General features: G+C 39.3%; 7 protein-coding genes, 1 long non-coding RNA gene and 1 other non-coding gene across 16 annotated transcripts; 4 read left to right on the plus strand and 5 right to left on the minus strand.

Moving 5' to 3' along the window:
- The first annotated feature begins 17,541 nt into the window (after window positions 1-17,541).
- LOC105039762 (VIN3-like protein 2) lies at window positions 17,542-29,647 on the plus strand. The gene is made up of 4 exons (XM_010916019.4): window positions 17,542-17,817; window positions 23,495-24,164; window positions 27,773-28,095; window positions 28,359-29,647. Exons 1-4 carry the CDS (start codon window positions 17,799-17,801, stop codon window positions 29,294-29,296), a joined length of 1,950 nt encoding a protein of 649 aa, XP_010914321.1. The 5' UTR covers window positions 17,542-17,798; the 3' UTR covers window positions 29,297-29,647.
- Window positions 29,648-31,013: 1,366 nt separating this feature from the next.
- On the plus strand, window positions 31,014-40,597 carry LOC105039763 (26S proteasome non-ATPase regulatory subunit 8 homolog A). The gene is made up of 6 exons (XM_010916020.4): window positions 31,014-31,215; window positions 33,458-33,536; window positions 35,922-36,024; window positions 37,019-37,282; window positions 37,371-37,482; window positions 40,225-40,597. The coding sequence occupies exons 1-6, from the start codon at window positions 31,111-31,113 to the stop codon at window positions 40,363-40,365; spliced, it is 804 nt and encodes a 267-aa protein (XP_010914322.1). The 5' UTR covers window positions 31,014-31,110; the 3' UTR covers window positions 40,366-40,597.
- A 332-nt stretch (window positions 40,598-40,929) lies between these two features.
- Window positions 40,930-56,370, minus strand: LOC105039764 (serine/threonine-protein kinase CTR1). 4 transcript variants are annotated; one of them, XM_010916022.4, is made up of 15 exons: window positions 55,613-56,370; window positions 53,934-54,232; window positions 53,705-53,849; window positions 50,642-50,757; window positions 49,880-50,088; window positions 48,749-49,048; window positions 48,572-48,612; window positions 47,434-47,502; window positions 44,238-44,338; window positions 44,055-44,139; window positions 43,877-43,975; window positions 43,697-43,765; window positions 42,448-42,579; window positions 42,234-42,328; window positions 40,930-41,312 (listed from the first exon to the last, which is right to left on the minus strand). In XM_010916022.4, exons 1-15 carry the CDS (start codon window positions 56,234-56,236, stop codon window positions 41,231-41,233), a joined length of 2,466 nt encoding a protein of 821 aa, XP_010914324.1. In that variant the 5' UTR covers window positions 56,237-56,370; the 3' UTR covers window positions 40,930-41,230. The 4 variants fall into 4 exon arrangements, with proteins under 4 accessions (XP_010914324.1, XP_010914323.1, XP_010914327.1 ...); XM_010916021.4 differs by having other exon boundaries at window positions 48,749-49,063; XM_010916025.4 differs by lacking the exon at window positions 48,749-49,048.
- A 4,368-nt stretch (window positions 56,371-60,738) lies between these two features.
- Window positions 60,739-69,036, minus strand: LOC105039766 (receptor-like cytosolic serine/threonine-protein kinase RBK1). Of its 5 annotated transcripts, XR_830978.3 has the most exons (10): window positions 68,721-69,036; window positions 68,550-68,597; window positions 67,436-67,858; window positions 63,953-64,207; window positions 62,365-62,519; window positions 62,215-62,294; window positions 61,994-62,129; window positions 61,380-61,414; window positions 61,127-61,276; window positions 60,886-61,045 (listed from the first exon to the last, which is right to left on the minus strand). XR_830978.3 is itself a non-coding variant. In XM_010916027.3 (9 exons), exons 1-9 carry the CDS (start codon window positions 68,734-68,736, stop codon window positions 60,875-60,877), a joined length of 1,434 nt encoding a protein of 477 aa, XP_010914329.1. In that variant the 5' UTR covers window positions 68,737-69,032; the 3' UTR covers window positions 60,739-60,874. The 5 variants fall into 5 exon arrangements, 4 of the variants coding, with proteins under 4 accessions (XP_010914329.1, XP_073105644.1, XP_010914330.1 ...); XM_010916027.3 differs by lacking the exon at window positions 61,380-61,414 and having other exon boundaries at window positions 60,739-61,045; window positions 68,721-69,032; XM_073249543.1 differs by lacking the exons at window positions 61,380-61,414; window positions 63,953-64,207 and having other exon boundaries at window positions 60,739-61,045; window positions 68,721-69,035.
- Window positions 69,037-75,382: 6,346 nt separating this feature from the next.
- Window positions 75,383-84,044, minus strand: LOC105039767 (uncharacterized). Its single transcript, XM_010916030.4, has 3 exons — window positions 83,801-84,044; window positions 78,696-78,986; window positions 75,383-75,731 (listed from the first exon to the last, which is right to left on the minus strand). Exons 1-3 carry the CDS (start codon window positions 83,993-83,995, stop codon window positions 75,612-75,614), a joined length of 606 nt encoding a protein of 201 aa, XP_010914332.1. The 5' UTR covers window positions 83,996-84,044; the 3' UTR covers window positions 75,383-75,611.
- A 1,544-nt stretch (window positions 84,045-85,588) lies between these two features.
- LOC105039768 (coproporphyrinogen-III oxidase 1, chloroplastic) lies at window positions 85,589-91,650 on the minus strand. The gene is made up of 8 exons (XM_010916032.4): window positions 90,954-91,650; window positions 89,572-89,647; window positions 88,705-88,799; window positions 87,681-87,764; window positions 86,739-86,826; window positions 86,125-86,249; window positions 85,942-86,040; window positions 85,589-85,848 (listed from the first exon to the last, which is right to left on the minus strand). The coding sequence occupies exons 1-8, from the start codon at window positions 91,509-91,511 to the stop codon at window positions 85,780-85,782; spliced, it is 1,194 nt and encodes a 397-aa protein (XP_010914334.1). The 5' UTR covers window positions 91,512-91,650; the 3' UTR covers window positions 85,589-85,779.
- Window positions 91,651-98,944: 7,294 nt separating this feature from the next.
- LOC140857429 (uncharacterized) lies at window positions 98,945-104,608 on the minus strand. Its single transcript, XM_073256232.1, has 2 exons — window positions 104,432-104,608; window positions 98,945-99,871 (listed from the first exon to the last, which is right to left on the minus strand). The coding sequence occupies exons 1-2, from the start codon at window positions 104,606-104,608 to the stop codon at window positions 98,945-98,947; spliced, it is 1,104 nt and encodes a 367-aa protein (XP_073112333.1).
- A 6,657-nt stretch (window positions 104,609-111,265) lies between these two features.
- On the plus strand, window positions 111,266-111,773 carry LOC140854857 (uncharacterized). Its single transcript, XR_012137969.1, has 3 exons — window positions 111,266-111,309; window positions 111,418-111,510; window positions 111,671-111,773. It is a non-coding gene; the product is annotated as an uncharacterized lncRNA (long non-coding RNA).
- A 9,738-nt stretch (window positions 111,774-121,511) lies between these two features.
- Window positions 121,512-121,618, plus strand: LOC140854938 (small nucleolar RNA R71). Its single transcript, XR_012138032.1, has one exon. It is a non-coding gene; the product is annotated as a small nucleolar RNA R71 (small nucleolar RNA).
- Window positions 121,619-122,014: the final 396 nt, after the last annotated feature.

Below are 122,014 nucleotides of genomic sequence, written 5' to 3' on the forward strand. Positions count from 1 at the left end.
GTCCACACATCGTTGACCTTCATGGACTCCATTTCAAATTTCATGGCCTCTAGCCATTTCTCAGAGTCAGATCTCTGCATTGCATCCATGTAGGTGATCAGATCCTCATCATTTTCATCAAGTTCGACAGGATCGCCATCCCGGATCAAAAAATCATAGTATCTGTCCGATTGATGTGGTACTCTACCAGACCACCTAAAGGGTGCATAATCAATGGGCTCCGGATCTGATCTAATCAAATCTGGTTCAGGTTCAGTAATATGTGTCGGTTTTTTCACCTGTCGAACTTCGTCAAGTTCGACCTTAGAGGCAACAGTTCCTTCACTAAGGAACTTCTTCTCTAAAAAAGATTGCCTTAAGGCTGACAAACACCTTTTGCTCATCAGCAAGGTAGAAATAATACCCTTTGGTCTCTTTTGGGTATCCTATAAAATTACATTTGTCAGATCTAGGTCCAAACTTGTCTGTAATTAAACATTTAACATAAGCCGGACACCCCCAAACCCTAAGATGCGAGAGTACTGGCTTACGTCCTATCCATATCTCATATGGCGATTTGGCTACAGACTTACTTGAAACTCTATTTAGAAGGTAACAAGCCGATTCGAGCGCATATCCCCAGAGGAAGATCGGCAGACCAGCAAACCCCATCATGGATCGAACCATGTCCAATAAGGTCCGATTTCTTCTTTCAGACACACCATTATGCTGTGGTGTTCCAGGAGGAGTCCACTGAGAGAGAATCCCATTCTCTCCTAGATACGTCAGAAACTCATTGGAAAGGTATTCACCTCCTCGATCAGATCGAAGAATTTTAATACACTTTTCAGTTTGTTTTTCTACCTCATTTCAGAATAGTTTGAACATTTCAAATGACTCCGACCTATGCTTCATTAAGTAGACATACCCATACCTCGATAGGTCGTCTGTGAAGGTTATGAAGTAGAAATATCCACCTCTTGCACTTGAGCTCATAGGTCCATATACATCAGAATGTACCAGACCCAAGAGTTCACTGGCTCGCTCACCTTTTTCAGTAAAAGGTGACTTGGTCATCTTTCCAAGAAGACAAGACTCACAGGTTGGAAGTGATTCACAATCACCAAGTTCAAGAATTCCTTCTTGAGCCAACTTATTTATCCTGTTCTTATTGATATGACCTAGCCTACAGTGCCAAAGGTAGACTTCTGACACATTATCTATTCTAGGACATTTACCGAAGTTTTGAACCACATTAACAGACTGTGATAGTAAGTAAATTTTATTATTTAATTATCCAACAAACATTGTAACATCATTCAAAATGATATTACAAATATTTTTTTTTATTAAAAAATTATAACCGTACATGGCCAAAAGGCCTACAGAAATAATATTTAATAAAAAGTTTGGATAATAGTGACATTCACTCAGAATTACATTACGAGAATTGATTACAAGACTCATGATTCCTAAAGCTAGAATTGGAACTTTGCTTCCATCTCCAATGTTCAGGAACCTCTCGCCTTCATCAAATCTTCTACTGACCTGCAGACCCTGCATCGAATTACAAATATGATAAGGGCTTCCGGTATCCAATACCCAGGCAGTAGTATCACAAATGAAAATGTTGCAAGGAGTTATCATATAATTACCTTGCTTTTTCTTCGGCCTGTTCGGGTCCAAGGAGGCTATGTATTGAGGACAGTTCCTCTTCCAATGCTTTACCTAATGACATGGATGAGCTCTAATCACCAAGTGATCTAATCAAAATTTGGTAAATCAGTGTGACTGATTTAGGTGCTCCTAATGCCAGCTTTAATTAAATCCTTTTTAATTTGACTTGGTGAAGTCAGTGGGAGGATTGAAATTGGCTGGATAATTTCTTCTCTACTATCCTTTAATAAAATCCTCAAAAATTATTAGGTCCCTAAAATGATTAAGTTATAATGATAACTAAGTCAATGCCTCCCATTAAGTGAGTGATAATGAGTCCATTAGTTCAATGATCATTGGAGGCCCAAAGGCCTGGTGCTCATTGGCTAATGGAATTATCATTCATAATATGATAATTTGGTTGAGTCTTTCTGATGGTAGTTAGGTTGGCCGGCCAAAGTCGGGCCTGATCATTTATTGGTCTGATTCACCAAATTATGTCATGTTAATGGATGGACCTAACCAGATCTTTTCAGTGGAGGCCAAAGCCTACTGATTAGATTCTGGGGCAAAATCAATTACTAGAAGTTGTTTAGAGAAACAACTGGTTAAGAACCTACCCATAGATGCACATGGGTTGACCAACTAAAGTTGGGCTCATGTATAGTCTGTGTGGATTCTAGTACCCATTAAGAAATTAAAGTAATTTCTCGAATTGGAGGTTGAGGCTACCAGTTCGTAAAAATATTGGAAAAAACTTTAGACTAAAGTCCAAGTCTTTAGTATTAATTTATGTACTAATAGAGGTCTGATTTTTCTTTATACAGCTATGGCCACTACCCTATCGCTCCGGTCATTATTAGATAATGACAAGCTCATGGGACCTAATTTCGATAGCTGATATCGAAAATTGAAAATCATCCTTGAGCATGAGCAGATCTTTTATGTAATAACGGATCTAGCACCTGAGGAGCCAGCTCCAAACGCTAGTAAGGCGATCCGAGATACTTACCAGAAGTGGCTCAATGATCGCACTACCGTCCGATGTATTATGTTGGCAGCAATGAATGACGAGTTCAGCCGCAGGTTTGAGAACGCCCAGCCACAGGAGATGCTTCAAATATTGAATGACTCCTTTGGCACGCCTGACGACGTTGAAAGGCATAAAACTAGTTGTGCCATTTTCAATGCTCGGATGAGGGATGGGGCCTCAGTCACTGATCATGTACTGTACATGATCGAGATGATTGAGCGCCGGAGCAAATTGGGTTTTCCTCTGCACGAGTAGCTCGGTAAGGATGCGATCTTTAATTCTTTGCCCAAGTCCTTCCTCCCATTCCTTACTCATTTTCGAATGACAAAGCCTGCAGTAAACTACCACAGGTTGTTGGGGTTGCTGCAGAACTTTGAGAAGGATCATCAGCTCCATAAGGAGTTGGTGAATGTAGTGGGAGGATCTTCTTCTCATCGTCGACCCTTTGGGAAAGGAAAGAAGAACAAGAAGAAGAAGAACAAGGTGCAGCCTCATGCTGGGACGGTTGCACAGGGTCAGATCAAGAAGTGCAAGCCCGATCAGAGCCAGGCGGAGTGCTTCTTTTGCAAGAAGCAGGGGCATTGGAAGAGGAACTATCCTCAATTCATTGCCTCCCTGGACCCGAACAGGCCGAAGAAGAAGCAAGGTAATTATATGATAACTCCTTGCAACTTTTCCATTTGTGATACTACTGCCTGGGTATTGGATACCGGAAGCCCTTATCATATTTGTAATTTGATGCAGGGTCTGCAGGTCAGTAGGAGATTTGATGAAGGCGAGAGGTTCCTGAACGTTGGAGATAGAAGCAAAGTTTCAGTTCTAGCTTTAGGAATCATGAGTCTTGTAATCAATTCTCGTAATGTAATTCTGAGTGAATGTCACTATTGACCAAGCTTTTTATTAAATATTATTTTTGTAGGCCTTTTGACCATGTACGGTTATGATTTTTTAATAAAAAAAAATATTTGCAATATTATTTTGAATGGTGTTACAATGTTTGTTGGATAATTAAATAATAGAATTTACTTACTATCACAGTCTGTTAATGTGGTTCAAAACTTCGGTAAATATCCTAGAATAGATAATGTGTCAGAAGTCTACCTTTGGCACTGTAGGCTAGATCATATCAATAAGAACAGGATAAACAGGTTGGCTCAAGAAGAAATTCTTGAACTTGGTGATTGTGAATCACTTCCAACCTGTGAGTCTTGTCTTCTTGAAAAGATGATCAAGTCACCTTTTACTGAAAAAGGTGAGCGAGCCAGTGAACTCTTGGGTCTGGTATATTCTGATGTATGTGGACCTATGAGCTCAAGTGCATGAGGTGGATATTTCTACTTCATAATCTTCACAGACGACCTATCGAGGTATGGATATGTCTACTTAATGAAGCATAAGTCGGAGTCGTTTGAAATGTTCAAACTATTCCAAAATGAGGTAGAAAAATAAACTGGAAAGTGTATTAAAATTCTTCGATCTGATCGAGGAGGTGAATACCTTTCCAATGAGTTTCTGACGTATCTAGGGAAGAATGGGATTCTCTCTCAGTGGACTCCTCTTAGAACACCACAGCATAATGGTGTGTCTGAAAGGAGGAATCGGACCTTATTGGACATGGTTCGATCCATGATGGGGTTTGCTGATCTGCCGATCTCCCTCTGGGGATATGCGCTCGAATCGGCTTGTTACCTTCTAAATAGAGTTCCGAGTAAGTCTGTAGCCAAAATGCCATATGAGATATGGATAGGACGTAAGCCAGTACTCTCGCACCTTAGGGTTTGGGGGTGTCCGGCTTATGTTAAACGTTTAATTACAGACAAGCTTGGACCTAGGTCTGACAAGTGTAATTTTATAGGGTACCCAAAAGAGACCAAAGGGTATTATTTCTACCTTGCTGTTGAGCAAAAAGTATTTGTCAGCCTTAAGATAATCTTTTTAGAAAAGGAGTTCCTTAGTGAAGGAACTGTTGCCTCTAAGGTCGAACTTGACGAAGTTCGACAGGTGAAAAAATCGACACATGTTACTGAACCTGAACCGGATTTGATTAGATCAGATCCAGAGCCCATTGATTATGCACCCTTAAGGCGGTCTGGTAGAGTACCACATCAATCGGACAGATACTATGGTTTCTTGATCCGAGATGGCGATCCTGTCGAACTTGATGAAAATGATGAGGATTCGATCACCTATATGGATGCAATGCAGAGACCTGACTTTGAGAAATGGCTAGAGGCCATGAAATCCGAAATGAAGTCCATGAAGGTCAACGATGTGTGGACATTGGTTGACTCTCCCGAAGGAGTGAAACCTATAGGGTGTAAGTGGGTCTTCAAGAGGAAGAGGGGCGCAGACGGAAAGGTGGAGACCTATAAAGTCCGTCTGGTTGTCAAGGGATATAGTCAACGTTATGGTATAGACTATGACGAGACGTTTTCTCCTATGGCAATGCTCAAATCCATTCGGATTATGGTTGCGATAGCTGTCCATCTAGACTATGAAATCTGGCAGATGCATGTGAAGATAGCTTTTCTAAACGGAGAGCTGGACGAAGAGGTGTATATGATACAATCTGAAGGGTTCACATCCACAGATAAGTCTAAGGTATGCAAGCTACAAAGGTCCATTTATGGACTTAAGCAAGCATCTCGGAGTTGGAACATACATTTTGATAGGACGATCAAAATGTATGGCTTCGTTAAGAACGGAGAAGAGCCCTGCATTTATAAGTGAGCTAATGGTCCAGTAGTAGTATTTCTTATATTGTATGTGGATGATATTCTCTTAATCGAGAATGATGTCCCTACATTACAGGGAATAAAGATCTGGCTATCATCACAGTTCTCCATGAAGGATCTGGGAGAAGCTTCCAACATCCTAGGGATGAGGATCTATAGGGATAGATCCAAAATATTGCTTGGCTTATCCCAGTCCACGTACATTGATACTATGCTGAAAAGGTTTAGCATGGAGAATTTCAAGAAAGACTATCTACCGATAGGCCATAGAATTTCTCTCTTGAAAAAAGATTGTCCGACAACACCTCAAGAGAGAGAGCGTATGGGTAGGATTCCATATGCTTCGGCAGTGGGATCTATCATATACGCCATGATATGTACACGACTAGATGTGGCATACTCATTTGGGGTAGTGAGTAGATACCAATCTGATCCAGGGGAGAAACACTGGAAGGTTGTTAAAACCATCCTGAAGTATTTAAGAAATACTAAGGACCAGTGGCTTATATATGGTGAATCGGACTTGAGACTTATAGGGTTTACAGACTCTAGTTTCCAGTCTGATCGCGATGACAGCAAGAGTATGTCAGGATTTATTTTTACCCTTAATGGTGGGGCTGTCTGCTGGAAGAGTTCCAAGCAGCACACTGTGGCTGATTCAGTATGCGAGGCAGAGTATATTGCTGTATCAGATACTGCCAAAAAAGCGGTGTGGCTGAGAAAATTCATCACCGAGCTCGGAGTAGCATCCTCCCTTGTTGGTCCAGTTTTGCTCTACTGTGATAGCTCTGGAGCCATTGCTCAGGCGAAGGAACCGAAGGCACACCAGCGGACGAAGCATATTTTGCGCCGCTACCATCTGATCCGAGAGATCGTGGATAGAGGTGACGTCGATCTTCAGAAGATCGACGGGAAGGAGAACCTGGCCGACCCATTCACTAAAGCCATTGCGGTGAAGGAGTTCAACGACTACAAGTCGAAGATGGGTATTAGATACTGCACCGATTGGCTTTAGGCCAAGTGGGAGATTGTTGGGAATAGTGTCTCAAAGCCAATCATTAATCTGTTGACAGTTGTGCTTCTTTTGTATTAGTACATGAATTATAAATAAATAAAAATTATTTTGATATTTTTTCATCACAAATATTTCATCTTCTAATGAACTCCTGTGTTGTGGTGAAGTCCTTAGGACTATTTAGACTCGACAAAGGGGGATTTGTCGCTTAGTCCTTAAACCTGTTCGCGACCAAATGATACGTTGTTATCAAGGACGACAACGTTTATCGAGCATAGGTCGTTGTGTGCCATATGGATTGGTTGTCCTCATAACCAAAGAGTGTGGAGACACTGGTATGGCATACAGGTGAGATGTAATGGTACATCTGCACTGAACGTGACCGACTCTGGAGCTATTTCTGCTGTCAAGATTTGCTCCGATGGGATATGGGTATAAATATCCCTCCGACCTCAGACCGCCACGGTGACTTACAAGTAACTTACTGTACTTAGGCACTGGACTACCTGAATTTTTAATTCAGTGACGGAAGGCTGCTGGGTGTAGTCAAGTACTTGACTTGTCGGTGCGTGTGTCAAGATGGGATTGACCACTCCAGTTTAGGAGCTGTGTACAGTCATGTTTTAATTTAGCAAAATCTTGGCCAGAGTAGTCCTAGTGAGGAGTCACAGGACTAATTGAGTTGAGCATGATTCGGATGATCTCATCAGGGTTGACAGTTTAACCCTGAGTCGTCCTAAACACAGGGGTCAAAAGGGATGAATTATACGGTAACCATATTCATGTAGGTTCTGAATGTTGCGATTGTGACTATTCGACCTATCCGATCGTCGGGTACCATTGCTAGATGGTCACTTCGATTAGTACAGGAATTGGTTCCTGTGCTACCGGCTTAGGTTCGAACCTGTGAGGTCACACACATTAGAGGTTCCTTTCTGATCTGATGGCTGATTATGAGTCTTATGTGTTTGAGACTCTATGATTGAGAATTAGGATTCTCTGATCATGAGTTCTACGTATTTTGGATATCGGGGTCAAAATTTTGAATTTCAAATTTTGAATTTGAAATTTGAACTCTTCGATCAAGGTTTCATATTGATGAACTTTGATACCTGATTGCCCATCGGATTTGGACTCAATAATTATGAGAGGTTTTATTAGTGATTTGATCGCTAATTAACTCAATTTGATTGAGTAATTTTTTTTGGATCAAGTCTAATTGAATTGGATTCAGTTGGGTTTGATCCGATTAGGTTAAGAGTTGACCTAATCGTCGAGATGGTTTGGTCCCTGATTTGATCAGGGGTTGGGCTTAGTCAATTTCTGATTTGATTAGAATTTTATTGAGCCTAATTAAGCCTAATTAAGTTGGGTTTAATTTAGTCTAATTGTGCTTAACCTATTTTGACTAGGTTGGTTCAATTAAGATTAAACCACTATTTGAATTTGAATCCCTGCACCACCTTAAATCTCTGCGCCCATTTGAATTCACGAGAAGAAACTTCTCGTGAATTTTTTCTCACGCAAAGCCCTTCTCACGCCCACTCTTGTGCACCATATGGATGGATAAAGCTGATTAGTTAACCATTCAAATTCAAAGTGTGTTTGAATTTGAATGGATAACTTATCTCTTTTGCCTTCAAGCTTATCCATCTTGTGCGCCACATAATTCACACGAGAAAGAGTTTCTCATGAAATCTTTCCACGCACAAAGAGTCCACACCCTTCTCTTCTCACGCCACAAGTGGATAGGGATGAGTTGGTTTTCATTTGAATTCAAATTTGATTTGAATTCAAATATGTAACCACTTGTCTTTATCCTCTCACATGGATAAGACACGTTTTGAACTGTTTTAAAAGAGATAGGGAGCTGGGGCGTGTGTAGAAAAATTCTTAGAAAAAAAGTGGGGCATGAGGAAGCCTTGTGCATGAGGTGAAGGTCCAAAACCTTCCGAGAGAAAAAGAAAGAAAAGAAAGAAAATTGGGCGCAAGATTTTTGGTGTGTACCCTAGGGTTTCTACCTAGGGTTCGGGAAGTGAGATTGGTGTGCCACGAGTGTCGTGAGTCTACCAACTTTTAGAGAGAGATCCATCAGCCTCTCAACCAATCATGCAGATGATCTAGAGCATCCGAGGAGTAGGCACATATCGATCGAAGGAGTTCGATCAACATCAGCCATCAAAAGGGTGAAATCACGAACTAGCATTCGTGAGGAGCCGATCAGACGGAAGCTTCATGTGGACGATCTACAGAGCCAGATACTAGTGTGGCTGCGATGTGACGATCAGAGCCCCCCGACGATGAGTAGATTGTGGTGATCGACTATCTGCAAAAGGTGATGTGTTCTGAACACAGTACAGTAAAAAGTTTACTGTTTCAAATTTGAATTTCAAATTTAAATGCATGCTGTTGTATCATATTTAGATCCTAGTGTAGGGTTAATTAGTATTAATTAATGAGATTAATTAATAATTCTGCTGTAAAATAATAATTTTAAAAAAAAATTAAAATTACCATTTTGCCCCTGCACTGAATTTTCGCTTCAGAGAGCATATGAGACATGCTGTACATGGGCTTGGTAAGTGCTTTCATGTATGGATTCAGTCAAAAAAAGTTTTTGGTTAGGCCTATTGGCTATGTATATATATATACATAGGTTATATTAGGATTTCATGAAAAATAGAATACAGATCTTTTCTCCCTCAATCTCTCTTCTTTCTTTCTCTAGTATTATCGCCCCAGGTCTTGAAGAAATCTTAGAGAAGGGGGGTGCCTCCTTCAAGCCCTAGGAGGGAGGCACCCTATCACAGATCCAGATAGTGGATCGATGTTCGCTACCTTCAGAGAGTCTGGTTCTATCACAGATCTTCTCAAATACACGTAGAAGATCCTGGAGTTCCTGACAGGTGTAGTCAGATTTTTCTAACATCCTCCACCTCGTAGATCTAGTGGGGTCTCTCATCCTTCTGAAAGGTACTTAGGTATACTTACAAAGGATGTAGAGAAGCATTCCTAATGCGAGATAGGGATCATAGAGATGATCCTAAGACCTATAATGAAGTGATGTTAGATGTTGACTCCGAAAAATAAAAGAAAGCAATGAAGTCAGAAATTGACTCCATGCATTCCAACCATGTCTGGACTTTAGTAGATCCACCAAAAGGAATAGTACCTATTAGCTATAAATAAATTTACAAAAAAAAATAGATTTGAATGATAAGATAGAGATCTATAAAGCAAGGCTAGTAGTAAAAGGTTATAGTGAACACAAAGGCATTGACTATCAGAAAATCTTCTCACCGGTGGCTATACTGAAATCTATCCGGACACTGCTCGCTGTTGCAGCATACTACGATTATAAAATCTGATAGATGGATGTAAAAATTATCTTCCTAAATGGATATCTTGAAGAAGATATCTATATGAAGCAGTCTATGAGTTTCATGTTTAGTGATAGTGATCATATAGTCTGCAAGCTGCAGAGGTCCATATATAAACTTAAGCAAGTATCTCAGAGTTGGAATACTCGCTTCAATGATGTGATCAAATTATTTAATTTCATCAAAAATGAGAAAGAGCAATTTATGTACAAAAAGATCAGTGGAAGCACTGTCACCTCATACTGTATGTGAATGACATCCTCTTGATTGGGAATGATATTTTCATACTGACATCAGTCAAGATTTGATTATCACAAAAATTCTTCATGAAAGATCTAAGGAAAGTATGCTACATTCTTGGAATAAAGATTTATAGAGATAGATCTAAAAAAATGTTAGATCTCTCACAAAAAATATACATAGAGGAGATGCTGAAGAGGTTCAGCATGGAAAACTCCAAACTTTTATTCCTTAGGCATGTAATTCATCTCTCCAAGAAGATATACCCTGACACATCTGAGGAGATCCAACGCATGAGTAAGATCCCTTATGCTTTAGCTATAGGAAGTTTCATGTATGCCATACTATATATCCGACCTGTATAGCTCTTGCTGTGAGTGTCATCATAGATATCAGTCAAATTTCAAGCGAAGATCACTAGATGCCGTGAAAAACATCCTTAAGTACCGGAGAAAGATTAAGAATTTATTTTTGATCTTTGAAGGAGGATCCAAACTGAAAGTGGAAGGATACATCGATTCAGGCTTCATGTCTGATGTCAATGATAGAAGATCTACATCGGGATATGTATTTCTATGTAACGGAGGTTTGATTATTTGAAAGAGTTCTAAACAACTGATCATCACGGATTCAACCATGGAAGTCGAGTACACCGCCGTCTCTGAAGCTGCTAAGGAAGCGTTCTGATTCAAAAAGTTTATTATAGAGCTGGATGTCATGACATCGGATGTTATTATACTACATTGCGACAACAACAACGTCATAGTCCTCACTAAGGAGCCAAGGTCTCACCAGAAGTTCGAGCATATAGAGCAATGGTTCCACATCATACGCAAATACCTCTAAAAGAAGTTTATCGAGGTGCAGAAAGTTGACTCCATAGAAAATGTGGTGGATCCACTGATGAAGTCTCTTGGCCCACAGAAGATCGAAGCTCACCTTGAGAAGATGGGACTTAGGTTTATGGCCAATTACCTTTAGTGCAAATGAAAGTTTGTTAGATGTGTGCCCTATAAGTCAATTGTTGGCTGACACATATTATAAATTTTAGGATACAAAATTTATACTGATAAATTTTATTTATTAACAAAAAGATAATTTTTATTCCAATAATATTTTATATGTCCATAATTCATTCAAAAAATTAACAGGTGATAATATATATTCTTAAGGTGTTGAGAATTTAGACCATATATTATTGATGGTTAATTCCTAAAAGCTCCCGATCGAGGGATCATCATGGAAGATGGTGACTGATCTAGTTAGATCGATGTACGGATCGCTTTCTTTCCAGACAGATAAGTCTTGAGTCTATAATATGGAGATACTGGGGTAAGAGTGCATGTGGTTGTTAGAGAATAACTTACACTGAGCGTGATTAATATGAGAAATCATTTGGATATCTACTCTCTCATCAGTGATTTTTTTGATGCTGCGGTGGTATGAATGGTCCTTTGACCTACGATACCTCGACTATTCATAGTGAGGCTACTATTGTTTGACTACACATAACTTGAACTCTTAGCCATTTGAGTCCTTGCTGTGTATATTGACTACAGTAGGTTCAGATTCACTATTAGAGTAGGATGCACCTAAATAGAATATATCGATCTTTATAGAAAAGAAGTAGTCTTATGCGATTCGCGAGATTGAGTTTAGAAAGTCTTTAGCCAAAACAAGTGTGAATACTGAAAAGAAGTTTCTACGAAAATTTACAAATGAACTCGAGTCGAGCCAATCATGCATATAACTGACATTGAAATTTGACGAGTTTTTCATAATCTCTGTCAAGTCAGGACTCACGGTAGAATGACTAAATCATATGATAACTGCACCTATAAGTTTAATACTTCTATTCTATTAGATTGCTACTACATACTGTTAGGTATCACTGGTGGATTGTGAGACTCGTCGAGCGTCATCTTGATGATCGATGATTCTTGACAGACAGAGTTAGAATCGTTCCAATCCATCGAAAGAAGTTTCGATGATACTATGATAGGGATCACGGTATATCTCTCTATCAGACAGAATAGTATCTATGGGGTCACACACAATAGAGATACTTAACTGATCAGATAGTTGATTAGCGATTATAAATCATAATTGGATTTAATCGTCAATATGATTGATAATTAATCTAATACAAAAATTATAAATAAAGTAATTCACTAAGAGTTAGTGAGTTGTAGGAGGATTAATTAACAATTAGATTGCTAATTGGCTCAATTCGATTGAGCAATGGGGTTAAGATCAAATCTAATTGAATTAGATTCAATTTCACTTGTTTTGAGTTTGATTAGATCAAGTCTAATTGAGTTATGAGATAACTCAATTGCAAGAAAAATCAATTCGTTATTTGATTTGGATTTGGTTCAACTAATTTTCTAATTTGATTAGGATCGATTGGATTCCTAGTTAGACTAGGATTTTTTTTCTTGGGTGTAACCAAATTTTTAATTAGTTAGGAATTATTAGCCACCTAAAATGAGAGTCCCAATGTACTAGGACTCTCTCTCCCTAGCGCCCCCCATATTGTCGCACCCCATATATCCATGCCATTTCATTTTTGTGCCCCCTTTTGTTTTAGCATGAGAAATGTCCACGCCCAAGGCCTTCTCCACGCCATCCCTTCTCTCCTTTTGGATAGGGATCAATTCCATTCGAATTCAAACTCTTATTTGATAAGAGTTGATCCTATCTTTCCTTATTGGATGCTTAATAAAAGAAATGAAATAGGTGGGGCGCATGTGAGGGTTGAGAAATCAGATTTCACCGTAAAACAAGAGAGAAGTGGGCATGGGATTTCCTTAGAGATGCGGGTTTTCTCTTGGGGCGTTCCTTTTTTGGCATTGGGTTTTGAGAAGAGAGAAAAAGAAAAGAGAGAAAGGATTTCTCCTATCTTCTTTTTCCTCCTCTTCCTCCTCCAATACTTCTTCTCTAGAGGGTTTGAGAAATTTGAAGGTCTTCAATCAACCATCAGGAAGCGGTCTCTGTAAGAAAGTGAACATTTCAGAGAGATCAAGGAGCCTCTGATCAGATCAAAACCTCATGTGAATATTTATAGAAGCCGGATACTTGTGCGGTTTCAGAAATCTAGACATCCACGATCATTAGTTGCAGTGTAGATCGACCCGTATAAAGGAATGGAGATCGGATCTCCTCTTGGTAGATTAAATATTCGATCAGATTTTAGATGCATGGTTATGTTTATACCGTAGATCAATTATTAGATGGTTTGTAGATTAGATCTAATGCATATTTAGATTAAAATATTTAATCTAAATTTAACTGCTTAATTCAAAAATATTTTGAAATTATATGCGTGAAATCACCTAATCCAACATCTTGTTGGTCCAGCTATTCTTTAGGCATTTTTCTTTTATGTTATTAATATCCTCTGTAATATTAAATGGGAGGTCTTTGTGGCTAGACTACAAGCTCAATAACTAAAACACTATTTTCTTCTCCCAATAAGTTCTTTTAAGCAACTTCCTACTGGCTTGTTTTCCATTTGATTCCGTCATTTTTTCACTCATCTAGTTGTCATGTGTACTGCATGATGAAGTGCTACCAGCTAAATGACGTACAAGGATCTCCTGCATCTTCTTTTTATTTTTAAATTTTTTTTTGTTTGTTCAAAAAAGTTTTATCTAATTTATCATCTAATATATATAATATAAAATAAAGTAACTGCATTGGTGCTCTTCATTTGACACGTGGATAAGGGAGGAGCCTCCGTTTTAACATGTGGATTTTTAAGACGGAGGAGGAGAAGCCGCTCGGCAAAAAAAAAAAAAAAAAAAAAAAAATCGCCCTTCCTGTCCGTTCGTTCGTTCGAGCGAGCAGGCATACACGACAGAGCCCTCGCAGACCATCAGTTGAAGACGGACGCGAGGGCCGGGGTGGTGGAAAAAATTAATTCCTGAGATACCACATATAATCGCATGCAGAAGCCGAGATGCAACACCTTCTTCGCATCCCGCTTCCTCCTCCAGCTCTGTGGCCGCCTCCGCCTCCGACCGCGCCATCTCCTCTGCCTCTTCTCGGAGGATCGCTCTCTCACTCCACCGTTTCTCTCTTTCTCAGTGGGTTCCTCTGGATCGGACGAGGAAAGGATAAAAAAAAGCCACATATCATATGATTCAAAAGCTTTGATAAAAAAAAAAAATTAGGAGAATAAGTTCACTGCTTTCTTTTTAATTTTCAATCCATCTTCCACAAGAAAGAATGAAGAAAAAAAAAGACTTGGGTGAGAAAGTAATGCATCCACGTGAATCAGTATAGTAATAGTTGGCTCCATGACTCTGGTAGGTCTTCCTTTTCATGCCAAAAGGTCATGGGAAGGAAAGTTGAAGGCTGTAGGTTCTGAGGAAAGATTGAAGAAGAAGAGGAGGAGGAAGCAGAGGGTAGGAGAGGAGAAATCTGTTCCAGAGTTGGCCTCATATTATTCATGCCACACCAGCTAGGGCTCTCCCCCATCATCTGCTGCACCAGAGAGCTCCGAAACACACCTCCATTCTTTCCTCAACCCTTTGACCCCTCTTACTCTATCAACTCTTCTTCTTCCACCACTTTTAGCGACGTTCAAGTCGATCTTTAGAAGCTTTGCATAATTTGTCGCTTTGGATGAAGCTTGGGAGAAGAAAGCACATATCCTATTAAGAGGAATCTGGATATATGGGATGGAGAGTCTTTTGTTGCATATTTTCTCTTTCCCTTCCTTTATTTTTTATTATTTATTATTTTTTTTTCTCTTTTTTTTTTTACTTTTGCCTTATCATGAAGTGAGGCAGAAGAGATGGTCACAGCATATTCAAACTTATTTATTGAGAATTTTGATTGAATATATTTATAAATTATTTATTAAAATTTTGATTGAAGTTTGATAATAATACTATACTGATTTCAAACTCGCGGTTCATGTTGTAGTGTAAATATTTGATAATATATATGATTGATCCAGTTGAGGTTTATATTATTGTAGTGCAAGTGTTATTCATTAAGGAAGATTTATATTATTGCAATGTTTGATAATATGTGTGATTGATTCAGTTGATGAAGTGCTAACTTCGGTCTATGAAAAGAAGTTGACTTGGAAATCCCATGCATCGCATGGGGTTCTAAGCTAGTTATGAATTAAATTGAGATCTATTACGTTATGCTATTTCATTTTATCTATGAATATAGAACTCCAGCACAATGTGATTATTGGCGGTCCGAGCACGACATCTGAAAAATGGCATCTGATCCGTTGGACTTCGATGGTACTGGGGTGACATACTTATTCATTAAGTTCGCCTATATGGTGGGGAAGAGATCGTCTATTCATCCAAATTTTATCTCGAATTAAATATTCTTCAATAAAGATTGGGATCCTATAATCACGTCCAAGAGAGATAGATACATCAGATCGCCCCATCCAACTTTTATCTTTTTTTTAGCAAAAAAAAAAAACAGTGTGACTATGGTAATTCCTTGCTTAGATACTCTTTATTTAATTATATTTTTTTATTGTGATTCCTTTTCCCTCTCTCACCTTTGTTTTAGTAGGAGAAAAATCGTACCCTAAAAGAGAGAAGGTACATATGAATTCACATTATGAGCCCTGAATATGTTGGGTTTTAGGATCACAGCTACCCATCATATATTATTCATGAATCAACTATTCATTATCTGTCTTGGTTTAAGTTTTCTATGTCCATATTAAGCTAGCCAACGATGATCCCTTAATCCTACCAAAAAAAGGCAATGATCCCTCGAACGAGATGTTTGTACTTCGTACGCCGTGAATCTCGTACCGCATGGGATTCCTTAGTTGATAATTTCCCTAAAAAAACAATACTAATAAGACACCTCGGTCTCGGGGGATGTAGTTCATAAGGAGCGCTTCCTTCGTATGCGAGAAGCAGGGGGATGGACTCCCCACAAGTCCACTCGTATATTTTTTAAAGTAAATTTATGGGGACATAGTTCCAAGGTTAGGCAACTTACATTTGATCCCAAAAATTAAAATATAGTCCAGTCATCTATTTAAATTATGAAATTGTTAACAGAATAAGAAAAAATAAATATAATTTTGATTTTCTCATGCGATCTCAAAGTGCTCATCCTCCATCATTCATTTGATTTTCTCATATATCTCAAAGTGCAATATCTTCTATTATATATCCATCTATCTGAATAGATCCCAAAGATTCTATCATCTATCATCCATCTCCTTGCATAGATTCATCTTTTATTATTAATCTACATGCGTAGATCTTAAAGTGCTTTGTCCTCTATCATCCATTCACTATATAGGCCTCGAAGCATTATATCCTCAATTTCTGTCTATTTGTACACATTTTAAAGCATTTCATCCTTTATCATTCATTCTACTGCATAAATCTTAAAGCACTATATCCTCTATTCATTCTCTTACATATATTTTAAAGTGCTCCATCTATTATCATTGATATACTTGTATAGATCTCAAACACATTCTATCCTTTATCATTTATCTGCACGTACATATGTCAAAGTGCTCCATTCATTATCATTTATCTATTTGCACATATTTCAAAGCATTTTGTATTATATATCATTCATTTGTCTATATAGATCTCAAAGTGCTCCGTTCTCTACCATCTATCCACTTGAACAGTTCTCAAAGCATTCTATCCTTTATTATCATTTATCTACTTGCATAGATCTCAAGACACTCCATTCTCTATCATCCATCAATTTATATGGATTTCAAAATATTCTATTTTAATTATCTATCTATTTACATAAATCTCAAAGCATTTTATCTTTTATCAAAGTACTGTATCATCTATCATCCATTTGCTTGCATAGACCTGAATACACTTCATCTTTTATCATTTATTTTCTTACATATACGATATATCTCAAAATGCTCCATCCATATGACTCTTCTCCCTCTTCCTTTGAATTCATACTAAAACAAGGGCCAATGCCTAGTCAGTGGAAAAGATAATTTTGAGATTTTACAAAAATTTAATTATCCTTACATGATAAAGTTTTGTAATTGAGAAATTCGGTTGAGCCAAGTTGCCATGGATTTTAAGTTTTGGTGGCTGGTTGGTATTTTATTTTATTTTATTTAAATATAAATAATTCAAATTTAGAGTGATGTATTTATAATTTTATTTTTTTAAATTTTTTTTATTAATTGATTAAATATTTCTCTTATTTTATTTTTTTAAGAAAACTTTCTTACCCCAGTTCCACGTAATTAATTAATTATATATTTCTTTTTCTTCTCTCAGGTGATTCATTAATTATTTTATTTTATTTTATTTTATTTTGGTAAACAGATTCATTAATTATTTTATTGTGGGGCGTCAAAGCCTGGCTCTTTGAGAAAGAAAGAAAGGCGAAGAACGCGCATCGGCCCAACCTATACCACTGCCTTGCCGTTTTCAAGAAGGCCAATTAATGTAGCAAGTTTTGCACGCCTTTCTTCCTTTCTCTCTCTCTCTCTCTCTCCACCTCTCGTCTCCTTCTTCCCCCTTTCCTTTCCTCCCTCGTTCCTCCCCACCCGACCCCCCCTCCCACCTCCCTCGTACTCTCTCTCGCCGCTACCCTTCTGCTCTTGGGGTCTCTTCCTCTCCCTTCTTCTCCACCCTTCTCCTTTCTCGTCTTTTGGAAACACTCCATTCATGAAGCTTTGAGGCCTAGCATAAAGAATATCCCTTTCTCTCTCCTTTCCGCTGTGTCTCCTCATAGAAAACCCGGTTGGAAGCGTTTCAGCCATGGAATCCAGCTTCTCAGGTCAGTTCCCATCTGACTCCTCTCTTATGGTGACAATGCTGCTGATTTTTGTCCCACATTCTTTCATTTTGCTTTATTCTCCCCACATTTCCCTAACTTCAAGGCGTGATCTTTGTTGCGGAGAAGATGGTACATTTCGGCTTTTGTTTTGCGTTGTTTTGATATAAAAGAGGCGGCTTTGTGCTTTTTATGGTGCTTTCTGGTTTTTGTACTTTTTGGTCAAGAATGGTAGCTATTTCCCAATTTTTGTTTCCTTTGAACAGCGTAATGCATGTAATGTATTTTGGAATTCGTGTATTGTTCTTTAATGGGGGCATGGGTATCTGCATTTTTGGGTGTAGCTTTGGTTCATCCTTACCCACTCTCAAGAGCACTAGTTTTGTTTATAAAGTTGTGTTGAAGATTGCCAAAGAATAAGCCTGCCTATCAGTCCTTTGTAGGCTGGTGGATCTGCATTAGAAATTCTCAAACATGACAACGCTATTTTAATGTTTTGAAACCCTGGTCTTAGAAGTCGTTGAGATTGTCCAGAGGAAAATCACTGGTTGAGGGTTATGAATGATACCAGTCAGCTTTCTCTATCTGAATATCTTCTAATGCTGGATGGAAAGGTAGATTTGCGAATGAAGAAAGGTGTATCAAAAATCAAAGCCTTCTAGAAAAAAAGAGAGTTCAGTAAATTAAACATTTAAAGCTTCTTAGCTAGATTGGGAGTCTGTGTCCTTGGATTTGTGAGAAATATGCTTTGTTGGTTATGGCTGCATAAGAGAGTTCCTTAGGTTCATAGTCATCTGAAGAGGAACCCCAATAAGGTGCATGTGCTGAATGTTATATGGTGACATCTAATTGGGTGGATGGATGGGCTGGGATGGTGGATATCAGCGGTTTATGGGATGTTAAATTAGGGATTTTTAATCTTAAAATTTGCATTTCTGAAGAGCATATTGGTGGAAATATTTTACGATGTTATGGGTCTTTGTTACATTTAAGAAGAGCTGGCATTAAATGGATAAGACAAGATTTTAAATGGCACATTTTCTTTGTGGTGGATGATCAAGATCCTGTTTTGACAACTGTCAGTTGAAAGTATATGTATACATACCCAGACATATTTATTCTCGGAAATATGCTTTTCTTGTATGCAATGATCTTGGTCTAATGTACACCTGAGAAAGCTGAGTTTTGAATCAATGGGACAAAATTCTAAGGTAGGATCTTTATGTTCCTATGGTGGATGATCAAGATCCTTCATAACTTCAGTTACCTGGAAGTATATTGAAGTGACATCCCAAAGAGAGGATTGGGAGTTCCGGGCTATTTGAGATTTTCAAAGGTGGGTAGAAACCATGGTAGTAAATTGGTTTCTGCTACATATGTCAATCCACTGGCTGTAGGACTTTCATAGAAGCAGAAGTTGGATAAAGCTATATTTGTAATGAGCAGCTGTGAGAGTTTTGTTCACAACATTGTAAGGCATTTTGACGATACTTATACATTATTTTGTATAAACTCTAAAGACAAAAGGTAATTTGATGAAATTAACATTTTACTAGAAAAGGAAATTTTTGTCTCCACTTTAATCAAACATGCTCTATTCACTAAAATCAGTAAATCATTCTTGATTCTCTCAAAGAAAGACCTTAATTTGAACTGATCAATATTATGTGTCAAAGTGGCAAATGTGTATCTATCTGTACCTAATTAAGGACAAAGTGACATAACATCTTAATGTAAAATAGACTAACAATCATGAAATCCGGATGGAGGTAATAATTCACCTGTTGGAGTGTTAGATAGGCTTTCCAAGGAGATGATAACCTCCACCATCTTTTTGAATGCTGTTCAAACACTTCACTTAGCCACAAGTTTCATTAATTCTTGATTACTTGTTTCTTTCGGTTTTTGTGCTAATTCTCCCATCTGGTAGAGTGGCTTGTTGCATTGACCTGAATTATTGAACACCTTTTTTGGAAGATCAAATTTGTTATTGCATTGCTGTAGGAAGAGTTGCAATTTTACTTGTTAACATGTCATGTTAACACTGTCTTCAGGTACATGAGAAGGTGTTCCTGCAACTTTTCTTTTATCTTTTATTTTCTTCTAATTATTTTATAACTTTCTAGTTAATTTTAAATATTTGCATTTTTTAATAAATTCATTTAATTTTTAGCACAACTAGTTTAGGTGTTTGCCTATGTGCTCGCCTTTCTGCTAGGTGATATGCAGTCCTCTAACAACCTGTATACTGCAACCACATCTTAAACACTACTAAAGCAACCATATTTGCTTCTCCTGATATGTTTAGGCTCAATTGCCTATTCTCCTAATATGCCTTCAATGCTACTATCATTGTTCAGCCATCACCATTGTCTTGTATACGTCGTCACCATAGATAGTTTACTATTACATGTTTTGCATTTAACCTTACCTTTTGTGTCCTAAATGTTGTTAATGTTTCAAAAAATTGTGTGGATGCTTATTTTGAAACAAATTAGCAAATAATCATTGCAAAATATAATTTGGAGGCATTCAATATTTAGTGAAACTCATAGAAAGTGGTCATTATCTTAGTTGTGTATATTACATGAAACATCTTAACTTTGATTTCTATTTTTCTATATGGGAGTGCTTTTGTTTTCTTTCCAAGGTTTTGAATCCCATGGGATGGGGCTGTCCTAGTTTTTCTAGGAAACAGGATGCGCCGCCGTCCTGTTTCATCTTGACACTTGGGACAAAGGATGTCCCAAGGCATCTCGATTGGGACACTGGAATACTAGCGGGACGGCCCTGTCCCAACACATGGGATGGTACCCCATCTCGATGTCTCGCTGGACGGCCCGTTAGGATCTGAATCCTTGTTTCTTCCTTTGCCTTTAAAGTTACAGGCCTTGTCATTTCTTCATTCCCAGATTTGATTATCTTACAGTCATTTTGTCATTCCTAGGCTTGATTTTCTTACAGTGCCAATCTTTCCTTTTGCTTATTCATCTTCTTTAACTCTCTGCATAGGCTGTAAACTAGGAAAGGAAACTCTTTATTTTGATTCTTGCAATATGCTCATTTTTTAGATGGAAAAAAAGCCTCTATTTTTTCTGTCTTATTTTTTATTTTTCAATTTGTTATTATTTGATTATGTATTTTCATTGGGATCAAGTCAAAGAAAAATCCATTAGCGGGCCATCTGCTTCTTGCATGGGAATTTTCGGTAGGAGCCATTTGACTTTGTTGGTTTAAGTGGCATTTATTATGAAGGAATTACTCAATACAATAGATGATCCATTGGAAACTTAACATGGAAAGATCCTTGCTTTGACATATATCTAAGTCCCCCTTCTATAAAACTCTTTACCTTCTGAAATCCCTTAAGGAGATGACGCAAATTGCAGGTTTGTAAAGGTGAAATAAGGTGCTATGCATATCTAGGCACAACCAGCGCCTTGCCTACTTCAGGGCAAGGCAACTTTGTTGAGGTGCTTAAAGAAAGTGCCATACACATGCCGTATTGAGATCCTGAGGTGCAAACAAAAGGTGGGTGGGGGGGGGGGGGGTGGTGGGGAGGTACATTTGTGACCATGTGTTGTGTATGTGATTGTGGGCAGCTGAAGTCATTGTGTTCTGTGATGATTGTGTGCCTGTTTGTTTCCTAATGCTTTGTGTATGTGTTTCATTGTGGATTTGTGTGTGGCTGAAATTATTTAGGTGTTGTGTTTGCTTGTGTTAATAGCATCATGAATACATTATCGATATTATACACATATGCATGCATGTATACATGGTTTACATCATCAGCTGCTTACATTCCAAAGTTGCTGAAGAATTGTTCAACACAGTATTCCTAGCTTTTCTTCTTAGAAATTCAGGTTTTGGGTGTATCTATTTCGTCTTTCCAGATGTAAAGAAAATTAAATATATGGCTAGCACAGAAGATAATACGGTCTAGTATCATACTATGAGGTAAGCAGGAGTCCTGGTTGAAATCACCTTATTGAAGCACCGAATTATGAATTTCCTTCTTTTTCACCCAACCTTCTTCCTCTTACTGTCAAGTAATCTCATCTTTTGTGATCTCTCTTTTCTTTTCTACCTGGGATGCTGTCTTTTGTACTTTTCTGCTCGTGACCATTTTCCTCATATTCACCTTTCAGAATCTTCTATCCTTTTGAGGCTGCATTTATCAGGTCTAAACTAGGCAGCATTGTCCTGATGAGTTCATAAATGTTCTTTTTATGGTTTCAGATTTTCTTATTGGCTCTCAGGTTGAGAGCCCATTCCCTATTTTTCTCCAGGTTTCCTACTTATCAAAAATTTCTGACTACCTTAGGCAACTGGCCAACTGATCCCCTACTAACCCTTTATTTTTGTTTCAAAAGCTGCAAAGTATGTGAGAGGCCACCAATATCCTTTAGTGACAGGAGGCTACTATTGGTGCACTTGCTACAATCTGAGGAGATTTGTGGCTGGGATTAAGTTATTCTCATGATCAAAGGATTTCCATTGCATGAAAATATGTTCTATGTCAAATAGAGAAATTAAACTTTTTTTTCTCTAGAAGCTTGTTTCTTATGAGATCTTTGTTTTAAGAGCCAAAATGAGAGCTATTTTGCTCTTGTTTACTATTTCTTTACTCCATCCATCCGCATAACAGTCTTTTACTGGGATTGATATAAGATGTTTATATTCATTGTCTCTCATCCTAAGATCTCCTTGAGTCTTAGACTAAGTATATATGGGATAAGATTGGGCGCTTCACATTGGCTTGAGAAATTTAGTCAGAGAGCTCTGGTGAATAACTTCGTGTGGACATGTTGAACTTTGTTTGTCTGCAAGATTGCATTGTTCTGCCTGATCCCAGGGATTTTTCTATCAAACCAACTATGAGTTTTATGAGATATGTTAGGGGTTAATTGAGAGATATATATATTTTTTTGTCTGCTTTCTTATTGTTTGCTTGCCTACCAGCATGTTTTTAATGCCGTCAGACTGTTCCAAAATTAAGGCTCATTCATGTGTTCTAGATCTTGATGTGTTTTACATATTCCTTTCTCAGTTTATCAGGTAACCATAGGATATGCTGTATCTGTTTCATCAGTTAATTAATTTACCTTTTTATCTGCAAAATAATGGATGTGTCATTTGCCACCAACCAAGAGGCATAATAGTTAGAATATGTTTTCTTCCTAATCATAATCCACTAGAATATTCCCTGTCATCCATCATGAAAATCTTGCATGCGGTTTCTTCACAACATTTTCTAGTTCAACTTGGTAGTTGAAAATCTTGAACCTCATGTTCATTCTTTACTTTTGCTGACATAGGGTTGAACTGTCTGTCCTATAACAAAAGATTTTCGGCTCTGTTTCTCTGTCATATTCTTACAATTTCCCCTCCCTACAAATTGTTGGTACATAAATATTTATCTTGTTAAACTATGATAGGTCTCTCTTCTTGTTAGCACTTGGTGCATTTTGTTGGTCATTCTCCTTCCAACTTGTAGTCTGCCATAAACAATTCCTGGTTAGTTCTTGTGATACTTCATTGATATAAAGTTATTGCTAACTACTTTTCAGGATACAAGATTATGAAATTAAGAGTAACATTTACAGATATTATCATTTCGCTTATAATTTTATGGAATGCAATTTTTTTCCTGGAACTCATGCTCCTTAAATTCTTCCAGGTTTTGTGATTGATCCTGCAAAATGCAGTGAGTTGAGTTTAGAAGAGAAGAGAGAGTTGGTGCATGAAATTTCAAAGTGGGCAGACAACGCACCTGAAATTCTTCAGTCCTGGAGTCGTCGAGAGCTTCTTCAACTCATCTGTGCTGAAATGGGCAAGGAGAGGAAATATACTGGGGTCACAAAACCTAAAATGATCGAACATCTGCTTAGGCTGGTTTCCCAGAAGAATAGAAACAGGATTGATGTCAAAAAAAGCATCTCATCAGCCACACTGAACAACCCAAATGGATTAAACAAGAAGAGGAAAAGAGAACCAGCACTGCAGTTTGAAACTGATACAAATTATGATCCCTTGAGGAGAAAAGAAGAGCAAGTTGACACGTTGACCTGTCAAAATCTTGCTTGTCGAGCCACTCTTAGCTTAGAAGATGGATACTGTAAGCGGTGTTCCTGCTGCATCTGTCATTGCTATGATGAGAACAAGGACCCTAGTCTATGGTTGGTTTGCAATTCTGATCCTCCTTACCAGCGTAATTCATGTGGTATGTCCTGCCACCTGAAATGTGCTCTTAAGCATGAGAGGGCTGGAATTTTGAAGAATGGGTGTTATCCAAAGTTGGATGGCAGTTTTTATTGTGCTTTCTGTGGAAAAGTCAATTGGCTCATAGGGTAAATAACTGTTCTATTCACTTTTGACAAGTGCATTGAATTTTTTATGGGATTACATTCCTTGATCATTGGTCTCCCGGTAGAGTTAGTTACTGCATGAGCAGATATAACTGCGAGAAAAGTAGAAAATAAGTGAGATAATTCTCACTTAATTCCCAAGGGGAATTTAGTTTATAAAAGAAAATGGACCACAATTTCCCTTATCTTATATTCAGAGCACGTTTTGTGGGATTGGACCATTTGTTCTTTGTAAACTTAGTGCTTAAATGTGTCCCTATAGAACTTTATGCATACTTATTATTATATTAATAATGCAAAATTCAGATCCATTTGTGGTCTTATTAAAGACTATCTACACTTAGTAGGAAAAATTATTGAGTATGAGTATATTTAATTTGTTTTTACATTGCTCATGTAGTTTGCTTATTTCTTTCATGCTTTTTTTCTGAGTGCTATTTGTTGCTAAGGGGTGATCCCTCATATGCCCCACTCCCCCATCTGTGCACATGTTCATGGATACACACACAACCCAACAACCGAACACATACACCCATGCCCCCACCTACCTGCATGGACCCACGCACACACCTGCATGCCATGCATAGACACACATATATGCAAGCAGGCAGAGAGAGACACGTATATATAGTTTTTTATTTCTAGGTTATTGCTTTAAGTATGAAACATGTGTGCAAACTGTTCATTAACAAGTTGTCTTGATTGTGTCATAACTTTAAGAACTTATTGACATTTTACAGGATACAAATATTATAGGAGTGCAATCAAGCCGAGCCGAGTCAAGTAGCTAAAAGCCCAAGCTTGACTCGATTCAAAATATTTGGGCTCAAATCTCGATTCGAGATCGAACAAGCTTTAATATCTTAAGCTAGAGCTCGACTTGATGAAAAAAGAGTAAAGTTCGAGATTGACTCGACTCGGATATCAACCAAACCATACTCGAGCTCGAGTTTGAGATTGAATTTGAGCCTTAGTCTACTAGTAATATATATTATAAATAAAAATAACATTATTAAAAATATATATAAACTCAAATAAGCTCGTCGAGTTTTTGAATCGAGTATCCTGCGACTTGAGCTCGACTCAAAAAATTATTTGTGGTACTCGAGCTCGACTCAAGCTTGATAATAACCGAATCGAGTTAAGCTTGGACTCGAGTGGAGCTCGAGTAGCTTACGAACAGCTCGACTCGTTTGGACCCCTATTCTGTACTGTATGATGGCACAATGTATAATCATGTTTGATATCAATTTGATATGACATCATGTCATTTCCATATTCAAATAGTTTCTTATGGTCTATTGCATATTCCTTATTTCGGACTGACACTATTTTACACTATTTTTCATTACATTTTTCTTTTTTCATTCTTTCTGAATGATGTGTGTGTGTGCGCACGTGCGTGAAATCTAATGTGTGAATATGAAGACATACGTTTCTAAACGTACTTCTGCATAGGTAAATTTTAAATGTTCCATGAGAGTTGATTTTTAAAACTTGCATCTTCCATACTGTATGACAGCACACTGTATAATCATATTTGATATCAATTTGATATGACATCATATCATTTCCATATTCCAAGAGTTTCTTATGGTGTACTGCATATTTCTTATTTTGAACTAACACTATTTTATACTGATTTTCGTTATCTTTTCTTATATATACATATATATGCATACATATATATCTCATGGCAAATTTGTGCACTTGATATTGCACATATCTCAAGGCAAGTTTATGCACTTGATATTGCACATATCTCAAGGCAAGTTTATGCATAAATCTCAATGCATGTTGTCTCTGTGCTCACACTACCTTCACCTTCGACGAAACCGAGGCCTCCAATGATGATGAGATCCATGTCACCAGTGAGTCCATTAGTGAGTTTGAGTGTTGACGACGAGATTTGCCGGCAAGTCCAACGCCAATGAGATTCACACTTGCCCCTACCCTTTTTTTCCAATTTTCTCCTCAACCAAAGGGCATAGCTTCTCTATTCCAAGGGCGCCTCAGCCCGACCAGGCCAAGGACTGGGGTGGGGGTACTATGCCTTTGTTCCTCTGTTAGAGTGAGGTTGGAGGGCACCTAGCCATCACCAGTGCTGCAATTCACTTAGTCGACCCACCTGTTGTCGATCCCCACTTGCTTTTCTGATCCCCACATCCTTTGCACTAGATCGCCCACTGCATGGATCTTAAAACTCTTTATCCTCTATTATCCATTCACTTGCACAGTCTTAAAGTACTTCATCCTCTATCATTCATCCATATGTATAGATCTCAAGGTAGGTCATCCTTTATTATTCATCCACCCACATAGATCTCAAAGTGTTCCATCCTCTATCATTCATCCATCTACACAAATCTCAAAGCAACCAATGCATGATCCTAGTGGATCACCTTGATTTTTTTTCTTTTGTTTTTTTCAATTTTTTTCCCCTTTTATACAATTTTGGCCAAAACAAGAGCCCCCCTACTAAGTTAGTGGGAAGTGCATTTTTGGGATTTTATGAATGTCTTGTTGTCATGTGATAACGATTTGTAATGGAGATGGATTGGCCATATTGAAATGAAAATTAAGTTTTGGTGGCTAATTGAAGCTTATTGAAAATTTGGGATCGAAGTGTAACCAACTCGAAGTTGAACCGGCCAAAACAAGACCCCCCTACTAAGTTACTGGGAAGGGCATTTTTGGGATTTTATGAATGTTTTGTTATAATGTGATAACGATTTGTAATGGAGATGGATTGGCCATATTACAATGAAAATCAAGTTTTGGTGGCTAATTAAAACTTACTGAAAATTTGGGATCGAAGCATAACCGACCCGAAGTTGAAGGAATGTCTCTATAATTTTTTCTAAAAAAACTGATATTTAAGAAAGAAAATGAAATACTCCTTGATGATATAAATTTATTCAAATTTTATTAATTAAACCCAGATATATTGTTTAAATTAGTCTTGTTTTACTAAATAATAGAATATTCACTTAATTTGCTTATGTAGGGGACTAATGATTAAATGCCTACGAGAATCATATTTTGTTTTCCCATGAATAATTTATATGAGAAAGTGATTATCTTGGAATCTGTCTTAAATGCAGTTTTGTATGTGTAAGATGCAAGATGTCATAAACTATGAATTTTGACTATTTTATTTCTTGTTACAGATCTTGAATTTTTAGTAGGACACTCAATATAACCCATATAACTATAAAAGCTTAACACTTAAACTCCAGTATTGGTGGGCAATTGTAACTATATTTGTTTCAAAGCAATCTGTCCAATTTTTTTAAAAAAGGGGTACATTCTCTTCTAAGCTGCTTGTCATCTTAAACTCTGATTGTAAACAAATGTTCCTAGTGCTAACTGTACCACTGCTTGGGAGAATAATTCCATGGTAATGCCTATGCTGGTGTTCTCTTTAATATGTATGAGGTTTCCTTTCTAACATTTGTTTTTAGTTTTTCCACTTGATATAATAAGAAGACGTACATATGATGGTAAGGAAATTATTTAGTTTTATTTATTATCTTGAAGATATTCATGATATAATTTATAGGTATTATTTTGCATCTCACTTTCCACAGAAGCTGGAGAAAACAACTAGTAATTGCCAATGATGCTAGGAGAGTTGACATGTTATGTGATCGATTATCTTTGAGCCACAAAATGCTTAAAGGAACTGAGCGTTATAAAGATATGCAAAATATTGTGAATACAGCTGTAAAGAAACTCAAGAAAGAAGTTGGGCCTCTAGATAAAGTTTCTGCAGTGATGGCGAGGGGCATTGTCAACCGGCTTAATTGTGGTGCTGAGGTTCAGAAGCTATGTGCTTCTGCAGTGGAAGCAGCAGATTCCATGTTTTCTAGCTCAACAGATTACTTGGCTGATACAGAAATAAAAGCCCCAGGTAATTTTTTCTCCCCAGACCTTGAGATCCTTCCAAACAAGATTCGCCATCGCGGTATTGAACTCCATACTAGTACTATCCTATCACAATATCGGTACACAGTACGGTACGACACTGCAAGACATACTGAGTGTTAGTACAGTACGAGACTGTGTACTGATACAGCTGGTACAGTATGGTGCCAACCAGTACAATGGACCTTGCTTGAAAATATAAACTCAGATTCCCGTGAGCTCATTCTACTACTGCTCATTTATTTGTAGGATCAGTCAGCACACATTCCCAGGCTTTCCAAATCCATTTTGAAGACATCTCTCCATTTTCTGTAGTTGTTTCCCTTCACTCCAAAGACAATATGTTTGAGGAAAATATTATAGGCTGCACACTGTGGCATCGAAAATCTGATGTCATGGACTATCCAGAAGAACCCACGTGCCTTATCCTGAGGCCAGAGACAAAGATCATGATATCAGGACTTAGCCCCTCAACGGAATATTCTTTCAAGGTGTCTCCTTTCAGCAGCACAAAGGAATTTGGAAAGTGGGAGGCCAAGTGTGCGACACAGAACCTTAATGGGAACAGTGGCCAATCCTCCACTCATAACTCAGAGAGCACTTATATTCATGATGATCTTATTTCAGATTTGAAAAAGGAACAGGACATGGTTGAGCTGCCTGTGATCATTCAAGCACATTCACAGAAGGGTTCAACAAACTCGAGTGATAACAACCGGGCATCAAAACTCCCTAAGTGCAACCACAGTAACCATCCTAAGGTTCTCCCACCAGAGGGCACGAGTGACAACAATGACAGGCATCTGCAACCATTTTCAGAGACTATACCTTTTGTTAGCTCCAATTCTATTCCCTTGGAAATGCCTTGCAAATCCGACAGGCTTAACGGTACACCAGATTCTGCCAACAAGGAATCTGCAGAGAGGGTGTATGAGTACTGTGTAAAGGTAATCAGATGGTTGGAATGCGAGGGGTACATGGAGAAGGAGTTCCGTGTGAAATTCCTCACATGGTTCAGTTTGAAAGCGACAGCTCAAGAAAGAAGGGTGGTCAGTGCATTCATAGATGTTCTGATAGATGAACCTGCAAGTCTGGTTGCTCAGCTGGTTGATGCTTTCATGGATGGTATATGTAGTAAGGAGAAGCCGGTCATACGGAAAGGCTTCTGCACCAGGTTGTGGCATTAATCTTGGGGTCCTACAAGTACCTATTTATTTAGTTTACCTTTAGGAGCCCTACAGCAACTTATCTTCGGAACTGGGAAATGCAATACTGCTGTGGAACTCCATTAGAATTTTAAAATAATGATTTCATTTTATTAAATTATTGATGATCATTTTGCCTTGTAAGGAGAATCATCTTACTGGAAAAAGGTTTCTGCGCTAGGCCACGTTGACTTATGTTCTTCGGGATCTTTTTCATGTTTCACACTAATTGCTGCCAGATGTGGCTATTTGATCATGTATTGAAATTCAGATTTAAATGTTGCGATGCTGATGTGGTGCCTTTTAATGCTAATCCATGGATCACCTACTCAATCTTTTCAGATATTACTGTCTCCTTGTAGATTTGTCATGCTTGTTATGAAAGCACAGGAAACATGCGACCATCTTCTGCATCTCTATCTTGTCTACTTTCATGCGCCTCTGTTGCAACATTCTGTGTGGGGTAGGCAGCTTGATCTGCCTAATTTTCCTCAATGTCAGATCACATCATTGGTTTTCTTGTTACCTCTCAAGCATGGAGAAAATTCGAACTTACATATATCAGGTGTACACACAAACCAGACTTGGTGACTAAGAAGGCCATCGCCATCATTCGGCTGTCTCCATCTTTCTGAAACTGTACTATCTCAACACATGGTGCATGCTTATTAGTACTTTGCAATGTTGCTTGTCACAGAATTTTGTTCTTTGGCAGTTATTGGCAGAGAAAGTGCCAGGCTTTCTGCTAATTTATTCTGATCCCAGCCATACCATCAATTTCAATTCCATTCAACTCTAGCTTTTCAGTAATAATTCCCAGCCTATGTAACTTGAGGGATACAACTATTCCAAATCAGTGTGCTAGAATAGTCATTAGCTTGTTCTGGACTTGGCTTGCACCACTAAAGCTCAGATAGATGCGGCAAAATTTAAAGCAAGAATATAGGCTTTAAAGCTGGACGTTCTTGTTCTCTTTCTTGTGCCAGGACCTGTATAAATATATTTTTTTTTTCCTTAAAAAACACTATTCTCAGTTACCTTTTGGGTTGGAAAAGTCTTGTTGGATCCTACTAGTGTCCAGCATTACACTATGCATTTTGAGTTATCTTTTACACTATGCATTAATGCTTTCATAACCTAACAAAAATTCCTTGCTTATGTGCACTAACTCATGCATCCACTCCATGAGCCAGCTTGGGTCAGGCCTATGTCTCTAATGGGACTAAACTGGCTCAAACATTTGGTGGCTAAACATACTTTGGAATCTTTAAACCCATGAAGCAGGTTAAGTATCGAAGTTATCTATTTGCAGGTCGTAGGCTTGGATACGGTGGAATCATGTTCTTGGAGACAACTTTAGCAGTAACATTCAATATTAAAATTCCTTTTGTAATGCTTTCCACTTGTTATCCACACCGTTAATAACTTTTCTTCTAAATATATAATGAGCGATGTGTTATTTGTTTGAATCTTGTATTACATCAAACCTAAAGCCTACCTAAACTGGACTTTAATGCATTGGGTTGGGTTCGGTCCATGCCTGAGCCAGTGTAAAAGAGTTTCCCAGCTGGTCTGTCACAGGCTGGCTCTAAAATGTGACCCAAAAGAAAACCATGTTGGATCCAGGTCTTGCATGCCTATGTTAAGATCCGAAACCCGCTAAAGAGCAGGGCCAGAACATTTGATGGGCAGCACATTATATACCCTACCAGATCCTTGAGACCGAGCAGGAAGCGGCCGAAGGGGAATAAAGTCGAACGGAGAAGAGGGTTGAGAGAGCGAGAAAGGAGAGAGCGATGGATCCACAGTTGACGGAGGTGACACAGCTGTTCGGCCGATTCAAAGCCGCCTTCATAAGGAACGATTTCGGGACTTGCACCAATCTCCTCTCCCAACTCAAGGTACTTTTTTTTTTTGTTTAATTTATAAGATCTTGAACAACTTTAGCGAAAGAAGTTGGGCTCGGATTATCTCTAGATCTGTAGATTTTCTCCAGCAATGGTGGTCTTTGTCCTCTTTCCTTGGATCTTGCTTCCGTGATCTCTCTCTCTCTCTCTCTCATTTTTGGATTCATATAAAACCTCTTCTAACCTAATCTTTTGATAGATATCAGTAGGAGTCTTGGATTCTTGGAAAGAATTCCTAGGGAGAGCTTTCTTTGGTCTTACAAAGTTCAGGGTTTTATTATTTTAGATCAGCAAGTGGGTTCTTTTACGCTTAAGGATATCTTGATCGATTCTCTTCGGCCTTCTTGATCTACAGCCCTTTGATCTATGCCACTTGGAGGCATTTTCTTGATCTACAGCGCTTCTAGGATGATGGTAGGAGGAATACTTTAAAAAAAGTAGGGTTTCTTATGGGTCAGTTTTAAGAAATAATGTGTTGATTTACGGAGTTTTCTTTTAGGTGAAATTAGATCAAGGATAACATTAACACAATCCATAAGAGATATGTATGGATTGGGTTGGTTAATTCTGTCATGAGCATATCATCCAAGGAAATGATAAATATAAGAACATGCAGGCATAGTTGGCCAAACGTTTTGGATAATGTTAATTGGCAACTTCATGCAACTATTGTGAACAATACTAATTGATGATTGACTACATAAAAAGTTATTACTGGATTTAGATTTGTTTCTTGAGTTTAAAGAGGGCTGGGTAGATTGGGAAAACAAATTTGCCTTCATTTCAGGTTGTTCGAACTTGTTCTGAGTTCAGCTTATCCATAACTGTTTAGTTTAAAGAAATTTATGAAAAAACTAGTTCACTCAACTGAGTTCTATTTTTTGACCATTGATGTTTTCAATTCATGCTACTTAAGCGACTAGCTGTTCCCAAGGATTTAAAACTAGTTTGGAAAGTACATGTCAGAATATATTATGATAACTTAGTGAGAATTTTGCAAGATGAGGGCTGGGACGTTTGGTTTTCGAGAAATTTGGCACAATGGATTAGGAAAAGTTTCTCTTTTTTATTGCTCTATGTATTCTGGTCCAGAGGCAAGCCTATAGCTTTTCTAACATGAGGTTTAAGGGACTTTGTTAGATTAATATATATGTATGCGTGCGTGTATATTTTTCCTTGTGATTTGAGGTAGGAGGACAAGCCTGATGTAGAACATGAAGTCTATTGTCCAGAGTCCAGACCCTGGAGATAGAAAGTTACAACTACTTCTCGGGGGTGCTTGGTTTGCAATCGAAATTGTAATCGGAATCGGAATGGATTGGAATCAGAATTGGAACGACCAAATCCTCCAAGGTGTTTGGTTTATGACCGGAATCGAAATTGGAATGGAAATTTGAATCTACAGAGGAGAGTGGGGATTGAGTCTTAGATATATTGGGCCATCTCTATTCCATCTTGGAATCGAAATCGGAATGAAATTTCTCCCAACCAAGCAGCTGGAATGGGAGTCATCCATTTCGATTCCCATTCCAGACCTCAATTCCTCCCAACCTAGCACCCCCCTACATTAGTATGTCAAACCTTAGGGAGGAAATGCCCTTGTATCATGACAATATCAGGGTCATGTTTATTTTCTTTTTTGGGAATCTATCTCATGCCCTGTATTTGGAAATGATACAATCTTTTTGATAGACAAGAACAGAAAGATCGATGGTATGATTGTCCTGACTTGTTTTGAGTTAATCTGGGTTGCAAATAAACCTTTCAAGGAACCTGTGAGAGGTATAAATGTTGATGGCAATTAAATGAGTCAGTGGTATAAGTTTTGTGAAATTAAAATTCAAATTTTCCAATAACATATTTCCAGTTATACAAAGTGTCCGAAAGATCAATACAAGTATTCAATATAAAATAACTGTGAAAATATATCAAGGGCTTGTCTTGAAGAAACTATAATTTTGCAACTCTAGAACCTTTTATATGAGATTACATGTTTCTGTGTAAGTTTAAACTATATTAATTGATTCTCCACTGAAATGATTGCACATACTTCATCATAGATGGTTACCTTATATATACATTTAATTTATTATATGATGATATAAGTTGACCGTCATCTTATGACTCTTGCAGTGAATCACATTCATTTTCTATTTCTATCTTTTTCCAGTACCATTTCTCTGATATTTGTGAAGATATTTGGATTACTATCATGTGATATTTTTCTTGCTTCCAGGTCTTATTGACAAAATTTCCTAGCCTGCCACCATCATTTCAACAAACACCTAATGCTGTTGAGGAGCTGACAATAGCAAGTAAAAGTTCCAGCTACCAAGCCTTTTGATATTATTATATTATGTGACTTATTGCAACACTTTCAGTATATGTGGCTATTTCTACATTTTACCATACTCTTAAAAATCTGCTGTATGAAATCTTGCTGCCTTCACAGAGATGGCATTAGCAATTCAGTTTTTCACTGTTTTAAATTATTTAATGTTAAACAAGAAAAATATCACTTCCAAACAATAGAATATATTGTAAAATAATGGTTTTCTTTACTTTTTTCCTCATTTTCAGCTTTCCTTTTCTTTTACGTCTTAATATCTGTTGATTGAAATTGATGGAAGCTTTTCTACTGTAATTGGAATATTGGATGAAAACTGTGGTCAACTTTTTGCATCTTGGTGGGTGTTGAATCTGCCATGAGCATAGTTTTCTTGGAACTATTCCACTTTGGTTTTGGGGGTACTGGTGAGTGCTCTAATGTTTATGGTGAGGATGGGTATGGATGCATTTGTAGGAAAATATTGCCTCTTTTGTTGTACTTTTCTGATCCATGGTGCCTAATCTGTCCTTTTGGGAGTGACTTTTATATTGTCAGGACTTAATCGACTTGTAAACACTGTTTTTTCATCTCTTATATCATTGTGAAGACATTGGAGGTTCGACATAAAAATACCAAATGTACTCCTAATTAGTGTCTTTTGTACCATTGCTACTCCACGTACACTCCATCACCTCTATATTTGCGTAGATAATATCATTACCGTCCACAATATAATGCCTCCTTAGCCACCCGGGTTTGAGTTATAATAGTTCCAAGTTGTTCATTTCTATAAAGAGCTAAATCAAGTTAAATGCTTTTCTACTTCTTCCATTCGAGTCTTCTTTCACTAACTTTTTGATGTTCCCAACTACTCATACGTGTGTACCCTTATGCTATTTTTATATGTTCATGTCATATCAGTATGTCTCTGAAACTTCATCCTCTGTAAATTCAACTTTTATCTTTAATCCATCTTTCTTTTTTTCTTTTCCTCCCCCAACTTCTTTTCCACTTCTTTTTAAAGTGTAAACCCAAGCCAACATCTTTATTTATTTTATGCTTATTCTTTGATTGGATTCATTTTGTCACATATGATCTCTTACTGGTTTCTGTCCATCACTGAAAGAGATAGCTAGCAGTATTGCACCTTCAGAAAACACAGGTGTTAGTTTGCGCACCATAAGTGACAGAAAGAGTGGACTCTCCAGCTGAAAATTAGTGTCTTCTACTTATCACTTTCATGGTGGCCTTCGGTAGGGGCAGTCTAATAGCATGTACACTTCTTAAGTAATATTAGCTTTAACATGTGGAGTTAGGAGAACATGAGAGAAAATTCAATCATGATCAACAGAATTTTCTATGTTGTTTATGTGATATCTGACTTGGTTACTTTATTTTGTAGCTTAAGATGATGTCATCAAGGTAACACTGAAATTTTTGATTAGGCATGATAGCTAATAAATTGACTGGTGCACCTGCGATGCATAAAGTGTTGAGACTGTTTTAATTTGGATAAGTGATAACCAACTATTAGTTAAAGCAGTTACCTTGAGAAGGAAATCAATCATGACAAAGAAGGTGGTTCAGGTTATATTCATAATAGATGTCCCCGTGCATATTGTGATGTTGTTCCATGGAGTTCTAATGAGTGATTAACAAACCTTATGAACTTTGCTGTCCAGATGATGGTGAAACTTGCTCTCATCCAAGTATAGCTAATGAATTGGCTGATGATCCATAGAATGGAGTAAACCTTCTCAACGAAGTTGGTTTTCTATTGACTATTCCAATTCCAGTTTATTTCAGGCCACCAAAGCTACTGAGGCTATATTTATATTTTTGAAACGTGACAAACCTTTAATGTGGATAAGTAACTAAATTTTGTTTGATTTCATCTATACGGTCAGTCACATTTTTTTTTTCCAAATCAAAAAAAGACTGCATACTTGGTATAATGTGGAACATTAACAACTTACAGTGTCCTTTCTTGAATGGTTGAGCCTTATGAACTTAATTTTGCATTATATCTTTACTTTTTTTTTTTTTTAATCTATAGCTTTGGGAATGAGGAACATATGGTTACCTTTTCTCCTTGTTTTAGTTAAATTTGTCACACCATGCTTGGCCATGAATGTTGTTTTCAGATTTTCACTGCCTTATCTTCTACAACTCTCTCTTACCCTTTTCAGTGACAAACCTTTACTCTGCTTGACAATGAAGGTGTATTTGTGATTCTTGGGGTTTGCTTTTTGTTTCTCTATGCTTGTCTTCATGAGATTGTGATTTTTCCTGATAGATCTGATGCAGTGGATTGTCTTGTCCATTATAAACATCAATCACTAATCATCATGCTTGCTTGGAGAAATTTCAGGGGATATATATGAGCATGCTGTTGTTTTGAGCGTGAAAACTGAAGACCAAGATGCCTTTGAGAGAGATTTCTTTCAGCTGAAACCTTATTACACTGATACATGGTAACTTATTCTGCAAGTACTTTTATGTGTTTTATGGACCAATGCCCTTCCTTTAGTGCCTGTTAAAACCACCAGGTACATTTGGTATATTGTGATAGGAATATGAACTTCTCTCTATGGCTGCAAATGAACTTCACCAATTTGTTGGGTCATCAGGCTTGTCCTGCTTCTGCATGTGTTTGTATATTGATACTGGCCTTATTTTTTGGTCTGTATATTAATTGATTCTTGAATTGTTATTTCTCAATACCATAACCATAACCATAACCTTCTCAATTTATTTTTAATCACTTTCTCCTCAATTTGTGCAACTTCTAGAGCAGTTTAATGTATTCAATTTTCTGGTTCTGCCCTAGTTTACCATACTCTCATTTATGCTGCTCACAACTTGTGTTCTTGGACCTCTTTTATTACCTAACATTTTTGAGCCATACAACATAACATGCCCTGTTTCCATTCTACGAATGTTTCTTTAAGTTGTCAATTTAGTCTGATCATTTAGTACCATAAAAGCACCTTTCCGCTTAGTCCGTTCAGCTCTATTCTTATTACATTTGTCTCCATCTGTCTACTTATTATTTGTATAATAAATCCCATATAATGAAGTAGCCACTTTTTGGTAGCTCCAGTCCATCTGTCTACCAGATCTGCTGTGGACTTTAATGTCATTTCGGTTCATGAGAAAACTTGTAAAGCAGCATTCTTTTATTTATCTCTACTTGGGCCACTTGTTATTAAATCCTCCTCATATTGGGTAGAGCAGTTCATCCTGCAGTAGAAAATTGATCGATATATATTTTGTTTTATTCTGTGGTATTAAAGTTTAGTGTCATGTTGTTGATCAATTTTAAAGGTGGTTAGCTCAAAGTTTGATATTTACAGAAAGTTAATTTTTGCTAGTCAGGAGCTGCTTTCCAGGCTATGATACTTTTCCTCGTATTCTGCATTTCCTTGTTTTAGCATTTCTTTAAAGTGTTGTTTTCTGCCTTTATAGCGGTATTATTCCTCCATCACCGCAAGAGTACCCAATCTTGGGCCTTAATCTTCTAAGGCTCCTTGTTCAGAACAGAATAGCTGAATTCCACACAGAACTAGAGCTCCTTCCACCTAGCGCTCTAGAGAATCCTTGTATTAAGCATGCTGTGGAACTGGAACAATCATTCATGGAAGGTGCTTACAACCGTGTCTTAAGTGCCAGACTAACCGTTCCACATGAAACTTACGTTTATTTCATGGATCTTCTTGCAAAGACTGTAAGGTAATTTTTATTGTCCATTCTGTATCATTGGTAGTTTGTTTCATAAGTAGTTTTAGGTCCATACTTACAGTCTTATTTTCTTTTGCAGAGATGAAATAGCTGGTTGCAGTGAGAAAGCTTATGATTATTTATCAATTAATGATGCAAAGAAGATTCTGATGTTCTCCTCTGATCAAGAGCTTTCTGAATATATTACAGAGGTATAGAATCTTTGGCAGGTTTTAACATTAGAATCTCTCTCTCTCTCTTTCCCTCTCTACCGCATGAAACATTTGTCTGAGGGAAGGTGCATCTTAGTAATAAAATTAAAATCTATTATGGTGCAAGCATAGTACCTCGTCGGCCCTCTCCTTTTCAAATAATCTTTTTGCATGCTCTCCGGCCTGCAAAATGCTACTTATCAACATCCTTAGAATCAACCAGTTCAGATATAAGGACCTGCCCCTTATTTCCAGTCTTCTCCCAAGGGCTAACCTTCAGAATGGTTTAGCTAATGCACAACTATGAAACCAGATTTAGCATAGGCCAAAGCTAAGAATGGTACAAACCAAGGTTTGCGGAATCGGTACCAGCAGCCGTATCGGCCGGCCGGTGGTGCGGTTCGGCACGCCTCCGTTTCGTTCCTAATCGAGGCAAATCGACGAAGAAAATCGGAGCCAAACCGGAGAAGAAAAAGAGAGAAAGAGAGAGAGAGAGAGAGGGAGGAAGAAAGAAAAAGAGAGAGGGAGATCCGTCGGAGGGGCCGTAGGAGGGCCTCCGGCGGGCCACCGTGGCTCGCAAGCGGCGTTTACGCCCCCTGCAGCTCCGCGGCATGAAACAAGGGCGATCCGCCTCTATTTTTCGTGTTTTTTTTAAATTTTTTTTTAAATGAAGCCGGCATTGGGTTTGCCGGCATCACTTAAGTGAAGCCGGCAAACCCTATGCCGGCTTCATTTAAAAAAAAGATTTTTTTAAAAAAATATGAAAAATAGGGGTGGATCGTCCCTGTTTCATGCCGCGGAGCCGTCGGAGGCGTTTACGCCATCCGATGGCCACGACCTCCGGCGGACCCCCATCTTTTTTTTTCTTCCTCTCTCTTTCTCTTCCTCTCTTTTCCTCTTTTTCTCTCTTTTCTTCTCTAGCATCGGCATGTGCCATTTTTCACGCCGGAACCGTCTCGGTTCCCCACCAGTATGGTTCGGCACGCCCCAAACCGGCTGGTTCGGGACGGTTCCGAAAACACTGGCACAAACTATATTAGAAAGCTAGCAAGCGAGCCAAGGTCATGACAAGGCAATGGATTTATCTGTCCCACTTGTCAAGCTAGTAAATATTGTACATGGGTGATAGAGGTGCCTTCGGTGGTATCTACTGGTAATTTACAGCAGAGAACTCTCTGCAGTATTACCTATATATTTTGGCCATATGCTATGAATTAATGACAAATTATCCTCCCAAATTTCATTTCTTTGGTGCTTTCCCTTGAACAAGAGATCACAGGTGAGGAAACACAAGTCATTTTTGTAAATGTTCAACATAGGCTAGTTCCGACAATTTAGCTTGTTGAAGATTAAGATTACCGTCCATGCTTATTATATTAGTCTGTGCATCTCTACATTGTCACTTTTATAGTTGTACTTCTAAAGGAATTAAGTAAATATTCACTATCCTTGCGTATCATAATGCTGCAGTTCCAAACCTGCAAGTTTCCTGGCTCTTCAACATCCTCATTCACCATTAAAGTGAGATATGCCTGAGACCCAAAGCCTGACCTTCACAAATATAGATTGAATGCCCTTGAGTTCTTTGCCTCTCTTTCTTTAACTATTAAAAACTTTTGTCTGAACAGGAGCTTAGTCTGTGGGAGCTCCCCCTTGTATTAATAGCCTTCTTTTTTATGTCTGACATAGAGACCTATCTAGTCGGAAAAACTATCTCATCCATTGGAACAGTACATCAAGCTTTCATATTTTAAGGATATATTGAAACATATCTGTTCATACTAACAGATTAGGTGGTCAGGCAGGCCCTATGAATTCAAGAGTTAGTTCAAGTAGATTTTAAAAAAATGAAAAAAAAAAATTGTTGCTCATGTCATTCCTCTGGGTGCTTTAAAACATTTAGGGCCTGTTCGGCTACTCCTGTTAAAACCTTTAGGGCCTATTCGGTTATTCCTGTAGGATTTGGTGGAATGCGTGCACCACACGTGGTGATTGGCTCATGCGTGGGGCCAGGCAATGGTGCGGGGGAAAAAAAAAAATTTTGTCTAGCCCCGCACGTGAGCCAATCGCCGTTCGCGCACTGCATGCGGTGCACAAAGAATTTCTCATTATTAGAATATTAGGCCCACGTATCTATTGGATGTCTTCCAGTCCATCCTATAGGGTGGAAAAAAAGGCCTCGTGAGGTCATTATTTTCTCCTTGGGGGATTTGGATCGGTTTACTCTGAAAATTTTCTGTGAATACTGTGAAATGGGTCTTGTCTGGCTTGTGTTCTTGTGAATCCCATGGGATTGTACAGGATTATCCCAAACAGGCCCTTAATTTTTTTTTAAGTTGTGGATAAATTCTGCATATCTTTCTAGATCATGTCCAGATTTTATAATTGTTTTAATTAATTTTAATTTTTAATATTTCTGGTATGCCCGATTGAGCCTGATGTTGGTGCGGTGACCGGTTACCAGACCCCTTGACTGGACAAGATGTCCAGTTTGGTTCTGATAACTGAAAACAATGTATGCTCAAGTTGGTTTAAGAGTTGTATTTTCATTTTCACAGCAACTTACCCGTGTACGTTGTTATATATAAGAAATTGCTAGCTGTTATTTGTGGAATAGACTTGGTTGGAATTTACAACTACAGAACGTAAACCAATATAACATGGATTCTCAATGCTCAATTTGGCATGTCGGTATCATTATAAAACTTGTCAAATTTTATGTATCCATTTACTATTTGACAGGAGCACCCTGGATGGGAGATTAAGGATGGCTGCGTGTTCTTCCAAAAGGCAAAGGAATCACAACCATGCAAGGAAATACCATCACTGCAACTAATCAACCAAACACTGAGTTACGCAAGAGAGTTAGAGCGAATAGTGTAACTCCTTTCTAAAACAACATCAACAATATCTGTCAGGCTTTGTTGCTGTTGAATTGTTGTTATCATGATGCACTGTAAAATCTAGTTTCTTAAACTGCAGTCCACTCGTGTTTGAGTTTGATTTGATGAACAATATAACTCTTCTTTTTCTCTTTCCTTTCCGCTCTGCTTATTGAGAGAGCATTTGTTCTTCCATTGAATGAAAAAGAATCTGAATCTATAATTTTGAACTATTTTGGTGGTGAGATGGTGCCAAATTAAGGTGAATCTGTTTCATCTGTCTCAGCCCACAGATAAAACAGCTTCTATTGATCTGATATAGTTTCAAGTCCTCAAATTCATGAATACCTTGACAACCTTCTATCTCCATTCCCAGCTGCAGCAACTACTTTCTCAAAAGCAGTTATCATCAAACAAAATTCCTTTAGAGTGGGTTTATTTCCATTGATTGTTTGACCTGTCTACCATTTATGCTACCATGTTTGTCAAGCTTTACTATCATTTTGATGAACAAATACCTACCAATGTATGGAAAAACTATCTTGCAAATATGATGTGCTAGACATTCTTTAACGGGAACACTGGATAAACCTTTGTTTTTATGATAATATAATGCGATCCATTCAAATATAACATCGACTGATATTACATTGGAGCCGGGAGAAAGGTCAAAAACGCAACTATGCCAGATTCGCCCCTGATATGTGCCCTTTTATTTGGCTATTTCAATATTTTGGAATATGTTAATGAAGAAGCTCTATGTAAGCTCGGTTATATCTATAACTGTTCTATCCATAAACATTAGGAGCAGCCAAGACCAACCGACAGCGAAGAAGCTGCATGATGATTCCCCACGAGCAAACCATCTATGCTGATGGCATCGGTGACTTCAATAACTTCTTCAGCGTAGCCACAATGCTTGAAAAGGAGGGTCTCTGTCTTGGATCACTGCATAAGCAACAGATTAATAGTGTGATTTACACTCCAAAAGCAATATTGACAAGCATAAATTAAATTTTTGAGAAAAAGTAGATTTCGAGATTTGATATTTCTATTTAAGACGTACTAGAGAAATAAGAAGCCATACTAAAGCATGTCTTTTTCTTGTTTTTTTTCCCCTCCCAAACCAGATCAAACTATTTTATTGAATTTCAAAAGGTTTCAAAGAAATTCACCCCATAACCAGCCGTGATTTGATACCTTCAGTTCTTGACTGATTTGGTACTACGACACGAGCAGCTTAACTGGATTTCAAATATGTATCCAAAAATCCCCTCGAAGCTCCTGTAGATTTAATTTATAATCTCACCATTGAAGATGCTAAATGCTCCAGATGGGGCCTCATTACTATGCGCAGTACAAGTAATTTCTAAATTGAACACAAACATTTCAGCTCCGTTCATATGATAGAACATGATTTGTGGTACCAGGCACTCGGCTATCATTTTTGGCATGGTTTATGGTTCAGGTATGAAGCTTGGCTTCTTATTAGTTATGGTATACGTTATGGCATACAACTTTGAATGTTCCTACAGCAACAGTTTAGGATAACTGAACGGATAGCCATAGCCTTCAACAAGGGACAACGAAGAAAGATGGTTAATACTTAATAGTAATCCCTTTTAATGTTTATATTCATCATTGAGAAGAAGAAAGATGGGTGTGCTTGAGCGGCTGGCTGGTTCTTTAGAACTGGCTGATTCTTTACAAGCCTTTTTCAGTGGGAACAGCTATTGTCAGGTGGTCTTCATGTACAACCTATTCCGTCCATTTGCACAAATTTATAAGATCACAGAAATAGGTTGTTTTTGTTAAAACTATTTATATGTTTATAGCAAAATGATCAAATATAGTAGAAAGCATTCTTACTCAGCCCAGCATGATTCCACAAGAGCAGCTAACAGAGGACAAACGTTTTGAGGGATTGTGAGCCTTCTGTTCTGAAATGCGACTGCTCCAACTACCTGCATTTTAAGTATCAAATAAAAATAAAAATATCATATTGACGATGACAGGTATTGTTTGATGGGCAAACAACAAAGAAATATATAGGAATTATTATTACAATTACTCAATTAAATACCTGTGCTGGACTAAGACCACTCCAAGGTTGCTGCATTGTAAGAAGCTCCCATATGATCACTCCATAGCTGTAAACGTCAGATTTCTCATTTGATGGCTCTCCCCGGAGAAATTCTGGGGCCATCCATTCCGGCTGCAGGACAGAAATTTCATGCTGAGTATTTTTGTATAATGCCAGACAGAAGCACAACTTGCAGGAACATCATGCTATGCCAATCTTCTCATACTAAGATGAAGATTTTACAGAAAATCCGAATAAAGCTAACAAGAAGAAACTTGTATGTATATCCATAAGCACACTTACAAAGGAAGTCGAAAAACAAATCATTCAACTCATATATGGATTCATGTTCACATAATGTGATTAACATAGCCATGGAGACGTGACTTGACAACGCAACAGATAGCCCTTGTAACTCGTCTTTAACAAAAAGCAACAGATACCCAGCTCTCCAGAGGTTCAAAAAAAAAAAAAAAAAGAAAAAAGAAAAAGAATTCTCATGGCTTTCCTAAGCCACACAGCCATGTTGCTATGAGCCAAAAGGCCCACAAAAAAAAAAAAAATCAGAAGACGAGGAAAGGTAATATAAACAATAAACTCATATCTTTCCCATGAAATGTTAGATAAAACAAGTGAAGTTTTAAAGTTCGTTTTAAATACCGGTACCGGACCCCATATCGGTTGCCGGTCGGTATGGTATGATGCAGTACCGAACCGTACCGGCCCATACCGACAATAAAAAAATCCCACCCAACAGGCAAAAAAAAAGAAAAAAAAAATCAAGCCGTACTGGACCGATACCGAACTGAACGGTTCGGGCCGATACCGTACCAAACCAACCGATTCGGTCCGGTTCGAACCATTTTTCGAAAAACCGGCCTAAACCGAACCAATTTCCCACTGATACGGTATGGTACGGGGTGTACAGGCCGGTTCAGGCCAGTACGGAACACCATGGCTTAAACCTTCCAAGTCAACTAATGATCGAATCATTAAGCAAGATGCAGATGCAGAAAGCAAAGTAACATGCATATAAATTTTGAAAAATTCTGAAAAACTAATTAAAGAAATAAGAAAAATTAATACACAACAGAAAGCATCAATTGTAAGCTATTAGCCAAGATGCAAAAGATATTTTTTTTTCTTTCTTCATAGAAGAGGTGTGGAAGTGCATGAGGCAAATTTCAACACCAGTGCACAAGTCAAACTGTAAAATGTGGAATAGAATCAAAAGAATATAAATGCTAACCGTTCCAGCAACAGATTTTGAGGATATAAAAGTGTTTGGCTTGAATCTGGATAAACCAAAATCACATACCTGCATACATAACAGGATGATGAGGGGGGAAATTTTCCCTCAGAAGAATAAAAAGGAAGAAGAAGAGTCTCTTTCTTCTTGTTGGGTAGGGGGAAATTTTCCGGTGCTTACCTTCACTGACCAATTCTTGTCTACCAACAAATTAGGAGATTTAAGATCCCAATGAACGATAGGAGGATTGAGACAATGGAGATAATTGATGCCTTTGGCCTGGATTTGGAAAATGATTCAAATTTTAATGAAATTTATGCTTTTCACATCAGAGAAAATAAGGCACTGGTATACAAACCACATCTAGTGCCATACGCAATCGACGTCGCAGGTCCAAAATTTCTCCTGCAGCTGCTCTATTTATCAGACGGTAAAGACTTCCCCTGTTTCTCAAAGATATTAAAAAGACTACAGCTAAAGAATTAATTAAGGCAAAATAGTTTCTGTTTCCAAAATTTTAGACCATGTTAACCCAGGTTACCTTGGCAGATATTCCGTCACTATTGACAAATGAGGGTGCTTTGTGACAGCACCCATGAAAAGTACAACATTTGGATGTCGAACACGTTTCATTATTGCAACCTACAAGTGATCATGATACTTGCTTTAGGACAGAACCTAAGAAACTGGTGAACTACCTCGAATGAACATTGGTGATGAGTGCAAAGAGGAAAAAAGGTGTCATTATTCGTCAAAGAAGCTTCATGTTAATTATAAATGTCATCCAGACTGGATATACTCATTTTGATAGGGTTATCAGCAGATCATGTTAAAGCCTCTTTTGTATGTATGGCTGTATGATGTCCAATGTCTCATTTTCTAGTACTTGCAAATGCCATACTTGTGAATGACATAGCCCAAATGGTAGATTATAATAAAATGAAGTTTCCCTGTTTTAGGAAACTATGAAAACTGAATAAATATTATCATTTCTCTGCCGACTGAATTCAAAAGCTTAAGGTACTCAACAGGAAAAGTACTGAAGGTTACAAATCTATACTGATCTACAATGTAGGCATGATATCCCAATGTGTATAATTTTAAATAGTATATCACATCATAAAGTAAGTAATCACTGTAATTACAAAGAGGGCTCAGAATTGAACATAAAACAAGCAAATCATAAAATTATACTAAACATTAGGGTAAAATGCTCTATGTATGGGTATTTAATGCACTCTCGTTTTGGAAACACTGGCAACTGGAGACTTGACAGCATGTCACATAACACCTCTATATCTGTATATTGCTCCTCATTAACAGACCATCCTTGGACCTTATTAAACCACAACAACCTTCCACTGCAATTCTGAGCACCACATCCTAAGTATGCACAATCAACAAGCATCTCCTCAAAAAGTTGACAGCAATTACATTAATACAGGAATTCCACACACTGATAAATTTCAAGCCACAATGATTGTGACTGCTTCCTAGCTCCTAGCATGGTTGTAATAATGAGAAATGATGCAACGAGACATAGGTTCCGCCAAATGACTTGTTTTCTTCTATTTCCTTTTTTTTTTGTAGAGGAACTATGTAAAGATGAAATGATTGCTGGGCAACAGGTGAAACAATGCTATAACAAGTAATTTGGAATTTTTTTTCCCTTCACAATGATATAGCCTTAGGATATGCTTCTGGGTACAATAACCAAACTCATAGCAGACACCGAGGCCTAAGTTCAAACTAGACCTGAGCAAATGAGGCTCAGACTAATCTCGGGCAGGCCTAGGCAGGGATATTTGGTCCGTTGTGTCAAGTCAGGCTTAAATTTTTTGACCGAATCAATTTTTGGCCAGGCATGGGTTGGCAAAAACTTATTAACCCAGCCCAAACTCTCTTGAGGTTTTATATATATATATATATATATATGGAATATATATATGTAAATATTAAATATTATTTGTAGGTATCTCAAATCCTCTCCTTTCAGTTCTTCCAGGATTTTTATTTGTTGAATCCTTTCTTCACCATCTTACACTCATACCCAAGATTTGCCATACCGTGCCGAACCGGCCGGTACACCCCATCTCGTATCGGACCGGTGGGGAACCGGCATGATTCGGCCGGTAAAATCGGTACACCGGTGGTACCGAAGAAAAAAGAACGGAAAGTGAGAAAGAGAGAGAGAGGGGAGGGGAAGGAGGGAGGTGGGAGCCGTCGGAGGCCGGCGGTGGCCGGCTGCGGCCGTCGGAAGGCTTCTGAGCCCCGTATCGCCCGATAGGGCTCTCAAGAGAGCAAAAAAAAGAGAGAGCGCTCGGAAGGGGGGCGGGGAACCTACCAGACGGATGGTGCCTCCGTTGCGAGACTCCCAGTGGCCAGCGAGCCGACGGCCTGAGGGCGGTTGAGCGGGCGGAGCCCCTTTGCGGCTCCGTCCCCTTCTTCTTTTTCGAAACAGACGACGTCTGTTTTGATTTTTTTTTTTATTTTAAACTTATGAAGTCGGCAATTGGGTTGCCGACTTAAAAATTTTTTTAAAAAAAAATAAAAATCGTGAAGCCGACAAATCGTTTGCCGACTTCACTTAAAATCATGTTTTTTTAAAAAATTTGCGAAACAGGGGCGGTGCCCCTGTTTCACGCCTGCGGCGCCGCGCACGTGAACTGCGCCCTCCGACAGCCACGGCGGCCAGTCGGAGGCCATCCGGCGGCCCCGCCGGCTCCTTCCCCTCCCTTTTTTTTTTCTTCCTCTTTCTCTCTCTCTATTTCTCTCTATTTCTCTCTTTTTTTCTTCCGGTTCGGGTCGTCGGTTTGGTACGGTATGAAACCATACCGAACTGTACCGCCGGCCGGCCAAAACGGCCGGTGGTACCGGTTCAGCATACCTTGCTCATACCATTCCCCTATCCAAATCTTCATAACCAAAATTATTATGATTAAATCAGTTAAGAACAGAGGTACTGACCACTGGTGCTCACATTAGATCTGCTGTTCAACCATAGCATAGATATCGAAATCCATTAATGAATTTTCGGTTTTCCCATTTTAACATTATGGGTTTATACAAAACCTAAAATAGATTTTATTAAAACACTTGTTTTGCTGCTTCTCATAAACTTGGTTGTTCTTTTTTAAAGAAAAAAACCTGATAGGTCATAAAAACTGAAAAATAAGTCTGAGGAGAAACTGGTCTCCTGCTTTTCACAAAATCAAGTTTCATGAACATCAACTTTGATAAACTAATAGACAACCAAACAGCACCTTAATATGTAGCCAATTATGCATCAAACAACATTGTTGTTAGATGATACAGATTAATAATCTTGATATTTGAAAACCAATGAATAATAGCAAGATGTATCTCAGGATAGATTAATGATCTTGTTGATATGATGACATTTTGTACGAATAAACCTAATTAGTGAATGAGCTAAGCATCAGTTTTGTTGGCATGAATTCTTGAGCACAGAATTTGCAATTCAATTTATTATTCAGCAAAAACATTCACAAAAAGAGATCAAAAAAAGTACTGGAAGTCTGATTACATCTTATAATGCTAGAAGTGAAAATAGATTAACAAATTAAGAGCTCGTAAGTGGATATTAATGTCAGATGCTATTGGTTGACTAATTAATTTTGTACAGAATTCATCAGGATGTTACTATTTATGCATCACTAAATTTACTAAAAGATTCCATTTTTCAATTATTATATTCAGTATATGTACAGATGTACCTCTCTAAGAAACTCCTTCAGCTGATCTTCACCAAAATCTTGGTAGGTAAGAACCTTCACTGCAACATCCTGCATTTCATGCTTTTCATGAAACAGGTCCTCACATTGTATAGTGTTAATTTATGGAAGGATAAAGTAGAAACAAAATTTCAGCCAACAAAAGTTGCAGAAAAGCTGATGAAGAGAGAAAGACTTCTACATCCAAGCAAATTCTTTCACTCCACATCATATTTCCCAATTTTACATTTTCTGCTTGTTTTTTACCATACGGTAATTAGCTAACGCATATTATGGATGCAGATGACTTGTTTAGCGGGATTTGGAGTAGAGCTTGGTTGAATAAGTCTGTGGATGAGTAGTCCAATTAAAGCAGCTGTTTAAGTAAGTGGAATTCATTGAAGAATAGAAATGGTAATATAACATTTCACCACTCTTATACATACCATAAACTAAAAAGGGGGGGGAGGTGGTATTGGTAAAGTCTGGGCATTAACTTCTGTGGTGATGATAGTACTTGATTCATGACTTTATCTTTTCTGCTTTTAAATAAATCAGTGCAAGGTGAAGTAATAGATCCAACTGTCTGCATGTGTTTGATGTTTCAAATAGCAGCTGCATTTTACTGCATGGTTCCTAGGCGGTACATTGCTATTTAGGCAAGCACCTAGACAGATCATATTTAATAAATATGCAAAAATAAAATAAAATGACTAATACATAACAAAGTAAAAAAAAGAAATAAATCAGTAAAAGTTAAGATAAAAATTACAAAGGAGATGGAGGGCCAAATATCTGGGTTTGGGCTTATGCATGCTCATTGGGCAAATGTCATTCATCCCATTGACAGACAAGAGGCCTTCATTCTATGAGGGGCAGCCAGGAGGCCACATACGCAAGTGACTGCATAAGTAGCTACACAGACCACTTTCATAAAAAAATGATTTACTTGTTTCTTTGAAAATCGTAGAGGCAAAATTTGCATTATTATCTCAATTAGGGGAACACATTAGATTGCTTTCTGTATAAGTGCATAAAGCAATCCAGCAACATCTTTTGGATGTAAGCCCAAATAAACTTTAATTTAATAACTGACATATAAGTGACTTAAATCAGGAATACAGAAGTATAGAGTACTTACAGATCCATGCCATTCAGCGTGGTACACAGTTCCAAATGAACCTAAGGATGGAAAATATGCAAATAAGCATAAACTCATAGTATGAGTAGAAAATGAAGAATAATTATATTAACAAAATAACAGTCCTATAACAGAAAGTATATGCTTGTCCAATGCAATCTTTTATTAAAGAAGTACCAGCACCAATGCGCTCCTTCATTTCCAATTCATCCCAAGATATCTCAAGCCAGTCCATGGCAAGAGAAGGTTCAAGACTAAAGTATCTTGGTGTGGTGACTCTTGAAGGACTCTTGCTATTCTCACCCTTGCCTCCAGTTTCCTTACATTTCAGCCGTCTGGATACTTGTATTTCAGATGTGCCGTTCCAATTCTTTGTGAATTGACTACAGCTCGAAGCAATACCTTTCTGATAAGCTTCTTGAACAAAATCTTTGTTATCATCAACCTTGGTATTTCTGTGTATAGAGGTTCTTGCAACTGCGTCCAAGAAACCTAATATAATTTAGGTTAGATTCCTACTTGAAAGAAGCCGTGCTCTTAACCAATAGGCAAGGACCTAGACAACTAATGGCAAATAGTCCAAACTTCAAAGTTCAATTAGGTACACACTTGTCCATAAATATATGTAGTAGTAATAACAAGAAACCATGAACACAAGACACAAAGGCACCAAGGAAATAAGATTCAATAGAAATCAAGAACAAATATGATGATAAGCATAGAAGAAACAAAACTAGCTTAGCAATTGCAGCTTGGGCAGCTGAAGTGTTGCAACTCAGACAAGTCTCAACAGATAACGAGGTAAGCCAGTACTTAATTTTTGTTAAGTAGAACTGATCCGCCCATGAGAATCTTCTAGCATAGTTGAGAACCTTCTGGCCTACTTTAGTAGTTTGACTCTAGGTTAACCATATCAGATGTTATCATTGTTTGAGAACACCATGCACATATTTGGAAAGTCTATGGTAACATGATAACCAATAACCAAACAACTATATACAACCAAAAGCTACATAAATTCATTTTCTTGACAAAGGATTGGAAACTATTTAATAACATCTAACAATTTATTGAAAGGATAACTGATATCTTTAAGAAGAAAAATTCAACAATGCCTCATCCCTGGTAACAGACTAGAGAAAAGACCTGCTAAATGGGATTTTGGGTGCCCATAAAGCAAGGTAGTTTTGTGGGTTCAGGCCACTACTACCATTTTTATTGAACATACCCATTCGAGTGGTTATGTACCAACAGCATGTCAGTCAACTATCTCATGAGGTAGGAATATGGGGCAAAAAAAATTAGTACCTGAATAATGAGCATTTGCAACAAGGGCACCTGCATGCTCTTGGACTAGCATCTGATTCCAAGGAGTCTCAGTAGTACAATAATTTTGGCAACCTATCAAACGAGAAACTTGGAATGGCGAAGGCACAGATGAGAGTAAGTGCCCATTGATGGATGAATCTGGATCACGAACATTTCCTGGTTCGCCAACTAGATCTACCACATACTCCCTGTTAAATTTGTTTAAAAAAGAAAGAGAGAAATAGAGAATGAAAGGAATGAAAAAGAGATGCTATAAAATGTGTCAGAACTCATGGCATCTGACCTTAAAACATGAATCAGCTCCTAAGAAGACATTTATTCAGTATTGCTTGTTTAGGTATGTAGTATTTGTTGTGTTTTATGACTTATCTAAGTATATTAAACATGTTAATATTATTTGTCATGGGCATGGTCATGTTCATTTAGTAGTAGTTACAGTAATCTAGTTTGGTTATTAATCAAGAAGCATGGCTACAATTGTATAGCATATTACTTTAGGCTATGAGCTGTATGTGTTTGACAGCAACCAACTTTAAAATATGTGATGACCAAGGGTGCTAAGATCTGACAAATTACTACTGACCTATACTTCTGCTCAGAAACAACTCTAAGTGACTTACAAGTCAGAAATGGTTTCAGTAGTGTATCATGATTCATGAGTGCGAAATTGTCTACTAGAGGATTATGAAGTAAAACAAAAGAGTAAGAAAACTAAGTTTCAGAGAACTACAAGAGACTTACCGAAACGACTTTTTCCCATCATTGATTTTGATAAGACAAGAAGAAGAATGTGCTGAGGAGCAATATTTGCAACCTTGAGCTATCCGGCATGGCAAACCTATGTGGTCAGCCAGTTCCTGCTTATTTTAGGATAAAATGTAAGAGCTGATGGACTAATTACATTTGTAGTTCTTGCAAAAGGACAACTCTATAATCTATATTCATGATTCTTCTGCCCCAATCTTGGGAAAGGCAAATAAAGCCTTCATATAAAGATCATATAAATATAAATAATGCCCATATTTATGTTTTATAAAATGATTTTAATAGAAAATAATTATCAATAATGAATAACGTACTTCTGTAAATACTAAGAGATGAGAACTAACAGAGTAGTGGAAAATCCTCTTCACAGTTCTCAATGTGGAAGAAAGATACTCGACATGAATATCCCTGTTAATAAGAGAGAAATATTTCTTATGGTGACATCTTTCTTATCCTGCTGTCTGTGCCTTATTAACTCAAATATTAATGACGCCAAATTTTCAAGGTTTGAAAATTCTTACATATTTCCGAAGGAGCTATTAGGTGAGATATGAAATGACATTGGACAAATGAGATAGGACTTTAGTCTTGGAGTGTGGCAAACTTGGTGGAGTGGTATAATGCGATCAAGGAACAAAGATTCTCATGAAACTAGGGCAGCACAAGAACAATATGCCAAAGATGCTTGCACGAAAGTTGATATGAATTGTTTGGCTATTAGTGATGGTTCTGGAGTTCAATGACAAGGTTAGTGGTGTGATGGTTCTGGAGATAAATGACAACGCCTTGCCTGATCCTTCTTGCCCTTCTTTTTGTTCTTCCTTCAATGGTCTTAGTTTCCATTCTTTGCCTGAATTCAAGCTTTTACCTGTTTGATAACTTTGTGCAGTGTGCAGTGATAAAAAAAAAAAATACAGTTTAGATCAGGTCCTTATTTTTTAACACCATCATAGATTCCTTATCTATCATTTCTATTGACCATAGGTAAATCTCTAATTGTCATAATATAAAGCATCATATTACTAAAACATGGTCCAGGAAAACACATGCTCAACAACCCTCCATCTGTGTTGCAATTAACAAGATATCAAGGTCTTTACGTCAGATTGTTGTTGTATTTAATAAGTGAATAATCACCAAATAACTCTACATCTTACAACCAAATGGTAACTCCAAAAAATATCTCATGAATAATTTACATGCAGTCACATACCCACCAGCTTCTTCAAAGATATCCTGCTTGAGTGATTTTGAGGCTTTCCACAAAATAAGCTACTGTTGTTCAATAATTAAAATGGTAGCAGACCATGAGAGCTAAAGTTGAAAAAATCTTAGCAAATGAAGAGATGTTGTCCTATATTAACTGCCCCAACAACAAGAGAATGTTCATCCTCCGCAAACCCTAAAAGCATAAACCCCGATTACAACATTATCTGTAGTATATTACTAAAAAGGAAAGTTGATCCATTATTCACAAGAATAATACAGAAAATCAATCCTGGAAAGTTTGGATTAGGTACCTAGAATAATTCCCGTTCATTTATATATGTAGCCAAAGAGATCATGTAGCCAAAGAGATCATGTTGCTGCATATATACAGCAGAGGAGATACAATTGATAGAGAAGACCAATATCAAAGAATACCTAGCAGAAAGTTTCTATGTTGTCCCTGCTACATAAGATAACATATCTCATGTTTTTTGCATATGATTACGAAAATAATGTGGTCACCATGACTAATTTGATTCATATAAAATTGATATGCCAATGCGTATTAAGTCAATGATTACTTAATATATGGCCTTAGTAGATACCTAGGATTCTTTTGGCAATCTTTGTCCATTACATTGATATGCCATAGCTATGAAGTGAATAAGATGGCGAGTCTAGGTGCAAGAGCAATGTTGCTCCACTGTGATCAGGGTGTCATGAGTTTGAAACATGATAAAAGCCTCTCCATGTGTTGGGTAAGGCTCTGTAAATCTGACCCTCCTTGGACCCACAGTGGCAGAAGACTCATGGGCTGGGACTCCATTTATGTATGAAGCTAATAATTACATAATATACGACCTTGAAAGAGACTTAGGAGTTTTCAGCGAGCTTTGTAGATCCCATTGGTTATAAAGTAAAGTAGGTTTTCTGTTGAAGAAAGTTTCCATTAAGAAATCACAGAAAACCTAATTTAACAAAAAAATACAATATGACTAATCATCAACAAAGAAACAAGAGGAGATTAGGCAAACACGTCCCAAGAGACAAGCGAAATCTATTTATTCTCCCGTGCATGTCTTTTTAACATTACAGGCTACAAATGCCTTGCTCGCTCATCCTAGAGATAGGTTTGTTGAGACATGCATAATTGGTTTCAATAGATACATCTAATTTTGAATGTCCATTTGACATCTATGCCATGATTTCCTCTTCAAATTCCCAGCATCATTTAAACATAACATATCAGATTATCACACTTCTGGCAAAGCTTAGATATCTAATTTTGATAGTAAATATAATGATTTTGTACCAAAATATGAAATGTTGAGGGCCACCCGAAAGGAGAGTAAAAGAAGAGCTAGAAAATTAGAACAAGCTTTCTCAGAAACTAGTCTTACAAGATTTTCTGTCCAAAGCAGAGAAACAAAGGAGAACATTTTAGTCCTCCGAATAACCACAGCAGATGTACAGATCACCATATTTGTTATAAATCCAGAAATTTAGGGGAAAACTTTACAAAAACACGAGCTCTATAGGAGAAAAAAGGGGTTAACTATAAACTCAGAGGTATTTAAAACACGTGTTGATCAAATTTTCTCCATTCAAATATGAATGACAGTAGGTTTCTCCAGCCAACATGGATGGACACCAGCTCAGCCAATGTTACTTAAATATCTTGGCACGAATGCCGAGTCTCATTCCATCATAACTGTTTAACAGAACAACATTTGAAAGCACAGTATGGACAGATCTTCAACAAATATAGCAGCAGTAATATATCAGGACTGTATTGAAGGTAGCAGTGGTAGTATGTAAAGAATAGCATACCTTGAAAAGAATGGCACGGTGCCTACAAATGCCAAAACACAGGCTACTTATTGAGATAACAATGCACTGTTGATGTTTTCTCAACTGTTTAGTATGTCTTTTCCATTGCCTATAGAGGTCTCCTTGCTCTGTTTTGAATGCACCCCTTCAAACTCCCAAAATACACTCGAATTAAACAACCAATAATAAGATGCCCTAGTAATCTGCAACTAAATAATCACGGACATACCCCATAGAGTCTGAAACAAGTCTGGCAAGCTTTTTTACAAGCTCTAAGGTGATTCCGGATGCATAATACAGCTCTAGAGCCCTATTTTCAAGTTTCATGAGGCCAGAATCACCATGTCTGTCAACAAGAACAACTTCCAATGATGAGTCAGTAGGATCAACAGCTTTAAGTGCCATCAACAAGGGCATTCTCCTTCCTTCCTCTGATTCATTGCACATGGCCCACAAGTGTGGATCCATTCCCAAGATGTTATAAAACCCATCAGATATCTTATCAGAAAATGACAAGCAACCATTTACCTGCACAAACAATTGACAGTAAATTACCTAACGACTTTAAATTGTTCAGCTATCTTGATCGAAATACATATAAATGAATGTGTTGAAACAACATCCTTCTCTTAAGAAGCCAACTTAATTTGCTGGGACAAATGAAACTTCCAATCTGAATAACTCAATTTCTACTTCTAATGGATAAACACAAATATACCTGCTTCTCTGTCAAATGCTTTTTTGAGGTATATAAGCAAAATCTGCAAATTTTCTTGTCTGCAGTTGACTTATTCAAGAAAACTCCTTGTTTTTCTATGTATGCCTTTAACACGTATAGCTCTCACATGAACCCATCATTTTTAAAGTTAGTTCTTCAGAAACTTCGTATTAGTTCACTATGAAGGGTGCAAAGTCATTGACTATCCATCAAAATCATTCAGGAAGGACCGTAAAATGTTGCCACATTAATGATACAAAAAAGCTTGCCATCTCAAAACTTTATACGAGACACTTCCAATTGGCACAGATTCTACTGTTATACCTCATTAAATTCTTATAAAAAGTACATGGATCATAACAGAGAAAAGGAGAAAAGCTTCAACACAAACCAGAAAAAGATAAGTTTAACTCAACATGATTTCTATGTTCAATAAGAAATCTTGAATTCCTTAAGGAAGAAAAAAAAATAGATAACACCATTTAAAATGCTGCTCTCCAAAAGCTCTTATAACAGTATCAATATAATCACAAGGATTTGGATATCTGCACTCCTGTTGCTCATAAAGAAAGGGTTAAGAACAAAACCTTTTTAAAAAAATGCAACCTAAACCAAAAATGGATGTTAACTAAATTCATATTAACCTAAATCTTGCAAAAAGGACCCATCCAATGACTGTATTTTGGGAGATTCTTGAGCAAAGAATTAGGCTTACAAAATAGAATTCCTTTTTCAATATTTTTACTAAAAATTCCTTTTTCAATATGACAAACAAATTAAGTCAAAATATGGGTATTAACAAATTTCAATTTGGCCCGCATTTTGGAAAAATGAAACATTCTTAATGTATCGAACTAATCCAACCCTCTTTCCAATACAAGTTGTTATGAACAAAGTATTTTCCTTTTGCTCAAATGATCTAATTTTGGCTTTACTTTTAGGAACAGAATACATGTCTAAGGAAGGTAAGACACGTGTCCAGCTCAGCACAAGCAAAACAAAATCAGACATTACTCCAGTCCGCATATTCTGTTTCCACCTGGAAAGCTTAACAAGCAAAAACACATTTGTCCCTAAAATTAGCCATTTCTTTATCACAATTCCAACTAACAGTCTGCTTTCTGAAACCAAACATGGATGTCAGAAGGTGAGCAGTCCAATTTTGACATCATATGAGAAACAAAACATACCCAGAGACGATATGACACGGTGTCCGAATCTGACGAGACTCCGCAAATCTCCTGCGCGCTCTCCTGAAGCAGATGCGGCTGGTCTGCCAAGAACGCCTGCGACGTCAGCCGAGTAGCAAGCGAGAGCTGCAAATAGTAGCTCTCCCTCGCCCTCTGCGCCCAATTCCGATCACCAGGCTCGTCCTTCAACTCCCCACCATCCACCATGAAGTTGCTTCCATCCCCCGTCGTCGTCGTTCCCGATAGCACGTTCCCATCCACCGTGAACAAGCTCCCACCAAAGCTACTACTCCCACCATCACTCGACAGCCGCTGCAGCGGGAGCGGCACCGGGTCGTGGTCATCGATCATGTCCACCGCCGCGGGAACGGTCAGTTCCCATCCGCCATCGGGTTGGAGAAAGGGGAGGCGGGCCTCGTCGGCGGTCGGCCGCGGGCGGGCGGGAGGGAAGAACCGGCGTGCCTTGGAGACGGCCAGCGGCAGACGATGGCGGGGGGACAAGACGGGGGGATCGGATCCGGTAGGCGGATATCGATCTGATTGGGAGGGGGTGACGTGATCAGAAAGCAACAGGGGACCGGAGGGATCGGGGGGGCACGGGGGCAGCCATCGGGGGTGGGGCATTCTCACGGGCGGCTTCACGGGTGTCACGGGACGAGCTCCACGGCATCTCCAGTACTCCAAAACCCTAGCTCTTCGATCGCAAAACAAAGGAAAAAAAGTTAAAGATTTTTTTTCCTTTTTTTTTTGGGGGGGGTGAGGCGGTGGAGGGGGTGGAGCGAGAGAGAGAGAGAGAGAGCGGAGGGGGCAGAGGAGGGAGGGAGACGGGTGTTTAAGAGGCGGTGGAAGGCGGAGTAAAGGTGGGAAGGGCGGCAGGACGGTGACGGGATCGCAAAGACACAGAAGAGAAGTCAGAAGGAAAGGGGTGGAGCGGTGATGGGACTCCTGGGTGCTGGAGGCCGACGGGTCAAGCGAGAGAGGGGGAGGAGGGAGGAAGAATTGAAAAAAAAATAAGCGGGAAAAACTAATGTGCGCCTACTGCGCACGGAGGTGAGGCGATTAGAATGGTGACACGCGGCTGTTAGAGGGTCTTGGTGGTGACACGTTAGGGGGAGACAGTGGGCAAGGCAAACGTGCGCCGCGGGCCACCAATCGGACTCGCTTGCAGCGCCACCACATTTATTCGCGGCGGTCTTCCATGTTCGCCATTCCAAGAACGGTTTCAGTTAAGGAACGGTCCGCATAAATAACTACATGCGAGAATCTCCACACTGCCTCCGTCACAATGGCTGATATTTCTGAACACTCTCAACAAGGAAATAGTAGAATTTGATGCTCTCCAACAACTACCTAAATAATGAACGTGACGATTATAACATTGTCATACAGTAGCTACAAGTCACTATCTTGTGATTTCATTATCTAAAGGAATTTGATAATGCTTTAAATTATTGACAAATTAAGTTTTTTAAGAATTATGGATATATTAAGTTTATATCAAGCCATACAAGTCATGCCATATTAGATTTAAGTAGCATTTATTAAAATAGATTAATGTTATATGTTGCTGTCAATAAACAATTAAAGCTAACAAAGATTTATGGCTCTATATGATTCTTTATTATATACATATCGATCATTTGCTATATATTAATAGCTGGCACCAACTTATATATGATTTATTGATGATATGACAAATTTGAGCTTCTATAATTGAAGCTTTATTGGACGTTTGTATAGAAAAACTTTTGGTAGAAAGGAGAGATGCTTATCATATTACATGTTGCTATCAATAAACAGTTAATCCAACAAAGATCTATATATTTATATAGTTCTTTATTATATTCATATCTATCACTTGCTATACATTAACAGCCACCAATTTATATATTAATGAAATAAAAATTTTGACTTTCTACAATATAAGTTTTATATGGACATTTGCATAAAATAATTTTTGATAATACAGAAAGATGCTTCTAACAATACGTATTGCTATCAACAAGCAGTTAACCTAACAAAGATCCATATTCCTATATAATTCTTTATTATATACATATCTACCGCTTGCTACGTATTAACAGCCTGTACCAACTTATATATGATTTATTAATGGCATGATAAATTTGAGCTTCTACAGCGGGAGCTTTATGCGGATGTTTGTATAGAGCAAATTTTGGTAGCAAAGAGAGATACCTATAATATTTTATGGCATTTCTTTTGACTGCTTCTGTGAATGGATCCTCGTGGGGAGCATGTGAAGACCGTTAGGTCGAGCTGGGAAGGCAGCCGCTTTTTGGAGCTTTTGCTAAAAAGGGAAGTATAAACTGTACTTCTATGTCCACAATACCTGTAGCACACATCTTGTGAAATGAAGATCTTTTTTGTCTTCTTTCCTTTGGTGATACAACTCTTTGTTTTTATCAAATCCATACCCAAATCCCTACTTATAATCAAAGAAAGCTCCAGGGAAACTCTTATCTTGAGCAATGTAACTTCCATGAGATCGTATAATTCAGAGCTAATATTGCAGTTTTGCTTCGCATTATACCATTTATCCAAATATTTCATCACAATCATGCACTGAATTCAACCTAGACATGTCAACATCTATTTTGCTTTGCAGATTTCTTAGAGCAACCACTTCTAATAATTGAGCATTTGCAACATGAGAAGTGTCCACTTTCACATGAATTGGATGGCCAACTTCATCCATTTAAATAAAACCATGTCTACCATCTCACCTTCTTCACTGGAAGAACTTTAGCATTTAAGTTTTAAAATTCTAGTACACCTTGACAGTAGGAAGTTCCTAATATGAGGATTGCATGGAAATTGTACTTGACAAAACAATTAAGTGCCATGATGATTGCAACTGCATTTAAAGTTTTAACAGCCACCATAATTCCGGGCCATGATTCTTGTATCTATTTTCTTCTTCTTTACATTTTTGTGTGTGTGTGTGTGGGTGTGTGGGTGTGTTTAGTAGTTATATCTTTTTTTTTTTTTGGGTAAACTAGTAGTTATACATCTGTATGAGTTATGATTTCCTTGATATCTTTGAGTCCTTTATATCAACCCTGCCTCCTTTTATTTTAATGGACATGTCCACCTACCTTTCATGCGTCCAGTGATAGCAAGCAATTCGTGATTTCTAGTCCTTTTCACCGACATGGAATGCATCTCTGTAAAGTACAAAAAGGAAAGTGAGAGATTGGTTGTTAGTCATGTATGTTGCAAGGGGAAGGAGCCTGGATCCAAGAAAGATTTGCCTCTTCCATTAGGGAAATGCCTGCAACAGTGCCCCATGTAGATCTGGATCATTCTTTCTTCCCCACAACACTTATTTTAGTAGCTACACAAATAAATAATCTTCAGCTTGGCTTGTAGCCTAAGCCAATGGCCTGGAACCCAACCCAATACAACAATCATGGAAAAAGCAATAGATAAAAACTAATAAACAACTAGCATGATTGCAAAGACTTGTTAAAGGATTGGTCCAAAGGCCTCGAATCCGCTCGAAGGAGTGTGCCTAAAAGAAGCCAAATATCTTAAGAAAGTGGTGGCCAATTCCAACATTCTAAGCCTCATATGCTTGTTTTTATGCAACATGATGGTGAAATGGCAATTATTTAGTCAGCATATGCTAAGTGATAACGAAGAGTGGAAGACCAAGTGCATTTTCTACACAGTTGCTAATGATTCTTACGTCTTTTTGAGTTAAAGATTATGCCATGCATGAGGCGCATTCTGCCTCCAGTCGTTTCAACGATCAGTGGCAATGTTTGCAATGCACCAAGTACAATAATATGCAAGGTAACATGCTTGTCGATCGATGCTTTTCCGGCAAGTGGATCATGCTTATTACATGTATGTTTTCTATTACGTAAGTAAAGTTGATTGATCTATTCAACTTCAGGACCCCTGAAGGAAGAAAGAACTTGCATTTCTTGTTGTCAGCTAGAAAGGACCTCTTGAGAACCCATTGGACCATATTTACTTCTAAGATGGGATTTTGTTCATAATAATTGACTGTCAAATATCAATTTGTCTGCGTCACACTTAAAGATTTGCATCCAAGCCATCATGAATCATGGCCTTATGTTATGTATACCCTGTGCAAATCATGTGTACCATACATGTCAACCTCCAATACATATATCAACAGAGAAAGATAGAAGTAGGCTATAATCTGAATGGTATGAGTTGAACCCACATTCTGTATTGCTAGACTTGAGTAAATTAAGCAGATAACCGAAATAGTACTAAAACTCGTGCCTTTCCAATAAAGATCTAGACTGAGTTTGAAGTTAACCCAGCCTAGTCAAAGAAAAATGGATTCAAAGCCTATCAAATATGGTTTGATGACAGCACGGCTCAAGCCTAAAATGGACAATGCTATAAATTTCCATACCCAAGGCTTTTGTAAGTCCATGCTATCCACTTGCATATGGTGTCATGTCCAAGGAAAAGTGAAGCTCAACATGGGTTTTGAAGGGGATGTTTTTGGAGGCAGCATGGATGGCAGATTCGAACAAAAAAATAGCTTGATTCCCCTAAAGGTAAGAAGCTTATAGGTTACCCATTATAGTTACTGTACATCTGCAGTTCGACAGCGAGACTTGGCATTTAGATCTTCCAAGCGATCCTAAAGCCAAATAGATAAAGGAACATCACATGGGCCTACATTTTCAGACTCTACCAGTACCATCCACAGAGAAAAGGTTTATTCCCAAGCAAAATGGATAGAAAAACTTCCGATGAAATTTTTGAAAGATAGAGAGAAAATATAATACTACTGCTAAATTAGAAGATTGTCTGGATTACTGACCTGTTATATCTAAAAGAGTTGATGCACCACTCATGGAGATGGTGATAAATTCCATTTTCAAATTCTAATCACAAGTTCTTATTTTGGAACCATGTGGATGTCTTCCAACCACCAAAACATTTCAAAAGGAGTGTTTACATTATACTATACTAGGATTCTTTATCTTAGTAGGTGGATGGATAGCTTTCTATATGTGCTTTAGTTTAACTAATATGATGTTGATAAGGAGCAAGAATATTAAATCTACCTGTAGCTGACAAGTCTGACCAAGGTGAATGGGACACATTAAAGCAGATGAAACACTTTTAAGTCTTAGATCTGGAAGACAACTACAAGAGGTAGTTGATGAGTATTGTCCCTCCATCCATTCATACAGTTGGGACCATGAAAGGATCTCAATATACAAAAGTACTCTTCAGGTGACACAATATTCATTGCTCCAAAGCAAGTTGCTTATGCCGATGGAGATCATTGAGATACCTCGAGCAAGTGTAGTCCTCTGAATCACAGGCATCAAACTGTGGTGGCCTAGCAAGTTTAGGCCTCAACTCTCTTCCCATGAGTTCTGCAGATCCTTCCTCACCCTTTAAAAGCCTGACCACCTACACTCATATGACATTCATCATTTAGTTGAGGAGGTTCTTATCAAGGTTAAAGATGAGCAACTTCAACAATTTGATTACCCAATTCATATCAGGTCGTGAGGTCGAGAGGTGATGAATGCACATAGAAGCTACTAATAATGCACGTCTCATTTCCTCGGCATCATAAGCATCTCCAAGAGAAGGGTCAGCAAGTTGTTTTACATTGTTTGCATCAAGAAGTGGCTTTGCCTGTTGCAAGAATAGAAGCATTGAATGTCAGAAATGATAAATTGCCCAATAATGCTAATACCTACCTTCGCAAGACAGCATGATTTTTTGAAACTTCACCTACTTCTCATTGAATGGCAAGTAGTAAGTTTCAGGTCTCTGTCAATAAAAAAAAAGGGGTAATTTTCAGGTCAAGTTTGTGTCCTATGCAAAGAAGCAGGATCATTTAGTCTCTGTTGAAGCAAAAATTGGATGACAAGAATGAGGCATTTAAATTGCTTGAGGCTGAAATGATGTTTAGAATCATAATGCCTTTGTCATCGAATGATAAACTATCCCATACCCCAATCACAATCAAATTTTTCAAAATCTATCTTGTAGCATAATCAAAATATTAAACATATGGTGTCAGATTGGGATTTAACCAATCTAACCCAAGCCAGCACCATATGAATTCTTAAAATTAAAGAGATGCCTGGACAAGCCAATTCATTGATAGATCTAGTAGGACCTAAATGATGTTGTATCTAAATTTAGATGTGATCATGATTGGTTGGAGGAAATTTGTTTCCCAGCCCAACCCATTTGCAGCCTAGGAATCACATAGAGAGGCCATTCCTGAAAGGAATCTCATAGATAGGCATTAGGGAAAATTCAAACCTTAAAATAAAATAAAGATTTCATAATCGACTATAATGCAACATAAAGCAAAATGTTTCGAGTAAAATCTAATAATACCCATATCACTAAGCTCTGTCGAGAAGAGTCAACTGCCCGCCGTCCTGTTATGAGCTCAAGCAGCAGCACCCCGAAAGCAAACACATCAATCTTCTCATTCACTACCCCATGCATGAAGTATTCAGGCGCCAGATATCTAAATCATAAGTGCATAGCTAAGTATATAACAAGCATCCTCAATTGGCTTCAAAGTCTGAAGGAATGGATTCATTCGAGCTTACCCGAAAGTCCCTTCAATGGGGAACACAATGTGGTGAGTCCATTTGTCTGGCAGCCACTTTGCAAGTCCAAAATCAGAGATCTATGCAAAGATAACTGCCTGGTTATGTAATAGACCAATGATGTAAGAAAGGAAGAGTTGCTAATAATACCTGAGGCTGGAAGTCTTCAGTTAAGAGTATGTTGGAGGCCTTGATGTCTCTATGGATTATCCGCCGCTGGCATCCTTCATGGAGATAGAGTAGGCCTTCTGCGATGCCTAAAGCAATCTTAAACCTTACCTTCCATTCAAGGCCTTCCTTCGAACCTGAACAACTGAATTCCTCTTCATTACTAAGCTAAAACATTGTGGTGCAGGCTTCTCACGTTCGATATAGCAGTTAATAAATGTTAATTACTAGGAACCAGCAATCCTTAAATCATGAGTGCAAACATCATAAGAGTTTCTATTATTTATTCAAGAAAGGCTCTGACAACCTCTCCTTCATTCTAGAAATGGTCTTGACTTGTTATCCTGGATCCCTGATTTGATTCCCATCATGTCTCTATTTCTTAAAAGTGAACCACGAAACAGTGAGATTAGACTGCCCGACTATGAGACTGAATCAGCATCCTAATGAGATCATACTGTCTGACGATGAATCTTCTATTGGTCAAAAATTTTCTATTAGAGTGATCCTAGCTATTACCAGGTGCAGTTTCATCTCTACAATGTAGCCCCACAATGGCATGGAATTGTTGATCTCTCGTTCCAGTCCAGCCCATCATACATCTAAATGTCTATAATCTCTTGTTGTGTATAGATGTGATTAAAATGTTGATACTACAATCATCACTACTTCCCTTGAAGCACTAAGATCTTCAAAATGCATAATGTTAACAATCACACATAAATTATGGTCAACTTCACCATTAATTACATGTTAAGATAAGAAGGTTTTAAGCTTTTGATAAGATTTAATACTGTATATGTACAATGATGAAACAAATCAAGGAGAAACTGATGAAACAGATCAAAATGAACTTTATTCCGACTTTTTTTAAAAAATCATTTTCTAATGCTAATATCAGTACTAATAACTCAAATATTTTATTATAAGTATGACTTATCTTCCTTGTCCCAAGCATATGCATTTTGCAAATTATGACAAACCCAATTATTTAACATGTCAAGGTGCAGAAAATAAAAATCCCCTAGTGCACATGCTAGTCTGCATGATACTAGTATGACCCTCTCCAGAACCCTTCGTAGCGGAAGTCTCATGCACCGGGCCGCCCTTTTTTGTGCATTCTCATCATCCTATATCACTTGGTTCCAACACCTAATTTATAAGTCCATTATCCAGTCTTAGACCTTTCATGACTGATCTTGCAAATACGCTGAGCTTGGTTCTCGACTCCTTAATCTGTATGACTCATGTAGGATTGGACAAGTTTTTCCTCCATGCGAAACATAACTAAGTTGAGCCCATGTTTTTCTTCTTTCTGAAGTCTAAGCCAACCTACAATGATCATGGGTCCACCTAGTTTCAGAATTTTAGCCAGAAGTGCCAGATGCTAAATGTTGTGCTATTAGTGTTATTTTAGTCTATTCTTTGTTTAGGTTTAATCATTGCTTTACTAGTTTAGGCTTGCCTCAAGCTAGAAACCTAGCTGTGTATAAGATCTCTTTTTTTTTTTTTTGATGAAATATTCCGTACAGTATTTTAAGAAGATGAATACAAGAAAGGAAAGATATACCATGAAGCTCAGACGCTAGGCTTCCATGTGGAGAAAACCGGAGAACGAGGTGCAAGCCACCTTCTACACTGAACCCCAGCAGCTGTGCAGCATTAGGGTGATTAACATGGGCAATTATTCCAAGTTCTGATAAGAAATCTCCAATTCTTTCCTCCTCATTGTCTTTCTTTGTCAGCCTCTTCACTGCCACAAGCTGTCCATCAGCAAGGCATCCTTTATACACCTCTGCATGTCCTCCTTTCCCAATCAATTTATCTATTAACATGAAACATAGAAGAAAAAGGTGCTTCAATGCTAGGTTCATAAATTGCGAGAAGGAACAATTTTGGAGCAAATCTCATATAAGGGGGAAAAATTAACCTTCTTGAGTGCTACCCGAAGGGAGTGAGGCCTTGGAGCTTGAAGATCTACTGATTATAATGATACTAAAAGGTTGTTAGGGATAAAAGTGACTACACTGTATTTGTTTGATGCATCCCATTTCTCTCCCTAAAATATGGGTGAATGATTGGACCATCTTAATATTCTCTACCTAATGCTTCAGTAACTAGCAGCATGTACTATTCTGCATGACCCTACCTAAAATATAAGATTGGAAAGAATATAATTAAAAGAAAAGAAGGATAATGTTTCATGAATAAGATGGAAGTAGCTAGCATGTGTGGATCATAAAAATTGCCCTAATTAATCTTATGCTGAAACCTTGTCGAAATTACTAGGGATGATATAAGCCCGTATGTAAGCCTTACCCTATTTTTATGAGCATTTCATAAATATGCTTGCTCCTTATAATACTTTTTATTTTAAATAGTAATACTTTTATTTTAAATAGCAAAAGTGAGAGCACTCAGAGTGGGGTTTGAGATACAAATATACCAGCCCTTCCAAGTTATTGCAAGTAAGCTAGGAGGCTAAGCAGTGTCGTTGGAAGTAGGATGACATTTCGAAGGAAGAAGACAATTTTGATGCTTAATTAAGACCAATTGACCAGGTTTCATCAATGTTCCTCACCAAGTACATGAGAGGAAACCCACCTTACAGGACAATGAGACAAGAACAAAAGGAGTATGAAAAGTTCTTTAGAAGGGAAGTAGTTTGGAATGGCAGAGCTGCTCCAACCAAACCTTTTGTTTGACAATTTTGTGGGTTCTAGAAACATAAATACATGAAGTATGCAAATGTGGGTTAGCTCCATTTCATGGTTAGAAAACACAAAAAACAGTAGGTGGACACTGTTCACATGGGCATTGAGACTTAAGTTTAATGCCTTATGACAATGTATAGTTTAGCAATAATAGAGCATTACATCAGGTTTTTTTTACAAATTTCCCTTTTTTTTTTTTGGAGAAATGGAGATTCCACTTGACTATTGCACATAGAATTCTAAAATTCGTTTGTTTAGATTGAAAATCAAAGAAATGATTAGAAATTAAGCAATGGAAAGAATTAATGAGTTTTAAGTGCACCTTAGATTTAACTAACAGATGTAGAATAATCTCTCCATCTTATTTGAATGATATTAATTTTAAGCCTGATATATCAAATTTAAACATTTAGAAAGTAAGGACAGAAATTATGCAAATAATCGTGAAAAAGGATTAGTTGTGGCAGTGAAAAAAGATTGAAAAACCTGAACTCAAAACTTCAGGAAAGATCCCAATTTTCGAAGTTTGGCCAAGTTGTGCATGTAACAAAGATTAAATCACGATATCCACCGAGATGATTTTGGTAATTCAGTCAGGATAGCATCAACAGAACATATGATAACCAAAACCAACATTTAGGAAGATTGCTTAAGTGAATGTAAAATCATATAGAGAAAAAGGAACAAAAGAAGATTTTAGTAGAGGTCGTGGAAAGTGATCTAAAAGCACTCATGATGAAGTTGGTTGTTAATTTTCATGTTCCTACAAGGAGAAACCTATGTGTTTGAACATGCACTAAGTCGCCATTTGCAAGTCAAGACAATCATGCAGTGAAGCATGAGTAGCATATCCAGGGAGATATGCAGCATCTGGCCACTAATTGTAATTCACTAAAGGCCACCCTTATTGTGCCATCTGTCCCTGAATTTCTTTACAAGGAGACTGCCTTAATTGCTTAGCATTCTTATTTAAACACCATTAGACCTAACAAACAAACTCCAAGATTTAGCTTGTATGCACTCAAACTTTTTTGAGAATTTTATGTACACAATCTCTGTCGAGTAAAACTGCATCACCTAGCTAATAACACTTATTACTTGCCTAAAATGTTATGCACAAGAGAAAATAGCACATAGACCATGAAATGTTGTTAACAGATTAAAGGCTATTACCTGATTATGGTCTCAGCAATCCAAGATCCTAGGAGAGGCGGACTGGAGACAGATCTAGTATTTGACATTTTTTGTACAAAGTGGCAGTCTGATGACTTGAACCATTGCCATTGTACTTGTTAGCCTAAGGCTTTTGTACCAGGCAACAGATCTTTTGTTGTTAACACATATAAACAAAATGATGATGCAAACATTCTTTCCTGAAAGCAGTTTGGGATTTTTGTTTTTTGGGTTCAAATACATATTGCAACACACGTAGTATGCCAATTAGTGTATAAAATGACATCATATTTCGTCTACAATCTTAACGAAAAAACTGGAGTCATTAAGAGCCAAAACTTTTGGTCAATCAGTGCTAATTCATCCACATATGGTTAATTGCTATGTAAAAACTAAAGTTCTGGAAGGACAGGATAGTAGTCCAAACTTGAATGAATAAAAGTGGTCCTTACCGGATGCTTATAAGAGATTAAAAATGGCACTCTTATCACATGGACAATGACATCAGAAAAGAATTGTGGGTCCATGGCAAACATTGTTAGACCCAGAAATTGGACAGCTTTCATGTCAGTGTCTCCTTGATGGTGTTGACACCAACACTCACCAACCCTACAAACAGGGTTAGGGTAGAATTTCTTTATTATTAACATGCTTAACCTAAGTGTTAGTCACATTATTAGGTACACTATTTTCCACTTGACTTCATATGCTTGGAGAGAGGAGCATGATTGGAGCATTTTTTTCAGAAATTTAAAAGAAAAAGAAGGGTGAAGGATTGCGTCTCTGAATTCTCAGGAAAATTTTTTTTGTTGGACTTCATTTATTTAAATGGCAAGAAATCACTAAATTTGGCTCACATATGTATATTTCCTTTCAAAATAAAGCAATTAAGAGTGGAATGAAGAAAGCAGATATCTATGCACTCTTTTATATATTGAAATAAGAAGACTATGACCTCATTTTTGTAATATTATCCTAAACAAACATATTGCTCATATATGAATCTAAACTTTAGTATTTAACCAAGCTCTCTCTCTCTCTCTCACACACATTCAACCAATAAGTTTGTGCCACAAAGTGGAAATGGTATTCACAAACAGAATACTTTAAAAGCCTAAATTATTTCACATGAAGTGGACCTCGATCTCAAAATAATGAAATATTACCTGAACTGAAGTTATTAGTGGCAGCTGCAAGCTCCTGGTGATCAAAGCTCCTCCAAGAGGGTCTTCCCCTTCCAGTCTCTGCTGTAATTTCCACACTCTCAATCCTATCCTTCTCACTTGGAGTCCTGCGCAAGCCCAAGCCTGCTGTCGCCGGTGGAAATGTTGATAGCCTCATCATGGTCCTCTTCTTTCTCAGTATCAAGCCACCAATCAAAGTCCTCCATTGCAAGCTGTGGGACTCCAACACTAATCCATCTGGAGCAATTGTTCGGTCCACTGCTGAAGGTTCACTGCCGCTGCTGCTGCTGCCATCAGAATCTGCACTAGATATTGGGATCTCTAGCACACCTCGAGGGGAGTTTTGATTGGAGCCATCGCAGATACTATCATCAGGCTTTACTTCTGAGTTTCTTCTATTTTCCCCTGTTTGTCAAGGATGAAGAAACCAGTAAATATTTGACCTTTGATTCACCTTTTTACTACCCTAGGTTAAATTTTATTGCTTATTTTTCTTTGGTTTCAAGAGTTTCTCATGAAATACTGAATCATATGAAAGAATTATAGAACATTTAAGTCTCACAAGAGTTGTCCAACAAAATTATAAGGTAATACAGGCATTCTCAGAAACTAAGCTAGAGAGACCAAACATGCTTTGATTTGATTATTCTTCCTTTGTTTTATTTTAACTCCTCATTCTCATTAGATGGTTCGAATATTTGAAAGGACTCCTTCCCGAACAATATAAATATATCTGAAAGAACTTTAGAACAAACAGCATTACATCAACTCTCTATCTACTCCTCTGTTACTCACCAATGGAAAGGAGGAATTTTTGGTTTTGGTCATCTACATCTTCTCCAGTGTATCTTCCTTAATTCTATGTTTCCTAAACAGATTCAGTTGTTTAAAAGAAACAAAGAAAGGAATGGGAAAAACATTGAAGAGTAGCATCATGATTTCATTACAGGTTTCCAGCTCTCTTTCTTATTTTCTCTGTTTTTGTTCCTTCGCTTCATATCCCATGCAATTTTTTGTGGAAATCTAATATAAGCCGGGTGGCTCTTCTGCCTCCCTTTCCATCAAAAAAAGAAGAGTAGCATCATGTCAAGCTTACCTCGTTCAGAACTCGGCAAATCCTTCGGATTCTCCTCCAGATTAAGCTCTAGAGGTTGAAATAAATAATCCTTTATTTTCATTAGTTGATCAAAGTAATGGCTTCTCTCTATTAGCCAAGTATCATCACAAAAAACAGAGATTTAACCATTAAAATCAATGGAAAGCATACCTCCGTTGGAAGTCATTGGCTTTTAAAAGTTCCCTTCCTATCCCTGTCTTTTGGGCAGTTCAAGCTTTACTATGAGGAAACTATAGCTGGTGCTCTGTTTCTCGAAGAAGGAAAAGAGAGGTTAAGGAATAAAAGGTAGAGGTTTTTTGGTCTTTCTGGGAGGAGAATATAGGGGGGAAACAGTTCTTTTCAAACTTAGGAGGGCATTTCTTGGACACTGGTTATTCTCAAAGGAAGCAAGCAAAGCAGAGCAGCGATGGAATCAGTCACCGGACAAGCTCTTAAAAGGGCATGGTGGTGCGCCTAAGGTTTTGGCATGGAGCTGGTCCCATCTTTGGAATTGGGGTGGGAGGGCCCTTGATGGATGAGGGGTTGGTGGAATGCCAAGGCCCCACAAGGGTGAAAAGGTTGATAGGCTGGGACATAATAACTTCCCTAGGGTTGCAGGGAGTGATACGAAAAGATTAACGGCTCCGCTTATAATTTTTGATACTAAAAAATATTTTTAAAATTATTTTTGATAAAAAAAAATTATAATTTCTGTTGCATCTTGTCATACTTCAAATTTAGGACATAATACAGCCCACAATAACACGAAATCAATCAATCATAATCAACTAAAATCTTTGATAAATAAAATATACTAAAAGATTCAATTTCATTATTCATTAAATAATTAAATCAATATTAGTTCGGAGTATCTAAATCTAAAAAGCAAGTATCAACTAATATCTCAACATTCATAAATAGATAACTATAAATTCATGATTATGAAATAAACTAAACTTCTGGTACCAAATTTTCAAGCTTGTTACATAAATTTTCAAGCTTAAATCCTTCATCGGTCCTAATTTTTTTTTATAAAAAAAAATAAAAAGGTGTGAGCTACACTAGCTTAGTAAGTAGAACCGGTGCTTTCTTATCGGATCGAGCATAAATTTTTTCATGATAATATAATATTTAGAAAGTAACAGATATTACAAAAATAAATATTTCATAGAACATATAATAAAACAAGTTATAAACCAGATCATGCTTGCATAAATCACGAATATTTCATAAACATGAATCATAAATCATTCTTGTCATATATTCGTATCATGTTTGAAAATATTGCTCATAGATATTCGTACTAAGATCACTATTATACCCATAATGTGATCATATTTTTTAATCTACAGAGTTCTTGTTTCATATGCCAACTTTATATCCATTGGTGGAGTCATATTTTATGTGGATACTAGCTTCGGATGTTGATCTTTCCATAGAGATTCGTTCATAACTATCTGAGAGTCTTTGAAATCTTTACATCTATTTCTTAAAATATACATATATATAGATGAAAAAATCATAAAATTCATACTTCATAATTATGCTATTTTCATAAAACATATTCATGGAATCAATGCTCATAATAAAACATACTTTTTAATATCACATATGCTGATTCTTATTTTATAAAAAATATAATTTTATCAACAATAATTTTTTGCATAAAAAATATGATTATTTAAAAATAAATAAGAAGCGTAAGATCCACTTACCTCAATCGTCCTAGATTTTTAATCTTCTTTAAAAAAATCAGATAATCCTATTTAAAATATTAAATCATAATCATTTTTTTTAATGAGTTCAATAAATTAAATAATAAAAGATGTCGTTAATCGGATGATCGATCTAATAGGCTGTCCGGACATCGAAACAATTTATAGCTTCCTAGCTGAGGATCCAATCTAAGCAACTTTGATCAAGAAATCATAGAGCATGGATTGGATCAAGATCAAGATCGATCAACAGAGTTCATTAATAATGGGTTTCGAAGATACTAGACAGATCCGGTATGGGTTCGATATATGACACAAATATCAAAGTAGTTTCAGATCATCTTGTCCGAGTCAACATAGGCTCTTAAAAGAGGAAGACATAACTCGATGGGGTCCATAGGTATTTTTAGAAAGAGAAAATGGGTGAAGAGAAAGTAGAGAGAGAATCTTCATATTTTTCGAAAGAGAAATTCATGATTAACATCATCATGGGCCAAGTCATAATGACTGCATAGGGGTTAACAATATCAGATCTATAAATATATGGTAAGGACCAGACTGGGATCGACAAATTGCATGGATATCAAAACAAATTTGGGTCTCTCTGAAAAGATCATATCAGATTCATAGTACAATCCATGGGTCAGATAGAGAGAAAAAGAGAGAGGGTAGAGAGAGAAAATCTTAGAGGAGAGAGATAAGAGAGAGAAAAAGTATTTTCTCTCTTTTTTTTTTCCTTTTCCTTTATTCTTTTCTTCTTCTTTTCCTTTCTTCTTTTCTTGGTCGAACAGGGGAGACATGGTAGTCCGTTGTGGCTGGTGGCTGGAAGATCGGAGATGGATGGTGGCAACAAGTGGAGGTCCGATAGTGACGGCTAACGGTGGTGGGGTAAAAGATAGTCAGCGGCGAGGATCGTCCGACGAGAAATCAAAAAAGGGGCACGGAAAAATAAGGCATCTAGAGTTTCTCTTCATTTTTGGTCATTGGCCATTCGCCGGTGATCATGATCTCACCGTGGAGGATCATAGGGAGGTTAAGAATCATGATCTAGAAGTGCGGCACCACGAGAGATAGCGTTGGCAGCCGAAAAAGGAAATAAATATCTCCGCCAAACAGAGAAAAAGTAGGGTCTTGTTTCATAGTGGGGTTTTGGAAAATCTGATGGTCGATGGCCGTGTGCGATGGCATGGAAAGAATGAGAGGAAGAAGGGAGGGGCTTTCCTCGAGCTTCGATAGTCTCTTCGGCTCTAATCTTCGATAGGCATGGGTCTAAGAAAATCAGTAAAATGAAAAAGAAAGAGGGATAAAGAAGAGAGGAGGAGGTCAGTGTTTGTTGTGGGATCCTTTGGACGAGGAGAGAAAGTTTTATAGAATGGAGAGAAGACTGAATCCTTTCCGAATTCGACTTTTTCTCTGATGGGATCGATGGAAGAAGACTTCCAACGAAAGTCTTCTTCATCATTTTTTATTTATTTATTTATTTTATCATATTCTATAATCCATATAAAAAAGAGAATTTTAAGACTGGATATTACAATGCGCATCTCTTCTTTACTGTTGTTAACGTAAGTGTGCTGAGGCAGCAATGACTACTCCATTTACCTATATGAAGCTTTATTTTTTCTTTACAATATACTAATGCATGATAAGTGGGTGGGTGAACCAACCCTCACGATGTAGATTCAGTTAGAAACCCCGGGCTAACTGAATCTCTTAAGTCAATGCGGTCTCATCTGTTCTTAAGTCAGGTTGGGATAGTCTCTTTTGCATGAAAAAATGATTCATCCTCCTTCGTATGAATGCACCATTGAATCATGCACAAAGATGGTTTTGAGATCAATGCAGATAGATAAATGAAAAAATTTGAAATTCTTGAAAAACTATACAAGATGCAAACTAATACTTTACATCATAAAAAAAAAGACCAATCATTTTTCCGTGCAAAAGATACAATCATGAAAAATATTTACATTCAAAGCATAATTATTGAAATCAAGCTATTAGCAAAGGACTTCCATCCCAGCAGAGTCTCGTGTGACTTTACCTCAAATTATCTCTCTTCTTTTAAAATAGGATATGACCCACCAAGTCCATATTTCAGCAGCCACAACAAATCAACAGGAACCATGCGAAATTCTTATTGCACCGCGCGCGGTGCAGGTGATTGGCGCGGAAACAACCACCTCCGCCCCGCGGTGTCATCGCTCCAAGAACCATTAAGCCAGGCCCATCATGTAAAATAATGACTTGAGGACACATTAACTTACGGCCTAGGCAAGTCTACCACTACCAACCTTGGTGGTTTGGGGGCCCCACAAAGTCAAGCAGGTTTGGTATTCCTAACTCTCGATGGGGCAGCAAACTTGGCTTTTCTTACACCTTCGCATGCATGTGTGGAGAAAGAGGGTGTACCGAGAGCATAAAACAATGTGGACTGGTTAGCCAAAGTACTTGGTCCATTTGAGCTTGAGACCAGGTGTATGACCTACTTTTCACTTCCTAAACTTCTTTAGAATCAAACATTTGCCTGCCTGAATTCCAAGTGCTCTCATAGCCACCTTAGATCCTTGCCGTGGTTCGACAGTCTTGTCCAAGTCAGCAGCTAGCCATCAGTGCTCAAGGAACAAGGATTGCTCTTCTTGGTTCAACAATGCGCTGGTTCTCTAGCCCTATCTGTGGACCATTTCAAACAGAGAGTTCAGTTTCTAGTTCATTTCAAACAACATATATTATTGCGTTAGCGGGAATCCAATATGAGTATACAAAGATTTTGTATCAACTCCGATTCTCCTTTTATCAATTTTATTAAAGTAAATCATCTATCGAGCCGACTCTACTAAATTACAAGTAGCGCTAATTAATTATTGTCCATGAGAAGTTCTCTATGCCATATTGCACAATGAGATGGGTGTAAATCACAATAGTTGGTGTGATACATGAGAACGATTCAATATTCAATTGTCAATCTAGTGTTAGCGAGCCTGAGGAGCTTTTGGTATGCCCTCGATGGAGCACCCAAAAGCAATTTTTTTATATCACCTCCCTTAATTTTTCAGCCAACCTCTTACGGCTGATAAGATATCATGCCGAGATGATCCAGACCGGGATATTGGTATGGCTTTTGGGTGTGGCTTGAGCCAACCAGCCTCCCACACCAATTGCAACTTGATAACAACCGCAAAATAAATTGATAGCTAAAAAATTGGTGTTGTAGTTGAAACACACTCACCAAGGTGTATTCTCAATATATAAGCCAAGATTATTTTCCCTCTGCAAAATAAAATTTTTCCATCAAATTAAAACCATTGATATGTCAACATAAAGTGATTTATTTTGGAGATATATGTTCTCCGGTACTGTGTGATTCGTGCCATGCAAGCCACGACGCACATCAAAAGCAGCCTTCAGGTCAAAATATTTGTTGCGGTACATCAAGCAGAGGATGGAGCCCGTGTTTTCATTCTTCCACATCTCTGCCGTAACAAGGAATGATTGCCTCAGGGGGGTTTCGGTCAATTCATGATGTTTTGGACAAAGCACATGGTCAAGAGTCAACATCGTACGCATCACGTGCGCGCAATCAATGTTGGTGTTAGCCCGAATCCTTTTCAGGGTTGCGGCCGCATCCCTTTCGGTGCCCCTGGTGTCGCCTTCTCTTGCCAGGCCTCGTCAGTCGGGTGCTTATGACGGACATGGCAGAGTAAAGATTCTCCTTGGATGCCAACCGGGGGAAATTTGCTATCAGTAATTTTTTAAAAAATTACATTTAAACTTTTGAACTAATTAATATTACAAACGGATATGCTTAAAGTAATTCAAAACATCACCTAAATTTTACTATGTAATCATATGTAATCATATATTAAGTGTGCGAGTGTCCATATTCCAATTGAGCAGTGGATAACACAAGGCAATTGCCCAATAAAGACACTAAAAAAACGTCTTCCATCATTCGCTTTGCTACGTTATGTGGCACGATTCACAAAGCGAATTCAAAGAGAGCAATGAGAATGCAACTCACCAGCTGAGGAGAGGAGAGAATCTTAAACGGCCAAGAAAGGACTCCATCAGGCAGTCACCAAAAAAATTAAGGAAGATAAACTTACTGCTTATAGGTGTTTTAATATTATGGAGGTTCCTTGTTTGTTAAGTGGAAAGGTATTGGGTTTTGGGGGTCCGAGTGCTGATTGGTCAGGACCGATTTTTGTTCTTGTTGTAAGGAAAAGGAAGGCAGCAGGTTTGTATACCTGTGTATGGGGATGTAGGCCTAACTTTTTCCCTTTTTGTTGTCTGTACAAACTATGTAAGTTTTGTTTTTAAGCAAATGCTCCTTTGATTACCAAAAGGCAAAAAAAAAAAAAAAAATTAAAATTAGAAAAAAAATTAAGACAGCCTACTTCTTTTAAAAGGTCATTCCCTTATAATGATGATTATTAGTTGTTATAATGGCATATAGCAGCTTATAACAATGAAATAATAGTATTATGCACATGTTATAATTATTCATTTAACAGTATCATGTATTTGGAATGTTGATTTAATACGAAAAGTAATATCAAATGGGTATGATGGTTGGCAATCATAATATAACATTGTTGCTATGGTCATGATGCAGCTGAGACACCTTGGAATCCCTATAATGGCTGTTTTTACTGTTATACCAGTTTTCATAAGATGATGTCATCATTTTTGGAGAGAAACATGAGATCATGTAATCATGCCTCCTATTTCAGTGCTCTTAAGCTCTTTCTTTTTGGGTATGAATAAGTATAAAATACTAAGTGCCCACATGATTTTAATATGTCTAGTGCTACTTTGCGTGGAGCGAGAGGCGTGATGATTGGTATTCATTCGTCTCTTTGAAGAAAAATGTCAAGTCCTTTTTTCCTCTCTCACACTTAACCTTAGACTACCATATTCCCGAACAGTAGGCCCATCCAATGGAACTCTCTGCTACAGTGCCACAGAGAAATAGTGACATACTCCAACAATCTGCACCTACGGCAATCCAGAAGTGCTCATCTAAAGCGCATACAGGTGCCAACTGGTTGAATTGGTAAAATTTAGCGTAGATACAAGTAAAATAACAAAATCAAGTAAAATGGTAAGCAAACACCGAAAACAGTAAATAAACCTTTTTATAATTAAATCATGTGACAAGCAATTATCTATGAAGCTTCATTTGTACTCTATATAGACAAAATGCAATATTACTTTATACCAGATCCAAGTAAAATGGCAAGGAAAAAGGAAACAAAAAAGAAAAAAGAAAGAAGAAGAAAATCACAACACAGGTTACAGAGGACGATATAACTGAAGAGACTTAGCTCATCCTTGGTCCGCTCCACTAGAACCTAGGAGAGTTTGTTGGGAATCTCGTAGCTCCAGCTCCTGGCATCACTACAGTACGTTTTTGCCTCAAATACACAACTGGCCCGCTGATAAGTAACAGCCCCACCATAATCACCTGTTACAATGGAAGAGGATAATTAAGTCTACAAGGCAAGAGTAGCATCCAAGGTGGGAGAATGAGATGAATATATGAGAAAGTAAATAAATAAATAAAGTTAAGTATTAGATTAAAAAAAAAAAACCAGGAATTTTTTTAAGTGAGTGTTACCGTGGCCTGCTGAGCCAACTGATAAAAACTCCAACCAGGGCAGAAGAAACAGCAGGAACATTATGTTGGAAGGGTTACAAAGTAAATTTTATTTGGATTGGATTTGGATGCTTCAATATCCATATATAGCATATTATACATACACATGTTCTGGAAGAGAGAGAGACCATAAAATACTAAACTGAAGCTCCCTCTGAAGGCGCCGACTAACCCCCCAACCACCCCCCGCCCCCCAACCCCAACCCCAACCCCAGCCGGTCCTGACATTCTTTAGGCCTGAGACCAAATAAAAAAATAAAATTTTTCTATTAAAAATTAATATATTTTAAATATTAATTATCATTAAAAAATTAATCTACGTGCATTTTGTAATGCAAAATTTTTTATAATTTCTTTGTAATCAATATTTGACAATATTTTTTCTTCAATAGATAGTATAGCTAAACCATTTAATCTTTCTTGTAACATCGTTGATCGTAAATATGATTTTAATAATTTTAATTTTGAGAAACTTCTTTCAGTAGAGACAACGGTGACAGGTATGGTCAATAATATTCTATATGCAATTGATACATTTGGATAACAATTCATTTCATTAATATAATTAAATATATTCATAGCAGTATTTTTTTCTTTTGACATAATTGTTTTTAGAACTTTTAATTCTGAAAATAAATCAATCCCATCAAGATCATAATGATTATCATTTGTTAAAATACTTTGAAGATTAAGATAAAATTTTTTCAAACTTTCTTCATCCAATGAAATTAATGTTTTGAAATCAAACAAAAATTCAAAATTATTTTCATATAATTGAAATTGTTCAAACCTATGTTTCAATGAAAAGATAGCTTGATCTACTAAATATAAAAAATAATTAACTCTAAATGATTCTTCTGGTGATTGTTCAATATCCACATTAACATCTTCATCAAATTATTTTTTCTTTTTACTTGATATTTTATACGAAATATAGGATCAAGGGAGGTGTTGCGAGGCGATGAGAGGGGATGAGAATTGAGAAATTACGAGAGAAATCGAGATGACGAGAGCTAAAAAGCTCTTGCTAGGAGCCGTTGGGGAGTCGGGACTTCGGAGAGGAAGAATGACGTTTGGATTACCCAAAAAAAGAACAGGGAGAAAGGCGTTGTGAGGTGATGAAAAATTACGGGAGAAATCGAGATGACGAGAGCTAAAAAGCTCTTGCTGGGGCTTGGGAGCCATTGGGAGTCGGGATTCGGGAGAGGAAGAATGGCGTTTTGTTTGGGGAGTCGGAACTCCGAAGAGGAAGAATGACGTTTGGTTTACCCAAAAAAAGAACAGGGAGAAAGGCATTGCGAGGTGATAAGAAATTACGGGAGAAATCGAGATGACGAGAGCTAAAAAGCTCTTGCTGGGGCTTGGAGCCGTTGGGATTCAGGACTCGAAAAAGGAAGAATGGTGTTTCGTTTACCCAAAAAAAAAAAAAAAGGCCTGGGGCGGTCGCCCAATTTGACCCGCCCCAGGGCCGGCACTGACCCCAACTCTCCTCACCCACCTCGTCTCAGCTGAGTGGAATAGAATGGTTTGTGTTATAATTCTCACCTGTCAAAGATAGCAGATGGAAAGAGTAGCCGAGCATCCAAAAGTCTTGAGAGTTATTTGTGTGCTTGTATCTAAGGTTTTAAATCCTATGCAATAAAAGTGTTATATTTTTCTATGGAATGGGACACACAGTTGTCCCGTCCCATCCCGTCCCAATGGTAGTCTTAGCCATACATCCCGGTCCATTTTTTTTTCTTTCTTCTTTCCTTTCTTTTTTTAATCTTTTTTCTTTCTTTTTTCTTTTTTTTCTTTTCCTTTACCTTCCTTTCTTTTCTTTCCTTTTTCTTTCTTTTTCTTTCTCCATCCTTTCTTTTTTTCATTTTTCTCTTTTCCTTTGATTTTTTTTCATTTTCTTCATCTTTTCTTCCTTACCTCCTTTCCTCTTCTTCTTCTCTCGTTGCATGGATGGATCTCGGAGTCCATAGTCTATTCCAGTCTCGTTTTCTCACAAGAATGGAACAGGACGGCCAAGACACCTCCTGTCCCATCGGGATGTAAAACTTTACTCACATCTGTTCTAGCATGGATTGTTCGAGGGAGGAAAAAGAATGGGTTCCAAATTTGACTGCATAATTGCTTATGAAAGAACCAAGAAGCAGAACAATAAATTCCCTTATCCAATCTTCAAGACTTGATGAAAGTTCAAGAGCACTTAGCAAAAAATATTCTCCGCTATTTTTCATAAGTCCGATGCACACCCAAGAAAAAAGAAAAAGCAAATGAAAGCACTCAACTTCTTATGTTCACATCTGCTGGATATACCATGGTTGCAAAAATGCTGTTATGGCCAAATCCATAACCATCAGAAACTGTTACCCAGTGGCTATCAAAATTTGAAACCATGGTACAGCCACAGTTAAGGATGATTATATCATGCATATGTTTATTTGACAGTATGGAAAAACGATGGTCACTGGCGTTCTATTGTCTGTTTTTGAAATTATCATTGTTCTTATTATCATAACTTCATCATCTTCATTTAACAGGGGCATTCTTTTGTGAATCCTTCGACTCCTGTTTAGGACAACTACAACGCAGATGCTGACCTTGAAATCACAGAGACACTAATTACAGAACATTACGAGAAAACTTGGATGTGGATAAGAAGAAAGTACAATAGGAATAAGATGCATAAATGAGCAAGGCTCCAAATGTAAGCGCATGAAAGCATATGCAGGCACAGGTGCCAAACCATGAAGTTTTGAGTGCAAAGTGTAAGTCCCATACCTCGAAACCAAGGACTGACAACTTTTCTTCATTATCAACGGGAACACAGCTCCTATAGGTGATGTAGCTCCTTTTTCCACCTTCTGATCTGGATGAATCATCCAACAACTTTCTCCACTTGTAATTACTTGTTGCAGCAAGCAACTGTTTTTGCACTGCTTCGCTATGCTCTCGAAGAGAGGACAGCCTTCTCCGGATTTTATTAGTTTCATCCTCCAGACCATCTTGTATTTCTACACATTTTAGTGGCACACGATAGCCAGTTTCACTGCAACGATACTTCTCATTGTTCTATATTGAAACAATGCAGAATTCACATAAGCAAAAAGAGGTAAGAAATCTTTAGGAACTATATATCATGAAGGGATTAAAGAATATACCATTAAAATATTCTTTAAAGTAACTTGCATAGAAGTTTAAATGACATCTATTACTCTTCATGGCGTCGAAGATATTTCTGGCTTCAATCGTGAGCTATTAAGAACTTTTCAATGTCTGGAAAACTGTTTTTTCTTTTGGTTCCAAATGTGAGAAAAAAATTGGAGATTTTATTATAAAATTATGAGAAATATAAATTTTATAGGGAATTTGAATTGCTTTGTTCTGCAATTGATCAAATCAATTCAGTCCACCTCTGTCTTCATGCTTGTCAAATCAGCCTTGAAATGGAAGCTTCTACAGGAAATGCCACATATCAACATGAAGCAGGGCATCATGAATTTGAGAACAGGCATGAATGCTAGGCATCACTAATGTAACATGGATAGGCAGTTTAATGCTTCATAATGACATGAAGAAAAGTGATCTGCCAGGAATAGAGCAATTTACTGAGACTTGACATTTTCGCAAACTTCATCACTAGAACTGATATTTTAATAAGTTTAGCACTCCCACAAATTGGCAACAGAGTCCAACCTTGAATTACATCGGCGATTTTGGATTGTACTATAGATTCTAAAATACGGAACCAAATTGAAACAAAAGATCTCAGCATCAACCCACACATTGCTACATCTATTTATGAGAAAGCTCTTTCTGTACATGCTTTATCGAATAATCCTATTAAGCATGGCATCGACCCTAGCACGCCCAGAAAACTTCTTAACACTGCGTGCTATGTGAAGTCTTTTGAATTCATCCAAACCATTCGCATTGTTTGAGTTCCCTTTAACCTCAAACCTGATGAGAACCAACCTCCCCCACATTGTTTAAGTTCCCTTTAACCAACCTAATGAGAAGGGAGTAGCATTCTGGGTTCTCGGCCCAAATCAGCTCTTTCGATTTCAGCCACATGTAACCAAAGGTCATGCTATCAAGGTACCCTTTGTCAGAGTTTGGAAAAGAATGCATGTTTCTTTTGGAAGATGAGAACTTGTTCCCCAACGGAAATCAGTGCATAACTATCGTTCTGAATGCAATATGACAGGCAACCAGTTCATAAAAGATGATATTCTTCAAGAGAAAAAGGTACAAAGATTAATGAACTAGTAGATCTTAAGAAATTAAACATATGCCAAAGCTGAAGAAACATAACCCGCAGTGTAATGGAAATAAAGAATTACAGTGCCTGTTTGCTAGGTGCATGAGATGTAGGGGTTCAAGTGCCAAAAATGCAAACTGTGTTAAAGAAGGGACCCTTTTATAATTAACAAGACATAGAATGCTGTACAAGAAGGGGCTTTGAAAAGGACACACGGAATACATCAAAAAAAAAAAAGGGACATATAGAAGTAGATACAGGGGGTAAAAGGTAGTCTTTCGGAAGGCATTTTTCATGTCTCGGTTTACCAGGGGTTCTCTCCCACAATTAAATGGAAAAGGTGAACTTTAAAGTCCCTTCCAAGTACTGGTGCTCCAATCTTCCCCCCCAAAAAAAAAACAGCAAATGAGATCTTTGACATCCACCATACCAATAGAAACTTTCTTTTTCTTTTTTTAACTATAAACTAACGTTCAACATCCCTCCTTATTTTTCTAATTTCCCTAAGTTGTTTGAGACAATGAACTTTTTTATTATCAATGCTTCAAGAAGAGATCTGGCTATTGTTTAATTGTATTGCCAACAAATTCCAGGCTCTAGCCAAATTTCTTCTGCCAACCAAACCATAATGAAATGATAACGGAGTGTAATCTGCTTTTTATGTGTGAAATCCGGGATTCTTGATTGTAGCAATTGCAACTATATTTTCTCCATGCACAATTGGAGGCTAATTCAAAATGGATGGTCAACATGATGGTGAGAGTATGATACAAAGTACTCAAAGCCCAAAGGGAGAGTCTCTTATGTCGCTGGTTTTGTATAGACCTTTATAGAAAAGCTGCAGTACCAAGGTTGGTTGAATAGAGTCTAGAGTCCTCCACATCCATCCATTTCAAAGCTCTTTCTTTCACCACAATCACTTACTTCTAATGAAAAATTCCTCCTCCTCTTTAATATATTTTTTTCCCATTTTCTGCACCTTTTGCCCCAATTCACCTTGCAACCATCAATGGTGGAAGCAAAGCATGTCCATAACCAGCTCCCTTATGTTTTTTACCATCCATTATCCGGTGGGATTCAAAACATTTTTACCATATCTATCTATTATTATAATGCAAACTCAGGGGGTTCAAACCCACCCCCCAAGCGGACTCCACTTAATAAGTATATATTTGCTTCTAAAATACTGAAGTAGAGACCAAGGTAATTCAGAAAATTCCAGCGGATACCCCATTTTCGTTTCTTTTCTTTTCCCACCACACTCCTAGATGCAAACTATCACCTCTCCCAACCTCCCTCTAATCTATATCTTATATGCACAAGATCATGAGCAGCGCATAGTGCTAGTCATTTTTAAAATGAAGTCTTCTGGAAAGAAATTTAATACTCTAAGATTTATGACCAAAGAACTTCTATCCATTAATAAGATGAAGAAGAGGAGGAGGAGGAGGAGGAGGAGGAGGAGGAGCAAGAAAAGAAATAAAGAACGAGTTGTCTAGCAAGTTTTGACATAGCAAATGAAGAATATGAATAGCTACCAATGTACATCCACATTTAAAGTAAATATTAAGAAAAAAATAGGAAAGATATCAAGAAACATCGAAGGCAAAAAAAAATCTGCACATCCAAAAAATTTTTCCAAAAAAATAAAAAGATGATTAAGATAAGAAAATTCCTTGAACAAAATTAATGAGGACAATTGCCCCTTGGGAAGAGACTTTTATATTATCATCTTGTAGTCACTATAGGGAGAAAAAGTTGTAGTTAGGATATCCTTCAGATATATTTCACAATGAGATTGTGCAGGAATTGAAGCATCACTTATAAAAATATGGATGAAAAGAAATTGAAGTGTAAGGAATTAAGATTTGTAGCTGATGGTACAGCACAGCCCTCAGCAGAAACATGAAACAACACAAGAACTTAACTATCATAAAGATGGCATGAAGCACAACTAAATCAAAAGACTTACTGAAGAAATTTTAGGTGGAAATAATGAACAAGATGGATTTTATCTTGAACCAGTCTCCTAAAAAGGCAATACAAAGGCAAAGTTTTCTTTTTAGATTTTGTACTAGTTCAATATTGAAGATTTTGACACCATCTAGCTATATCAGTTCAATTTCAAGTCCAAATCTATCATGAACAACTCCTCAAGGAAGATACGGAGCTTAAAATACATACTTGAAAAATTAACTGGAAATGACTAGGAATCTTCCACCTGCAACAAGGATGGTAAATAAATAGTTGTGAATCTTTCTTCATTTTTTTTTCCCGTAAATTGTAAATCATGGGGTAATGCTATAAATTATAATTTACCGCTTATGAGGTTAGTATCATTGGACATTGGAAAGTCACTAGGAATATTGAAGGTCCTTCTGGAATAGGTTAGCGCATATTAAATCTTTCAGTATACGATCAGGTGGTCAGTCATCTATGGAAAGTTCAAGAGTCTTCTCAGGCTCTACAAATGGAGGTTTATGGAGGTTTATGGCGTCAGTTCCTTCAACTCAACTCAACTCAATTCAACTGAAAGGAAGTTCAAAAATCATAAATATGTAAGTTTCTTATTCTAAAGAGAGCTCTATGCGGCCCCTTCAGCCATACATTTCTTTAGGCAGTAACATTTTCTTAATTAAATGATCATCTGACCCACACTCACAGTCGCATATTTTGGATGATTAGTATATTTAAATTTTGGATCACAATATATTCCCTTTGTGAAACCATATACCTCTGCAACGTGCCCCAACATCCACATTTCCTTTTTGAAGCAATTAAAAGAAGTATTATAATATGTAAAGTTAAAACACACAAGGTAGGAATTATGATATAATGTCATAAATTTTTTCAAAATGAGTTAGGATAACTGAAGAAATTTGTTTCTTTTCCTCTTTTTCCCCCTCTCACAGATCATGTTCAATTGACTTGTGTTTATTTCTCTACTAGATCAGGTACTTGGGCTTGAGCAGCCACCCCTAGTTTAATTCAAAGAAAAGAATCAGAAACACATACTTGAGTATCTTCTAAATTTGATCCAAGTATCTTCAAGATTCAATTTACAAAGCCAAATTTCATCAATGTTCACTTCTTTGACAAAAATCACATCTGCTGCCTATAAGTTCAACTTGCTAACTTGGACCAAAAAGCCACTCTTCCTCATGTTACCAACCTTACAAAAATGAAAAATAAAAAAGAAATCCAGGCCCTAATGCAATTGCAGCAACGAATCGGCTTCAGTTTCAGCTAGTTGCTAATCTAGATCATCGAATCATCGGCAGAACCATATAGCAATCACTCCACTGCTAAAGCAGTTGGTCCATTTTCCTCCAAAAAAAAAAGACTGCTGGAAGAGCATCAAGATTCAAATAGCGAACTAGACATTATTTCTTGCCACTGCGGTAGAAAAAAAGCTATCATCAGTCTCTCAAGGACTCACGTCGTTTTATTAAATGAGCAACCACAACGACTTCCCAGGCTTCTATCCAAGATGCAATACCCATATTACTTGCCCTAAGAATTTGTTTTCAATTATAAGTACTTGAGTCTGTTTCCTATACTAGAATGCATAAGTAGATAGATAGATTGATCGATTAAAATCTAATGTGAAGAGATTGTGTTGTACCTTTTCGGAGTACTGGCAGGGGAGGCAGGGACCGGAGGGAGAGCACTGGAAGGAAGCGTTCCCCTGCGTCTCCCAGAACCCCAGCAGCAACCGCCCTTTCGCTCCTCCAATGGCTCCTACGTGAAGACACCACGACGTCAGCGCCAGCCCTAACACCCACAACCTCACGCCTATCGCCATGGGAGGAGATCCCATCTCTCTCTCTCCTCCCTCTCGATCACGCGAGTCGGAACCAGAAGGCGGAATGAACGAAAAAAGAGGAGGGGATGGAACCCGAGCCGGGCCGGGCCGGTCGTGAGAGCTGATCACGGGCCTAACGGCCCGTACTAGCGCCCATCCACGCCCGAAATTTGGCCAGCTTGGGCACTAAAAATAGGCCCGTGGGATGGGTTGGGGCAGAAAGCAGATCCCCCGAACTGAAACAGTGCCGGGCCTGGACAAATTAAAATTGGCCCAATCCAGCCCAGCCCAAGATTATTATATATGCAATATAGATGTTTTATATGTTAATTATGTCAGCTAATTATATATTATAATAAAAAAATCTTATACTATATGTTAATGAGAATATGAATATCTGGTCTATTAGGCTTGGTATTGACCTTTCAGGATTGGGCCAGGTTTAGCCAACAAGTAAAGGCCCGATGTCCCAGCCGGCCTGGTAATAAATATCGGGCTAAATGTTTTCCATGGAGCCCAGTTTGTTCCAACTCGGCACTGGCTAGCTTCAGGCCGGCGGTTAGTTGACAAGCCTGTACTCGCTTCAGATCATTTTTTGTTAAAGTAAAACAATAAAAAAATTCATCTGCACTATATAATTTCTTAAGTCCAGAAGTGACCACTCAAGAATCAAACCCAGAAAGAAATCTAACAACCCGGTTACACATCTACGCTACTTAATGTATGTACAAGAGTTTTGATCAAGGGAAGAAGAAGAAGAAAAAAAGAAATAAAAAGGGAAAAATCAAGAATTTAGCATGCTTAGTTAATTTAAAAAGAAAGAAAGAAAGAAAGAAAGCGGTTACCAGATGAATAAATTGTTTTGCTCTACATTTTTCATTTCTTATTCTCTCTCAGAATCTCTGTCACTGGGGGAAAATTTTCTTTTCTTTCACTTTATCAATAACCAGAGAGAGCCTAAGATGTGATTTAATTCAATTGCAGGAAAACCGAAGAAATCAAGTTTTCCATATACAACCCTGTAAATATGGGCCATACATATACAAAAACAAGTTTTGTATATATACACCCCGTAAATAGGGATTATTCCATACACAAAATCAAACTTTGTATACATACCCCCTAAAAATGGGTTATTCAGATGCAGGTAGCAAGTTTGCAGAGGTTATATAAAATAGTCCATATTTATAGGGTATGTGGGCAAAAAACTCTAGAAAGGATTTTACCACTGACGCCGAGCTATGCAGTCCTTGCTATATCATGTCTAGAATAGCTAAATACCCGCAGGCAAGAATAGACATTTACTTTTACACCAAACGCACGAAACTCGACAAAAAGCAAAGGCAGTTAAGTCTAATCAGTGGGCAACCATTGGAAAAATATACCTTTACATTCCTCCTTTTTTTGGTTTCTTTTCTTTTTTACCTTCTGTTCTCCATTTAGTCCCAATTTCTTTGAAAGGCACAACTGCATCTTTCTCTTCGGCATTCCAACCAAGTGCAGCCAACCACACATTGATCTCCGCATTAAAGTCAATTACTGGAAGAAATTACCACCTCAAATACAGAAGAAAATATCATGTCTCACCCTCAAACGACACCAAGTGGCTGATCAAATTTTTTGTTGATTGAATCCAACTCAGATTATAATATTCGGTGCACTTTCTATGTCGCGGTTTCAACAAGAGCCTGACTTTTATTCATGCTGGATACACAACAAATCTGGATGAGAAGCTTCCTAACTACAAAACAGGAAATAAACAGCTCCTACTCAAACAATACACTCCAACTCGTTTACAGTCAAAGCCATTCTTTTGGATTGATACATGCATCTAGAAGCTTCCATTCTTCACTTCCTTCTTCCGGTTGCTGCACAGTAACACACTCAGTCAGATTCAAACACTGAAAGAAAAAAGTCAACAAAAAAAAAAAAAGGGAAAAATGAATGGCCGATAAGATTACATGATCATATTCCCATCGAGCTGTTAGTGGAAGAGAAACAAGAATGCTCTCAATCCGGCCTCCTGTCTTTAATCCAAATGTTGTTCCACGGTCATAGACCTTCATGATCGGTAAAACATCAGTCAAATCAAAACCTCGAGAAAAAAAATGAAAATCTAAATTTGTTAATCTTCCTCTGCATACCAGATTGAATTCCACATAACGTCCCCTTCGTAATTGTTGCCATGCCTTGTGTTGTTCTGTAAAAGGCACGTCCTTTCTCCGTTCTATAATAGGTATATATGCAGGAACGACAGATTTTGCACACTCTGAAAGACATAAGCTAAAACATGATAAGCAAAAGAACTGAAGAATATTTTATTTGCAAAAATTACATGAATAAAAAATTATAACAATTTCTTTAAAATTGACATGGTGCAGAAGGCAAACGTATTTTTTTGCAGGGCTCCTCAGCACAACAACGCCTCAAGTTTGTTTTAACTGTTCTTTTTGCTTACGTATTTAAGCCTTGATAACAGAGGTTCTTAAACATATTCTAGCTTTACATTCAGGATGCTGCTTGTTTTAAATAAGAAAAGCCCTGACTGACTGCCCCCTGATCCAAATCAAACAACTCCTTCACCTCTTTGGCTATGCAGCTAGGCCAAAGATCAGCTTAATTCTAAAGGGGCACCAGGCATATATCTTAGGCATGAGGCCCATTTTACGTCGATGCTCAGTAAACGTCTGACTTTCTTAATTGCATCTGCTCTACAATTAAAACAACAAGGCATGTTATGATCTATGGTAGGAATTACCAGTAGAGAAAGCTAGAAGCATCTCTTGATCACAGTCATTAAGGTCATCAAAAAATATTCCACCAAGCCCACGCCGCTCACCACGGTGCTGCAGAGAGCATCAAATGATGATTAGAAGAAAGACTTCTATGTTTACCCAAAAAAATGAAGGAGAAAGAAAGAAACACTTTGTTCAAACATTCTGTCTTTTTCCTTTTTCTTTTTTTCCCCGAATTCCCCCTTTAAGACAAGAGTCCTGACAACATTGTATTAGTTTAACCTATATCCCCCTGCTTAAGAGGGAAAAAATTGTAATTTACTAACTAGTTATGTGTCTGGTAGCCTGACGATAAAATTTTCCAACAGGCAGAGCCAAGGAACAATATCATGTTATTGCACATTTTAAGTTAAAAAATCTAATAAAATTAAAAAAACCAAAGGTCTGTAAAACCTTGTGCGACTGTAACCTAATATATCATTGGAATATGTCTTCAAACAAACAAAAAAAAAAAAAACCCACCATAACTTCACAATGAGAAAAACTGTACAATGAGATGTTATGCAGCATCAATTCGTATGTTATATTAACTCACTCAAACTACCATCAGATGGCCAAAAATACTCTTTACCATTCCCAGATTGCCTTGGAGATAGATGTTTAAAGAAAAAGAAAAAAAAAGCAGCTATTAGTAATATCAAACATTAATTTTACTTTATCAATCAACATAGAGAACCTGCACAATAACTCATATGGCCTATTTCTTTACAAAGAAAACATAATATCCCTTTCAAAAATATGGGGATGGTGACAGAAAGGGCACCCATTAATTATACAAAAAAGCTTCCTAAAGACAAGGCATCAGATATCATTAAGAACATTGATTTCATCAATCAACAAGTTGGACCTGAAAAATGTAGGAACAAGCATAGCTCCTGAAATGAAAATTGAAAGGCTGAATATACCTTGATAAAGAAGTAATCATCGCACCACTTTTTGAACCTGGGATAGAAACTTGAATCAAATTGATCACACGCTTGCTTTTGAATCTACAAGAAAAGGAGGCAAAGAAGGAGAGAAGAACACAATGTCAAACTTTCTCAATCATAAGTTGGAGATCATCAAGCATATATGTTTCAGTTGTATTCCACATCATTTTCTAAGAAGAGTTCAAAAATCTTGGAACAAACAATTGTGTGTGGAGGTGGGGGAGGGCATGGGCATTGGATGATCACTTCCAGGGATATATAACACAGACGAACACAAGCACGTAACCTAACTTTGTTACATATCCTGAGTCTGATAAAGATGAAAGAAATAAAAATCCCTATACAGTAAGCTTGTCGAGTACCAACATCAAGTACCAGATACCAGAGATTTGGAGGTGACCCTTTCGCCATTCCAACATATAATCTTGTCGAATATAGAACAGTATATAAAATTCAAGTTTATGATAATAAATAGTAAAACATGAATTCTTTATGATAAAATTGACTCATAAACTAATAAAATCTAACAATAGTGATATGCCTAGGTTCAAATTTGATCTCAAGAATGTGCCTCAGCAATTTGAATTGCAGAAGCCATATAAATATTGGATAAACTGGGGTTAGAACAAAACAAAAAAAAAAAAAAAAAAAAAAAAGGAGGGACCATCAATTGAAAAGATTTTCATATCAAATAACAATGAGTGCTCCCTTTCTTTCCCTACATCAACAGACTGTAGAAATCACAAAACTAACAGAAACTACAGAAAAGGAATAGGATACCAAGCTGATCTGCACAATCCAGCAGCCTCACACTTAGGAGAGAAACCACACACTAAATCCACTGCCTTCCATAATTTTACAATAACTATCACTTCCATTGGTCAAAGAAAAAGGAGGCAAACAGATAGTGTATCCTATTTTCTCTTCTTCTACAATTGGTACATCTGAAAAGAACACAAAGTTCAAGAAAACTTGAAATTGCCTGGTTTTTTACACATACCGTATGAAAATGCTTTACATCTTCCTCAAAGATATAGGCAGGAGTCAAGTCAGTGCCACCACCAAACCACCACTGCCTAGGTGCACCAGGAGCATCTGCAGCCATATGTCACAATTTATAAACTGTCAACACCATAATAATTTTAAATAACTGTGGCAGAAAACATATATCAATTTGAATTTAGTGGATGAAAGCTGGTCATTTTGATTGTTTACTGCCCTACTTTTTAGCATATCTTGCATTTGTCCTTTATAAGAACACTTGCAAGTTCTAATATAACTAGGTTTGGCACTGGTATGATGGGTTTTTCATACACTTTTCCAGTGACTCTTTTCAGAAAAAACATAAAACACCTAAGAAACAAAGAACAGAATGTAATTTGCAATTGAATTCGACTTCAGTAAGTTTGATGATCAGATTTAATTTAAAGTGTTCATAAATATTTCAAACCAGAAAATTTAGTTTATTATACCCCCAAATTTTTCAGTGAAATAAAGTAACATGTTACACTTCAATGACAGATACTAGGCCTTGGATGAAAAGAAAAATTAATGCCATGGAAGTTGCATCATGGAAAAAAAAACTATGATTTGAATTCATGTGGCAGTTGTGCCCCTCTTTCAAAATTGACTCCCACAAAATCATCTGACATGACCCAACCAACAGCATCTCAAAGAAAACACTTTTTCAACACTTTTTCTCGCAACATCACATGTTTGTCATACATTTTTTTTTTTAAAAAAAAAGGGTCCATTCCTCTACAAACACATGCTTGACAGAAAAGAACAAAAATAAAAATATAATTGGTCAAAAAAAAATCTCAAAATAATAATTTAGAAAAAAAAAAGTTAACTTCCAAATATGTACCTTTTGGTGCATCAGTCTCAAAATATCGATAGTTGAAATGCAAAGTTGGGGCAAATGGATTCTTTGGATGTAAAACCTACAGAAAGAACAGAACAGCAAGAATTAGATTCTGTGGGGCGAAAAGATAATTGCATTATCAACTTGGTTACTGCAATAACAAAAGATGCGAGTCCCTTTTTTAGTTATTCAGAGATTTCTACAGAAATTCAGCTACATGCATCAATTATGTGCATTAAACAGGTATATACCTACACCAAGTTGATTATATGCCTCAAATTTTTAAATACCATATTTACTCAGAAAGCACTGGAAATATTGTGCAGAAGCAAATAGAAACTTTAACACATTTTAAACAAAATCACTATATCTTTTTCCCAGTTAAGAACCTGTTTGGATAGTTGGGTCCAAATCACATAGGATTTGTGGGTTGGGCCAGTATAACCATTAAAAAATATTGAATTAGAGGCTGGGCTTAGCCTGCGTCTACAACCATCCAAGACTATCTTTTATATGAGGTCATTTTTTTTCTCCCTATGGGATTCGGGGCACTCCACTCGAAAGGCCATTGGATATTGGGAATATATGCCTGGCCCAGGTTTCTTTTTTCTAGCTGTACTAGTCCATACCCATGAATCCCATGAGATTTTGGGCTTGGACATCCACACAGGCCCTGAAGAGCACTACTTCACCACGTGCTATCTATTTATTATTTCCAAGGCAGACCACCACACGAATTTGGCAAACAAGCACTTTATATCTGCTTGAATAACATGTTAAAATTATTGGACAAAAAAAGCAACCCCCAGATGATCTGGGAAGGTGTCATGAAACGTTGGTATGGAATTTTTTTCAATTCACAATACATCAAGGTTTGGAAACTCAGTTTTGTAGTTAACATGTGCCATATCAAATCTAATTATTAGTTTAGAGACTGAAATCAACTAAATACTTCTTTAGTAGAATAGGCAAGTGTTCACAAAACGGTACGACAGGTAAGTCAAATAAAACGTCCGAAAACTTTGGCTAAACTGATAACTTTGAGTCGATGCCAATAAGAAAGGGAATGAGCGATGGTACTCCAAATATAATCTAAAATTAAGAAATAAGAACCATGAAATTTAACCAGCCACATTATAGATCACCAGAAATTTAGACTTTTCCCTTTTTTTGGCGGAATTTGATGGCCAAAAGAGGTCCGAATCCCAAAAACCTGAACCAAAATCCCCTTCCATATTTTAGACAGTTTCAAAATCAAAAACTTACCACCCAAACATCTACATTACTACACACAAAAGAAAGGTCTTTTTAAATAGTTAAAAACATACTTCCACGACAATTGCACTAGAAAAAGGAGATAAATTTATGCAATTCCAAGCACATACCGAACTAATTCCAGCAGCAAAGAATGGCACGGGACCCGCCTTCACCGACGAATCATCACCACCAGCACCGGATTCCCCTTTGGCAGCTCGGTAAGCCTCCGGGGGCATGACCCCATACACCACTGACACATTAACCCCAGCCTTCTCCCAAACCCCACCATCTTGCAACACCCGGCTGATGCCCCCACCACCACCAGGCCTCGACCACACATCCTCCTTGAACTTCCCCCCGCCGTCGACTGCCTCAATGGCTGCGCAAACCTCGTCCTGGGCCTCCCGGATCATCCTCTCAAAGCGGCCCCGGACGGATGTCGGGGCGGCGGCAGCGGAGTCATCGGCGGCCCGGAGAAAGGTCTCCGGCCGCTCGTTCTCCGGGATCTCCTTCTCGATGGCGACGGCGGCACGGATGGAGAAGGGGATGGCGAGCCGTGGCCGGGCCGAGAATGTGGCGGGGCGGCGGAGGGTTAGGGTTTGGGAGGGGAGAAGAGATCGGGATTTCCGGGTTTGAGGGGCCGGGGAAGGAGTGAAGAGAAGAGGGGAAGAGACGGCGACCGGCATCGCGGTGAAGGGCGGGGGGGAGAGAGAGAGAGTGAGAGAGGGCTGGAAATTAGGGAATGAGGGGTGAGGTTATATTGTTCCCGTTACCGGCGGCGGCCCATGGTTTTGGACGGGGGCTGGGAGGGGTGGGAGGTGAGCGAACCGTTGGGCGGGGCTTTGTTATCCCGGATAAGGAGATGGATGGATTTCGCCACCTAGTCGGGCGCGATTGTTTTCCTGCCTATCCAGAGAGAGTGAGCAGATGTTGGTTTAGTGTCGGAGGAAATATACTGTTGATTGTGTGACAGGTGTCCATGTGTGATGTGTAGCTGATGAATTTTTCGTGTTATAGCACTGATATGGACAGGTGTTGAGCAACAAAGGCCGGTTGGAGAAAGCTTTGACGGTAGATTAGGAATGGATCAAGGAAGTATTGGAACCAGTGAGCGTCGCGGTAATCATCATACCAGCGGAGACGGTACTGCCGGATACCGGGATTCCGTAGAAAGTTGACCAACGATGAAGGCTGACTTGTTAAAGTCAACGAGGGAAGTTTGTTTTACATGGTTGAAAAATTTTAGGAAAAAGCTTTCTGGGGTGGTTATTAAATCATACAAAAATGTGTGTAGGCCATGTCAGCTCTGGTTGGAGCTCTGGGTTCGTTTGGATGATCAGACTTCGATCCAGCATCAGAGGCGGCAAAAGGGATAAAATGGCTGGGATGGATACCTAGTTTTTGGGAGGCAAGGAACGATTAATACCCGTTTATCTATAATTTGATCTGAGCCACTGAAAATTAGTGATATAACAATTTCATCCGATATCCGATTCGAATGGGACGGATGTTGCTTAATCTAATTAGAATCGTGATGGATATGGATTCCAAAAAAATATTCGAAATGGATTCAGATCGGATATGAATAATAATATATCCCGATTTAAACCTAATCTGATAGGATCTTGATATATATCATCTTTTCAAAATTATAATAATTTTATATTATTTATATGTACTCGATCCGATCCAACTCAATATTTTTTATCTACCCAACCCAATTCGATCTCATCCCAAATAGATACGAAATGAGTATGGGTATGAAACTTTTACTTGTGGAGCGAATACAGATATGGGTCAATCTGACTCATACCTAATCTGTTTGGTGCTTATTGTTTGGAGTTTCGGTTGCATCTTTCACAAAAGAATGATTCTCCTTCTTTCATGACATCAATTATTAGATTGCACCGATACCTACTTTGATATTTGTGCAGATGGATAGAAGAAACATATTTGAGTGCTTCAAGATCCATGCACAATCCACCCGTTGATATTACAAAAATGCACAATACTCCGCATCTCCACCAATCTGTTGCGGCTAATCCCCTCGTCGCCTGGTCGCCGGGAACGAGCGCCTGCGAAAGAAAGTCCACACTGGCCGGAGGCGGCTCCGGCGGGGACCCTCCGACGGTCAAGTCAGAGAGGAGACTAGGCAACAGTGAAATGAAGACAGAGAGCTCAATCGAGAGAGAAAGGGAGAGAGGGAGCAAGCCTGAAAGTTTTGCCGTCGGGCCCCTGCACTGTTGCCTTCCCCGATATATATATAGTGGAGCGTGGTATGGCGCCGTCATTAATGGCGCGGACAATTGAGGAATTGTCAATTCACCGTAGAATGTCAGAGTAGCCGTAAAGATGTCAACTCACCGTGGGGCCGTCAAATCACTAGGGTTGACTATGCCATAGGCGGGATAATGTCGCGCTGCCATGCCGTTGTCAGGACTGACAGCCTCTGGCGGTAGTACGGCGCCTGGAGAAGCCGTCCGACCCTGGGTCAGTGGCCAGCCGAGGGGCGCTGGGTAGAGCTTCGGATTCCTCCTACGATCCGTCGGGCACGTCGCGGGAGTCGGGCACCGGACTCCCTGGTGCAGTCGGTCGGGAGGGTAGAAAGGGTCTGCCCGACTGACGTACCTTCAGTCGATCGATCGGTCGGCCGATCGGTTGGTCGGTCGGTACAGTCGGTCGGTTGGTCGGTCGGTACACCCCAACAGTTGCCCCTCCCCACTCCTGAGCCTGACGTCGCATTAACCCGCGTCACCACGCAGGCGAAAGGAGTGGATTCTTTGCTGCATCCTGGATCGAATTTGCCGATCTCACCGACAGATGGTCCGGCCAAGTCGACGTCAGATGTCCCGCTGTTCGATGATGGGACGTCAAACAATCTGGTGCCAGGCGATCGGGTGCCAGACGATTCGATGTCAGGCGATCGGATGTCCGACGATCGGGTGCCAGACGATTCAGTGTCAGGCGATCGGATGTCTGACGATCGGGTGTCGGACGATTCGGTGTCAGACGATCGGATGTCCGACGCCTTTCGGAGAATGCAAACCGCCGCCCAGCGCCGGTTCTGGGAGCGCAGGGCGCTGTCAGGCGTCCCATCGGGAACGCGAATCACCGCGGGCGATTTAACTCTAAACCGCGGCCCTTTCGCCACGTGTCGGAGGTTGTTGGGCCGACGTCCTTCGCATTAAATGAAGGCGGTGCGGCCTTCCCGGGATGGGCGTGCCGAACCATCGGGCCGAAGGGAGGGCCCGGAAGCCGCCACGTGTCGCCCATTCGGGGGATCTCGATCGGCGCGGCGTCATCTCGGCCATCGAACGGCCCTATATATATAGGGCCACTCGCTTGAGGCTCCATTCCTGACGACTTGCTGCGGAGACTCTGCCCGAGTGCTTCTTCCGTCGTCGCCGGCAGCTGCCTTCTCTTCCGCTCTCACAAGGGTCCACCCGGGGTTCGTGCTTCCTCCTGTTTTGCCTTAGCTTTCCTTTAAACCTCCTTCCTTCCTTCTCCTTCTTCTTTGGTCTCGCCTTTCTCTTGGTTCTGGTGCTATGGCCGGAAACTCATCTCGGGGGGCTCGGTCGGGAAACCCGACCGATGACTCTCGATCGACTCCGGAAGTTGAGGTTTCCTCGCTTTCAGGGCCGAATGTTGATCGGCTTCGGGATCAGTATCATATCCCGGAGCAGTTCCAACTCTCCGCCCCAGGAGCCTGCGGTCGGGTTAACAACCCACCGGCGGGCCAGGTGGCACTGTACGTCGAGGACCTCCGGGCTGGTCTTCGGCTTCCGATTTCAGAGTTCGTCCAGAATCTGCTGGATTATTACGGACTTTGTCCGGCGCAACTAGCGCCGAACTCTGTCCGGCTAATAATCAGCTTCGCCTTGTTGTGTCAGCTTCTGCCGACCAACCCTCGCATCTCTCTCTTTCGGGCATTTTTTGTCCTCCGACCCCACCCTAAGGCTCGAGGGTGGTGGCTCTTCAACCCCCGAAAGGGTCTTTCCTTCATCACTGGCCTTCCATCGTCCATCCACGGGTGGAAGAACCAGTTTTTCTTTGTTTCATCTTCTTCTCCCTGTGGCTTCCCTTCTCGCTGGGGCGTGCCCCGAACCGAGGCGAACGAGAACAGTCGGGTGGAGGCGGACGACCGGGAGGACTTCCACCGACTCAAAGACATGTCGGTCCCGAAGCAGAGGGAGCTTGTTACCGAACAAGCCCTCTATGATGCTGACCTGAGCTTGATCCCCCGTCTAGGTACCGCCCGACCCATCGGTTGTCTTTTTATTTGGCATTCATTCTCGTGCATACATTAATCCTTCCGTCGGTATCGCAGGGACACCGTCGAGGATGAGGCCGACCGACGCTGAAATCCGACAATACGCGGCGAGGAAGAGGCAGGCATCGGGGGCCGGACCTTCACGACCGCCGAAGAAACCCTCCACAGCGGCGCCGACCGTCGAGGCATCGGCGACCGACCAGTCGGAGCCGGTGATCGCACTCGCGGCTCTGGCGATGCAACCGGAGGAGCGGCAGGCGGAAGAGGCGGCTGAAGGGACGTCGGCGGCTTCGCCGGTGGGTGTGGCGTCGGATGCAGTTCGGGAACCCGAATGCTATCCGACGGCGTCTGCAGCTGCAACGGGGGGTGCTACGTCAAACTTGAGCATCCCATCCTTACCGGATCCACTGGCCGGGGTGGCCGATCGGGGGAAAGCCCCGATGGACCCTGCTGACGACACAAGGTCGGGGAGTCGCACTGCGGCGCCTGGCGCTCAGTTCCTCGAAGGAGCATCGGCACTGGCCGACCACAACCTGGCCAGGAGGCTGTGCCAGGGGATCCTCCTCTCGGCCGACGTGGAGGTGCTGAAGTCTTGGCAAGTGACCGAGATGCTATCTTCGTTCTACCCGACCATGGTCGGGGTAAGTTCCACTTCGTCTCCTCTTTCCTTAGTATTTTCATTGTTTCGCTTTCCTGACGTAACGCTCACGTCGGCAGCTGATCTACACTATGTCCGAACTTGAGGTCGGGTACTGGAGGTTCGAAAATGTCCGGGCGGCTTGGAAGGACAGGGCGGCGGCCGTCGAAGCCGACAGGGCGATGCTGGTCGAACACCTGAAGCAGTCGACCGACTGGTAGGCGAAGTTGGTGGACGAGATCTCTCGTCTCGGGTCCAAGCTAAAGTCGGCCCGAAAAGAAGCCAAGCGCAAGGGTCGGACTGCGCACCATCTGCGGCGCGAGTGGGACGGCGTCGCCGTCGAGCTCGAGGGCGAACGCGAGCAACTCCGGGTCAGTCTGGAGAAGCTCGCCAAGGCTGAGAAGGACCTGTCGATCGCCCAGGCCGACGCCGACATAGCGAAGGCAGAGGCAGAGTCGGCGAAGGACTCTCTCGGCCGGGCGGAAGAGGAAGCAAGGTCGGTGAAGGAGTCGGCGAGTTGGGCGGTGGACGACTTTCATGGCTCCGACCGGTATCGAGAGGAGCTGCTGGAGTCCGACTTCGCATCGTACCGGGTGGGGTACGAGGATGGTCGGGATGCAGTCCAAGCCCTGTACGCGGAGCTGGACCTCAGCGGCATCATCCCACCGGGGGTCGAGGACCAAGCAACGGAAGAGATGGCCGACCCATCATCGGGAGGCGTCGCCGTGGTGGGAGAGGCCGTCCCGGAGCAGGTTGCCGAAGGGGAGACGGCCCTGACTTCCTGCCAGGCCCCGACCTGTGATTCGACGCCGACCGCCAGCCGAGTTCCGACCGACGATCCTGCACCGGCCATCGACCCAGTACCGAGCGCGGTGGATACACCGGTCATCCCCGAGCTTCCGTCAGTCAAAGAGATTGACTCCGAGGGATGATCGGCTTCGTCCGCTTTTATCGTTTTTGTTTTTCTTAGTACACTTGTAATCGGGCTTCGGCCCGATTTTGTAACCGAATGAACTTAAGAACTTTCTAGTTTTTCTTTCGACTTTCTTTTCTTGCCTGCTGGGATGTGCTTGTAATCACGGACTTCTTCTAGCGCCAAGCAGCCTTGGCGTGCCGCATTAGGACACCCAATCGCCATCCCGTGTCGCTAGTTGAGATAGTTGGCGATTCAATGTGAGGTGAGCAAAGACGAACCCCGACCACTGATCGTCTGTGTCAGGACCTAGATCGAACATCCATCGTTAGGCCGCAAACCGAATACCGAAGTCGAACGCGCGTCGTCCTGGCTTCAGTCGGGAGTCGACCAATTTTAAGGCACGAACGTGCTGAGTCGGCCGCACTGGCGGAGTCGAAGGCCGTTCGTGGAGGAGGAAGTCGACCGACCTTCAGGCGCATCCCGGTGGCCCGAATGTTGTCCGATGTGATCGGTCAGACTGCGTCTGTTACATTGTCGTGCGCAGTCGACGCGTCTGGTCGGGAAGACGATGGTAGGTCGAGTTCCCCTCACCCAGACTTTGGTCGGGCGCTTGTGTAGCGCCTTGTGATAAACGGTGGTAAGTCGAATACCCTTCGACCGGCTTCGACCCGATCGGTAAGTCGCGAACGCAGCGTTGGTTGCGTTGGCGCTTTTGCCTTTCCCGGCCGGAGCGGGGTTGGCGAGTCGGCTAATCGTTCTGCCCGAACGTTTTAGCCGAAAGTTGTAGAAGGAGTGTAACCCCCATTTTTGCAAGTGCGTCGGTCCTTCAAACGTTCGACACAGCATCGGCGGCCAGCCCGACGACCCGCAGTAAAATGTTAAGTCCATGTTGGGACGTCGGGGCTTGCATTCCTTGGTGAGCACCGAACCGCAGTCGAAGGGCCGAAACTCCAGGCTCCGAAGTTTAAACTAAGTTTGTATTCCAAACGGGGGGAAGTACAGATTTCACTGATGGTACAACCTCAGATTGTCGGCGTTCCAGGTTCGAGGGATGGTTTTCCCTTCCAGGGTTTCCAGTCGGTAAGATCTCGGTCTGTAGGCGTCGGCTACCTTGTAGGATCCCTCCCAGTTCGGGGATAGTTTTCCCTGATCCAAGGGTTTTAAGACTTCCGCCTTCCTCAAGACCAGGTCTCCAGGTCGAAAGAGCTTTGGCTTTACCCTGGCATTGTAATACCGGGCCACCTTTTGTCGGTAAGAAGCCAAACGAAATTGTGCTTCGCGTCGGAGCTCGGGTAAGAGGTCCAAGTCGGCCCTCCGACACTCAGAGTTGTCCGACTCACGATATTGCTCGACCCTAGTCGATGGCAATCCGATCTCCAGCGGGATCATGGCTTCTATTCCATAGGCCAAGCTGAAAGGTGATTCTCCGGTCGAAATACGGGGTATCATCCGGTATGCCCATAGGACGGAGTTCAGCTCTTCGACCTAGAGGCCCTTGGCTTCATTCAGTCGGATTTTGAGCCCGTGCAATATGGTCCGGTTGGTCACCTCGACCTCGCCGTTGGACTGTGGATGTCCGATCGAGGTTAGCCGGTGTGTGATGTGAAACCTCACGCAGAAGTCTCTGAAGTCTTGATTGTCGAATTATCGCCCGTTGTCGGTGATAATGGTATGCGGCAATCCGAACCTGAAGATGATAGATTTTTGGACGAAGTCCTCCATCTTCCGCTCGGTAATCTGCGCCAGGGGTTCGGCCTCCACCCACTTGGTGAAGTAGTCGATGGTGGCGACGACTATGAACTTTCTTTGGCCTGATGCTGGAGGGAAAGGACCGAGAATGTCGACCCCCCACTGAGCGAAGGGCCATGGAGCGATAATAGGGGTGATCTGGCTAGCCGGTCGGTGTTGTACGTTGACGTACTTCTGGCATGGTTCACACCTCCGGACCAACTCAGTCGCGTCCTTCCTCATGGTGGGCCAATAGTAACCCTGCCGCAGGACCTTGTAGGCCAAGGATTTGCCCCCCAAGTAACTCTCGCAGATTCCTTCGTGCACTTCTCGGAGGGCATAATCTGCGTCGGTCGGTCCCAAACACCTGAGTAAGGGGAGGGAGAACGACCTTTTGTACAGTCGGTCATGGATCATCACGTACTGGGAAGCCACCCACCGGAGTCGTTTGGCTTCCGCAGGATCTTCGGGTACAGACCCATCGGTCAGGTACCGAGTGATCGGGTCCATCCAGCTCTGCCCTGCCGCTAATTGTAGTACCTCCTCGACTTCGTCGATACTCGATCGCTCAAGATTTTGCACGAAGGTCCGGCCCAAGGCGCCATAGTCGGACGTCACAGAGCCGGGAGAGCGCGTCGGCCCGAGCATTTTTCGCCCTGGGGATGTGAGAGATCCCAAAGTATCCGAAGGGCGCCACGAGATCTTTCACCTTTTGGCGGTATTTGGCCATGGTCGGATCTTGTGTTTCGAACTCGCCTTTGGTCTGTCCGACGATCAGTTGGGAGTCGGAGAAGACTTGGAGACGGTCTATTTCGAGCTCCAGTGCTAATTTCAACCCCGCAACGAGTGCCTCGTACTCGGCCTGATTGTTGGAGGCCTTGAAGTCGAATCGGAGGGCGTGTTCAGTGACCACCCCCTCCGAGCTGGTGAGCAGGAAACTGGCCCCGCTCCCTTGAGCATTGGAAGCCCCATCGATGTGCAATACCCAGGCCAGATCGAGGTCACAGTCAGAGGTCCTGACCTTCATGGGGTCCCCCTCCCCCGATGGTAGGTCGGTCGTCGGGCATTTGGCGATAAAGTCGGCCAGAACCTGAGCTTTGAGGGCGGGTCGTGGCCGGTACTGGATGTCGAATTCGCCCAGTTTCACAGCCCATTTTGCCAGCCGTCCCGACGTATCAGGACGGTGCAAGATAGCCCTCAGGGGCTGGTCGGTGAGGACCACAATGGCGTGTGCTTGGAAGTACGGACGGAGTCGCTGTGCCGAAATGACTAGGGCGAAAATCATTTTCTTTACCTTTGAGTATCGAGTCTCAGCTTCGTGGAGCACCTTGCTGACATAATATATTGGTTGATGAATCCGGTTCTCATTCTCCCGGACGAGCACAGAGCTAACCGCCTCCGGGGAAGTGGCCAAGTAGAGGTACAGGACCTCCCCGACCTCCGATCTCACAAGGAGTGGCGGGGAGGTGAGGTACTTCTTCAGTTCCTCGAAGGCCTGCCGGCACTCGTCCGGCCAAGAGAACTGCTTGGCCTGCCGTAAGGTTTTGAAGAACGGGAGGCATCTTTCAGCCGATCGAGAGATGAACCGACTGAGGGCGACGATCTTTCCATTCAGCTGTTGGACTTCCTTCTTGGTGTCCGGGTGCCGCATGTCGATGATGGCCTTGATTTTCTCGGGGTCGGCCTTGATTCCTCGTTGCGAGACGAGGAATCCGAGGAACTTCCCCGAGGTTACTCCGAAGGTGCACTTAGTCGGGTTCAGCTTCATCCGGTGTCGTCGTAGAGTGCGGAAAGCTTCTTCAAGATCCCGGACATGATCCGAAATCCGCGCATTTTTTACCAGTATATCGTCGACATATACTTCCATGTTGCGTCCGATCTGATCTTTGAAGACCTTGTTGACGAGTCGTTGGTAGGTGGCGCCGGTATTTTTCAGCCCGAAGGGCATTACTCGGTAGCAGTAGAGGCCCTTGGGGGTCACGAAGGCAGTGTGCTCCTCGTCTTCAGGTGCCATTCGGATCTGATTGTACCCGACGAAGGCGTCCATGAAGCTGAGTAGTCGAAATTCGGACGTCGCGTCTACCAGCTGGTCGATCTTTGGAAATGAAAAGCTGTCCTTTGGACAGGCCCGATTCAGGTCGGTGTAGTCGATACAAATCTTTCACTTTTCGCTGGCCTTCTTGACCATGACAACATTGGCAAGCCACTCGGGATATGCAGCTTCTCTGATGAAGCCCGCCTCGAGTAGCTTGTCTACCTCTTCGTCGATGGCCTTCTGTCTTTCAGGAGCAAAAGACCTTTTCTTCTGCCTCACCGGCCTCACCGTCGGGTCGACGTTGAGTCGGTGCGTTATTATCTCCGGAGGGATGCCCGACATATCTGCTGTCGACCAAGCAAATATGTCAGTGTTGGCCCTCAGTAGCTCCGCCAGCCGTCGTCGTTCTGGGTCGGATAGCTGAGACCCGACCCATACCTGTCGGTCGAGGTTTTCTGCTATCGAGACGGGAACGAGCTGTTCGGTCGGTGAACCTCGTTCTTCCTCCTTCCGTTGGTCCATTTTGTCGATCGTCAGGGGGCCCTCAGCTCATCGCTTTGGACGGAGATCTGGAAGCATCGACGAGCGAGCTGCTGATCTCTGCACATCTCCCCGACTCCGTATTTGGTTGGGAACCGAATCAGAAGGCGATACGTCGAAACGATCGCTTTCAGGGCGTTTAGTTCGGGCCTTCCGAGTATGACGTTGTAGGCCGAAGGCACCTGGACGATCGTGAAAGTCAAATAGACCGTGCTTTGCCGTGGTTCGGTGCCGACCGTCACGGGCAGGATGACTTCCCCTTCTGTTGTGACAGCATCGCCTGCGAAGCCTACCAAGGGTGTAGGGATCCTCTTGAGTCGGTCGATTGATAGTCGTATCCGGAAGAAAGTCGAGTAAAACAAAACGTTCGTTGAACTTCCATTATCCACAAAAATTTTTTTTACATCATAATTGGCTATTGTTGCCGAGACAACAACAGCATCATCGTGGGGAGTTTGGATGCCCCAAACATCTTCTTCTGCAAAAGTAATCACATCGCCCGAGCGCGGCTTTTTCGTCGGCTCCCCTTCAGCAGACGTCCCCGGGCCCAGTCGTTTGAAAATCATATTGATGACCCCGACCGTAGGTTGATTAGTCGCCGCTTCTTCAGTCGGTTGGGGTCATCGGTCGGCAACGGGTTGAGTCGGCGGGTTCCTCCGAAACTTACCGAGATATCCTCGGCGGATGAGAGCTTCGATCTCATCCTTAAGCTGGATGCATTGCTCGATATTGTGGCCGTGGCCCCGGTGGAATCGACAGTACTTCCATCGGTCGAAGCCTTTTGCCTTCAGAGGCGGAGGCCGTCGCAGGTATTGTTCCCCCTCGATCTCCATCAAAATCTGCGCACGAAGAGCAGAGAGAGGAGTATAGGAGTCATACCTGGGGCGTGTCGGCCTTGGAGTCTGTCGTTGGAGTGACTTCTGGTTTCGTCGCGGAGGCGAGACCCGACCGACGGTCGGGGGCCTGCTAGGGTCGGCGGTGTCCCGACCCTTCCTCCGCTTTTCCTTCGGGCTTTTGAACTCGGTCGAGCACCGGTCGGAGGCTCCTTCGTCCGCTCGCATGTACCTGTACGCGCGCTCCAATAGTTCGACGTACGTTCGGGGGAGGGTTTTGTCTAGGGAGTAAGTGAATCGGGATGCCCTCAGTCCCCGTTTCATGGCCGAGATGGCCATGTCCTCATTGAGGTTCCGAACCTCGAGCGCGGCCGCGTTGAATCGCGTCACAAAGTGTCGGAGCGTCTCGTTTTCTCCCTGTTTGAGGGAGAAAAGGCTGTCCGACGTTCGCGATGGCTTCCGACTGGTGCTAAAGTGAGCCACGAAAGAGTGCTCGAGCTGCCCAAAGGAGTGGATACTTTCCGATCGAAGACTGAAGTACCAGGCCCTGGCAGCTTTGCGGAGCGTGGTGGGGAAGCCGATGCAAAAGAGAGCGTCGGTTGCCCCCTGAATCATCATGAGAGCTTTGTAGCTCTCCAGGTGGTCGATTGGGTCGGTGGAGCCATCGTAAGGTTCCACGTGCGGCATCTTGAACCGACTGAAGATCGGTTCGTCAAGAATGAGTCGGGAGAGAGGTTGGGCAGTCTGAAAGTCGACATCGTTTGAAGACTTCTGTCCGTCCACCTGTAACTGTGCGAGCCAACGGTTGATTTTCTCGAACCTGCGCTTGTAGTCGTCCGTCCGTCGGTGCTGGGATACCCCAGGAGTGGAGTCTCCTGAAGATTCCGAGAGGGAGGCGGACGGCATCCGCGATCGCTTCTCCTTCCTTGCTCGTTCCAGTCGGGAGGGAGAAAGCTGTTGGGACCTGTAGGCATCGCGCCGAGGCCACCCCTCCTCCTCTCTACGGGAGCGCTGCGGCAGGTGCTCTTGTGGAGGCGACGGGGATCGATGCGGGCGTCGGCGGCTGCTCTTGGAGGGCATCGGACGTGCCGTCGATTGCCCGACCGGTGACGGCGGCGGCCGTACCGGCTGTTGTTGGAGGCTTTTGACCGCATCCGTCAGCACGGTCATCTGCTGCACGATCGCCGCGATTTGCACCTCCGTGGTCACCGCGGGGCGTGGAGAACTGGGCTCCGCCGCGGAGGGTGAAGGAGAGGCCTCTTCCCGGCGGGAAGAGCGCCTCGCCGACCCGGTGACCCTTGATCGCTGAGCCCTTGTCTTTGTCATCTCAAATTCTGCGGGGATAGTGTACCGTAACGTCCCGTGCCCCCCTTCCTGGCGCACCAATCTGTTGCGGCCAATCCCCTCGTCGCCTGGTCGTCGGGAACGAGCGCCTGCAAAAGGAAAGTCCACGTTGGTCGGAGGCGGCTCCGACGGAGGACCCTCCGATGGTCAAGTCAGAGAGGAGACTTGGCAACAGTGAAATGAAGACAGAGAGCTCAATCGAGAGAGAAAGGGAGAGAGGGAGCAAGCCTGAAAGTTTTGCCGCCGTACCCCCCCACTGTCGCCTTCCCCGATATATATATATAGTGGAGCGTGGTATGGCGCCGTCATTAATGGCGCGGACAATTGAGGAATTGTCAATTCACTGTAGAATGTCAGAGTCGCCGTAAAGATGTCAACTCGCCGTGGGGCCGTCAAATCACTAGGGTTGACTATGCCATAGGCGGGATAATGCCACGCTGCCATGCCGTTGTCAGGACTGACAGTTTCTGGCGGTAGTACGGTGCCTGGAGAAGCCGTCCGACCCTGGGTCAGTGGCCAGCCGAGGGACGCTGGGTAGAGCTTCGGATTCCTCCTACGATCAGTCGGGCACGTCGCGGGAGTCGGGCACCGGACTCCCCAGTGCAGTCGGGAGGGTAGAAAGGGTCTGCCCGACCGACGTACCTTCGATTGGTTGGTCGGTTGGCCAGTCAGTCGGTCGGTCGGTCAGTCAGTCGGTCGGTCGATCGGTACAGTCGGTCAGACGATCGGTACAGTCGGTCGGTTGGTCGGTCGGTACACCCCAACAATCCTTATTTCCAAGGCGAATTGGCAGTTGATCATTATGCGATCAACCGTTTCATTTGATGCATTACAAAGAACACAGCCTCCCAAGGATGTCCCAAAGTTCCTAGCGAGATTATCTCTAGTATTGAGTTTATTCATCAGAAATAGCTAGAGGAAGCATTTGGCTTCCAGATAGCAAAAGCTAATTCGTTTTTAAATATTTGAAGGGTGAGAGGGCAAGGGAAGGGTGTGGGCTAGCTTATTTCACAGCTTTCGCTTTGCCCTCATGTTCCTTAAACTGTGGCCTAGAGCACTACAGTAAAAAAGATGGTTAGCGACGATTTTTTACCGATGTTTTTGAAAGCATCGGCAGATTACGTTGACCTGCCGACGTTTTTAAAAAACGTCGTGGTTCAACGACGCTTAAAAGCATCGTAAAATTTCATCATTTTCAATGCCGACGCTTTTAACAAAAGCATCGTTAAATAAAAAAAATATCGATATTTTGTTGCATCATTATTTAACGACGCTAAAAAGCATCGTTAGGTTCGATTAATACCTCCATTCTCTCATGTCCTAATCTATCTGCCGCCGCCCCCTCCCACCCATATTTCTCCATCTTCGCCGACCCCATCTTCGCCGATTCTCCGTAGCCAGCGCCGCATCCGCCGTCCACGCCGCACCGCCGTCCACCGCTCCCCTCTGTTATCGTGTCCGTCCACGCCGCACCATCCATGCCGTATGCCGTCCGTCTTCCTCGAAGCCACCCCACCGGCCCTCCTCTCCTCCTCCCTCCCGACGGCCGTCTTCGCAGGCCCAAAAGACCCTTCCGGTTCGATCTCGTGCTCGATTTGCCCCCTCCTTCGCCTCCTAATCCCAAGCTTTTGTTTTGTGTTGGGGTTTAAGGTTTTGTGTTGGGGTTTAAGGCTTTGCAAATCGTTCTTCCTGCTTATCATAAATAATGGATTTGCTGCTTTCTGTGCGACGCATTACGTAATAAAGGATTGTTCATTGATATGGATAGCAGTGTCCAGGTGATTTGATCTGAGCATTTTTGTTTTTTTGGTCCTGCCTTTGTTCGTATGGTTCTTGCTTTCTTGATGTCACGGTTTGTGATTCGAGGGAGAAAGATTGAATGATTCTGGTTTGGAGGAATCGTATGCATTACAGAGATTAGTTCTTTTCTTTTCTTCTTTTGCTTTTGGTTGGATTGATACGATTGACAGAGCTGATTTTGGTTTGGAGGAATCGTACACAGTACCAAGATTAGTTTTTTCTTTCTTCCTTTCTTTTACTCTCTCTGTTGGATTAATAAGATTGAAAGAGCTTTCCTAAACAACTTAGTTACTCAATTTGAGGTTATCTTGGGGTTTAATGGTGGAGGTTTGGAAGAAATTTTCTATTTTTTTAGTGATACAATTAGCTTTGCTGGAATGGTCATGTCCAATGCATCTTCTCGTATATGGAAAATGGGACTCGTCTCCTGAGAAGCCTTATATGCTTCATTCTTCTTCTGCTTATGTATTGCAAATGGACACATTTTGATGTTGAGTACTGAATTTAGTGGCAGCCTTTGGTTGGAATTTACTAATGCTTATGGTAAGTTACTGCCTCCTGTGCTCTGAATTTTGTCATAAAGATTATCAAGTTAAATAATTCGACTATGGAATGGGCAGTGTCTGATTGGCTTCCTAAGAAGTCTTCTATGGTTTATTCTGCTTCCTACCTAGTGGAACTGGAAATGGTTTGATGTCCGTATGGACCCATGGATGTAATTTACAGTGCTATGTCTAGTTGTTGCTTACTTTGCTACACTATCATGTAATAAAAGATCGTTCCTTTGATATGGAATAATAGCACTTGCTCTGGAGAGATCGTACCTTTTATTAAGACAGAATTTGGGATATCAAAGCTTGCAGGTGATTAAAATGAAGCATTCCCCCCTCTTTTTCTACATTTGTTTCTTTGTTCCTTTTATTTCTTGATGCAATGATTCATGACTTGGGTGGGATAGATTGAAGGATTTCAGTGCTTAATAAAATTAAAAAAAATGAGAAAAGAAAAACAATGAGGAACACTAACTATTTTTTTATGCAGCTCACCTTTATCATATGATCTTTGATATTATTTTAATGTCATTTTAAAAATATTAGGAAATATCACTGTGCCCCACATTCATGATAAATTTTCATGTATTAGTTTGTAGCTCATCTTCATTATATAATTCGTGACATTATTGTAGTGATATTTTTAAAAAATATCGAGAAATAATGTACATATTCTATTGCATTGCATAGAACCATAGACCCGTCTTTTGATTAATGTACATATTCTATTGTATCTGTATATTTATTTATTTTTGTACGGATAAAAGAATTATGTACATTGGTCAATTGATTGTCCAGTATGGACAGTTTGAAAAATGTGAGTAATTCTATAGGTCATTACAATAATTAAATGGTATGCTGAGGGTTCGAAAAAAATTTCGGACGATATTTTTTTTTGTTCTCCCTATACGGGAGAACTAAGAAAAAATACTGCCGAAATTTTTTTCGGCTCTTGTTGCATATCATTTGATTACTATAATTGACCTATAGAATTAATGCATTTTCTGAATGGGATAGGACCTTCTTTACCTATTAGTTGATGATAGCTGTTATTTTTTTGGATTTTATGAAATGACTGATATTTTTTACTCATTGCATTAATATAGATTGTATAATTTTTCTTATTTTTAGATAAGTTGCAAGTTCGATCATTTTTATCCTACAATGGACAAAAGTTGGATAAATAAACCAAAGAATAGTAAAGAATATTTAGATGGAGTTCATGACTTCATTAAATTTGATATGGAGAAAAGTAGTTTGAATGGAAAGATTTTATGTCCATGTCGGAAATGTGTAAATAGTTCTTCTTTAGATCCATAAATTATTGAAGAATATTTGGTATGGAATGATTTTTTAAGAGGTTATACCGACTGAATTTTTCATGAAAAATCTATGTTGCCATCATCATATAACCAACCCCTGACTCATTTTGGATCCACTAGCCTACAAGACAATTCTGCAAGAGATGATGATATAAGGGGTTTGATCACAGATGCTTTTGGACTTGATGTTCAAAATTTAAGAGAATCCAGTAGTATACAAGAAACAGTTGGGATGCTTGATGAATGTACGCATGCGGAACGTATACATGTTGAGGAGCCTATACATACATCTAATGATGAGATAGCTCGTTATCACACCTTAATGAAAGATGCAGATGGAGAATTATATCCGGGTTGTACGAAATTTTCTAAGATTTTTTTTCTTGTACATTTATTTCATTTAAAATATTTGAATAGATGGTCTGGGAAGAGTTTTACCATACTGCTCAAGTTATTAAAGGATGCATTTCCAGAAAGCACTCATTTACCACCATCGTATTATGAAGCCAAGAAAGTAGTAAAGGAATTGGATCTTGGATACGAAAAGATTCATAGTTATCCGAAAGATTGTATGTTATATCGGAATGAAAATGCTAATCAAGAGTCATGCAATGTATGTGGATCTTCAAGATGGATAATACAAAAAGAAGATCGAGATGATGTACTGAATGAATTGGATGCAACGCGAAGTAAAAAGAAACCGGTCAAGGTATTGCGTTACTTTCCTCTTATACCTAGATTGAAAAGGATTTATGCATCATCAAAAATAGCTTCATCAATGAGATGGCATGATGAAGGACATACAAAGGATGGAATATTGAGACATCCAGCAGATAGTCTTCAATGGAAAGCATTTGATGATAGGCATCCTGATTTTGCCTCTGATGTTCGCAGTGTTAGGTTTGGCTTAGCTTCTGATGGCTTCAATCCATTTCGGACCCTGAGTTCTACCTACAGCACTTGATCAGTCGTTTTGATACCTTACAATTTGCCACTGTGGATGTGCATGAAACAATCATCACTTATCTTGTCAATGATTATTCTAGGAGATAAGGGTCCAGGCAATGATATTGATATTTTCCTACAACCTTTAATAGAGGAATTGAAACAGTTGTGGGAGGGTGTTGATCCATTTGATGCTTCCAACGGTCAAATATTTAAACTACGGGCAGCTTTGTTATGGACTATTAATGATTTTCCAGCATATGCCAATTTATCTGGCTAAAGTACAAAGGGACGAGTCACATGTCCTCGTTGTGGAGATTCAACACATTCAATTTGGTTAAAACATGGAGGTAAATTTTGTTACATGGGATATCGTCGATGGTTGGAAGTAAATCATCCGTTTTGATTTCAGAAAGATTTGTTTGATGGTACTATAGAATTGGGATGTGCCCCTATTCCACCTTCTGGAACTGATGTTCATAGACAAATGGATGGCATCAATTACAGCTATGGTAAGCACTCAAAGTCCTCTAAAAAAAGAGGAAGGGATGATGTTGAAAGCTCAATGCACGAAGGATTACCAGAAGAAGTCAGTATCAGTACTATAGATACAGAGGTGTTTCAAAATCTAGACAATTATTTCAAGGATGAAAATGAGGAAGACACACAGATAGCATCTACACAACAGCCCAGTAAATATTTATAAAAAAAATGAAGTATCTTTTTTGACTTACCTTATTGGAAACATAATCTTATTCGGCACAATCTTGATGTCATGCATATAGAGAACAATATTTGTGATAATTTACTTGGAACATTTTTAAACCTTGATGGAAAGAGCAAAGATAACATGAAGGCGCGTCTTGATTTAAAAAAAATGGGTATCCGACAGGAACTTCATCCTAAAATACTTGCTAATGATAGAATTTATGTGCCTCCTGCATGTTACACAATGTCTGCTCGAGAAAAAGATAATTTTTTGAGAGTTTTGAAAAGTATCAAGGTACCTGATGGATATGCATCAAATATTTCACGATGTGTGCATCTAAAAGATCGAAAACTTTCAAATCTTAAAAGTCATGATGGTTACATATTGATGCAAGATATTTTTCTAATAGCTTTAAGATCGTCATTGCCGAAATAAGTTATTGCAATTGTACTTCGATTATCGTCATTCTTTAAGGCATTATGTTCCAAAGTTATTGATCCTCGGAAACTTGATCAGTTAGAATCCGATATTGCAATTACACTTTGTCAGATGGAAAAAATTTTTCCTCCTGAATTTTTTACTATTATGGTACATCTGCTCATTCACCTAGCTTCAGAAGTTAAAGTTGGTGGACCGGTACATTATAGATGGATGTATCCTATAGAGAGGTATTATTGCAAATCTTAAATCTTTTGATAATTTTATTAGAAACAACAGCATACTGATATTTTAATAAATATTTAATTCTTGAAGATATCTTGTGCGTCTTAAAGATTATGTGTGAAATAGAGCCTATCCCGAAGGCTCGATTGCTGAAGGATATATTACGGATGAATGTTTGATATTTTGTTCAAGATATCTTCAAGGTGTAGAGACTATTTTTAGTCGACTTCAATGGCATAATGACTTTGTGGAGAATGCAGAACTGTATAAATTCTTAACTGCTAGAAAATTCTTGGGAAGAGCTGAAAGTATTGTACTTGATCAAAAATCTTTAGCATAAGCACATCGTTATGTGTTACTTCATAGTGACATAATATCTGACCATCGCAGGTTAGTATATTTAAGGCATGACATCAAGATTTAAATTTTATATTAGATATAATATTCTAAATGATATATTTATATTTTATGCAGTAAATTTTTAATTTATCAGAGACGAGCCAATCATAACATTCGTCCTAATGCAAGGATTGAACAGCGATGGTTGGTCGAGTTATTTCCTATGTGACTTTCGAATCAGGTGTGATTTATATTTAATTATGGGATATATTAATTTTTGATACATATTTAATATCAGATAACTTAACAGCACTTCATCATATCATTTTTTTTAAGATATCAAAGATGATGGAGACAAATAATTTAGATGAACTAATAGCTCTTGCTCGAAGACCTAATAAGATTGTAAATAGATATAACGATTTCATAATTAATGGCTTTAAATTTTATACTAGAGAATGGGAGAAATTTAGAAAAATACAGAATAGCGGTGTTATGGTGGAAGTGGATGGAAAATTCTATTATGGTGCACTTAAAGATATCTATGAGTTGGATTATTATGAAAAATTTAAAGTAGTATTGTTTAGATGTGATTGGATAGACATAAACTCACCAAGGGATTTGAAACAAGATGCAAATAGATTTACACTTGTAAATTTTTTAAGGTTGATACACACTGGTGTGTTATTGAAGGATGATCCATTCATTTTTTTATCTTAAGCTCGTCAAGTATTTTATGTACAAGACGCAAAAGATAAAGATTGGTTTACTGTCATCAAAACAAAACCTAGAGACTTATATGATATGGAAAACCAAGTGGAGGATGATGACGATGACATTTATACATAATGTATGCCCTACAATTTTGTGCTAGCTGATGATTTAAATGCTACAATGACGTTGGTTAGGACAGAATTTGAAGAAAACACTACTGCTTGATTATTACTAGTAATAATTATTTATGATGTATATATTTTTCATTAATTATTATATTATTTTACTCCATATATTAACTGATTCTACCTTTTATTTATATAAATGCTAGGTGACATCATGCATCGCAGAGGACGATATGTTGGTGTGCAGTTTCAGTTTTCACAGATAGAGACCGGTACGTCTTCTTCAGCACAGCAGCCTGAGGCCAGTTCAGCTGCACAGCATTCCGAGCCCTGTCATTCTTCATCATCAATACAGCACGATCTTCCTGTTCATCAGTCAGATGATGAGATACACGTGCAGGGTATATATTGTCTTTCATGTAATTTTATTTTTATTTTATTTTATGTATATTTATGATATAGTTACTTTTATGTATTTTTTACAGATGGATCCGGGAGAGTACACCCCAGACGCGGATCCACAGTAGTATGAGATGTGTGGCAGATGCGTGAGGGCGAGAGAATTATTGTGGAGTGCAATCAACTAGGTCAGCCAATTAAGAAAGCTGCCTGTTTATTGACTTCATTTTTGGAGACTGTTGCTCGGAGGCCTCAGCTATGTCCATTGGGCTATGCAAAATGGAATGACATGCTTCCAACATACAAAGTTGAGCTCCTCCGAGTTATAGAGGTAATGAATTGATGTTCATACTGTATATTAATTGTTAATCACTTATATAATTTATTTCATTTAACTTTTTTTTTTATAGAGCAAGTTTGTTCCCCCTCCATCCACTCATGATTTTGTAATGAAGTTTCTCAACCGCAAATGAAAAGAATATAGAGCACAATTGAAAAGGGACTATATGAGACAGGGTATGACAGAGGAGGAGGTTGCTAGGAATTATCCTCTTGATGTACCTCCTCATCAGTGGATGGAGTTGGTTCATTATTGGTTCTCTGAGAGGGCACAGGTATATTATCTGCTCATTATCTTTTTTTTTAAATATTTTATAAAAATATTGATTTATATTGTATATTATATATTATACATATAACAAGTTCTTTACTTTATTTTACAGACTTATTCTGCTATTGGTAGAGCTGCACGAGCAGCTCAGTCTGTTCCTCATACATCGGGGTCGAAGAGTTATGCACGACTCTGACAGGAGTTTGTATGTTCCTTAAACTTTCATAATTAACTTTTAATTTTTATGTTGAAATATTTATATAACTAATATCATTATGTACCATGGACCATGTCTGTATCATGATACTCATATATTTTTTTAAATTATTATAACTGTTTGCTTAAAATTAAAATTATTTGTGTAGGTGGATGAGCATGGGAGGGAACCCGGTAAAGTGGAGTTTTATCGGATGACTCATTCTCATCAGGATGGTACTTTTGTTCGAGATGAGTCGAGAGATTTATATGTACGCCATTATTAATATTCTATTTTTTACAATGATTTTAATTTAATTTTGTTAGCTATTAATGTATAACTCTTGTTTTCAAAATAAATACAGGAGAGGGCTTGTGATAACCCGGCTCGATGGGCCAAAAGCCCACTTAGGAAAAAAAAAAACAGGGAAGAAGACTCCCGATCGGAGTCTTCTCTTTCCCTAGTTCTGATCAAGAATCGGACTCCTAGAGCCATTAAAAGACCCTAGGACGAGCCCTATAAGAACCTCCCTCCTCTCCTCTAAGAGAGAACACAACAGTCACCGACGATCGTCGGAGTTCTTCTCTGATTTTTTCGATTGAAGTCGCGGCCCCTCGACTCGTGCTCGCCGCGATTTCACGTCGGTGGGGGTCATCGAAGGCTGTGATAAGTCCTTCCTCCTCTTCCTCCCTTCTCTCCCTTCTTTTCCGTGCCGGTGGGCATGATTGCCGGCGACAGGAGTTACCGAATTTCGTCAGAAAAGGGAAGCCCTGTTCGGCCTCTCCCTTTTCCTGATTTTTAAAGCGCCGACGGTCACGCCGACCGCCAGCTCTGGCCTCTCCGAACTCGAAAGAGTCATCCTTTACCGTCGGCCATCGTCGGGCAAGGTACGATCGTGAATGGTCGATCTAAGGTACGAGGACCTCTAGGTCTCCTGTTTCGGCCAAAGAAGGCCATGGGAAAAAGAAAAGAAAAGGAAAAAAAAAGAAAAGGAAAAAGAAAAGAAAAAAAAAAAGAAAATAATAAATAATACACATGAGAAAAAATTTTTCTCATCCCTCTCTAAAGTCTTTCTCTCTCTAGAATTGGACTTTCTCTCTCTAAAAATTTTCTCCCTCTAAGAAGCCCTATGGATCCCCTATTAGGCCATCTTCTCCACTCCTAGGGACCTATGACCTTAAATCGGTTTAGAGCCGAAGGAAGAGATTTATTGGACTGATCATCAAATCGATCATCTCCTTATGTTATGTAATTTTATTAAATATATGAAATAAAATTTATTGATGATTTAATATTTTAAATAGGACTATCCGATTCTTTTAAGGAAGATTAAAAGATCCAGGATGATCGAGGTAAGTAGATTTTATGCTCTTTATTTATTTTTAAATGATCATATTTTTATGCAAAGAATTGCTATTGATGAAATCATAATTTTTCATAAAATAAGGATCGGCATATGTGATATGAAAAAGCATGTTTTATTATGAGCATTGACTTCATGAATATGTCTTATGAAAATAGTATGATTATGAAGCATGAATTTTATTATTTTTTTCATCTATGTATATGTATGCTTTAAGAAAAAGATATAATGATTTCAAAGGCTCTCAGATGGCTATGAATGAATCCCTTCGGGAAGGTCGACATCCGGAGCTAGCATCCACACGAAACATAGTCCTGTCAATGGGTATAAAGTTGGCACATGAATTAAGAACTCTGTCGATTAAGAAACATGGCCCTGTCATGGGTATAATAGTGATCTTAGCATGAATATCTGTGAGCAATATTTTGAAACATGACATGAATACATGATGAAAATGATTTACAATTCATAATTGTGAAATATACATGATTTATGCATGCATGATGAGCTTATAACTTATTTTATTATATATTTTATGAAATATTTAATTTTATAATAATTATTATTTGCTAAATGATGCATTATCATAGAAAACTTATGTTTGATCCGGTAAGGAAGCGGAAGTCTACTTACTGAGCTGGAGTAGCTCATATTCTTTTTGTTTTCTTTTTCATGTACAGAGAAATAAGGCTAGGACTAATGGAAAGGGAATCCGGGCTTGAGGATCAGCAAAGCAAGCTTGAAAATTTTGCACTAGGAATTCAGTTTATGTTTATGGATTGTAGTCATTATGAATTTTAAGGCTTGTATTATTTCATCTTTGGATTTAGATGCTCTGAACCAGTTTTGGTTGAATTAAATATTTGAATTGAACTTTATTATTACATTTATTTATGATACACTTGTTATTATATTTAAGAAGATGAATTTTGGCTTCGTGTTATCGTGGGTCCATCCCTCGATAGCATGGCCGTATTATGTCCCGGATTTAGAGCATGATATTTTATGGTATCAGAGCGATAGGTTTAATCAAGGGTAGAACTTAAAACCTAACAGTGGGTAGTTAGGTTACGCATAGTTAGACTCTGACTTAAATTATTAACTGTACTGCAACTCTGTTATAAAATAATATAATAATATTGACATTTGAATAGGAAGCGATGAGCGATAAGGAGGGCGAGACCTTAGCAAATATGGCTGCTAGGACAAGAGGAGCAAGAGAAGCAAGATTGACGTCATGGAGAGCTGCCAATCAATCAGTTGAGCGGGCTCTTGACGCATCGGCCACTCAGGTGGACATTGCTGGTGTATGTCAAGTGGTGGCTCAGCTTATCCAGCAGCAGGCACAAACTACTCCTCGACCGACATTATCTATGGAGTCATATTATGAGAGATTCAGAAGGCTCAACCCACCTCTATTTGAGGGTGGATCTGATCCTATGACTGCAGAGACATGGATTCGAGAGATAGAAAAGATATTTGATGCCCTGCAATACCCTGAGAATGTGAAGGTATTAGCCGTTCCTATGTTAAAAGGGAATGCCGAGTTTTGGTGGACTGTAATTGATGTGCAAATCTTAAAATTTGTAAATAAAACCGCAAGCGCACGGTGTGCAGAGTAGCACGACCAGCGAGTACGGGTCGATCCCACAGAGACTTGGTTTTTAAAATGATTTTCAAATCTATGCTCAAGCGAGCTTTAACAAAAATCGAAAGTCGAAAGTTGTTTGCTAAAGACAATAAGACTAAGGATCTAGGGTTTTTGAATCCACTAGATCTAGATTAGGGAATTCTACCTAGAATTTTTCTTATTGATCCTAACGACTACTCCTCTTGTCTTTCCCAAGCATAGATTATGAAGGGACTAAGGCCCAACGATAATCCATCAAGATTCTTTACAGGGGAGTAGTAACTAGGATCCCTTAGGGTTTTCTCCTCCTATGCACTGAATCAAGCATGAACTATGAAGGGACTCTGACCCAACTGTAGTTCATCAAAAATTCTTGGCAAAAGAGGAAGAAAAAGAAATCCTAAGAAAAAGAAAGAACCCTATGTAAAATCTCTACTCATGATCTAGCTTCATCGCAAACCCTAGAAGGGATGCTTAGCTAGACATGATCTAAATCTACTTGCAAAATTTAAATACAGAAAAATAAACTACCCTAATTTCATAAATTAAACTATCCTAATAAATTTAAACTGCATAATTTAAACTAACCTAATTGCATAAAATTAAATTGCATAAATTAAACTATCCTAATTGCAAGAAAAATAAATTGCATAATGTAAAGAGATGAAATTGCATAAAAATAAGATTTTATATATAAAAAAAATTTATTACAAAAACCTCAAAGCTCGAGGCTTGAAAAGAGAGCTAAAAAATCCCACTATCTAGGGTTACAAGCTTGATCAGAAGGAAGAATACATAAAACAAGGGCCTTTGGGGGCTTTTTATAGGCATTTGGGGGTTATAAGGTTTTCAAAACTTCCGATGTGGGACTAAGAAGTTTTAGGGGGTTTATGGTGCGCCGATGGGTCCATGGTCCATGCACCTGTTGCTGTGGACCAGGAGGCTAACCAGATCACCAAATCAGTTGATTTTTGACCAATTTTGATCTGATTTGACTCGGGTTTGACCCAATTGAGTCTTCTTTCTTCATTCTTCAATTCCTGGGTCAATTTAACTCCGTTTTGCATAAAATTTGCACCGTTGGAATCCTCTTTCCTTGTTCTTTCTATTGATGATCTCTTCTTCTACAAAATATAATAACAAGTATCAATTTCTTAATAAAGTTAGATAATTTAGATATTAATTGATACTTTTTATGTCAATTTGTGACATAAATCACACCCCCCAACTTAATCATTGCTAGTCCCTTAGCAATGTACCAAAATAAGATCATATTCCAAAAAGATCCTTCCTTTGCAAATTAATTTAAGATCGAAATTCAAGAAGTTTTCTAGTATTACTAAGTAATGAGCTTCGAATTAGAATCGGTAGTCAGTCTACTTAGAAGCTTTCTTAGAGTACACTTAAAGTTTTATAGCACTTGTGTGAGTGATAACTAACTTAGTATTTCAGTATTAACTTGTACAGGCCAATTGTATCATTTTTCATAACTTAGTTCGATTAATTTTTTATACACCCCAGATTAAACAAAGAACTAAGGTAGCTTTCACACTGTTTTTTTTTTTTTTTTTTTTTTTTTTTGCTGAGCATCCTGGCCTTCCCACCACCGTTTGACGCGAATCTCAACACTTGACTTAGGTGAAGAGACCCGGTTACTAGGCTTAGGGCAATCCACATTTACTCTGTGTTTTGCATTTTATTTCAGGCAGGTAGCTCTTTCCTTAAATTCAAATTTCTTCAATTGGGGTGTAGAGAAAATTATCTAATTTAAATAATACTCAAATCCTTAATTGGCCTTACAATTAACACCTACTTTACCTTGTTAGTGTGCATGTGCAATTGGAAGTGCTAATAGTCTTTAAATGACCTAAGCCACCAAGAGTCTAACCAGCTAATCTTCTCCGTGACTCACTACATTAGCAAATACTTTCTAACTTACTCTTATTTCTTTTATAGATTAATTTATTTCATATATATATATATATATATATATTTATTATTATTATTATTATTATTATTATTTTTACATAATATATTAAATGCAAGAAATAACTCATAGTGGAAGGAAAAGGAAATGATAACACCTGATTTTGTTCAAGCTCTCCCCTCAACTTGACCGACATTGTCCCCAATGGAGTTTATCTAATTTATTTGTCCTAAGCAAACTGAAAACAAAGAAAGCATTAGAAATTAAATAAGCTGGGTTGCCTCCCAGAAGCGCTAAGTTTTATGTCTTCAGCCAGACCAAACCTCGAAGCAACTTAATCAGAATAAGTTGGTTTATAAAGAACCATGGCATCTTCAACAGTCTTGACAGGTAATTCCAAGAATGGTTTTAATCGTTGACCATTAACTTTAAAGATAACACCATTACTTGGGTTTTCAATCTCAACAGCCCCGTGTGAAAAAACTTCCTTTACTAAAAATGGTCCTGTCCATCTAGACCTAAGCTTTCCTGGAAACAGATGTAATCTAGAGTTATATAAGAGCACCTTTTGTCCGATATTGAAAGTTTTTCTTATAATTGATTGATCATGAAATGCTTTGGTTCGTTCCTTGTATATCCTTGCATTTTCATAGGCTTCATTTCTAAGTTCTTCTAATTCATTCAATTGAAGCTTCCTATGGTTTCCAGCATCGTTCAAATTTGTATTTAGTTGTTTGATGGCCCACATGGCTTTGTGTTCTATCTTAATAGGCAAGTGACATGGTTTACCAAACACAATCCTATAAGGAGACATTCCTAGATTGGTCTTGAAAGCGGTTCGGTATGCCCAAAGTGCATCAATTAATTTTAAAGACCAATCCTTTCTATTGGCATTAACAGTTTTTTTCAGGATCTGTTTGATTTGTCGGTTTGACACTTCAACTTGCCCACTAGTTTGAGGATGATATGGTGTGGCCAATTTGTGGGTGACATTATACTTTTTCATCAATGTTGCAAAAGGTCGGTTACAAAAATGGGTTCCCCGATCACTAATGATTGCCCTAGGAATACCGAAACGGGAGAGAATATTTTCTTTAAGAAACTTAATGACCATTTTGCTATCGGGTGTTCTACATGCAATTGCTTCTACCCATTTTGAAACATAATCAACTGCTACTAGAATATATTCATTTCCAAAGGAATTTGGAAATGGTCCCATGAAATCGATCCCCCAAACATCAAAAACTTCAACTACCAAGATTGGGTTGAGTGGCATCATGTGTCGCTTGGTGATTCGGTCCATTTTCTGACATTGAGCACAATTTTTACAATATTCGTGAGCATCCTTAAACAAATTGGGCCAATAAAAACCACATTGGAGAACCTTAGCAGCAGTTTTCTTAGACGCGAAGTGACCCCCACATGCTTGATCATGACAAAAAGATAAAATATTCATGACTTCGTTATCTGGGATACACCTTCTAATAATTTGATCAGGACATTGTTTAAAAAGATAAAGATCATCCCAAATAAAATACTTCACTTGGGCAAAGAATTTATATTTATCCTGCTTAGTCCAATGAGAAGGTATCTTGCCTATGGCTAAATAATTTACAATATCAGCAAACCAAGGTTCAGTAGACAAAGACATGAGTTGCTCATCTGGGAAAGATTCATTGATGGGTGGTTCACTAGATGGTGCAACTGGAATTCGGGACAAATGATCTGCTACAACGTTCTCAGTGCCTTTCTTGTCCCTAATTTCTAGGTCAAATTCTTGAAGGAGCAAAATCCATCTGATTAAACGTGCCTTGGCATCCTTCTTTGCTAGGAGATGTCTAATGGCTGAGTGATCGGTGTAAACAATGGTGTGGGTCCCAACCAAATAAGATCTAAATTTCTCTAAAGCAAAGACAACGGCAAGGAACTCCTTCTCAGTTGTGGTGTAGTTAAGCTGCGCATCATTTAAGGTTTTACTTGCATAATATATCACTCTAGGCAGCTTATTTATTCGTTGACCTAAGATTGCGCCCACAACATGATCGGACGCATCACACATTAATTCAAATGGTTCAGACCAGACAGGAGGATGAATGATTGGAGCTGATACAAGTGCATTTTTTAGAAATTCAAAGGATTCCAAGCACTCATGAGTAAATTCAAATTTAGTATCCTTTGCCAAAAGATTAGTCAGTGGACGTGCTACTTTGCTAAAGTTGGCAATAAACCTTCTATAGAATCCAGCATGACCTAAAAATGAACGTATTTCTTTCACAGATTTAGGTGGTGGAAGACTTGCAATTAGATCTATTTTGGCCTTGTCCACTTCAATCCCCTTTTTAGAAATGACATGGCCAAGAACTATTCCCTGTTTGACCATAAACTGACATTTTTTCCAGTTGAAAACTAGGTGCTTCTCCTTACATCGTTCTAGAACTAATTGCAGGTGATTCAGACACTCGGAGAAGGTTAGACCAAAAACAGAAAAGTCATCCATAAAAATTTCTAGAAATCGTTCTATCATATCTGAAAATATGCTGATCATGCATCTCTGAAAGGTTGCCGGTGCATTACATAGTCCAAAGGGCATTCGTCTATAGGCAAAAGTACCAAATGGACAGGTGAATGTAGTCTTTTCTTGATCTTCAGCGGCTATGGAGATCTGGTTGTAACCGGAGTATCCATCAAAAAAACAGTAAAACTCTTGTCCGGCTAGTCTTTCCAACATTTGATCAATAAATGGCAAAGAAAAGTGATCTTTCCTTGTCGCAGCATTCAACTTTCTATAGTCTATACAGACCCTCCATCCCGTTTGGGTCCTAGTTGGGATAAGTTCGTTTGCATCATTTTGGACCACTGTTACCCCAGATTTCTTGGGTACTACTTGAACTGGGCTTACCCAAGGGCTATCAGAAATAGGATAAATTATTCCACTATCTAGGAGTTTCAGAATCTCCTTTTTAACTACATCCTTCATAACTGGATTAAGCCTTCTTTGGGCTTCTCTTGTTGGTTTAGCTTCTTCCTCTAAGTATATTCTATGTTGAACTATAGAAGGGCTTATTCCTTTGATATCTGCTATGGTCCAACCTATTGCCTCTTGATTTGCTTTTAGAACTGACACTAACTCCTCCTCTTGCTTGGGATCTAGGTTTGATGCAATAATTACAGGCAAAGTTTCTTTGGGTCCTAGATATGCATACTTGAGATGTTCTGGGAGGGGCTTCAGTTCTAAAATGGGTGCTTCCTCTATCGATGGTTTAGGTGATGAGTTCACCATCTCAATGATTGGTTCAGTAGGAAGTGTCGATTCCTGATTAATCTGATTTTCTTTAAGTATTTCATTGACATCCTCAGACTCATGGATTAACCAGGGGTTAGACTCTAGGTCGACTTCATCATCACTAATGTCAATGGATTCATAAATACCATCTTGGACTACATTGACATCAGCATGAGAAGAGGATTCCTGTTCTAAGTTAAAAACATTAAGCTCAATGGTCATATTCCCAAAGGATAACTTCATTAGACCATTTCGACAATTGATTTCAGCATTGGCCGTAGCTAAGAATGGTCTTCCTAAAATGACAGGTATATGTCATTTAGGATTCGCAACTGGCTCAGTCTCTAAAACAATAAAATCTACAGGAAAAATGAAATTTTCAACCTTTATCAGAACATCCTCGACCATTCCCTTAGGGATCCTGAGAGATCTATCGGCTAACTGTAATGTGATCCCAGTAGGTTGAAGTTTTTCTAATCCTAGTTGTTCATACACCGAATATGGAAGGATATTCACACTAGCTCCTAGATCTAGCAAGGCCTTTTTTATATTGGTTTCTCCAATAACACAAGAAATTGTTGGAGCTCCAGGGTCCTTATATTTAATTGGCACATGGCTAGATAGGTATGAACTGACACTTGCAGCCAAAAATGCTTTCTTTGGTACATTAGTGGTCCTTTTCCTAGTGCAGAGATCTTTTAAAAATTTGGCATAAGTTGGAACCTGATGGATTATATCTAAAAGAGGAATATTAACTTGGACTTGTTTAAATACCTCTAAAATTTTGTCTAAATGTTCAGATTTATTGGATTTCAGTCTGTTTGGAAAAGGAGCTCTAGGACTTTTAAGTACTGGACTAGGTGAATTTTCAGTTTCTGGTGCTTGAGGTTGAAAGGTAGTAGTTTTAGAAGGTGACTCGGCAGATGAGTCATCTATATCATCAAGTGCAACTACCTTATTGTCTATTTATTTTCCTGATCTTAAGGTATGAATGGCATTTATACCATTAACTTGGTTTCCTTGTTGGGGTCATGGACCATTTTGGTTCCTAGGATTTGGCTCATGTTGGCTAGGTAACCTACCATGTTCTCGTTCACTAATGGTCGAAGCCAGCTGACTTACTTGCATTTCCAGACGGGCTATAGCTTGGGTGTTATTATTTATGAGTTGACCCGTAGTTTGCATAAAGCTGGTATGTGTTTTCATCATGGCTTCTAGGCTTTTCTCTAAAGAGGTAATTTTTTTGTCATTATCATGGAAGCCTGGCGGGTTGTTCATCACTGGGTTGGACCTTAGATTTTGCTGATTGAAATTTGGATTACCTACATTAGGATTCTGGGACCATGAGAAATTCGGGTGATTCCTCCAACCTGGGTTATATGTGGGTGCATAAGGATTGTTCAATGGTCCTTGATAGGTGGCATTCACCTGTGCACACTCATTCGAGTAGGAACATTCTTCTAAGACATGTCTGGTGCATTGCACCCTTTACCATGGGTGCAGATATTTGATTTACATTGGCTGGTCTCTGTAATTCTAAGGCTTCCAATCTACGTGTTAAGGTTGCAATCTTGGCCTCTGATGCTAGGGTTGGTTGAATTGATGCATTCCTCCTCTTGAAGGTGTAGCTTTATCAGGTTCCCTAGTTGTTTCCCACTGTAAATTTTTCTCGGCTAGGTCTTCTAAGAATTGCCAAGCTTCAGTAGTTTCTTTGTCCATAAATTGGCCTTGGCACATGGACTCTAGCATGGTTCTTGAGTTTGAATCTAACCCCTCATAGATGATCTGGCATAGTCTCCAAGTTTCTATTCCATGGTGTGGGCATTGGGTCAAAAGATTCTTGAAACGATCAAAGTACTTCCAAAATGATTCACCAGCTAGTTGGTAAAATTGATTTATTTCATTCCTAATCCTAGCTGTTTTATGATGGGGGAAATACTTTTTTAAAAATATTCTCACAAAGCCCTCCCAAGTAGTGACAGAATAGTTTGGCAGACTATAAAGCCACTTCTTAGCATTGTCCTTAAGGGCAAAGTTGATTAATCTAAGTTTGACCTCATCCTCTGTTAATTGCAGTTTCATGGTTGCACATACCTCCTCAAATTCTCTAATAAATATATAAGCATCTTCTAATCCTGTGAATTTTGGAAGCATATTTATGATTTGAGGTTTGATTTCAAAATTGTTAGCTGTGGGTTGTGGCAACCTGATACAAGATGGTTGGATGGAGCCAACTGGATAACACAATCCTTAAGGGTCATGGGTTGGATTGGTTCAGCCATTGGAACAACAGGAATTGACTCAATTCTA

This window comes from Elaeis guineensis, chromosome 1, assembly GCF_000442705.2.
Source record: "Elaeis guineensis isolate ETL-2024a chromosome 1, EG11, whole genome shotgun sequence".
Taxonomy (NCBI): domain Eukaryota; kingdom Viridiplantae; phylum Streptophyta; class Magnoliopsida; order Arecales; family Arecaceae; genus Elaeis; species Elaeis guineensis.

Coding starts and splice junctions, on each gene's coding strand:
- LOC105039762 (XM_010916019.4), top strand. Junction 24,165..27,772: donor AAAGTCAATTGGCTCATAGG/GTAAATAACTGT, acceptor CACTTTCCACAG/AAGCTGGAGAAAACAACTAG. Junction 28,096..28,358: donor TACAGAAATAAAAGCCCCAG/GTAATTTTTTCT, acceptor ATTTATTTGTAG/GATCAGTCAGCACACATTCC.
- LOC105039763 (XM_010916020.4), top strand. CDS start 31,111: ATGGATCCACAGTTGACGGAGGTGACACAGCTGTTCGGCCGATTCAAA. Junction 31,216..33,457: donor ATCTCCTCTCCCAACTCAAG/GTACTTTTTTTT, acceptor TCTTGCTTCCAG/GTCTTATTGACAAAATTTCC. Junction 37,283..37,370: donor CTTCTTGCAAAGACTGTAAG/GTAATTTTTATT, acceptor TTTCTTTTGCAG/AGATGAAATAGCTGGTTGCA.
- LOC105039764 (XM_010916021.4), bottom strand. CDS start 56,236: ATGCCCCACCCCCGATGGCTGCCCCCGTGCCCCCCCGATCCCTCCGGT. Junction 43,976..44,054: donor TGCGTATGGCACTAGATGTG/GTTTGTATACCA, acceptor TTCCAAATCCAG/GCCAAAGGCATCAATTATCT. Junction 42,580..43,696: donor CAAAATCTGTTGCTGGAACG/GTTAGCATTTAT, acceptor TCTGTCCTGCAG/CCGGAATGGATGGCCCCAGA.
- LOC105039766 (XM_073249537.1), bottom strand. CDS start 68,631: ATGAAAATAAAGGATTATTTATTTCAACCTCTAGAGCTTAATCTGGAG. Junction 67,859..68,549: donor TTTGCCGAGTTCTGAACGAG/GTAAGCTTGACA, acceptor CTTGACAAACAG/GGGAAAATAGAAGAAACTCA. Junction 61,277..61,993: donor GACAGAGCTTAGTGATATGG/GTATTATTAGAT, acceptor TTCTTGCAACAG/GCAAAGCCACTTCTTGATGC.
- LOC105039767 (XM_010916030.4), bottom strand. CDS start 83,995: ATGGGATCTCCTCCCATGGCGATAGGCGTGAGGTTGTGGGTGTTAGGG. Junction 78,987..83,800: donor CCTGCCAGTACTCCGAAAAG/GTACAACACAAT, acceptor GTTTCAATATAG/AACAATGAGAAGTATCGTTG. Junction 75,732..78,695: donor TGTCAGTCCTTGGTTTCGAG/GTATGGGACTTA, acceptor CCATTGTAACAG/GTGATTATGGTGGGGCTGTT.
- LOC105039768 (XM_010916032.4), bottom strand. CDS start 91,511: ATGCCGGTCGCCGTCTCTTCCCCTCTTCTCTTCACTCCTTCCCCGGCC. Junction 87,765..88,704: donor ATGTAAAGCATTTTCATACG/GTATGTGTAAAA, acceptor CTTTTCTTGTAG/ATTCAAAAGCAAGCGTGTGA. Junction 86,041..86,124: donor GTTATGTGGAATTCAATCTG/GTATGCAGAGGA, acceptor CCGATCATGAAG/GTCTATGACCGTGGAACAAC.
- LOC140857429 (XM_073256232.1), bottom strand. CDS start 104,608: ATGGATGGTGCGGCGTGGACGGACACGATAACAGAGGGGAGCGGTGGA. Junction 99,872..104,431: donor TAGGACATGAGAGAATGGAG/GTATTAATCGAA, acceptor GAGTGCCGGCAG/GCCTTCGAGGAACTGAAGAA.